The 143,758-nt window shown below is 44.5% G+C and overlaps 3 protein-coding genes and 1 pseudogene across 9 annotated transcripts; 2 read left to right on the top strand and 2 right to left on the bottom strand.

Moving 5' to 3' along the window:
* Positions 1 to 12,025: 12,025 nt before the first annotated feature.
* Positions 12,026 to 30,247, top strand: SDR16C5 (short chain dehydrogenase/reductase family 16C member 5). The gene is made up of 7 exons (XM_058699629.1): positions 12,026 to 12,144; positions 15,898 to 16,244; positions 20,147 to 20,278; positions 22,741 to 22,840; positions 24,873 to 25,017; positions 25,934 to 26,059; positions 27,745 to 30,247. Exons 2-7 carry the CDS (start codon positions 15,912 to 15,914, stop codon positions 27,836 to 27,838), a joined length of 930 nt encoding a protein of 309 aa, XP_058555612.1. The 5' UTR covers positions 12,026 to 12,144; positions 15,898 to 15,911; the 3' UTR covers positions 27,839 to 30,247.
* A 12,452-nt stretch (positions 30,248 to 42,699) lies between these two features.
* Positions 42,700 to 42,972, bottom strand: LOC131494852 (ATP synthase subunit ATP5MJ, mitochondrial-like; annotated as a pseudogene).
* A 37,077-nt stretch (positions 42,973 to 80,049) lies between these two features.
* On the bottom strand, positions 80,050 to 86,452 carry CHCHD7 (coiled-coil-helix-coiled-coil-helix domain containing 7). Of its 2 annotated transcripts, none has more exons than XM_058699626.1 (4): positions 86,298 to 86,452; positions 83,138 to 83,207; positions 81,551 to 81,693; positions 80,050 to 80,230 (listed from the first exon to the last, which is right to left on the bottom strand). In XM_058699626.1, the coding sequence occupies exons 2-3, from the start codon at positions 83,189 to 83,191 to the stop codon at positions 81,577 to 81,579; spliced, it is 171 nt and encodes a 56-aa protein (XP_058555609.1). In that variant the 5' UTR covers positions 83,192 to 83,207; positions 86,298 to 86,452; the 3' UTR covers positions 80,050 to 80,230; positions 81,551 to 81,576. The 2 variants fall into 2 exon arrangements, with proteins under 2 accessions (XP_058555609.1, XP_058555608.1); XM_058699625.1 differs by having other exon boundaries at positions 81,551 to 81,649; positions 86,298 to 86,443.
* Positions 86,453 to 86,808: 356 nt separating this feature from the next.
* On the top strand, positions 86,809 to 137,492 carry PLAG1 (PLAG1 zinc finger). 6 transcript variants are annotated; one of them, XM_058699621.1, is made up of 6 exons: positions 86,809 to 87,019; positions 120,092 to 120,195; positions 120,729 to 120,800; positions 127,818 to 127,916; positions 130,526 to 130,884; positions 131,406 to 137,492. In XM_058699621.1, exons 5-6 carry the CDS (start codon positions 130,643 to 130,645, stop codon positions 132,661 to 132,663), a joined length of 1,500 nt encoding a protein of 499 aa, XP_058555604.1. In that variant the 5' UTR covers positions 86,809 to 87,019; positions 120,092 to 120,195; positions 120,729 to 120,800; positions 127,818 to 127,916; positions 130,526 to 130,642; the 3' UTR covers positions 132,664 to 137,492. The 6 variants fall into 6 exon arrangements, with proteins under 6 accessions (XP_058555604.1, XP_058555603.1, XP_058555602.1 ...); XM_058699620.1 differs by lacking the exon at positions 120,729 to 120,800; XM_058699619.1 differs by lacking the exons at positions 120,092 to 120,195; positions 120,729 to 120,800.
* Positions 137,493 to 143,758: the final 6,266 nt, after the last annotated feature.

Genomic DNA, 143,758 nt, shown 5'->3' with positions numbered 1-143,758 from the left:
TTCTCTGACATTTCCTATAACTTGTGGAGGTTGTACAAGGAACCAAACTGTCCTTCATAATTTGTTCATAATTCAGAATGCCTGCTGGTGTATTCTGTTACTGTATCTTCAATTATAAGGGGCAAAATAATTTTTTTAAGTTTATTTTTTTATTTTGAGAGAGACAGAAACAGCGTGAGCAGGAGAGGGGCAGAGAGAGAGCGAGAGAGAGGGAGAGAGAGAATCCCAAGCAGGCTCCACACTGTCATTGTAGTGCCCGACTTGGGGCTTGAACTGACAAACTGTGAGATCATGCCCTGAGCTGAAACCAAGAGTCAGACGCTTAACCGACTGAGCCACTGAGCCACCCAGGTGCCCCACAAATAATTTTTAAGTTGTTTTCCTCACTAATAATTGGTTCACATGAAACTGCGACTGAAACATGTTTTTTCCAGCCAGTGCAAAAATATTTCATTTTTTTAAATGTTTATTTTATTTTTGAGAGAGAGAGAGAGAGAGAGAGAAAGTACGAGAGAAGGAATGGGAGAGGGGTGGAGAGAGAGGGAGACCGAGGATACCAAGCAGGCTCCCTGCTGACTGCAGAGAGCCCAAGGTAAGGTTTGAACTCACAAACCGCGAGATCATGACCTGAGCTGAAGTCAGACGCTTAACCACCTAAGCCACCCAGGCGCCCCTCCATCCAGTGCAACAATCTTTAAATTTAATTTCTGTTTCCAAGCCTGTGACTGTTGGCTCTGCAACACAAGAACAGCTTTCACAGCCAGCAGTTATAAATCTTTGAGGAATTCTAATAACTCTTTGATGTGCTTGGTTGCAAGGGCGAGTGCACTTTGCCTAATGATTTGCTGACAAAGTTCACCGCCTGAGAACGGGCCATGTCTCTTCCGGTGCTCAGATGGGAGATTTACTATTTGTGCGGATGCCTCATTGCCGGGGACGATGAGCAAGACCGCCTTCCACCCCTGGTCTTGACATTGCCCCCATGTGGGACTCTCTGTCTCCTGCAGCCGCCTCCACACCCAGGGCTGCTGCCAGGAATCTGGGCGTGGGTTCGGGCCTAGCCACCTCCTGGGGGCTTTGTGGTACCCCTAACTGCCCCAGGGCGTGCATACGCACGCAGAGCCACCTGCTGTTTGCACACTGGCCCCTCTGGATGTGGGCAGCCACATGTGCACGCCGCCCCCCAGCTTACTGTCCCTACTCACGCACATGCTGCATTGTGCTATCGAGCTCAACTTCCACAAGCCAAGTTCGAAGGTAAATGGTAACAAATTTTTAGGCAGCAAAGGCAGACGCTACACTGAGTACAAGGGCCTCCTGAGCTGCCTTACATGTCGAAGGTTCTCGAAGCGGCCCCCCGCAGCGCCAGATCTCCTGCAAGAGAGATCGCGTGACGGCTGGTTCAAATTCAATTCCCAACTTACCACCGACCAGACCTTCACCAAGGTTACCGGGCCCTGGTTTTCTAATCTGTAAAAGGAAAGTAGTAACATGCCACAACTCAGACAAATGAGGCCACGGACCAACATAGGATGGGGTTACAGGGGTGAGCGGCCTGCTTTACAATAATCCGTGTAAAGCTCTTAGCACAGTGCCTGCCATAGAGTAAATGCTCAATAAATTCTAGTTACTGATATTTTGCTGCCCATGATGAGAAGCAGGAGAGCACCGTGGTCGAGATGGTCGCCCCGGTGAGAATCCAGCCCTGGTGCCGCTGATGGCCCGCTGTGACTCTGGGCGAGTCAACCTCTGAGCTTCGGGCTTCTCTCTAACAAAACTCAGTGATTACTACAGGCAGAGAGCGTAGAAAAGTGCCAGGCACGTTGCAAGTACTCGGTTTCCGGCCATTCGTAGTTTTCATTACCATCGTCGATTTTTCCTAACAACCAGAACAGGCGTGTGGCCCCGCTCCCGTTGCGGATAAGAAACCGAAGCTCCGAGAGGTCAAGTAGCAGCTTACGCAGCGTCACACGGACCTCCAGGCGTGGAACCAGCTCTCGAACCGAGGCTACACCACCACATCCAGCCCCAGAGCCTGGATTCATACACTTGCTCTCCCCCAGAACACAAGCCATTCACAGAACCGAGGCACCTGCCCGGGCAATGAGGGTCCCCACACGGCCCGGGTTATCCGGCAAGACCACGGTAGAAAACTTCTGGGCGTAACTGATTTCCAAAACCCTTCCTGCCCTAACATCCTATGAACCCCAGTCCGAATTGGATTTACATCGCTTTTTGACTTTTCCACGGTTGCACTTCACTCACCCGCAGCGTCCACAGTATACGCAGACGTGCCTGAAGTGCCCGTGAGGGACAGAGCGGATCAACCGACAGACGCCCGGGGGGGGGGGGGGGGGGGGTGGAGATCAACCCTGACTGCAAGCCAGCCGTTCGCTCACCTCCTCCGGTCCTGCTGAGCCAGGGCCCGGTGCAATTTTTATCACGCTTCCCCACCCGCCCCCTGGAACCGCTCTCTTCGGGCACAGCCCTGTTTCTCCACGGGCCAGGCTGGGCTCCAGCCTCAACCCGGAGGGGCCCCTGGCTGGGAGCGGAGAGGGGACACAGGCAGGCCCCACAGAGTGGGAGAGAGGTCAGGGGCGGTGCCTGCTGACCCCCACAGGGGGCAGGTGTTGGTCCCGCCCCCCACAAGGCACACCTCTTGTCCGGAAGGTTTTACTACCGTCGCACTTCACACTGTGAAGGTCAGATAGTGGCGTAGTATGTGCAAAACCCTTGATTATGAATTTGATGATGTGGAAGCTCTTGGTGAATTAATCCCTTAAAGAGCATGAGCAACTGCTCCACGTTGGAGGAATCAGTGAGGGTCTAAAAGGAAAGAGATTGGAGGCTCCTGCTGCACGTGCGGGGCTTACGGGGAGCACCGTGGGATGGGGGCGCTGGGTGGAAGGACACGTGGGGGTAAGGATGGAGGACTGGGAGTGGGCGTGTGCACACTGGGGTGTGGGCACGGGAAAAGGCACCACGTGCTCAGTCGGGGAGCCCCCTGGACCTTCGCCTGCCGCCTCTGTCCTTTGCACCCACAGGTGCCTCTGGAAGGGTCGCGCTGTTCCCAGCAGGCACGAGCCTTCGCCATTCAAGGCTTCAATTCAAGGCTTCGCGATTCAACCCTCCTGCGGACCCGGCATTTCAAAATCCCACTTTGGGGGCGCCTTGGGGGGCTCAGTCGGTTAAGCATCCGGCTTGGGCTCAGGTCACGATCTCGCAGCCCCTGTATCCAAGCCCCGGGCACCAGGCTCTGTGCTGACAGCTCGGAGCCTGGAGCCTGCTTCGGATTCTGTTTCCCTCTCTCGGCCACCCCCCTGCGTTTGCTCTCTCTCCCTCTCAAAAAATAAATGAACGTTTGAAAAAACAAATCCCACTTTGGCCCTGCCAGAATGAGAGACGCCGCAAGAAACCCAGCCCAAGCGAAAGCTGGTCACATAGGACTGGACTACACCTGCTCTGTGGGGACTGCATCAGCCAAAGGGGCTGCAGAAGGAAGGACAGGAGACCTAACAAGGTCGAACGGGCAAAGCACACCGCGTGGCACAACCAAGCTGCAGCCTGACGAAGGCTGAAAGATACTCTCAGTGACAAAATAACACCCCCCCTCCCCCATTGCATCACCATTCTGGGCGACGATAAAATATTGGTAAAACAAAGACTACTGAAAATAGTTGCCACGATTTTAATCTGCTGAAAACAAGCACAACGTGGTTTGTTTGTTTGTTTATTTTTTTTTCAGTACACTTCTGATCGAAAGACAACATATATTCAGGAAAGTGCCAAGTGTACATCCAGCTTGATAGTTGCCCCGCAGGGAACACACCTGTGCAAACTTTGTCCAGATCATGGTGTTGAACAGGGCACCACCGGAGCCTCGCCTGAGCTCTCTGTGTCATTACTCCACCTACATAACCACTGGCCTGATAAACATCACTGGTTTTGAACTTTGGATAAGTGGTTCCACGCAGGATCTACTTATGTGTGTCATTTCTCTGCTCGACATTATGTTCGTGAGGTTCTTCCCCACACTGTGCATATAGCAATACTTTATTTACTCCTTGTTGTTGTCATAGAATATTCCGCTGTATGACCCTGCCACATGTTACCTGGATTTTTGCGCCATTACAGATAACGCTAAAACGAGCACCTAGGTATGTCATTAAAATGAGGTTAACCTAAGTCACTAAGGGCCCTTCCAACTCGAAACTAATTTCTAACCGTAGAAATTTGTATTTGATAGCTGGATATTCTGTTCACTTCTTTCCATTGTTTCTGGCTAGATGAAACAGGTTTTAAAAGTTTTGCAAATTAGTAACAAATTAATTATAAAATCCATTGCTAAAATCACTAAAAATGCTAAGAGGGCCATTGTAAAGGCAATTAAAAAAGCAATACAAAAACATGAAAGAAAGAAAACTTGGTATACGTCAGTGGTCTTGAAACCAGTTTGAAAAGCCCCTAAGACAACTTTTATCTTTCTTTGTTAAGTTTTTTAATGTTTATTTATTTTTGAAAGAGAGAGAGACAGAGCGTGAGCGGCGGAGGGGCAGAGAGAGAGGGAGACACAGAATCCAGGAGAAGCAGGCTCCAGGCTTCGAGCTGTCAGCACAGAGCCCGACGCGGGGCTCGAACCCACGAACTGTGAGATCATGACCTGAGCCGAAGTCAGACGCTTAACTGAGACACCCAGATGCCCCTTTTTTAATTCCTTTAAAATACTCAGTCTGGAAAAGGAGCTAGGAAACAAGAAAGTAAAATTGCTGTGGGTTAAGCCTATGTTGTGCTGGTGTTTCTCAGGAGGTGGGGGAGAGGATCTATCTGTCTGTCCTGTATGCTCATATACTGGGGAGGATAGACAAAAACACAAAGCCTGTAAAAGGCAAGAGGGTTGGCTGGGAACCATCCACCCGAGCCCAGAATCCCAGAAAGTGTATCCTGCCTGGAGAGGGAGGGGGGCACCCTAGACACCGTGTGTTGGGGCCAGGATTTCATCTGTGTTACCTCCACTGCCCAACAAATCTAAGCCAAATAGTGGGTTTAAAATGCTCCTGACAGAATATATTGGGGTGATGGGAAGCACCCCAGTAATGCAAAACTGTATAAATTTACCAAAATTAAACTGTACACTTAAAATAAGTGAGCTTTCTAGCGTGCAAATTGCACCTCAGTAAAACTTTCAAGGATGGAGGTTGGAGGAGGGGGCGGACCGCCTGCCTAGCTCCTCATCCCGATCACAGATCCACCATCAACAACTTCTTCTAGAACCAATACAGGAAGTTGATGCCCTTCGCCACTAGTATTCACACTGATCAAAAGTAGAATCAAAAGGGAAAAAAAGAGGGGCGCCAGGTGGCTCTGTCAGTTAAGCATCCGACTTCAGCTCAGGTCATGATCTCACAGTTCGTGGGTTTGAGCCCCGCGTCGGGCTCTGTGCTGACAGCCCGGAGCCTGGAGCCTGCTTTGGATTCTGTGTCTCCCTCTCTCTCTGCCCCTCTGTCTCTGTCTCAAAAATACATAAACATTAAAAAAAAAATTTTAATAAAAAAAGGGAAAAAGAAATTCAAGATGCTCACGCTCTGTCTCTGTCTCAAAAATAAACATTAAAAAAAACTTTTTAATAAAAAAAAGGGAAAAAGAAATTCAAGAAGAGAAAGGCAAGATAAAAAGAGGAGAAAATTTATGTGTGCCATGAGACATCGGCTGTGTTTGAGTCGCCTTCCAACATGTTTAAGCAACCGAGGCATAACAAACCAGGTGAAATCTGCATAAACTCATTACCATAAATTCATGATCGCTCAGTGATGGGTTCTTTTGAAAGCTCTTCAGAGGTGATAACGACCTTGGAATAAATAGGGGAACAAAAATAAACATATAGCACTGCTTCTCTTTGTGTTTTTCCAGGAGGGGCAGATTGGGGAGTCTTTGGCTCTGAGCCGGACCCACCAGAGAAATGTCATTCACAGCGATATCCAATCGTGTCTCTCCAGAGCCGGACCTTTCTGAAACTTCTCAGAATGTGGTTACTTCCCCAAGAAGGTGGAAGTACAAATGCCACACCCCCCTCCCCGCCTCTTTCAACGCTTGGATTAATTATTCTTCCTGTTTTTTGTTTTTGTTTTTTTTTGGGGGGGGGTGCCTTATTCCTGGGTGGTGTTCCTCTGCTCTTTCACGTGAGTCGCGTGTACCTGTTTCCTGCTTCTGGTCCAGCTTGCACTGCTCCCGTCTTGTCATGGGACAAACCAAATCTACCTTTAAGCTAGGTCTGTGCTGTTCTGAAAATGCTATAATCTCCTTCCACCAAAATCAAGACAGCATTCCCCAAATAATACATTTTGGTAAAACTACTATATTCTGAACGTGTCATCAGGTGACTAGATTTCTTCCACTATTTTGCAAAGAAATCCCCAAGGACCAAGGGGCGCCTGGGTGGCGCAGTCGGTTAAGCGTCCGACTTCAGCCAGGTCACGAACTCGCGGTCCGTGAGTTCGAGCCCCGCGTCAGGCTCTGGGCTGATGGCTCGGAGCCTGTTTCCGATTCTGTGTCTCCCTCTCTCTCTGCCCCTCCCCCATTCATGCTCTGTCTCTCTCTGTCCCAAAAATAAATAAATAAAAAAAAAAAAAAAAAAAAAAAAAAAAAAAAAGAAATCCCCAAGGACCATGTGTTCTTAAAATGAGTCCTTTTTAAACAGAAAATATGTACTTTTGTTTTTGAGAGAGAGAGAGCACGCAGGTGGGGGAGAGGGGCAGAGGGAGAGAGAGAAAGATCTTAAACAGGCTCCACACTCACTGCACACCCCAATGTGGGGCTCAATCCCATGATCCTGGGATCATGACTTGAGCTGAAATCAAGACTCAGAGGCTCAACCGACTGAGCTACCCAGGCTTCCTGGAAGTATGTACATGTTAATCATTATTTTGGTTTTTGATATTACAAAATAATGCATGGCATTTATAAAAAGTCTAATAATACAGAAACATCTATCATAACATGAGAAGCCTCCCTACATGCCTCTCACTCAATTCTGTTCCCCTCTGTGGTCACCACTGGGAATGGTTCTGTCTGTACTTATACACACACACACACACACACAGAGTCACACGCTCACAATGTACTTCGGTTGTATACAATGTACACCATGTAACTTCAATGGAGTAATTCTGTACTTTTTGTTCACTTAACACACCCTGGAGATCTTTTCCTCATGGTAAAGATAGTTCTAACTTCATTGCTTTTGTCTACTTCCTAGAATTCTGTTAGGTGACTATACCATGAATAAGGGAATAGATGCGCATTGAAGTAGTTTCTAATTTTTTGCCATTGCAAATCAGCTTCGGTGATTCTTAGACTTGAAAGAGAAGCGTTACAAGGCACAACACTCACGGCCCAGTTGCCTTCCATGAAGGGTGTGCCAGCCCATGAGAATGTCCGTGTTCTCACATGCTCACCATTCCTGGAGTTTTAGCTAACTTTTTAATATCACAGGATCGATGAATGAATAAAAACACTATTCCTATTCAATTTGCATTTTCTTTTTTTTTTTTTTTTTAATTTTTTTTTTTTCAACATTTTTTATTTATTTTTGGGACAGAGAGAGACAGAGCATGAACGGGGGAGGGGCAGAGAGAGAGGGAGACACAGAATCGGAAACAGGCTCCAGGCTCCGAGCCATCGGCCCAGAGCCCGACGCGGGGCTCGAACTCACGGACCGCGAGATTGTGACCTGGCTGAAGTCGGACGCTTAACCGACTGCGCCACCCAGGCGCCCCAGCATTTTCCTGAATATCAGGAAAATTTAGCACGTTTTCAGAGGTCTTCAGTCATTTGTATTTATTTGCCTATGAATTGCCTGCGCATTTCTTTTTAAGTTTGTAACTTAACGCTAGTTAGTTGACACACAGTGTTATATTAGTTTCAGGTGTACGACGTAGTGATTCAACAATTCCATACATCACCCACTGCTCATCACGACCCATGCCCTCCTTCATTCCAATCCGTACTTAACCCATGCCCCCACCCACCTCCCCTCTGGTAGCCCTCAGTTTGTTCTATAGTTAAGAGTCTGTTTCGTGGTTTGTCTCTCCCTCTCTCTTGAACCCCTTTGCTCATTTGTTTTGTTTCTTAAATTCCACTTTTGAGTGAAATCATACGGTGTTTGTCTTTCTCTGACTGCCTTATTTCACTTAGCACCATAAGTGGATCTGTAGATCCAACCGTGTCACTGCAAACGGCAAGATTTCATTCTTTTTTCTGGCTGAATAATATTCCATCGTATATACTGCCTCTGCATTCCTCCACCCATTTTTCCGACTGCCTTAACTCCAATTGGCTTCAAGAAATGCTATCAAGTATGGCTAAGTATCAATTCTTTATGTGAAAATATTTTCTCCTACTCTATTGTGTGTCATTTTACTTTGCTCATGATATTTCTTTGCTGTGCAGAAGTTTACATTTTTTATGGAGTCAAAGGAACGATTGATGGGATTTCCTTGCCTAGCCCCAAATTACAAATCGATTGTCCTATATTGGATTCCAAGACTGTCGTCTTTTTTGTTCTTACGTCAAGACTCTAATTCCATCTGGATGCCCCATGTTCTATTTCCATTGTCTGGGTTCGTTTACTGAATGCGAGTTACTCAGGAATTCCATTGAGAAGAAGGGCCCCTTTCTGCAATGCCTTCCCCAGGTGTGTTTTAGGTTAAGGTGTCTTTTGCTGTGGTTTCTGGAAATGGAATCCATCTGCTTACTAAGTTCTAGTTAGTCCTCACTGGTAGTCCCTTTCTTTCTTTAAGCACTATTATGTTTTTATTCACATTTTTATATCTTCCTTTTCATTTCAATGGAATCTTGGAAGAAAATAGGATGTAAGTGCATCTCTCAGTCTGCCATCTTGAATGGAAATGTCTGTGCATGTAGGCTCTAAACAACATTTTCATTGGGAAATACAAATGTGTACATAATGGAAAATTCGGTAAATACAAAAAAGACACAAAGGAAAAAAATTCACTATTTAAAAATGATACCTTGCTTTGAAAGCTAACATTGTGTATTTTCCTATGCCCTTAAAAAAACATGATTTTATTTTTTCAAAAATGGCTGTGAGTACTCCATTTGCGCATATTTGCCAGAAACTAATGGTCAATTTGCTTTTTTAATGACATACTTATTTCCAGAAGAGTAATACAGTACAGTCAGAAGTCTCCTTTCCAACCCATGACTCCCTTCCTGGAGTTAACAAATGATACCTGATTATTTTGTAAAGATAAAGTCCCATTGGTAGAATTGGGTGAGAAGCTATTTACCTTTCCAGCTCTTGAGACATACTGGTTCTCCAGCAATGTATAAATCACATCACCCCTTTATGAAGGCTTGCTCTTTTTTCTAATATTTGTTATTTTGGGGGGTTTGGGGGTTTTTTTTAGTTTATTTATTTATTTATTTTGAGAGAGAGAAAGAGAGGCAAAGAAGGGAAGGGGCAGAGAGAGGGAGAGACAGAATCCCAAGCAGGCTCCATGCCGCCAGCAAGGAGCCCAATGCAGGGCTCGAACCCACGAACTGTGAGATCATGACCTGAGCTGAAATCGAGCGTCAGACGTTTGACCAACTGAGCCCCCGGGTGCCCCTAATATTTGTTATTTTGGAAGGCAAGAAACATTCTAATATTCATTTTGCTAAGGATGAAGTTAGAGCATGTTTTCATATATTCATTAGCCTAGTCTACATCTTTCAGCGTTAAATGGGCTTTTCCTAGCCTTTGCCGCAAAGAACCTTTTAAAAATACTTTCTCACCTCTCAGGCTTATCGTCAACGCACTGAGGTTCCCCCACATCAAGTAAAACTGGATTGGGGTCTTCTCCAAACACGAAGGTCTCCAGTTCCTTTAATGAAGATACCATCAGTGAGACTGCCCAGTGCTTTCCATTCATATTTGTTTTAATGAGATTTCTAATAATGCTCGCGATTTCTTTCCCAAGGTCTACTCTGAACTTCTCACCAGAAAGTAAAGTAACAGCCCATAATTTTGTCCAGAGAAAACACGGAGAGTACGTAGGCTGGTGTTTTCCACTGGCTGCCCATCTGATTTCTTACAGGCAGGAGGTGTGATCTGAAGGCCGTGACCAATTCGTCTGGGCCAGAGTCCACTGCCACTCCCTGGTATCACTCACCTCCACATGTTGGCCCATTCTGTCTCCGAAGCCTGGAACCTCTCCTCATCCAGGCTGGCCCCTATCGTCCACACGCCAGGCATAAGGCGTATATGTCTATCATTAGAATAAAAAAACCATCAGAGACCAGCCTTGAAAATTCCCTGAGCAGACAATACCAGTGTCGTTATGAAAGCAGAACTGAATTTCAGCTTATTTTGTAAGACTCCCTTGACCTGGGTTCTTTCTTGCCTATACCTCTGACAAAACTAGGACTGTTTCCCAAGGTTGGTATGTGGTAACCACTGACCCAGTTTCCTATCATTTAAGAAGATTCTGACATTACAACCAATCGCAGCGAAGAATAAAGTCACTGCGTTCTCAGCATACCAGCTGCTTTAGTATGACACTCATTCCACGTCTTGGTCTGTGTGTGTTTCCAGCGTGCAAACTTTCTGGTGTGTGCGCAATAAGCTTTGACTAATTACTGGTTCGATGATTCGCTGGTTTTATGCCTGTTATTTCTGAACTTTCGACACTATCATCCATACATGTGCGGTTCAGGAATGAGTCTCCCCATCGCTCCAAAAAGTTCTGCCGTTCTCCGGAGCCGTACAGAATCTTGCACGGCACATACCCTCATGCGATGATTACAGAGCTAAAACCAGGGCACCCCCGGCCTGCCCCGTTCACCTTCAGACAGCACAGCTAGGCAAATGCTTTCCCCAGCTCACCGCAGCCTACAGAACACAAGTAAGTAACCTCCTGCGTGCTGAAATGCCATTCAAGGCTCTTCCCTGCACCTGCTTTTCCTCACACAACCTAGTGTTCCTTCGTAGGGAAAACTGTGCGGTTCTTTCCACACCCAACTGGCTAACCTGCTCTCCTTTGAGCCTTCACCACTGACGTGTGTCCACCCCACCCTGGGTGAATTCCAAATGCGGTCTTAACCTCACTCCCCGGTTTTCCTTCAACACCCCCTAACTCACTGATATTTCAGCTTCTCTAGGCCACCCAACAAACTCCACCCTATATAATAAAGCCTTTCAGCAGTGATGTGTGCGGTATTAGAGGGTTATCTAATGTTAACTGAACATCTTTTTTTCTCCATGGTTGCAGCATTGCTCTATCTTCTAGATCTTTGTACACACAGGTGTTCAATAAACAATGGTTGGGCCAGAGTCCATTGTTGACTTTTTCTCAACCTCATCTCCTTACACTTGATCTTAGCCAAAAGGCCGAGAAGCCATCAACCTCTTCTCCTTAGAACCAACTTCGCCCCCGCCTACTTCTTGGCCTCCTGCCAGCGCCGCACCCACTCCTGCCCAGCACCCCACTCCTTCCAAGCGTCTCTCCCACACCCACCTTCCTTACAGCCACAGGTCCAGAGAAGCTGTTGACCTTGACTGCAGGAGTCAGATTCTGCTGGAGAACTCCGCATCTGTGCCCCGTTCTGTGAGGCGCAGAGACCTGACCTGGCTCCCTTCGGGCAAACCGCGTCGCCCACCCACCCGCCCCCCCATCCAAGGACTCCGCACCTTGCCTCCTTTTTGTTCTCTAACACAACGGTTCCCACCCTCGGGACTGCTCTTTGGAAACACTTGGGGAACTTTTTCCGTGCTGATACCTAAGCCCTTCCCAACCCAGAAATTCTGACTTCATAATCCAGGAGGCAGCCTGGATATCGGAATTTTTCGACACCCAGGGATGACTCTTCGAATCCCGGCGCGTGCGCGTCCGGCCACGGCGACCAAATAAATGTCCGGCCTGTACATCTGGCCGCCAGGGGGAAAAGGCAGGAAAGAAGGAGCGCGGGCCTACGTGGCCTGCGGGAGCCCCCGGCGGCTCCACCCACTGCGCGGGCGCGGCTGACCTACCCTTGGCCTCGGGCCAGCTGCGGGAATAAACCCCTGAGCCTCGCCCCGCCGCGAGCCAGTGAGGCGGTGCGCATAGCAGGGACTGCTTCTCCGCGGACAGCGAGGGCAGCGTGTCCCGGGTGAGTTACCCGAGTCCTGATCCGGGGCCAGGGCCCGGGCAAGACCTCCACGGGGACGGGGCTCCGCGCCGCGCCAGCGCCCGCACCCGCCGGCGGGAACGCTGTAACACCATGGCGGGGGGGGGGGGGGGGGGGGGGGGGGTAGGGTGGTCGGGTGGGGGAAGGGCGCGGGCAGGTGAGCCGGAGGGAGCGCCCCTTTGTCCCCGAGATTCAGACTCGCGAGACCCAGAAGGAAGGGCTGCTAGCGTCCCCTCCCCGTCCCGGAGCAGAGGGCGGGATCCGTCCCTGGTATCCTCTTCCGTCCACGCTGCCTTGGTCCCCAGCTCTCTGCTGCGCAGTGCGTCTGCCTCTCCCTCCCCGCCGCGCCCCCCCCCCCCCCCCTCAGCCATTCATCCCATACCTCTTACCGAGCTCTTTGCTGCCTCCTGGGCTGGGAAGAGAAAGGCACCTGCTCACATTGCCCCCAAATAGTTAAGCCTACTGTGTTTGGTTGGTTTTTTTTTTTTCTTTTTGAAAATAAGCTCTGGGGCGCCTGGGTGGCTCCGTCGGTTGGGCATCCGACTTCAGCTCAGGTCACGATCTCACGGGTTCGTGAGTTTGAGCCCCGTGTCAGGCTCTGTGCTGACAGCTCAGAGCCCGAGCCTGCTTTGGATTCTGTGTCTCCCTGTCTCTCTCTGTCCCTCCCTTGCGCGCGCGCGCTCTCTCTCTCTCTCAAAAAGAAATAAACTTTTTAAGAAATTTAAAACAGTATATAAAATAAAATAAGCTGTCTATACCCAACGTGGGGCTTGAACCTACGACTCTGAGATCAAGGGTCGCCGGCTCTAACCGAGCCAGGCTCCCCCAGTTAGTTCCGCTTTTGAACCAAGTAGTGAGAGGCCGTGGGATGGAGACACCAAAGAGGTGTCTATAACCTGATTACATTCAATATGCTCTGTAACTACATAAGGCACAGTCTTGACACTGAAACCGAACCCCGCATTTACTTTTGTTGGTAAGGATGCTTCCTATAACCATCCTTTGTTGTTATGACCAGGGATTATAATTCACATGCCAGCAGGAACGTCAGCCGGAGCTCTAGCTCACGCACAGGCATTTTGCTGCTGTTACGTGCCTGGCTTTGTTCTAACAAGGCCCCCACGTGATGAGCTTTAGGAGTAGGACCGGAGATGATGAGTAACCTGCCGGCAGGTGCTGAAATCCAGCCCGATCCCTCTTGCCCCACCCCCACCCCATGCACCCTGGAGGGAGCTGTGTGCAGAGCAACGAGGACCTTTTTTTCTTTCCAATTTGCTCAGAAATTTCATAAGAGATCATCGTGGCCATATTACACACCCTATTACTTTACCTGTATTAAGTCTTTTGACTTCCACAGCTGCCCCCATTGGTGCCTGCTGTGGAATCCCCTTATTTAGAAGAGGAAACTGAGGCACAAGAGATAAAATCATTTTTACCAAGGTTGCCGAGAAGTCAGTGGCAGATCCAGAATTCCAACGCGCGCTGTCACGTTTTTTTTAATGTTTATTTACTTTTGCGAGAGACAGACAGGGTGCGAGCAGCGGAGGGGCAGAGAGAGAGGAAGACATAGAATTTGAAACAGGCTCCAGACGCTGAGCTGTCAGCACAGAGCCCGATGTGGGGCTCGAACTCACAAACTGGTGAGATCGTGACCTGAGCCGAGGTCGGACGCTCACCACCGACTGAGCCCCCCCGGACGCCCCCCCCCCGGTGCACACTTTAATCTCTACACCTCACTACCTGTGCAGATCCCCAGCAGACACCCTAGACCCCAGATGCCCGGGGCAGACCTCAGGATGCCAGGCTCTTAAGAACCTAGTAAGCATCCGCCGAGACAGCAATCAGTGGTAAGACCTTGCCTGGGGTCTTAGGTCATGCCCATGTGGAGATGACAGAGTGCTGGGGTCGAGAGCCCGTGGCATTAAGAACCTTCCCCCAGGTCAGGGGTGAGACTTCTAAGCACCCAGATGGTGCCGGAGTCCCGCGAGGAGAGACGTGGACCTCTGGCCTTCGGGCGTGGGTTTACACGGTGGTTCTCCCGGAGGGGGCATTGATAAGCTGGTGTGGGGTTTCCCCCGGAAGACGTGTTGGCGGCGACCCGGCTGCAGCCGGGGGAGGGTGCCCGGGGTGCCCTATTACTGGGGGAAGTCTGACCCTCGTTGTTGCAGCTCTCAAGCCACACGTCCCGCGAGTGGGCTTAAAGTAAGAGCATGCCAACCGCTGTCTGCCCTTCAAAGCACCTTCCTTCCGAACCGCGCAGGGCCTGAGACGCCCAGTCAGTCATCCAAAGGCGACTGTGTGAAAATAAATGTGAACAAAGACGGCGGAGCCTTTGAGGGCCATTTCATCCAAAGCCTGGTGAAACCAGCACCCCGCCACATATGGCCATGCCCCCTCCCGCCAGCGCTCTAATTCTTTGGGCCGTGTTGGACACACAGGCCAAACCTTCCTCGAGCCTCAGGCTCCTTCTCCCCTCTGTCGGTCAAGCTGCTCCCAGCTCTCTCTACCGCTGGCCATTCATCAGTTGACTACTTGCTCCAATGCCACCTTCCGGCAAATCCCTCCTGTTGCTCCTTCCCCAGCGCCCGGTCTAAGTCAGATCTCCTGTCTACTCTCCATAGCACCCTGTCATTCTTTATTTATTTTGCTCAAGGTCTGTTTCTTCAGCTAACCCTTTGCTCGTGAGGGCAGAGATCATGGGAGGCTACCCACCCCCTCAGCTCCAGTGCCCAGCATCAGACCTGCCCGGCATCGGTGCTCGGCGGACGTAATAAATGAAGTCAGCAGGCCCTGCGCTAAACGGCAGCCAAGGCCTTGGGTGGACCACATCCCCATTCGTTGTGATCTCCAGCTCCATCCGTAGAATGAGACAAGAAACAGCAATTGAGCCCCCAACAATTTCCTAAGGGTCCCACCATGCCCCAAGCCCTGCTGTCGATGAACCTCTCCACCCATCGTCATGAGCCGTGACTAGTCTGTCCTCCGCCAAACTGCAAAACAAGTGACCACCTGCTGTTCTTTAATGAAGGACACCTCCTCACCTTTTCTGTGCCTCTCAATCGGGCAGCCCGTTCAGAGAAGCTTCCCACCCCCAGCACAGTAGCCCCCCTGCTACACATGTCTTCTCACACCGTAGGAAATAAGACCTACCCTTGTTTCCCAGCGGGTCTTTCGTAAAGCATCTTGTAAACTCACTCTCACTAACGTGTGAGTAACTGATAACAGGATGTAAGCCGTGGCCCTGTACGAGTGACAGGGCAGGCCTCCTATTCATTCAACAAACCTATCGGGTGACTTCTTGGGGAGCAGCACTCTGAACCCAAGTCACATGATGACGTTCCCAAAGCACATATTGTGGGCCAGCATTGCACTCAAGCACATGATGCAACCAACAGGGCTTTTGTGATTACTGTTAAGAAAGGTTAACTAGGAGAAATAATTTTCTTCTTCTTCGGGTCAAATGTTGACACGGTTACAGTGCCTGGGGAGTGAACATTTCTGTCCTGTACAGCACTCAGATGTGTGCCCCACTTGGTGCTGCGAATGAAAGTTGGCCAAGACGCAGTCCCTGTGGGCCCCCTGCCCTTTCTAAGTTCAGAATCTGCTACCAAGAGAGAAGCTTCAATTACACAGCCAGTTTCTTCCACTATCTCAGAAAGCTTGCGCTCCACGTAGATGGCACACTCAGAGGGAATGGTCCCCGAGGTCTTTACGTGGGTCTCTCTTTCTCTGTAGGTCTCAGCCACAGCATGGCTTCCAACCTGAAGTTCACCAAGGAATTGCTCACCTTCTTAGGAAAATCAGTGATTGCTCTTCTGGAGACCCTGATTTTCACCTTCATCCCCAGACCACGGAAGAACGTTGCTGGTGAAATCGTGCTCATCACCGGTGCTGGGAGAGGACTGGGAAGGCTCTTGGCCCTCAGATTTGCCCACCTCGGGTCGGTGCTGGTTCTCTGGGATATCAACAAGGAGGGGAACGAGGAAACATGCAGGATGGCTCGGGAAGCCGGAGCCACAAGAGTCTATGCCTACACTTGCGACTGCAGCCAAAAGGAAGAAATATACAGAGTGGCCGAGCAGGTAGGTGTTGCGTCTCGCCATCTCCCGTGGGCGGTGAGCTCTCTCTACAGATTCGCTCACGTGCATCCTTCTCTTTGTCTCAACCCCTTGCTCAGTGCGGATTTGCCTGTCTCCAGCATCCCTTTAATTTAAAAAGTATCGGGGAGTGGGAACGAGGATTTTTGAGAGGTCACTGTATACAATATACCATGCTAAGCAGCCCATCTATATTGTATCATAATCTTATAAAGTGAGGTCCAATATTATCTTCATTTGACAAATAAGGAAACCGAGGCTGAGGGAGGTAAGCAGCTCACCCAAGAAACAGCTAACAAGTGGCAAAGACCGAGCTTGGCCTTGAGTCTGTTGACTCCAGCCAGAATACACCCACTACACACCAGGCAATACGGGCTGTGCTTTCCCCTGTTACAGTAGAAGAGGCAGGGGGCAGCCCCTTTCTTGGAGGGAAAAGGGGGCACAGAGATCTTGAACAATCTGCTCAGGGTCCCGGAGCTAGCACGTGACTAAGCCAGGACTCGACCCCGTTTCCTGTCTGAGTTTAAACCCAGCTATTTCCACCACACCACAGTGCCTTTCACGTGAATGTATATTTCGCCTAAATAGTCATGAGAAAAACAGAATATTGTATTCATCCCAAAGACTCTTGACCACAGTTGCTCCTTAGGCGGTGATACCGCTGCCCGTGCAAAGAAGGCTGGCAGGACGTCACCACTCCAGCATGCAACGGTAAGGGTTTCCTTAGTGCGTGGAGGCACATAGTCGCACGATGGCTGCCTCTTCTCCCTCATGAGGATTTCTCTCCCCTCGCGTCCTCATGAGTACTCCACACATCACTGTCCTGGGCCGCCCTTGTGGCAACACCCAGAATTCCCCAGTTTAGTGAGAAGGAAGGAACCCGCCACGTTGGAATGTTCTGGCACAATCTCTAGGCCCTGAGTCGAATCCCCTTTGCTGCTTCCCACCTCACTGTCTCCTGGTAAGGTTGGCAGGTAACCGGCTGGTGGGTGTGCTTTGAAGTTTTGTTTCAGTTTTCCGCATCGGTGACTGCAGCCTCCGTCGCAGGCAGCCCGGTACAGTCCAGGGACCCAAACCTGACAAGCGCGCGCCTCCCTCAAAGCACAAGTATGTCTCTGCTATTGCTGTGCTCACAGCTTCACCCCTGTGCACTTAAAGCACCGATCCCCTGGCATGTTCACTTGTGCCGACTGCAAACAACTCCTCTCAGCACTCCTCATGTTTACTTATTTTTGAGAGAGCGAGAGAGACAGGATCCGAAGCAGGCGCCAGGCCCGCGCTGTCGGCACAGAGCCCTACACGGGGTACGAACCCACGATCCCACAAACTGTGAGATCGTGACCTGAGCCAAAGTTCGGTGCTTAACTGACAGGCGGGCACAGCTTGTGTGGGAATGTCACTAGACCTGTCAGCCGGGGTCTGTGGCCACATTCTTACAGTGAGGAGCCTAGTGATTGCAGAAGAAGGAAGCTAGTTAACAACTAGAGTCAGTGGCCTTTACCTTAGATGCTACCCTCTGTCTCTTGTACATGATACTGACAAGCTTACTCTCATCCCATGGGTGAGCATTTTATTAGGCTGTCATTGGTCAGTAATAAATATGTAAGTCACATACAGTTAAACCTGGTCCCTTTGGCTCTAATGTGTCAGGGGCTGAATACTCATGATGTCTTTCCAAGTTTAATTTAAAGGGAAAAAGCAGACTTTGGAACAGGAGAGTCCTTTAAAAGAAAAAAAAAAAAATAGATGAAGATCAACCTATATGCTAAATAGATAAATCAATAGGAAGGAAGGTTATTCACATGAAAAATCTTATCACGGATGCTTAGCCCCATACATTTAAAGTATGATTCATAGAGATATAATTTTCATATACTGCAAAGATACAAGCCTAAATGCCATTTAAAAAAAAATTTTTTTTAATGTAATTAATTAATTAATTAATTTAATTTTTATTTAATTTATTTATTTTTGAGAGACAGAGAGAGACAGAGCATAAGTCACCAGTGGGGGAGGGGGGTGCAGAGAGAGAGGGAGACACAGAATCCGAGGCAGGCTCCAGGCTCTGAGCTGTCAGCACAGAGCCCGATGCGGGGCTCGAACTCATGGGCCTTGAGATCATGACCTGAGCCGAAGTCGGAGGCTCAACAGACGCAGCCACCCAGGCGCCCCTGGAGGCCATTTTGAAATTAAAGTCGGATGTTTATTCGGTCAAGTGTTTGAGAGCACGCTTGATCTATGTGAGAGGCCACAGTGGACATACATGCCCCAGTTTATTTCCCTTGGATGTCACTTCTAGCCTTGCCAGCCCTGACTCTGAGCTAACGCGTCAGCCTCTAATGCTAGTACTGTCTTCCGGTCCACAGCCCGGACCAGCTTTTCTTTTTTTCTTTCTTTTTTTTTTTTTTAGTTGAGTGTAGCTGACACACAATGGCACACTGGCTTCAGGTGTCCAACATGGTGACGTGGTAACACTGTTATGTGTCACGGCCCACTCACCACAGGTGTGGTGTCACCGTGCAACACTACCACAGTACCATTGGCGACATTCCTCGCGCTGTGCCTTCCGTTCCTGTGGTTTACTCATTATTCCGTGACCGGAAGGCCGTACCTGATTCTGCCTCAGGTAGGGCTGGTTGTGGCTAGCCTTGACAGCCGTTCAGCTTGAACTTGGCGACGTATTTTAGCTACTCTCCAAATAAAACTCTAATTTAGATTGTTTTGGATGCTTTTATCTGAAAACTCTACCATGAAGCGTGAGCTTTTCTTAGTCTGTATTTCGTCCTAAGGTTTTTCCCTAGGCCACCCATCTAGTTGGGTAACAAATAAATACCCAACACATCAGCCTCGTTGCTAGGACCCACAACCTCAGATGACAGACAGCCTCAGGTGGTGTCAGTAATATGCCCCCCTCTGTGCCGACTGCACCCATATACGCAGGTGCACACATGCGCGCGCGCACACACACACACACACACACACACACACAGAGCTAGAGATGTGAGAGTAATGCGTGAGCTTCCTGTTGAGCATGGGGCGCCTGCAGCCGGTGGCTGTCGCTGACCTGGGGACAGAGGCCCTGCTGTGTGATACAGATCACAGTGATGAAATTCAGAACACAGAAGGGAGCAGAGGGGCACCACCCTCTCCCGTGGCCAATCCTGGAAAATCCCGTGCTCACTTCTGCCAGTAGAGCCAAGATGACAAGCTAAAGATTCACCGTAAGCGGAAGGCCCCAGGGTCACACCCAGACATTTTATTTCTGAAATAAAAGTTACTGAGTGCCTACTCGGGCCGGCAAATGGAGCCCACTCAGATCCTCTCTTGACACATCTTAGCACCCAGAAGCCTGTGTCAGGGAGAAGAAAAGCAGCCCACTAGCCCAAGCAGGACAGACAGGTTCTGCACTGTGCCTCGAGTGTAAAACGTGTTTAGGAATTTTGTGCTTTCTCCACACCCTCCTGCTCCGCCCCCCTCTCAGTGTGGGCTGGGTCTTAATTTATATGTCACGCCTATAATGCCTTATGTCCTGTCACAGTGATTGAAATCACCTGCTACATACACAGAGCCTGCAACAAAGCGACTGATCGCTTAAGTATGAGGATAGCTCTAACCGCTCTGTTAAGGCCGACGGCCCTGCAGTGTTGGAACCGTCCTAAGAAGGGGGGAGTGGAGGGGGGAAGAAATGAGAAGAAAACCATCAGACTTGGATCTCTGATGCTCTGCAAACTCAGCAAGGGAAATGAAACGTGCTTTGTTTGCAAAAGACGTAAACCCCATCTGTGTTATAACAAGGATAAGAAGCGTCTAAAAACTATGGGAAAATTAAACTTCGATCATGTAAGGAATTACTCTGTGGGTGGTGTGGCTCTTGTTACTCAATTCAGGTTAAAAAAGAAGTCGGCGATGTCTCCATCCTGATCAACAATGCCGGAGTTGTGACAGGCAGAGATTTCCTCAACTGCCCAGATGACCTGATAGAAAAGTCTTTAGATGTGAATTTCAAAGCGCATTTATGGGTAATTATTTTTTCGTCTCATAACAAATATACAGCTACTCGGAATTTAGACGTACTTCCTCTTATTCTCTTACAATTCTATTCATGTGTAAATAAAGCACAGTCTTCTTGGTTTTAGACTCCTGATCCAACTTAGCCTGCACTTGCCTGAGACCCTGCTCAGGAATCTTGCAAAGACACAACTTTGCCCATGTCTTTACTATCATTTATCGATCGCCAGCCTATCCTAGGCACCTCCTGCGTAATCCTTGATACAGCTCAATGAAATAAGGGATCAGAGGAGTTAAAAGATTTGCTCGAGGCTACACAGAAATGACACCACATACATGACCAGGCTGACCTTATCATTTGCCTAAGTTGGAACTCTTTTGAAAGTGGAGGAGGTAAAAAATCTAGAAATAACAAAAAATAAAATAAAATAAAGTGGAAGAGGGCGTTATTAATAAGCAGGCATTAATCAGGTCTATTCTGGGCAAACCAAGAATGGCTCAGTATCCAATCCAACACCTGGCTCAGTATCCAGTCAAGCAAAGGGAAGTTTCTTCCTGTAGCCTTTCTTCCTGTAGCCGGTGACATTAAAGGGCACAGCACAGGTACCATGGACGTTAAGGGGCACAGCTCCTGATCTTCAGAGGTGATGGTCTTCCTTGCAGAAGTTGTGTTTTCCTGGTCTTTGCTGAAGCCTGTCTTGCCATGCCTCCGCACCCACTCACATGCCCCGGCCTGCCTCTCCCTGTTCCTGTTGCCCTGGGCGGCCTCTCTGCTGGGAGGGAGTATTTGCTGGAGACTCCTGAGCTCCCCTCTCCTCACGCTTTCCCACCTGACCCCCCACCCAACTCCCATGTGGTGGCCTTCAAATGTTATTTTTCTGTCCCCTAGTTTCACCAAAAAGCATCCTTGCGTGGTGGTATTTTTGGCATTCTGTATCGTTTCCAGGAGAAAGATGGAAACATCCAGAACTAAGCGGATGCCACGTTCCTTCAGGAGCTACTGCAAGTGATTTATGTTACCCTGTCCCAAATGTCCCTCTCCTTCTTTAGAATGAAATTAGATTATTCAGCCAGAATGAAGATAAAGCCATAATCTCATGTTGGGTTCTTTTTCCTCCTCTCTGTTGTCCTTGGTCTTTTCCTTCTCTCTCCCTCTTCCTTTAGTTGTCCCCACAATGCTGGCGTGTCCCTGCCCCACATTAGCCTCACTCTTGACACTCTGTCTGGGCAAGTCTGCATACATTCTTTGAGCCTCTGCACGGAGCAGGCGCTTACTTGCTAGAGGGTCAGAGAGCTCGTGGTGACCATGCTCCCAAGGGATGCGTCCCCAGGAAGAAGTGACTCACCTCAGCCTGTCGGAACGCAGGGGGCTTTTTATTATGCTGCACTGTTGGCTCATTTTGTTTTTCCACCTCTCCCTACATGTTCGTTTCTTTCTGACACTCATTGCGATGCACGCAAACGTTCTTTGACTTTTATAAGAAATCCCTTTTCTCATATTTATCCGTATTACTCACATTTGAAAGTAAATATGAAACATAAATTCATGTAAGTATGCGGTTATTCCTGTTTAATGAATTACTTTTTTGTTGTAGAATATATCTTCTATCAAAGCTCATTTCTCTCTCCTTTACCTTCTTTCTTTCCAGGTCCCAAATCAAAAGTGAAGGTGTTCTGTAGTACTGAGACACAGCATAGGTCCTCTTTTTCTAGCATATTCTCTTTAATGACATGACATACAAATAAGAAACCATTATTCAAAGAAGTAGAGATGAATTTCAAGACGAAGTGATGTTTTTATTTAGTTTTTTAAGTTTATTTATTTTGAGAGAGAGAGAGCACACACTCACGCACACACACACGTGTGTGAGCAGGGGAGGGGCAGAGAGAGGGAGAGAGAGAATCCCAAGCAGGCTGTATGCTGTCAGTGCAGAGCCCGACTCGAGGCTCGATCCCGTGAACCATGAGATCACGACCTGAGCCAATATCACTTAACCAACTAAACCACCCAGGCACCCCGAAAGTGGAATTTTTAAACCAAAGCCAACAGCAGTGTGTCTGATGAACAATATTCAGAAAAATTTGAAATTCAAACATGACCGAAGTTGGGGGAGAAAGGCAATATTAATCTGAATAATCATGTCTCCGAGTACTCTTACTGGTTTATGGATTGTCCCCACCATAGTTCAGGCTGTCCTGTACAGCTTCAATTACTGTCTGAATAGTGTGTTTTTGAAAGTCAAATGTGAGCAAAATGTAAGTCTGAATAAATTATTTTTAATAATATTAGAACTGCCATCAGAAAAATATTGATTTAAAGGCTAAACAAGTTAAGAAGCTTACTTTCCAGATGTTTAAATTTTTATATCCCCGTGCCTTCAGGTATTTTTATGAACTTAAAAGACTTTCTTCATCATACAGAAACGTCTGAAAAAAAGTATAAAAGGTTAACAGTCTTCTTTGCCTTTCTTAGACGTATAAATGCTTTCTACCTGCTATGATAGCTAATGATCATGGCCATTTGGTTTGCATTTCAAGTTCAGCTGGATTAATTGGAGTAAATAAACTGGCAGGTAAGAGAAATGTAATATTTTGCACTCACAAACTCTTTTATAACTTGTCTTACTCAGCTCTGAATAATCAACATTGACCTCAGGTACTAATGATAAAGGGGAATAAATCAAGAGATATATTCCACAAGGTAAGTGGTGGAGAACATTGTGCCTCAAAACTGCCCATCAGATATGCTTACACAAACTTGAACTCTGCACTTTGGGATCGTTGGGTCCACGCAATCCCCTGGAATGAAAAAAAAAGAGAAAGAGGAGCGCCTGGGTGGCTCCGTCACTTAAGCGTCCGACTCTTGATTTCAACTCAGGTCATGATCTCACAGTTCACAAGATCGAGCCCTGCCTCAGGCTGTGTGCTCTGTGGAACCTGCTTGAGATTCTCTCTCTCCCTCTCTCTCTGCCCCTCCCCTGCTTGTGCCCCCCCCCTCTCTCTCTCTCTCTCAAAATAAATAAACATTTAAAAGAGAGAAAGAAAGAGAGAGAGACACCTGACTGCTAATTTTTTTATATAAGTGGTTAGCATAGTCCCCCCCCCACCAAATCCCCCTGGTACTGTTATCAGGATGGTGAGGAGAAGCACTGGGCCTTCGGAAGTTTCCATCGAGTGGTCCCCTTAGGCTGTGGGTCTGGAGAAAGTTTCTCCAGCCCAAGAAACCAAAAATCAACCTCTCTGCTTTTCCGCTGGTTGAAGACTTGCGGCTCAAGACGGTGCACAGTGGTCTTAACACAGTTCTAATCGGTTCCACGAACCGGGTTTTCAGAACCACTGGCCACCCCAGATGCTACCCGTCTACACACACCTCCCTGAACGCAGGACCTCCTTTCCTCCAGCCTCCTCGGAATCCACCGCATTGTGTTATTACCTCACGGGTCTTTGGACTCACACGGGGCTGTTTGCAGCTTCTCTGAGTCCTTTTCCTGGCACATCTGTCTAAAGATGCAAGACCGTCCGGCGCCCTGTTCACCTTAGGAACGTGTGAGCTTTTTGTAATCCCCACGGTGTTCTCTTGGCTCCCCGGCAGCAGAATCCCCAGGCGTGCCATTTAGGATCCAGGCTGCCCGAGTCCCGGGCCATATGGGCTCATCTGAATCTCAGAGATCAAGGGGCTCAGTGAACCGCATTTACACCAAATGACTCAGAGGACCCTGGAAGCTGCTTGGGACTCCCCCTCTCCCCTCCCCTCCCCCCACCGGCTAACCCGTGGCCAATCTGGGGACCCGAGTCTTGCTGGTTGCGGTAGCTGCTTTCCCTCCAGAACAACGATGAACAACAGGTTTGCCCCTTCTGATGGTGTGAGGAAAAGGAAAGTCAAAGTCTACCGAAATGCCTTTTCTTCTCCAAACGTTTCCACGCCTCGAGTTCAAAATCTATGTTGTTTTAACATAGCTATGGGTCTAGCTTGGCCATCTAGCACGATGAGTAATTCCATTCCTCTGGAGTGAGTGCAACTGTAGACCAAACGCCCGCCAAGGACGTGAAGGCCACTTCCCATTCACCCTGCATTTGCAGGAGGCATGAGAGGTAGAGGTTGACGTTCTCCAGAAGAGTCGGAAGAAAGAGTCATAGTTAGGAAAAAACTTGATCTGAGGGTCGTGACCCACGTTGATCTCTTCAGCCTGGACTCTACCTCCTGTATTATTTTATTTATTCTTACGTGTGTCTCCCCACCCTGATTGTGTTGAAACTCTTTGGGACGGGGACTAGTTGCACATGCTGTGCCCTGCGTAACAGCCAGCGGAGGGTCTGACGACCCGTCAAGGTGAAAGTGGAAGTGAAGTCTAGCATTGTGACCCTCCGGAGGCACCCCCGAGCCCTGCTTCTCCGGGAGGGCCCTTGGTCCTTGTCAACCAACCTTGAAGTGACAGTGTTCCTTCCCACTCGCCCCTCGCTTCCTGCAGTGGGCACAGACCAAGGCCATACAAACTAACTCTGAACTTGTCCCATCCTTTGTCGGTATTAGTGTTAGGAGGAAACCTCGACGTAATGCCGTTTGAAAACTCCAGTATAGACATTAGTGTCGTTTGCCTTTTTCAGATTACTGTGCAAGTAAATTTGCAGCCTATGGATTTGCTGAATCTGTATTTACAGAAACGATAGTCCAGAAACTAAAGGGGGTCAAGACCACTATTGTGTGCCCATTTTTTATAAACACTGGAATGTTTGAAGGTTGTTCTACTGTGTAAGTACGTCCTTTGATTTTAAGAAAAACTACATTTTAGGGGGGCGCCTGGGTGGCTCAGTCAGTTGAGTTTCCGACTCGGGCTCAGGTCATGATCTCACGGTTTGTGGGTTCAAGCCCCACATTGGGCTCTGTGCTCACAGCTCAGAGCCCGGGGCCTGCTTTGGATTCTGTGTCTCCCTCTTTCTCTGCCCCTCCCCCACTCATGCTCGCTCGCTCTCTCTCTCTCTCTCTCTCTCAAAAATAAACACTGAAATTTTTTAAAAAATAAATAAATAAATAAATAAATAAATAAAACTACATTTTTAAAAATGATGGACCACCTATTTTATTTTATTCTATTTGTTAATGTTCTTTAAAAAGGTATTCAGATTCAGCCTGATCTACAATTGGTTTCAGAATTTTTTTCTTTCTTCAGATGTCTTTGTGTTGAAGATATTGAGTTTACTGTGGATGCTTTCTCAAGGCTGGGTCCAGCTCCTACCACCCCTGGAACTGGACCTACCCCCCCCCCCCACACACACACACACCCACCATTCCTGGCCTCACTCTCTGTCTGCCACCAAACTCTGTCCTGCCCCCTTCCCTGTCTCCATGGAAAGACTAAGAATCACTGAAGGGACACAGATGCCCAAATCTGCATCTCATGGAGATGACGGGCAGCTATTTAATATGGTTTCACCTCGCTGCATATTGTGACCTGAGTGTATGAGTTAGAATCCTCTTGTGCCATTTCAAATTAAAGTTGTTATTATCGTGTTGATAATAAAGCAGTAAATCTAGAAATAGGTCAAATTGGCAGGGAAAGAAGCAAGCAATAATGTCTTATAATCTTTCTTATCCCTGATTTGTGAGATTTATTATTATTAATTTATTAACTTGGGCTTTTTTGTTTTTGCTTTTTTTCACTCCCTAGCCGTCCTTTTCTGTTACCGATTCTGGAACCAGAATACATGGTTGAAAAGATAGTCGATGCTATCCTGAAAGAGAAAGTGTACTTATATGTGCCAAGGTTTTTATACTTCGTAATGGTTCTTAAAAGGTAAGAATATCACCTTCCTATGACTTCTCTAATAAGCCAGTCAATAACTTATCCCCTACCAGGAGGGGCCACTGAAAAACTGTCTGTTAAAGGACTGATCTTTGATCCCTTCATTGTGTCTATCTGCTGACATGATCTCAAATTCCCATAGTTGGCAGTGTTTCCCGTGAGAGTCTAGAGAATGCAATTGGATTCTTCCCGCCCTCTTGGTATTGCATTATGGTCAAAAAGAAGTGTATTTCCTGAATGATCTGTGGACAGACTGAAGTGATTTTTTTTTTTTTTAAGGAGAGATGATTTTTCTTGTGGGCATCATAGAATAATCATGTTGGAACAGATAGTGTGTCCATGCTTCCTCGAGGACAGAGCCCCAAAGTTAAGGCCAGATAATAAGCCAAACATTTCAGGAATCTGTGGTATGGGTAAAGCTGGCAGTTGGAGGATAAATTTGGAGTATAAGATGGTTAAAAAAAAAAATGGGGGGGGGGGCGGGAAACCTGAGAACATAACGACCTCTCAGAAGCACAAGAGAGCATCCTTGCTTGTTCTCCCTGCCCCCCATTGGGTTTCGGTGCTGAGACTCCCCATTGGGTTTCAGTGCTGAGACTCCCCATTGGGTTTCAGCGCCGAGACCTTCAGCGGCACTTTGTGGGCACGGGACCCCAGTTACAGGAACTGTGATGCCATATTGCTGCAGCTACTGCCGATCCCCACTCTCTCCATTCATTTTCTGGACTGTAACAGGTCATCCAATTACACTCCCCCCTTCCCCCCCCCAGCCCCGCCCCCAGGGAATGTGCTTCCTGCTTTGCAAGGAAGCACATTCCATTACTGAACCACTCCCCCGCTGTGGCGTTGAAATCTGTGTTGTTTTAACATTCCCTGGGTCTAGCTTGGCCATCTGGCACGATGAGCAATTCCAGTCCTCCGGGCAATGGTTGTTCATTATATGAACGTAGATATCATGGCTGGCAGCCATTGTCCCTCTTGCCTAAGGAAGCGCCTTTTTCTTTGCAGCTTATTGTATCTACTTTGTGCAACACCCCGATATCATTCCTACATCCTTTTGCTGGCCAGGCTTCACTTAGCACAAGAGTGGTACTGTGCCTGTGCTATTTAGTGTACCTCCCCTAGCTCTGCGGTGTGAATGTCAGGGTTGACGGGGTCTGTGCTCTGCTAGGAAAAGTGAGCAGGGGTGGAGAAGGTGAGCAGTCCTCCGCTGGATATTGCCAAAGGTCTGGAGACCTATTACATCTAATCCTCACAGGAGTCCCAAAAAAGAAAGATCGATGATTGGTTTCACACCTGTAGGAACAGGCTCCAGGGCTAAGTCATGTGCCTGAGCTGGCATATAAGTGACCGAGCTAGGACTCAAGGCAGGCTCGTCCAAGTCCACCAGACTTCCCTGCTTCCCAGCAATCATTACATAGCGCAGTGGGGCTTTGGACACTGACATGAGGAGGGAGACAAGTGAATGCAAATAAAGCGAGGAGAGGTAGAGAGACTCCGGGCGAGTGTCCTCCCACGTAGTAGACAAATCCTGGGTGGCCCTGAAGCATGCACACGAATGTGTGCCTATGCCAATGACTTCAGCTACAACAAGTCAGTGACACTGCACTTCAACTGAACTGGCAAAGGTGCTTTCATGGTAATAACCGAGGAACCTTCTCTTGTGTTCTCTTTAGTATCTTGCCTGTCAAGATAGCGTTGCTTCTGTCTGACTTTATGGGCATCTTTAACATAATGGATGGCTTCGTTTGCAAGAACAAGAAACACTAAAGACCAGCTCCACGGCCGATACCATCTGATACCCAGTGGTGCATGATGCTTATTTCGATGGAGAACAGCATTTTTGTCCAACAGGATGTATCTGGAAACTACAAGTACCCTTCTTTTTCTGTAATCTAGACTCGTATTTTCAGCTGATGCCTTTGCAAATAATGTTGCTATCTGCTTTTTGGCTAGGTTATTCTTTTTTTAATTAAAAAAAAATAGCCCATTTTTGTCAAGTCTGCTTGCAACAGATGGGTAAGAAAAATAATCCTCTCTCTCACGAACTGCCCTTCACTTTGGTCACGGGGGGAGGTGGCTCAAGTGAAGCAGGGAACTGGAGTGAGAGGTGAGGAGCATGAATGAGTACAGTAAAACCTTGCACTGCAAGTAACTTGTTCCGCAAGTGTTCCACAAGATGAGCAAACATTCCTAATAAGTTTTGACGTGATAAAGGAACGATGTCTTGCAATACGCGTAGTACGTGACAGCGAATGTCACGTGATCACGACTTAGCCAGTGGTTCTGGAAATTCGCTTTGAGGTACAAGTGCTTTCGATTACAAGCACGCTTCCGGAACAAATTATGGTCGCAAACCAAGGTTTTACTGTAGATTGCTAGAATGCCCTCTTTACAGAGGACACAGGGCTCTGGGTTCTCTATCACCCTGCTCTCAGCCTTGGCCTTTTTGAGCCTATGCCACCAGGTGTAGGACAGGCCAGCCTCCCGTGTCCTTCTTCCCAACACAGTCACACCAACGCTGACTGCTTAATGCCCTGCGTGCTCACAGACTAAGTGCCAGTGCTGCTGAGTGTACATCAGGAGCCACTGTGTCAGGAAGCCTTCCTGCACATTCCCTGAATGAACTTGGGAGACAGTGACTCTAGCCCAAAGTCTACACAGGAGCACATTTTTTTCCCTAGAAGAGCTCAAAGAATGGTTGCTTCTGACTCTGAAAATGACATTGCTACTGAGCTAGTTTAACTGCTGCCTGTTAGTCCAGAAAACATATCCATGTGGTTAATTTCAAATGTTTAATTTAGCACTTCAGGTTGGGGTTCGTGTTGTATTTTTCCACAGAATGGGCAATTCTATGCGTTGGTGTTCGTCGATGCTGCCTTTATCTCAAATCTGTTGTATTCTTGCAGCTCAATGGCCTGGCCAACTGCTCTCATGATTTGGATATTAACTATAAAAGCAAGGTTAAGAAAACTGTGTTCATTACCGTATCCCTGGAACTCCTTTGCAGCCTGGGAGGGGGCGCCTGCCTCGGGAGAAAAACAGCAGCCTTTGTCTCTTACCTTCCTTTGTACGGGGAGCAGGAAAGGATGAGAAGTGCTTTGGAAGACCCTGTGAGAGTCAAAATAAACAAGTCGTGAACGTCATGGGGTAAGATGCTCTTAGAAAGGCAGTGGTCTCAGGCAGTGTGGAATCAGTGGAATCCACTGCGGACTGATTTATCTTGAGCCGCCTGCGTGATTCTGACTCTGCCCCTGTATTTCCGTTTCATTCAGAAAGCCTTAAAAAAAGGGGGGTGGGGGGGAACCTTGTTTTATAATAATAAAAGCAATAGCTAAGGTTTCATTGTGCCTGGCACGAAGCTATGCACTTTGCACACATTGTTTCGCTAAACAAGCCTGTCACACCATTTCTCAAAGAATAATAAAGGTATTTGGGGTATGCCAAAGAATAAAAGGCATTTTATTTCACAAGAGGGACATCCTACTCAACTGCAGATGTGTACTGAGCGACTCAAAAGGCCCTCTTAGCCTAACCAGCTAATGTTCCAAATCCTTGCTTAACAAGGTTAATTAAGAGAGAGGCACAATATCGCTCCTATATTACGATTCCAAAAGCGTATATTCTAGGGGCCTGTCTATTTAGCTGAAGAATAAAGAAGAGACTCGAGGGATTTAGGAGAACAAAGGTCTGGGGTATAGCGGGCAGCCACCACATCGTAACAGCATTAACAGCAGTTATTTCTAATTGGAGTGCATCTTGGCGGGACCTCTACAAAGGCCTGAAATTCAATTGTGGTTTTACAGTACCCATAAAATTGTCTAAACAAATTCAGATTTACTTCAAGAGCTCATATGAGAAGAGAGCGCATGTAAATGAGAGGGTTCCAGAGGGTAATGTGCACCAAGGTGACCTAATACAACGGGGAGCAAGTGTTCTCACTTGAACCGGGTTTCGTACCGGCCGTCGTTTGAAATGGAGTCCTAATGAAGCCATGATCAAGAGCCCAACACGGGAGCAACCCTTGAGAAAGGTTCAAGGACGAGAGCTGTACCTCAGGACCGGGCACTCTGCCCTCCAGGATGACGTCATCTAGCGTCCCGTAGTCCCCACGCTGCTCAAGAACCAAGAAGAACTCTTGGTATTCTGAGCTTGGCTGGATAAAAATAGGTGACCGTGTCCTTTTCCTTGTTCATTTGGTGATGCAGTAGGAGTCAGCTCAGGCTGCCGCGCAAAATACCACAGACTGGGTGGCTTCGACCACAGAAATTTATTCTCTCGTAGTGTTAGAGGCTGGGAAGTCCAAAATCGAGATGCCAGAGAACACTGTTTCTGGTGAGGACTCTCTTCCCGGCTTGCAGACGGCCTCTTCTCACTGTGTCTTCACACGGCCCTTCTTCCATGTGCGGGCACCGAGTGAGACCTGTAGCTGTTCCTCTTCCTATAAGGCTACTTATAGGTCACTACTCCCCTCACGAGGGCCCCCCTGCCTGATCGGATCTGTCCTTGATTGCCTCCCCAAATCTCCATCTCCAAGCACCCCCACACTGCGGGTTTGGGGCCTCCCTGTATGAATTCGGAGAGATGTAAACAGTCCATGCCGATGCCAAGAGAGAAAAGGAACTCCAGGCCATGAGCGATCTCTACGCTCCCACCGCGTCCTACCGCTGAGGGTGTCGCAGTTTGTCAAAGGAAAGCAGTTCGAATCTTGGAGGTGGAGTGAATTGGAGGTACCTGAAACACAAAGCAAAACTAAACCAATCCCAAGCTCTGAGAGTCAGCCCTCGAGAGAAACATGACCAAGAATTGGGGCCAGCCGACCACAGCCGAGGCGACGCAAGATGCCCCAGGCGGAATGGTTCTGTGAAGAGATCTTGGGGCGACCTAGGCACCTTCATTTCCAGGATAGTGACCTGTTTGGGGTTGATCCAGACACCCCCAGCTCACTCTCCACCCCCCGCCCCATCACTCACTCTTCCCCAAGGGTAACCGCTCCTACCTCACCAAGAAAGTTGAATCCGACAAGTACAAACTCCCTCAGCGACCCAAACCAATATCTTCAGGGGCATTTCTTTCTGCCTCCACTTCCCCTCTTGTCCTTAGCCTCCAAGGAGGCAGTGAACCCGCTTGGGCTGACCCTGTGGCCTGTGCCCTCCACCCAGAGCCTTCCAGGGCTTTCTTGGAGGCACCTTCTTGCACACCCTCAACCTCTCCACCAAGAGTTGCCCCCCGCATCCTGTAGGCACACTAAACACCATGCAAAACTTCAAAATAATAAAAATAGGGGTGCCTGGGTGGCTCAGTCGGTTAAGCGTCTGACTTCGGCTCAGGACATGAGCTCACGGTTCGTGAGTTCGAGCCCCGCGTCGGGCTCTGTGCTCACAACTTGGAGCCTCCTTCAGATTCTATGTTTCCATCTCTCTCTGCCCCTCCCCTGCTTGCGCTCTCTCAAAAATAAATAAACATTTTAAAATGTTTGTCTCTCTCAAAAATAAACAAACATTTTAAAAAATTGTAAACAATAAAAATAAACTTTACAAAAATCTCCATCCCACTGGGGCAGCAACTCGCCCTGCTCTCCTTTAGCAGCATCATTTAAAATGGAGCCCAGAGGGATTTGTCCATCTCCTCTCCTCACGTTGGTTCCTAAGCCATCCAGCTTCCAAATCCAACAGGGATCCCTGGGGATTTCATTCCTCATCTTATTTTACTTCTCATGATGATACTATTAACCTCTCTGCCCTTGGCCTTGGTATCATCCGCCTACTGGCCTCTTCCACTGCCCACTCCTTAAATTATCAGTTTCTTCAAGTTTCTGCCCTTGGATTCCTCATGGTGTAGATGCCCTGGGGACTTCTAACCACGCCCATCACTCCTCATCCCTCCCCCCCACCCCCCCCCCCCACCCCCCTGCAGGGCTCCGTCCACTCCATCCAGACTAGAAACCCCGGTGCAGTGCTCTGCTTCTGTTGGATTGCATCTCTCACTTCCCCCATCCTTTAGGAATCAAATCTCCTCTGCCTCTCCAACAACACCGGCAGGTGATTTTTCCCTCTGGGTCCCCGGTGCCACCACCTTAGTTCAGGCTCTTTCCACTTCCACCTGCGTCAAGGTTTGCTCACTCCGTTAGGCTCCCATTCAGCTGGGGTAACCGAAAACCCAATGTCAGGAGGACTGAAAGAAGGTGGCGGTGTGTTTCTCTCTGATATTTAAGGTAGCTGTTCGGGTTAGTACGGCGCTCCGTGTATCGGGGACCCAAACTCCTGGGCGCATCTGCTCCGCACGGCTTGCAGCCCGAACGTCGTTCATGGGCACAGTCTACAGTGACCGCTAAAACCTCGGCTGTTATGCCCAAGTTCCAAGCTGCAGGAATCCAGAGAAAGCAGAGACCACCCGTACCTCTTTTAAAAAACAATCCATGGATGCAGCGCACCTCACAAACACCACATCGTATTACCCAGAATTAGTCACATGACTAGACCGACCTGCAAAGGATGCTGGCTGTGCTCTCTATTTTGCACGGCTGTGAGCCAGCCAAAGGTCAGGCGTTCCGTTATTTTCGAAAAAGACAAGAGCAGAAGTTGGGTATCGACTTACAGTTTCTGCCATAGTCTACTTCCTCAAATATCTACGCGTACCCTTCTTATCAGACAGAACCCACAGGCCAGGCCCACCTCAAGGCCCTGCCCAGTCACTGCATGCCATGCCAAGTCTAGAATTTCTGGTGCCGGGCAGCACTCTCAGTCAAATCCACAGATGCCCCTGCTTGGCCTGATGACCAAGAGAGTAAAGGACAAGCCATTTACCCTCATCACACCCAATACACAGTGATGCATGAGAAGCAGGATGACCACAACTAGGAAGAGAGGAAGAGAAAAGAAACAAAATGAAAGAAAAAAAGGGGGGGAGAATCTCCCCTTCAAGAACAGTGGGGGCCAGAGGAAACACAGTGCTGGTCCACAGCCGTGGGTTCCGGCTAAGCAGAATCCTCAGGACTCCCTTTCTCAGGTGGGGTTGCCTGGTTCTGCTCGCTGAAGTGTTTCCTTGCTCTTGCCTTTGCCCTGCGGGGCCCTGGAGGGCTCTTTGTTGTTTATTTTTCCAAGACCACATCGGAGGGAAGCTTTGAAGACTCTACCCTTCCTCGAGACTGCATAGATTAGACGGCCTCAGAGTAGAGGTGTGAAGAATTACAGAGTGTTTCAAGCCCAGCCCCCGTTTGCTTTGACGATACTGTTCACTCAATCAATGACTCAGCGGGCTTCTGATGGCTTTATCTCATCCAACTCGTTGGGCATTTGAATCATTGCCAAAAATCTTGCTTGGGTAAAGCTTTTTTTTTTTTTTTTCTTTAATGTTTATTTATTTTTGACACAGAGAGAGAGAGACAGACAGACAGACAGAGCACAAGAGGGAGAGGGGCAGAGAGAGAGGGAGACACAGAATCCGAAGCAGGCTCCAAGCTCTGAGCGGTCAGCACAGAGCCCGACGCGGGGCTGGGACTCAAACTCGTGAACCACGAGATCATGACCTGAGCTGAAGTCGGACGCTCTGTTACTGGTATCCGTGCTCTTCCCATGCCTGCCTTTTCCTCTTTCTCCATTTAGGGGAGACTTTCCTGGGCCGTCTGAAGTAAAATTTTAGGAGATAGGCTGCGGCCATCCTTTGATATTTGCTGATGTGCTGGATCCCATGTCTGGCAGACATCCCTTAATGGAAAGGGCTGGAAAAGGATTTGGGACCACAGTCTTACTTCTGCTAAAGCCATGGCCTTGAACCCACACTTCCAAGGGCTTCCTACCACAGAGGGTGTTGGCTGTTCCAAACACCCAAGGCTCTGATTGCCGCCCTCTCAGTTCATCAAGCTTTCAGGTGGAGGGGACCCCCTTACACCTCTGCCTGCACACAGCGCTCTCCAGCTTGAGTTCAAATCCATGAGACTCTGCTTAAAACAGCACAGCAGCACTCTGAATTAGTCTTACCTTTTCCCCTCGTGCTATAATCTTATGCAGTGGGCGATATCGTTTTTAAGGTAAAAATAAGGCCATTTAAACCAAATGTTTCCATGGCCAAACAGATATTGTCAGATTTCTAGTGTGTAAGATTCTGAGCACCTGCCCCTTCCAACCTGAGAACTTCAACTTGGTTATACTGTATATTATTTCTGTGTCTGCCCATGCGCAGCACTCCTCTGCGAGGTACTAAGTTCTGTATTAGTTTAAAAATGAGACTCAGGGAGACAGTCTCTCCTTTGCTGTCCCCCCCCCCCCCACCGCCGCTCCCTTAACTAATGAATAATTTTTTTTAAACGAGAGTCAGCTATGACAATGATCCTCAATAACAGTGATTTAAGAACTATAAATGTGTGCTCTCTGTTGTGTGGAAGTCCGGAGGTAGGCGAACCACGTCTTCTTTGTTGGTTCTGCTCTAGGAAGTGCCAGGGGCCTGCGCCACTGACAGCCCTCACCCTGCCATCCCGGGAGTGTGGCCGCCATTATTATCAGGAAGATGGCCGCCACCATAGCCACTTTCCGGGCAGCAGATGTAGGAACGGATAAAGACAAAAGAAACAAAGGCACCACTTTGCCTTCTCAGAATATTTCTAGAAGCAGCCACCCAACACTCTCTTCCAACATTATGAGTCACATGCAAGTGAGACTGGAAACTGTAGCTTTTCCTACAGCAGCTATGACTGCCTCTAATAACTGCACAAGTTTGTAAGAGTGGGGAAAAATGGGCATTCGGTGTCTTGGCTACAGGTCTCTCCCAAGACACAGCTGAGGATTCCCATCAGTTTAGCGATGCACCTTAGGTGACTTGAACTTTCTGAAGCCCTTTTCCAATTCTGCAAAAGACTGTACTCGCTCATTTGACTGTTGTAGGGACTAAGTGAGTTGGCAGTTATAAAATGCCTAATGTAGGATTTGGCATATACTCGATAAACACCCATCAAAACTAGGTCCCCTAACTAAACTCTGACCTTGAACTTCGAGTTTGTGGCAATGTGTCTGGTACTACTTGAAATCTCTTTAAATTACATTTATTACAGAGGTACATATATTACATCTCTTACATGTAAGGGATTACATGTATATCTGTTTATACACATGTATGGATAATGTGTAATGTACATTATACATATACGTATAATGTACATTATATATACATATATGTAATAATATATATTCATGATATACATTTAATGTACATATTATTTACTATAATTTTTTAAATGTTTTTAAAATGCATTTTTAACCTGTGTGTGAAAGGTATTTTAGTATTTCACTGTGAGAAGTGGAATTATTCAGGACTATGGATTAATATAGGATATATATTCTTTTAATTCTTTGTAATCTAAAAGCCTGTGCCTGCCTTTGAGAGTATAGCAAAAAAGAGAAAATACAATGTTCTACTTTGAGTTTCTACTTATGTTATTAGTCAGTGTACTCTATGTAGACCATTTATGTCAATATAATTTTGGATAAACTTTGGATTTTGACTCTCTTTCTCCTTATGGTTCTTTGTTCTCCCTTTCCTCCTCATTTTCTCCTTTCTAGCTTCTCTGTCTCTGTCTCTCTCTCTTTCTCTCTATTCCTTTCTTCCTTTCAAAAATATGTCCTTTATATTTGGTGTGTCTGGCTGGGTCAGTCGGTAGAGGATGCGACTCTTGATCTCAGGGTCGTGAGTTCGAGTCCCACGTTGGTCATGGAGCCTACTTCAAGAATATATATCCTTTATGTTTGCAAAGTATTATGTACTAGGTATGCAAATATATGTTACAAGCCGTTAAGTGGGCCATTTTCCTGATGTCTTGATGTTTTGAATTTTTGGCTGAAGCCATAAAGCTGAGAACATAGGTGATAAGTACTTTTATGTCCAAAAAAAAGGCAGGTGTTAGCTATACCCATGCAGGACTAGTTAATGGATCGCAGCTTTAGGTTTGGGGTTGCATCTTCTAAACTTCAGACTTCATCTCTGACCTGGAACTCATCATCCCCATGTCTGACCACAAGCATCTAGATAAAGTGTGAATCTATTACTTTTCTTTGACCCATCAGAGACCTGAGAGACATCTGTGACCTGGAAATCTGGAGAAACGAGATCTTTCAGAGAGATGCGGCCAGGACCCGCTCCCTGAAGCAAAGCCACTGGCTCTGTACACTTGCAGGAACACTTAAATGGTAATTCGGACAAAATGCTGGGGGCCAAACATGAGTTAGCCCGGCAGTGCAAAACTCTCGGGGCTCGAAGTCTCTGGAGGGCTCCCACACGTAAGTGGGCTTAACCCCCAAGAATCCCAATCAGTTCTCACAGTGAAGCTCTGAGAAAGATCCCCTCCAGGCTCTGGGGAAGAGGGATCCTTGTGAAAGAAGCCCAGAACCTTCTCTATAATAAGACCTACTCTCGGGGCGCCTGGGTGGCTCAGTCGGTTAAGCGTCCGACTTCAGCTCAGGTCACGATCTCGCGGTCCGTGAGTTCAAGCCCCGCGTGGGTCTCTGGGCTGATGGCTCAGAGCCTGGAGCCTGCTGCCGATTCTGTGTCTCCCTCTCTCTCTGCCCCTCCCCCGTTCATGCTCTGTCTCTCTCTGTCTCAAAAATAAATAAACGTTAAAAATAAATAAATAAATAAATAAGACCTACTCTCCTGGAAAAGGACTTTGCCAGAGTCTCATCCCAGCGTGGAGAAGGACATGCCTCCTCACTCCAGCCCTACCGTCCCACCTAAAGAGAAAAAAACAGTCAACACGGGCCAGGGCTTCAAGGACGCTGATGGGAATGCTGCGGCCCGGGAAGGAAGGGGGTGGGGGGGCAGGGAAAAGGTGCACCCCTGGACAAACATTTGCGAGAGGTACAACTTGGAGAAACAGGTCCACTGGAAGGCTGAGATCTAATCAGAAGCTTATGGAATTCTACCCTTCTCCCCACTCCATAGTAGACACCAACAGAGCCCCAGCAAAACAGCAGACTACAGCTGAAAACACGGCAAGGCACAGGCTCTCCCTCTCTCTCTCTGAAAAGAAATACTTAGGGAAACCCAAAGATTCCAGAGGACGGAGAAACAATGGCCCTAGAGGGATTTGAAGCCTTTGGCACTTATGGCCACAGCAAACATTAAACACAGCCCGTTTACTCCCGTTTCTATGACCGAATAAAACATGCTCAGCTTTTAACAAAAATTTACACAGCATGCAAAAAGCAAGAAAAAACACAGTCTGCAGAGACAAAGTACCATCAGACCCAGACTCAGATATGACAGACATGTTGAAATTATCAGGCAGGGAATTGAAAATAACTGTTTCCTACCTGTATGAAGGGCTCTAATGGAAAAAGTAGATAACATGCTTGTTATCCGCCTAACAAGCCTCTTCCCCTTTCTACCACATCTGGTTTATGTAAATAAGGGGACTTGTGGAAAGCCCCTAAGGAGGGGGGGCTGGTTGCCAGGGGAACCAACCTTGACTAGAGGCTGGGAACTTTCAGACCCACTCCCCAACCTTCAGGGAATGAATTGCCAATGGCCAATGATGTTATCAGTTGTGCCTGTGTAATAAAGCCTCCATTAAAACGCAAGAGGACAGGGACTCCTGGGTGGCTCAGTCAGTTAAGCGTCCGACTTCAGCTCAGGTCATGATCTCACGGTTCGTGAGTTTGAGCTCCGTGTCGGGCTCTGTGCTGACGGCTCAGAGCCTGGAGCCTGCTTCCGATTCTGTCTCCCTCTCTCTCTGCCCCTCTCCCACTCACACTCTCTCTCTCTCTCTCCTTCAAAAATAAAAAATAAACATAAAACACACACACACACACACACACACACACACGAGAGGACAGGCCTCAGAGATTTTCCATGTTGGTGAATATCTCCATATGCCTGGAGGATAGTCCACTCCAGGCCCATGGGGACAGAAGCTTCTGCACTTGGGACCCTCCTAGGCTTTATGTACCTCTTCATCTGGCTATTCATCTATATCCTTTATAATATCCTTTATCATAAACTGGTAAACATGAGTACATGTTTTTCTGAGTTCTTTGAGGCATCCTAGCATATTAATTGAAGTGGAAGAAACGTTCCCGGGAACCTCCAACTTATAGCCAGTGGCTCAGAAGTATAGGTAACAACCTGGACTTGAAATTGCCTTCTAAAGTGGGGGAAGTCTTATGGGACGAAGGCCTGTCAACCTTAAAAGCAAAACAGCCAGTTATTTTACCAGCAGAATAAGTTTATTGAGGAATAGCAGAGAAATTGCAGTTCAGGACACAAAAGCTATGGCAAACCATAACACAGTTGAAAAATCAAAGGAAAAGAAGGTTACTTTGTAGAGAAGAGAAGGAACTTGGGAGGGGCTGCATGAATGAAATCCATTGGAGGAAAATGAGAGTTCAGGGTAGTGATGGTTTCTCATTGGCTGAGTTGTGGTATTTTCTTATTGGCTGAGCTTGTTGCTAGGTCAGGAGAAATTCTCCCTTCCTCCTTCTGAGGTGGTAAAGTAGGCTTCTTCCTGCTGGTATTGCAACGTACATTTTTTCCTGCTGGGGTCTGCGAGGGACAAATGATTCGACATGAGAGCTCCCCTTCTGGTCTTCTGACTCCCTTTTAAATGAGGTTTCCTCTATTCAGTTTCACATTTCCCTCTTTTGATCAAGATCTTTCTTTCAAAGCATCGATTGGGAGTCAGGTTTTCCATATTTAGTGGTCTTGCCCCTCTGTAACAGGAAAGACATTTCCTTGTTGTCATGTCCTTTTTTGGAGAGAAAGTACATGGCAGTTGGAAAACATGTAAGGCCACATTTGAGTAACAGAGAATGTTAGGAAGGAGAACTTTCAGGTACTTACCTAAAGTCTGTATCTCACCAAGACTGTAAATGTTAGAGATCATCTCAAAGCACTGAGCTAGCCTCACCCTGTTGGGTGTGTCAGTTCTACAAAGGTTTGACAAGTAACAGGTACAAGACCTTAATTATGTAAAGCAATATAAAAAATACTATGACAAATGCAGCTTGTATAATGGTTCTAGCCAGGAGCCCAAACCCATAGGTAACTAGGTACATAGGTTAAAAGACCAGGAGTCACCAGATGAAATTTTTCGCAACCAATGGGCTTATTCCCTGATCTTGTGTAATCGAATTTCTACCTCTCCAGAGGCCTTTACCCATGTATTTGCTATTTGACAAATAGCTATAAGGCAGGATTTGCTATTACACAGACACCTTATTATTTAACAAGTAGGTAATCAAGGGCTATACAGTTATCTAAGACTAGCCTAGCCAGTGTGTCAAGTGATCATAGTTGGCTGTTATTCCTTTAGCTGTGGAATCAACTAGCTCTCTTAATGTGAGGGAGAGGTTTCTGATTCTCTTCCTTTGGCACTTACTACCATCTAGGGGGAAAAAAAACTCACTGTCATGTATGCTTCCCGGAAGCTCCTGTTTAAAGCGGCTCTGAAGGTTTAATGAGGGAAACCAATTGGAGGTTTCTTATTTATTATGGATGTTGACAGGGACAAACATCCCAATAAGTATTGACCTTCAATTCACCAGCTATCTAAACATTCACATGCCCATGGGTAATACTGTCTACCACAGACAAAAACTGAAGCCAGTTGGAGTGCAAAGAACTCCAGCTAAGGCCTGGTTCTTGATAGACCCTTCAGTTGGAGTTTCCTAATTGACCTTTGCAAGCCAGGGATCAGAGGAATTTGGATGATATTCCGTGAGGTACCATCCCATCCTAAAGGGATCTTTCTGAAAAGCCTTGCAGTGAGAAGTTAGTCCTTTTGCATTTCCTGTGAGTGCAGGGAAACAGATCATGGGAGAAATTGGTTACAGGTAAGGCCAAGGGATCTTTGGCAACATGTACAGATCAGAACTTCTGCTGACAAATCCAACAGTCAGAAAGGTTCCCCCACACACATACTTAGCAATGGCCTGGGAGATATAGATAATGGTGCTCTCTTCCCAGGCCAATGCCAGAGTAAAGGACATAAAGAAAAGAATAAAGGGCTTTATGTTTAGTTAAAGTAGAAAGTCCTAATCCATCAAATTTGGAGAAAGCAGTCTACCTTGATGTCAGATCACTGTCCTCCTCCTCAATTTGATTTGGAAGCCTCCAGGACTTGCACAGGACTGGATGTCAGGAAAAACCTCCTTCAGATGTCCAATGTGCAGTCAAGGCCCAAGTCCCTGAAGTTTGGCTGCCATCCCGGTAATGGGAAAGACTTCTTATAGTCCCTTCCAAGGAGATTTAGGAGCAGTCTTCGTTCTTTAGTGACTCCAAATCAGATGAGTGGGACAAAATTGGAAGTGTTAGGTTGAAGAGTTGTAGCCAGATATTTGAGGAAACCAGGAGAATTCTGGATTTCTAGTTTACAGGTGTATAGCCAAACCTCAAAGACAATTAACAGGGCTAGAATCTAACGTAGACAAAGGTGCAAACATATTTTTTCTCTCTACATGCCCCATCTCTCTACAAGTATCCCCATTTTTTTTTTTTTTTTTTTTTTTTTTTTACTAAAGATAAAACTAATTCGTTTGCATTAAACTTGGCCTGGTTACTCACACACATGTAGCAGAAATATTGATTGACCTTGCAAGTTCTTTTTAAGACCAATTTGCTGGAACTTTTCACAAGGTGTCTCAGACTGAACTATCATCGCCTCTGAGGCCAGGAAGCCAAGTCAAGGACTGGCCGTCAGATTTATCTGAAATACCGTTTCAGTCAAAGTCTTGGTAATCTAGCCAGTGCCCTCAGTTGTGTCCTGTTACAAGAAGAAGAGATTTTTAATAAACGTATGCAAATAACTATCATGTCATGAAAAGAACACTCGAGAGTTTCCAAACTCTAAAGGGATCAGGTAGGCAGAAAAAAAATAAACGTGTTCATCTTTGTTTACAAAGGTATACTACTCGTTCAACTTGAATCTAGTATGTACAATAGAAATTCTTACCTAGTTTGGTTTTATGCTCTTCAAGGTATCACAAACCTATATTTGTCAAAAGTCCTCTCCATGAATCTCCTTGAAGCTCAGGTACTTTTGTGGGAACATTTTTGTAACAGCTTCAGAGTAAAACAATAGCGACCCATGAAAAGACTGAAAGATGCTTATTCTCAAACCCCTGAGGAGAGTTCATTATAACGGAATTGACAAGGAAATTTGGTTATTTCTGTGACATGCCACATTTGAAGATAATAATTGGAATTATGACTGATAACATTATACTAAGACATATCAGGTTTCCAAGAATTTCACACAATTTCTGGAACACTTACATACCTACGCAAATAAAACATAAAGAAGGCTTAGTATTACTTCTTTTTTTCATTTTAGGTGGGGGGTGGGGAGGGGCAGGTGGGGAGAGAGAGAATCCTAAGCAGGCTCCACACTCAGTGCAGAGCCCAGCACAGGGCTTGCTCTCACGACCCTGGGATCATGACCAGAGCTGAAATCAAGAGTCAGATGTTCAACCGACTGAGCCACCTAGGCTCCCCCTTAGTATGACTTGTTATTTTACAATGCTTCCTATATAATATAACATAGCAAATCAGCCTAATTAGTTTAACATCTCCTTTTTTATAAGAAGAGAGAACAAATCTTTTGAGATGTTCCAGAGACTCTCTGGAAAATCTAAACATTAGGTTGACTACAAAAGACTGTATTTCAAATTTGATTTGGGGGCAAGTTTGTCAAAAATATCAAAAGGTTTTGACACACTTGGTCTAATCAGATCTAGGTCACCACGAAATAATACTCAGTTATCCATTTAACCATAGTGACAGCAAAAGACTTCATAGGCAAACATAGAAGATCACAGGGTTCTGAGCGAGATTTAGCTCTGTGTGTTCTACTAGATTTAAGGAATCAAAGACCTGATACGGACAATAAATACAGGAAACTATTTTGACAAAAAGATCACTTGAAAGTAAGGGAGGGGCGCCTGGGTGGCTCAGTTGGTTAAGCATATGACTTCGGCTCAAGTCATGATCTCACGGTTCGTGAGTTCGAGCCCCGCATCGGGCTCTGTGCTGACAGCTCAGAACCTGGAGCCTGCTTTGCATTCTGTGTTTCCCTCTTGCTCTGCCCCTCCCCCACTTGCGCTCTTTCTCTCTCTCTCTTTCTCAAAAATAAATAAACATTAAAAATTTTTTTTTCTTAAAAAAAGTTAAGGGAAACCCTTTGTTTATAATTTCTTATGAAAAGGAGATCAACAATTCAAGAAAACTTTCAGTAGATAAAAGAAAATTTAGGTTTGGTTTTGCATAAGTACACTATTGATATCAAAGTTTCCTTTTAGCCTTTTAGCCTTTCATTTAGCTTGACCATGCATAAAATTTCTTTCTCAAGCTTCCTTTCCACAAGCCTTCTACAAGTTGTTTGCTTGTTTGTTTGTTTGTTTTTTACATTCAGATTTTGTCCTATGTTCTTCCTCTCTAAACGGTCTTGCTTTCAAACAAAATTACTTTCTTTTCCCTCAATAAAAATGCCTCACTATTCTCCACACTTCCTCTTATAGAAAACACACATCCTGCTTTCCTTGCATGTTTCCCTTATTATTTCCAGTAGTCTTAATTACATTTATTAAAATATATATGTTTTTTGCACCTCACAGGTACATTTATTCACACCAGAAAGGAAACAACACATCTACATATGTATAGCGACGCTCCATGGTCCCATCCAATAGGGCTCGCTGCGATTTGCAGCCAGCCTGATGTCCCATCGGATGTAAAGCTGGTTAATGATGACCACGAGCAGGTGGAGAACTCAAAGCTTTCAGAGCTTTACTTCCTTTATCAGCATTCCTGATTTCATAAACGATGAAGCCCATCAACCCCATTCCTACCCAAATCTACCAGTAAACTTGGCTATGGTAGGGTTTCGTGGGGACCCAAACATTTTCAACAAGGCTTTGAAGCATCACGGTGCAGGACACCCAGCTCAGGCCACCCCAACCAGCAAGGCCAACGAGTGGGAAAGGTGACTGAGGGCACGTCGTTTATTGGCATTCTTAACCATTTGAACCCAACCTTAATTTCCAGTGAAAACTCACAAGTAAGCAATGGTGAATTTCCTGTGACATCAGCTTTCTTTAGATTGGCGCATTTATTAAAATAGGGTAATAGGATATGCATAGGCCTTTTTCAGTATAGCACTAACCCATCCGAATATGTTTTAGTTTCTCTGTCACAAGAAGCCAAAAGTACGTAAAACTGTGTTCATAATCAATGATTCAGTTTTATGTTATTTGGCAATGATCTAGATCTTTAATGACTATCTATCATCTGATTTAACTTAGCAAAACTCTAAGGTTTTAAGTTACCAAAAAGATTGGGGTAAACTATTTAAGTAGACATGAATATTGCTGAAAAGTTCATTTATAAACTATTATCTTATATCTATTAATAAAGGATTTTTAATAATTATGTTTAGATTCGTCATGAAAATTATATGAGATATTAAACAGTTAACCATCATCTTAAATTATCATTTTTGCTGACAAAGTTCTAAGAGACAACACAAATTCATCTGACCTTTAGTAAGCCTGAGTAGAATAAAAATATTATATTTAGTGCTAAAAACTCTAAAAGCATGACTGTCTTAATTAAACCAACAAGATTAAAGTGGCTTTAATACTGAATTTTTTCCCTAAATCACATGAACCTAAAATTCATTCGGATTAAGTTTCTATTATATTTCTGAGAATTTAATTTATTTAAGTGTTTCGTGTTCTTTAAGCCAGTTAAATAGATCTCTTTTAGAAATTAATTTTGAAAATACCATCTGCAGGTAAAAAATACCACACATCTACACCTCCACAGAGACGCACATGAACGTACAGACAGATGCAAACACAGACGTTATACCTCCCATTTTAAAATGTCTGCCATGAATTAGATACGATAATACAACACTCACTAATTACAAAAGGAATTGAATCGACTCAAATAACTTTCCTTCTTTCCTTCTCCTTCTGATAAAAATTGCTGTCTTTTAAAGATTGCAAAGTTTGCATATCAAAGAGATGGTCCAGGTAAGAGTTCTGGAGAACTCCGGAATTTTGGAGAAGACCCTGGGTAGAATCTTGACAGCACAAGGCACATGGGGAAAAAATGCAAGATTTTGGTTCCCTCGGCCCAATACGTACAAGCCTTTGGGATGAATAGGAGAGGCTTGGGGTTTGGTAAATAGGATTGGTGGGCTTGGAATTGTTTCCGGAGCCACACCTGTGGTCCTGCAAAGACTAAATTTGTACAAAGATACCCATTTTTAATTCATGGAAGAATTCAGTTGCCACCTAAATGATATCAAAGGCCTGGAGCCCCCATCCACCATTCACCTGTTAGAATGTTTTTCTTTCCCTCTGAGTACATTTAGCTTAGAGGAGAAGGCCTAACAACAAAATTCTATTGGCCTCCGAATACCAGCTTCCAATTTGGTCAAATTTATGATAGCAAAGTTACTAAATCCTTTCAAATGTCTTGTCAGATTTACCTGGGACAGACAGTACCTATTTCTGGCAGCATTAAATAATTCCATGGGCCCAAGAGACATCTTCCAAGAGGGTATAAAATGCATTCTCTTCACAAGATCTAAAGTCACTCCCAAAGATAGCCAAAAGGACTGACAAACTGTATGTCCCAGGCAGGCAGAAAGTCAAGCCAAGTTTGTAAAATGAGGCCAACAAGAAGGCAATAGCTACTCTGGGAGAGAAAGTATCAATAAGGAATCAATCTGGATTTGGAAAGGAAGGAACAATGTGAAATTTTATTTTCCTCTCTTGACTGGGCTTAGAAGTTAATCTATTTACAAAAGCATGCAAGAATCCTCCCTGGTTTAAGAAATTCTTTTTTTTTTTTAATTTTTAATCTTTATTTATTTTTGAGAGAGAGACAGCATGTGAGTAGGGGAGGAGCAGAGAGAGAGAGAGGGAGACACAGAATCGGAAGCAGGCTCCAGGCTCTGAGCCGTCAGCACAGAGCCTGACGCGGGGCTCGAACTCAAAAACTGTGAGATCATGACCTGAGCCGAAGTCGGTTGCTTAACCGACTGAGCCACCCAGACGCCCCAAGAAATTCTTTAACTATGGCTCCTAGTTTGGCCTTTGACCAAGGAGTAAAAAATACCTGAGGAGGACTATCCATCACATTGGGCGGTCTTATTTTCAAAAGGTAGCTGTTTAATAGTCTCTTCAGAATGGGAAGGCAATTTTAGACAATTTTGGACTGAGTACTCAAATAAAGAAGGTAAAGGGGAATTACAGCCCCTTTAGTCAGTTCTATAATCTTCTGTGTGTTATCCTTTAGGTCTTTAATTTTTCGTTGGTCTTTTGCAATGAATCTTTTAATGAAAGTATTACGAAATTTTGCAATCTTTTGGAGGCTCCTGCATGCCAATTAAAATAGGTATCTTATTCTCCTTGTTTTTCAATGTTGGAGATGCAGCTGTCTAATTTAGTTTTGAGAAAAACAAGTTTAGCAAGGTAGAAAGTTCCTCATAATGGCCATTGAAAATCTAAATTATCTTTAGTTAAGCTGGACCATTTAGTTAAGAATGCCCATGAGGAGGCACTATAGTTTTTAAACATTAAAACCAACTGGGACCCCTGCAGGGTGGAGTCTCCTCAAAGTATTCAGAGGACTGGGATCCCATTACTCATAACCAGAAGCTCACAAAAACAAAAAAGTACTCACCAGAAAGGACAAAGCCTTCATGAAAACAAAAAGGACAAAGCTTTTGAACAGATCCCTAAATAAAGCCTGGAGAGCTTAAAACATGAGAGTAGAGCTTGGCTCAAACTCCAGGGTCAGTGACAAAACAGTGAGCTCAATGGCCTCAGTGGGTATTGACAAGACAAGGGTCTGCTCACCAGCCTTGGAGCTGTTGAGGTCTTTTCTGGATCCCACTTCTATGACACCAAGCAATGCCAACCTTAAAGGTAGAACAACCAGTTATTTTACCAGCCAAATGGGTTTATTTGGCAACAGCAAAGGAACTGCAATCCAGGACATGCAAGCTATGGCAAACCAGTGGCAAGTCTGGAGATCAAAGAAGAGGAGAGAAAGCAAGAGAGTGGGGAGGGGCCACATGCCACATAAAACTGTAGTGTTGTTTAAGAGTGGACTCACACTGGGGCACCTGGGTGCCTCAGTCGGTTGAGTGTCCAACTTTGGCTCAGGTCATGATCTCGCAGTTTGTGGGTTCGAGCCCCGCGTTGGGCTCTGTGCTGACAGCTCGGAGCCTGGAGCCTGCTTCGGATTCTGTGTCTCCCTCTCTCTGCCCGCCACCCCCCGACTCACTCTCTCTCCTTCAAAAACAAATAAGCATTAAAAAAAAATTTTTTTAAAGAGTGGGCTCACATTAATCAAAACTATATAAGCTAAACTCTAGAGCAACCATTAAAATTTTCTAAGAAGTATAATTGACCCCCATGAGGAGATAAAATAGAATTATATAAAATGTTCAATTAAACTAGAGAAGGCAGAAAAAGATGGAAGAAAGAAACAGAGGACAAGTGCAACAAGTAGAAAATGATTGATTAATCTACATAAATAATCACTTTGTTTCTTTTATTTACTTTTTGATGTTTATTTATTTTTTAGAGAGAGCACAAGCAGGGGAGGGGCAGAGAGAGAGGGTAACACAGAATCTGAAGCAGGCTCCAGGCTTTGAACTGTCAGTACAGAGCCCGACGACAGGACTTGGACCCACGAACCGTGAGATCATGACCTGAGCTGAAGTCAGACGTTTAACCAACTGAGCCATCCAGGTGCCCCATAGATAAATAATCACTTTAAATGTGATTGGTAAATGCACCAATTAAAAGACAAAAATTTACAAGGTGGACTAAAAAAAGGATTCAACTATATATTACAAGAAATCCACTTTAAATATAAAGACACAGGATAAAAGTAAAGAACTAGAGAAAGATACTAATCAAAAGAAAGCTGGACTAGCTATGTAAATTTCATAAAAAGCACACTTCAGAACAAGGAGGTTTATCGGGGATAAAGAGAAGCATTACCTAATGACAATGGGGTCAATTCTCTTTGAAGACATAACAATCTTAAATATGTATGCATCTAACAACAGAGAATCAAACTACATAAGTCAGAAACTGATAGAGCTGAAAGGAGAAATAGACAAATCCACTATTATACTTAGGGCTTCAATATCCTTTCAACAGTAAGTGCATAGATAAAGCAAGTAGGAAATCAGTAAGGCTACAGATCATCTGGATAGCACTATCAACTGATCTAATTGACATTTATGAAATACACCATCCAACAACAGCAGAATATATATATTCTCCTCAAGCTCATCTGCAACATCCACCAAGAGAGATGACATACTGGGCCATCAGATACATTGTAACAAATTTACAAGAATGGAAAACATATAAAGTATGTACTCTGACCAAAGTGGAATTAAACTAGAAATCAATAAAAGAATATCTGCAAAGTCCGCAAATATTTGAAAATTAAACAACACCTTTCTAAATAATCCATGAGTCAAAGAAGTCTCCAGGGAAACTTAAAAATATTTTTATTCTAAGTGAAAATGAAAATACAACTTACCAAAACCTAAGTTTGGCTTATGTGCCAAGATACATGGCATGCAGCAAAAGTAGCACTTAAAGGGAAGTTAACAACACAAGTCAATAACCTGAGCTTCCACCTTAGGAAATCAGAAAAGAGAAGAGCAATTTAAACCTCAACCTTAAAGGAGACAAAATGGAATCATACAAAATACTTGCAACCAGAAAAGGAAGAAAAACCAGCAAAATTGATGTCTCTAGTTGTCCTAGTATCTGGTAGAAAACTCCTTGATGCATTCTTCTTAAGGTTGACTTAGATTCTCATGGAACGTAGACCTTAATTCCTCCATGAAATTTTTAGAGCCAGTGTATAAAACCTCATTTAAAAATCTAACCGGATTTTATTTTGGTATTGAGCAATGAACCCGTTTATTGAGTGATGGGAAGCCTGGGAGTTTTAAATGGCCCAGGATAAGAAAGCACTCTCCAGCAGAGTGGTGGAAAGATGGGCTTCTTAATTAATGGAATTAGAACAACAGGAAAACAGGATACCATACACTACAGTAGACTAAACTCCAAATAAATAAAAGATGTAAATGCACTAGAAGAAAAATATGAGAAAATTCAATTCACAAACTCAATTCGCTAAGAAAAACATGAGAAAATTTAATTAAAAATACATAAAAGTACTAAAAGGAAAACATGAGAAAATGCAAATAGAGCCTTGGAGTAAGGAAGGCCATTCTAATTAAGACTAAAAATCTAATGGGGCGCCTGGGTGGCTCAGTCGGTTAAGCGTCCGACTTCGGCTCAGGTCACGATCTCACGGTCCGTGAGTTCGAGCCCCGCATCGGGCTCTGGGCTGACGGCTCGGAGCCTGGAGCCTGCTTCCGATTCTGTGTCTCCCTCTCTCTCTGCCCCTCCCCCGTTCGTGCTCTGTCTCTCTCTGTCTCAAAAATAAACGTTAAAAAAAAATTAAAAAAAAAAAGACTAAAAATCTAATGCCTCAAAGAAAAGGCTAATGAGTCTAAATAGATAAATATAAAAACCTTCCTTATAATAACAAACAAAACCACTTTATATTCCTTTTTAAAAGAATGTGTACAAAGTTTCTTCAATAAGTATAAAGTTTATATACTTAAACACTTAAGGTTCAATAAGTGTTCGATAAGTTCAATAAGGTTCAATAAGTCTTTTGGTATATATAACTTATCAAGTGAAGAAAGTTCCCTTGCATTCCTCGTTTTCCAAAAGTTTAACTGAGATCATAAATGAATTTTTTTCAATTTTCTAATATAACTTGTATGAAACCAGAATTATCTCCTCCTTGAAAATTCTATAAGCTGTACTCATACAACTGCACAGGCTTGCAGGTTTTGAGAGGGAGGGTCTTCGACCAGCATTTTCATATATTTAGTTCTTATAGGTTGATCCAGATTCTCTGTTTCTGCTTGCATTAATTTTGCCATTGTATCTCTTTCTAGGAATGTAGCCACTTCATTTAAGTTTTCCGTTATCCTGAAGCATATATCACATCTAATACTCACTTATTAATTCTAAATCTCTTTGTTTCTGTCATTGTTTTTCCTTATTCTGTGTTATAAATGACACAGAGTCCCTTTCTTTCTTCTACACCCATATTACCTTTGTTTAGAAGCTGAGGCTTTTGTATTGTATTTATTTTAATATCTACTTTTTTTTTTTTCCCTAGAAAAAACAAATCGGGCTTGGGATTTGCCAAAGAGGCTGCCTTTCTAACAGAGATGTTCCTTGTTGAGGCTCCCAAGGCAAGTAGCATGGCCAGGCCATGAGGCTTATTGGAAGCTGGGGTGAGGGTAGAAAGTACACGGAGAAAGATTTGAAATTCAGAAAGGAGGTGTGAGACTTAGAGATCAGGGTGGCAGAGATTGTTGTGGTGCAATTTGATCACTTAATGTGTCAAAAGTAATGTGTCAGCTGAGGCCTCTGAGTTTGGGAACAGCATTGTGTCTCTGACTACTCCCAAATTGCACAAAATTTAGTGCAAACGTTACAAATAGAAAGCCATCACTCATTGCTGATTTTTTTAAGTTTAAATTCAAGTTAGTTAACACACAGTGTAATCTTGGTTTCAAGAGTAGAACCCAGTGACTCTTCTCTTACGTATGATACACGAATGCAGCAAAGTCGCAGGATATAAAAATCAGCGTACGGAAATCAGTCGCGTTTCTATACACCAATAATGAAGCAGCAGAAAGAGATACGAAGGAATTGATCCCATTTACAATTGCACCAAAAACCCTAAGACACCTGGCAATAAACATAGCCAAAGAGGTAAAAGATCTGTACACTGAAAACTCTAGAGAGCTCGTGAAAGAAACTGAAGAAGACACAAAGAAATGGAAAAACATCCCATGCTCATGGATTGGAAGAACCCATTGCTGATGCCTAAATTGGGTCTGAAGAAAATGGGCCAGTCTTCAACACTCAGATTTTACATGCATGTGAAAATTCTGGATTGTAAGCCAAAGTAATCAGAAGGTATTGCATGGCAACGTGCTTTGGCAACAGCCCGCCTTGGGCATGTACCTCTCCTCTTGGCCCCGCCGCCAAGATAACTATCTGTGTTATCTGCCATCGTATGTAAACATTCACATTTTTGGCTCCTGCTAGAACAGTATCTGCGAATGTGGTCCCTTTGCAGTCATTATGGACTCATCACCCACCATGTCCTGCATTTACACAGTCACCAAGGCACCATCCATGTTGTCTGCCCACACCTGATCAGTGACAGTTATCAACCTGGAGGCTTACAACCTGGAGGCAGAGAGGGAAGGAGGCAAACCATAAGAGACTCTTAAAAACTGAGAATAAACTGAGGGTTGATGGGGGGTGGGAGGGAGGGGAGAGTGGGTGACGGGCATCGAGGAGGGCACCTGTGGGGATGAGCACTGGGTGTTGTCTGGAAACCGATTTGACAGTAAATTTCATATTAAAAAAATAATAAAAAAGAAAAAGAAAAAAGGAAGTTTCAGATATAATAAGTATAAAAGAAAAACAAAAAACAAAAACAAAAAGAAAAAAAACAAACAAACCTGGACGCTTATAACGAGCACTATCCAGACCCTCAGTTTTGAAAATATCATATGAAATCAGAGCTTGATACTTGCCCTTAAATTTAATTTTTCATTGTAGTGAGAATTGTTTAAATGTATTGCATTAAAAATTACATTTGTAGTGGGGCCTGGGTGGCTCAGTCCGTTAAGTGTCTGACTCCTGGTTTTGGCTCAGGTCATGATCTCACAGTCATGAGATCGAGCCCCAAGTCGGGCTCTGTGCTGGGTGTGAAGACTGCTTAAGATTCTTCCACTGCCCCTCCCCTGCTTGTATTTGCGTTCTCTCTCTCTCTCTCTCTCTCTCAAAAAAAAAAAAAAAAAAGTTTCTAAGACTCTTACGATGACAAGTAAGTACCTAATAACTGACACAAGGTTTTCAAAAATAGTATAACAAATTGTGTACAATCCAAACTACACAAAATAAAATTTTAAACAGTTTAAAACCATTTGGAGAGGACCTTATGGACATGTCCTGAAATCCCCTCAGGTGTTGCCTCGACGGGTAATGTGACTGAGGGTGATTTTTTGTGTGCTTGCCTTCTCTTTCCTGTGTCTTTCAAATTGTAATGAGAATGTCACAGATGCTCTCGGTGCCCGCTCAGATCTCCCTTACCCCCCTACACCATCCCAGCTGCTAACAGCTGGCTCCTGTCACCTTCTTCCCAGACTCCTCCTCACCTGACTGGTTGGAGCCAATCACCCACCTCAGGGCCTGTGTTTGTTTGATTCCGAATTCGAGCAAGACAAGGCAGTGTTCCAAGACAAGCTCCAGGGTGCCCCCTCCAACCAATGTGGATCCAGGCAAGGTAGCTTTACTTGTCCACGCCCTCACTTAGCTCTTTCCCATAGCTTCCCTCACTGCCTTGCACGGTTTTAGCAACCAACCCATTCACCGAATGCTGTGGAAGGCCGGGAGTTTTACGTGACCCAGAGTAAAGGAAGGGCTCGGGCCACAGACTTAATGAGCGGTGGTGTTGGCAGGCCATTTGGACATACGCGTGAGTTCTTCCCAAGTTCACACACTTAAATCTTAAACCCAATGTAATAGTATTTAGAGGTGGGGCCTCTAGGAGGTAAGTCGGTCTTGAGGGTGGAGCCCCCGTGACAGAGGCTTGTAATAAGAGGACGAGAGCTCTTGCCCTTCTTCCCCATTTCCCTCCCTCAAGCTCCCGCCTCCCTCTCCCTGTCTCCCCTCTCTACCCCTCCCCTTCCAGTTCCCCTCCCCTCTCTCCCTCACTCCTTCCCTCCCTCTCTCTCTCTCTCTCTCTCTCTCTCTCTCTCTCTTCCTGCCCCAGGAGAATAAAACAAGAACCAGGAAGGGCTTCCTCATGAGACAAGACACAGGATCTGCCGGCCCTTTGACCTTGACTCCCCAGCCTCCAGAACTGTGAGAAATAAATTTCAGTTGTTTACGCCACCCCTCTACGGTGCATGTTCCATAGCATGCCAAGCTGACTGACACGTTTACCCAAGTAAGGTTACCAGATGAGGCCAGGTTGCCTCATCCCTGATGTGGTAAATTTCAAGATCGCTTTCTGACTGCAATCCGCTGTCCCTGGCTCACCCTTGCTTCCATCCTTGGCCCCTGCTTCAGCAAGTTCCTCCCATTCTATCATCCTATATTCCTTCATAATACTGCCATCAGAGAACTTGTTTTTTTCTTTTCAGTCTCTTACTGACAACTGGCCTCCTTGGGAAGAACTTCCTTCCGCGTCACTCACCTTTCTTTTTGTTCTTCTTCACGCCCTTCTTCACCACCTCTGAAACGCTCCCCAGGGATTTTTTTTCTTTTCTTTTTTTTTTTTTTAAATTTTTTTTTCAACGTTTTTTATTTATTTTTGGGACAGAGAGAGACAGAGCATGAACGGGGGAGGGGCAGAGAGAGAGGGAGACACAGAATCGGAAACAGGCTCCAGGCTCCGAGCCATCAGCCCAGAGCCCGACGCGGGGCTCGAACCCACGGACCGCGAGATCGTGACCGGGCTGAAGTCGGACGCTTAACCGACTGCGCCACCCAGGCACCCCGAGATTTTTTTTTCTTGTACGACTGCAGTCTTCACTCTTGGTACCTTCCTTGGTTAGACAAGTCTAATTCATGAAACAAAAATCACCATCGCCTCTTACTTGTCTAGCAACCGCAAACAGGCCCACGGCTTCCAAACGGGCATCTGAGGTCCAACTCTTGCCCCTAAACTTGCAAATACAAAAGCCTGACGATGTCTACACCAATCTCTCCCTGCAAATACACGGGACCTTCCTCCCCTGCAATGGCAGAATACTGTGGGTCTGTAGGTGGAACCACCCTGGAATTAACCTCCATTCTCCCTCAGTAATACTGAGTTTCCCAGTACTCAGATCTGTTAAGCATTCAAGATATCAACAACTGAAGGAAACCAGAAAAAAATTTTTTTGGAAAGAAGTCAATATTTGGGGTTTTTTTAAGTTCATCTATTTATTTTGAGGGAGAGAGAGTGCGCAAGCAGGGAAGGGGCAGAGAGAGAAGGAGAGAGAGATTCCCAAGTAGGCTCTGCGCTCACAGCGCAGAGCCCAATGCAGGGCTCGAACTCACGGACGATGAGATCGTGATCTGACCTGAAATCAAGAGTCAGAAGTTTAACAGACTGAGCCACGCAGGCGGCCCAAGAATTCAATATTTGAAATTGCACAAAACGAAAAGCCTCACTGTAGGAAAAATCTGAAAAGCTGTACTTTGCTGAATTTTCTCGTGCTCGTTATATGTTTATTAAGGATTTTTTAAAATTCTGTACAGTGAGACAGCATAATTGTTTTTAATACTTAACAGTCCTGAAGATCTTAATCCAGGCCTGTCCTTCTCGTTTACCCCCAGCTAATCTCTACTCCCTGACAGTTGAGTGTTCTAAGTGCCTCTGGAAACCCCACTGTTCCCCACAATGCCTACACCCTCGTCCTTAGCTGCCACCACCCTAAGTCAGGCTCCCCTCCGTTCACCTGGAGTCGTATGAGAATGTTCTCAATGATCCCTTCTTCCCACAGGACCACTCGGCTAGCTCTTCTCCAAAGCAATTTCAAACCCATCTCAGTCCCTAGCAACCAACCAACAAACTAACAAACAAATAAGCGAAGCAGAACAAAGCAAAACAAAATAACCCTTGATTGGCGGCATCTCATGGACAAAGGACAAACACCGTCGCATGACTCTCAAAGTTGTCCTGGTGTTTCTCAAATGTGACTTCCTGACCACGGTTATCACATGCGTTTTGGACACTTGAATTTTCTGGAAGGGGGCCCAGGATCCACCTACTTGTCAGGCTTCCCAAGTGCAAACTATGAACACTTCTGTCTCCCACCCAAGCTCGTTTCTCATTACTCATGGACTCACCAAGCAAAAACAGTGTTTCCCAATCTCAGATGCTTATTAGAATCATCTAGGACATTTCTTTTTTTCAACAGCGTACCCAGGTGTCTCCAGACGAATGGAAGAAAGCTATCTGGGAGTGAAGTCCAGAAACCAGTATTTGGAATGCCCCAGGTGAATCCCATGGGCAGCCAGGATGGTGAGCTGCAGGCAGGATTTAAGACTGAGCAGCTCTGAAAAGCAAAGACACATCTGTGGTGGACCTCACCTCCTTTCTCATAACTCCCTCTGCCTGGAATGTAGCTCTGCCTGGATATTTGCCGAGCCAGTGCCCCTTAAGACTTGGCTAAGATAATGGTACTAATCCCAGGGAGCTCTCCCACACTCCCTCCCACAGACTGGGTTTGGGCCACTTTCTCTGGAGTCCTGTAACACCAAGGGCATTTCTGTCAGACTGTAATAAGCATGATTGCGGGGGCGCCTGGGTGGCTGATCTCACGGTTCGTAAGTTCAAGCCCCGCCTCGGGCTCTGTGCTGACAGCTCAGAGCCTGGAGCCTGCTTCACATTCTGTGTCTGTCTCTCTCTGCTCCTTCCCCGCCTGCACTCTGTCTCTGTCTCTCAAATATAAAAATAAACGATAAAACAATATGTTTAAAAAAGTATAATTGTACACACAATATAATCATTTCTCTCTGTCTCCTTCAAATAAGTTTTTTTTTTTTAATTTTTTTAATGTTTACTTATTTTTGAGAGAGAAAGAGAGACAACGCATGAGTGGGAGAGGGGCAGAGAGAGAGGGAGACACAGAATCCGAAGCAGGCTCCAGGCTCCTAGCTGTCAGCACAGAGCCCGACATGGGCTCGAACCCACGGACCGCGAGATCATGACCTGAGCCGAAGTCAGACGCTCAACTGACTGAGCCACCCAGGTGCCCCAAGTTTGAGTTCTTTAAAGGCGAAGAGCATAATTCATGCATCGTTGTTGGCATCCCGTGAGCTTAGCAGCGTGTGGCACGTAGTCGGTTGTGGACAAAGAATTGTTCAGTGAGTAAATGAGTGAACGACAAAAGGAACGGCTTGCTATTCTTGATAAAGTAGTGGATGGGCCACCTTCCTGGAAAAAGAGTCCTAAGGCGATGTTAAAATACTGGAAAGAAGACAATATTTGAGACTGTAGCTGTGAATTGCCAAGTGATGAGCAAAAGAATTGAATTTTGCAAATGTATTAAAGTATGGGAATAAATGTCTTTACTGTATTTAAAATATTGGCTTAACCATGCAATCCTATGTGCAAGGTACTGGGGTGCCTCGGGACTGTATGTATGTAATTAGGAAAGACCCAAAGAGGATTTAGTTACTATTGTAGTGGACTGTCAGCCCTTTACACCTTAGTGTAAATAAAAGTTTGAAGGTAGAAGGGTGCCATCTACTGAGAAAATGGAGCATAACAGAGAAGTGAAAGCTTCAGAGAGTTCTCGTTTCTAAATTCTTCCTAGAAATTGTCCCACCTAATTTCTTGGTCTATCCATCACATGTTTTATCAAGTTTTTTTCTAGATCATTTTAAATGTTTCTTTAATGCTTATTTATTATTGAAAGACAGAGAGAGTCAGAGCGTGAGCAGGGGAGGGGCAGAGGGAGAGGGAAACACAGAATCTGAAGCAGGCTCTGAGCTGTCAGCACAGAGCCCGAAGCGGGGCTCGAACTCACAAACCACGAGATCATGACCTGAGCCGAAGTCGGACGCTGAACAGACTGCGCCACCCAGGCGCCCTTTTCTAGATCATTTTAAACAGATTCATATTTAGGGAAACTTTAGATCTCCTCAATAAATATTCCATGCCCATTTTTTTTAATGTCTTTTATTTATTTTTGAGAGAGAGAAAGAGACAGAGTGTGAGCAGGGGAAAGGCAGAGAGAGAGGGAGACACAGAATCCGAAACAGGCTCCAGGCTCTGAGCTGTCAGCACAGAGCCCGACGTGGGGCTCGAACTCACTAACTGCGAGATCATGACCTGAGCCCAAGTCAGATGCTTAACCGACTGAGCCACCCAGATGCCCTCCATGCCCGTTTTTAAACACATCACCCTTTGTTCATGTTTTCCTTAAAATCTGTCATGTTTCTTCTTAATTATCCTTAATCAAGATTTAAACACACACACGCGCACACACACACACACACACACACACACACAAATTAGTGGATAGCACAGCCCCAAAGTCCAGGCAGTTATTCATTAACAAGCGAAAACACTACCACTTGCGTTGTTAATGAATTGAGGGGACAGGAAGGATTTTTTGTCGGCAGGCAAGGACCAGGTGTGTTCACATGATTTAATGCAAAAGGCAAAACGCGCTCCGCCAAGTGTGTCGCTGGAGCCTTTGCAAGAGGGTGTCTCTGGCATCGCTGAGCACACGGTACAGCAGAGGAAATCATCTGACGGCCGTTGAAGAAAGGGCCACCAGAAACCTGCTTTTCGGCTCCTCAGGGCACGGTGCAGACGATGCTCTGTTAGTTGCACAGCACATTTTCTCAAGACCCTTCCTTGTACACGGGGGACTCAGTTATTCAGATTGGAGGCTGAACCAAACACAGCTGATTCGGTGGCATTTCTGCCGTGATCCCCCCCAGCAGTTCAAACACAAGTAGCCAGAGCATTTATCGATCAGTTTCCAAATTCTCGCCCCTGACCTCTGTACCTTACAAATGGTGTATCATTTAATGAGAATGTTCATATGAGGTGGGTTTTATTGCAAGCTGAAGGAGAAGGAAAAAGGGACTCAGAGAAACTGAGGACACATACCCAAACTCCAACATCCAGCGAGGAGTTGAAATTCCAAGGGCGATCTCTTTGACTCTCAGACCCAACTTTTCCCCAGATGCTGAGCCTCCATCGCAAGGGGATAAGAGACAATCTACCCAAGAAAAAATCATTGTGGGCAGCATCAGAGAGAAACTCATTCTTACACTGGGGATGTAGAGTCGAGAAAATCCCCACTGATTTGAATTCTTTGCAATATCTATGGGGAAGTGTTTCTCAAAAGGCTCGATAGGAAAACTAATCATTCCCAGGGTCCCTGTGAATAAACAATGCTGACCATTCAGTTGCATTTGGGAATCTCTGCGCCCCAAATCCCTTCTGAAAGTCAAAAGTGTTCATTTTATGTTAAGAGCTCTGAGGGGTAAAGAACTCTGTTTAAATTGATTCATGTAAGGCTTCGTGCAAAAGTTTTCTTGTAGCGCATCTAACACCATAGTGAACACGAGCTGGGAAGCATTGCCCTGGCCAGTCTTTACGAGGGGTCTTTAATGGGTTTCTAAGCAGGACAGTGACACGGTTGGATTTGCATTCTGACACAGGATTCTGGCAGGTGGGCTTTGGGACTGGGACGGATGAATACAAAAGAGCTGCCAGTACCTGAAATGAAATATCGGGGGGAAAAGGATAGAGAGAGAGACAAAATGGAAAAATATTTAGGAAGCAATATCAGTAGGGCTTGGGGGTAGATTTGATACAGGAAAGTAATAAATAACGAAATAATCTGCAGATTTCCAGCTTGGGTGACTGGGTAGATGTAGCATATGAGAGCGAGAAATTGGTTTGACTTTTTAAATTCGGAGTTTCCAAATGTATTTAAATCTAACCTTATTTAGTAGTAGTAGTAGTATTTTGGGTATCCAATAGAACTAATGTCCTGGAAAGCACACTTTCGGAAACACTGCTTGCTATGAAAGTCTTATGCACCAGAAAGACAACTGGTCCAGAACACCTACTCAACGTCACCCAACTTTTATGGGGGAAATCCTGAGAAACATCTTATCAAAACAAATGAAATTTGTCGTACAAATTAACAGTGTGAAAATAATTTAAAGTGACATATAAACCTAACTTAAGAGAAAACCCTTATCTTTTCTGCCACTCTAGGATCTGGAGCAAAGGTTTGGCCAACTATAGCTCTCGGGTCAAATCCAGCCTACTGCCTGTTTTTGTAAATAAAGTTTTATTGGAACAGAGCTGTACACCTCCGTTTATATATGGTCGATGACCACCGTCAAGCAGCGATGGAACATTGAGTAGTTGCGACAGAGACCAAACAGCCTGCAGAGTGTAAAATATTTACTCTCTGCCCCTTAACAGAAAAATTTGTGAAACCTTGAGCCAGTGAGCTGTTAAGCACCTTAGGGATGCTTGTAAAAGATCAGCAAAGTGATACACTGAAATCCAAAACCATGAACACGGATACATTGGCCACCCAAGTTTCCTCCGACGACACCAGCTAACGAACACAAAAAGATCACAACGAAGAAACCCAAAGTGTAGGTCTCTGGCCCAGCCCCCCACCCTGCTTGCAGAAATTCTGGAACTTCGCTCCAGCACTTACCCACCAGGGTTTATGTACCCTCGGCATCCGCCAGCTCCTCCCTCACCCCACCTTTTCTGCCACTGCCCGCCCCCCTGAACCCTGGCTCCCTCTCTCCCTAGCAGGCTGGCCCAAATAGCTACTAACAAACACCACGTTGGTGCTTCCTGGAGCTTTTATCAAGTTAGGAATGCATCCAGCGGCAAATAGGAGATTCCTTCCATACAGAGGTTTCAAAAACAAAAGCAAAAACAAAAACATCTAGCTGTAAGCGGTCCAGGCTGGTTCCATCCAGGAAGGATAAAGGAGGAAGAATGGCAGAGGCCTGAGGAAGCATTCCAGCCCAAATTGTCTTTTTCAAAAGCTTTCCTGGTAGCTCAACCTTCAAGGACAAGTTCGCAGGTATAGATAACGCCCCCCAAATGGTATAATGGTTAGCTTCCGCTAACATCTCATTACTCAGAACTAGCTCACTTGGGAAGCTCTTTCTGCAAGGGACGAGCACTTAGCTTTCCAACCCACGTAGTAGAGGAAGGGAGAGAACGCTGGGCATGGCTTTTAGAGGACCCAAACTATGGTACCTGGTTCAGCGCCTTTGCTTGGTTCCTTCCATTTTCCAACGTGCTCTCACCAGTTTGTCCAAGCGAAGACCGTGTCCTCCACTCTCGTCAGTGCCCGGCACTGACGTGGGTCCCACACAGTCCCACTGGCCACACTCACAGACAGAAGTAGAGGCTGTGGCTTGTATGTGTTTGTCACAGTCTCCGTTCGTCATAACCCCAGGCATGGGGGATAGCACACTAGGGAACATCCCAAGCAATACCTTACTGAGCAATTTCTCACTTTATATATATATATTATATATGTAGAATTTCTTATTCTAAAGCTTGAAAGTATCTTGTATGTGTACCAGGCCTCTTCCAGAAAACTCATTCTGACGTCCTCCCTAGCATCTCATGTTACTTAATCTCTGGTCGGTCTTCCAGATATCTCCAAACAAGGCTGAGTCTACAGGTTGTATACAGCTCAGGTTCCCACTCTGTGATCCTCACAAATCCAAAGTGGATGGAAATAGGAGTTCGGGAACACCAGTGCTCAGAGCTTAGGTGGGAAGGAAATATTTATGAGATACCTACATTATTTGCACAAACTTAAGGTCTACATTTTCATTATAAAATGTGAAATATTTCATGTACTTAATATAATGTGAAATATTAAAGTCTATATTTTAATTATCGATATTTTGTCTGTTTAAAAATCAACCCAGATGGAAATTCTTGGGAAAATGGTGACTAGGACAATGTCATATTCTTAAATGTATGAAGAATCTGAACTTAAAGGGCTGGATGAAGGCTGGTTGATTGACCATTATTTTTGGTTAAAGTCTATACTAAAACAAACAAACAAACAAACATACAAAACTACAAAATATGTGATATTTATTGCATATCCTAAAAAAATAATCTTGCCTTTAAATCAGAGTTTTTATCCTCTAAATTAAAGAAGTTGTACTCAACTCAAATGCACCATAAAATAAATATTTGCCCCTTCACTAAATATGTTGTTTTGGTCATGTGTAATAGTAATTAGGAATCTATCCAACATTATAACATAAGAATAAGTGTTGGTGTAGAATATTCAAATTCAATTCATATGCATTATCTCATTTGACGTCCACAATCATTAAGTCACTCCATTTTCTCCAGGTGGATCAGTCACCTCAGAAACATGGTTGACAAATTTAAGGGACACAAGTTAAGTCCTCCTTACCTCCCCCAAACATTTTTGCAACCTGCTCACTAATGCTTGACCCATTTCCGTAAGAGATGAATCTTTCATTCTGCAATTAGAAATAAGACCAAACAAAATGTCCACGGGATAGGTAACATTTTATTCGATTTCACGCACAAGTGTGAAGGCAACGCGGTGATTAAGGTTCAAGCTCTAGACACACAGGCCAATGATCCAACACGAGCTCAGCCATTATTACGTTTCTTCATCTGTAAAATGGAATAATAATTCTCTCTACCTCATGTGGTTTTTTCCACAATTAAATAAAATAGTATTTACAAAGCACTTAGTGAGGCCGGTAGCTAGGAAGGACTCATAAAAGTTGTTGTTGTTGTTGTTCTTGGACTGATGGGAAAAGGAGAGACAGTATAAAGGGCACCAAGGTATCTAAAGGGAGAAGAGAAAAGAACGCCAGAAGAATAGAGAAGTTCCTGAGGCACATAATGGACAAACCGGCCAAATTTCTTGACTTTTACTCATTGGTGGGTGGGCCAGCCAAGGGCCCACGAGCAGTGGAGGCTAGGACTCACTGAGGGAGGCAGTGCAGCAATAGACCACCAGATGGCAGCATAGAGCCGTTGCCATTTTCACCCTGCAGCATTGCAGTTTTCATCCTGCTGAGCTGTACATGACGTTCCAAAGAGTTGGGTTCACAGCGGTGGAAATCCGAGGTGTCCCAGCCAGACTGTCCGTAATGCACCATCTAAGTCCTGAGGGCCAGTGTTCCTAAAGTCCTATTTCCATCCACTTTCCCTCCCTCTACCTTTTCTTCGTGCTCTTCTTGGGAATATAGAATGACTAGTAAATCGGATTTACTCAAAAGAGAATCAGTCTACACCCAAAGCAAAAAAATGCAGAGTTTGCTCTGCAGCAGGCCTGTTAGCTGTTCTTTCCAAAACCATAGTACTTCAGCTATGGATAAACTTTTATTAAAACAAACCAACGTTTGCCGTGCTTAACAGCACCACTGGTGAAGGTAAATCACATTCTGCCAAGAGCGGTTCGAAAGAAAAGTCAAACATTATTCCATCAACATCTTTTCAAACCAATTTTCAGATACTGGGGAGCTTCTAAGTGGATTCCTGCGAATAAAGCACATTTCATCCCCAAGCCCAAAATCCTTATGAATTTTCATTGTTGATCTAGAGAAATGGGTCCTTTTCCTTCATAGCCACAATTAGGAATAACAGTGCAGCGATCCGTCTCCGTCACAGACCAAAATACTGTAGGACCATTATTCTAAATCTGTTCATGTTTAATTGGGACCAAGGAAGTTATTCAAGGACAAGTTCACGGGTATAGATAATGTCCCCCAAATGGTATAATTTACATTTGGTGCTTGGCTTTAGCCCATAGATGTGAAAAATACAAGCATCCCAAACAGTTCCCTGGAAACTATACATATGCAGAAGCTAAAACCATTGCTCCCGCTCAGGCCAACATTCCCTTACACCTGAAATTTTCCCCTAATATGAATTTTTATTGTGATAGAGCTCAGTCTGGTGCTACAGCATGTTCATATCCCCTGTTTCTGTAGGCATGTCTAACTTTCGTATGATTTAATGTGAGTTTACGTCAATGTAAGAAATATTTCCCAAGTCATTTTTAATAATGACACTACACGGAGCTGAAGACAAAAAAAAAAAAATCCACGATTTGAAATATGTGTTCTTACCCCAAAGTTAATATCACCAGTAATTAACTTTTTCAGCAATAGTAACAAACCACTCAATGTGTCTCCTAATACAATGCACTGAGAAGGCTGTAATTATTCTCAGATGGGACTCCTTGCAAAAAGCATAACCTGAATCCAGTCATGAGGAAACTATGGATTGGGCTGGACTCTTCAAAAATGCTACTCATGGAAGGCAAAAAAAAAAAAAAAAAAAAAGGAGGAAAAATCAGAGAGACATGAAAACTAAATGCAACATGAGATCCCAGATTGGATCTCGAACCACGAAGGAAAAAAAAATTGCTATACAGGACAGTCCTGGGACAAAAAATGTAAAATTCACACAAGGCCTATAGATTGGATATTAATGATGTGCTGATGTAAAGTTTCCTGATTTGGGGAACTGTACGTGGTTGTATAAGTGGATGTCCTGTTCTTAGGAAATATACACTTAAAACATTTAGTAAAGGGCAATGAACTCTCAAGTGACTCAGAAAGAATATATAATTGTTATGCGTGTAAAATAAACATAAGAAAGCCAAAGTGCAAACATAGCAAATGTGAACAATTGGCAGATCTGAGTGAAGAGGATATCAAAGTCCCTTGCACTGTATCTGCAACTTTTCTATAAATTTGAAATTGTTTCAAAGGAAAGGTAATCCATTAAAAAACAAAAAAAGTAGGGACACCTGGGTGGCTCAGTCGGTTAGGCATCTGACTTCGGCTCAGGTCATAATCTCACGGTTCGTGGGTTCAAACCCCACATCGGGCTCAGAGCCTGGAGCCTGCTTTGGATTCTGTGTCTCCCTCTCTCTCTGCCCCTCCCCTGCTCTCTCTCTCTCTCTCTCTCTCTCTCTCAGAAATAAACATTAAAAAAATATTAAAACAAAAAACAAAAACGAAAAAAGTAGCCAGAAAGTCATTCCAGACTCAGTTCCAGCAAAAGCATTTTGGCTTCATTCTTTTCTTAATAAAACAACATGTACCAAGAAAATAAAAGGAAGATTTAAAAAGAAAAGAAGATCACCCACAACCCACGTCCCTATCCTGCGGGTGTTCCCATGTCTACAAGGTTCCTCCCACGCTCTTGCTGTCATGCGCTTTTTGTACCCTCTCTGTGGTTGTGCCAAGCCCCCACCCAAGCCTCTATCACCTCTTGACTGGAGATTGGGCTCCCCGCCTCCACCTGCCCCTCCCCATCCATTCTCCCACCAGAGCAGCCAACGTGTGCCTTTTGTGTGCCGCACCTTCAGCGAGGTTGTGCGTGTTCACCAAAACCAAGCCAACAAACAAAACTCACCAAAATAGAGATTTGGGCAAAATCCATAATGAAGCGCCCGGCCAAATATTTAGCATTCGAAGACATCAAACTTGGTTTACCATCAGTAAACTCCCTTCTCTCGCTCATCCCTGGAGCTCACCTTCTGCTAAATGCCCTCAACTTTAATTTTACCCCCCCCCCACCCCGTCTCTAGTGGGTTGCCCAAATTCTGCCTTATCCTGTGGCTCTCCACCTGGGCATCGCTGAAGCCATGCAGCTGTGCCTTAATTTCCCCAATCAGATCAGATTGGGATCTGCCCTCCGCGTGAGCCAGAGCCTGGAGGGTCTCGCATAACTCTGCCACTAAGCAGCTGCAGGCCTTTGGCAAATCGTGTAATTTTTCCCGTTCTCAAATTTCAATGAAGTAAAACAGAGGATTAAGTAATTTCTAAAATCACTTTTAGTTCTGAAAGACTGTAGTTCTATGATTCTATAGCCAGGAAAAACAGAAATAATCAGAAAATCTGGAGCAGAAACATTGTGAAGGGCAACAGAATGAAAGATGATCGCGAACGTCGGAGGTTTATTTCAGGGCTTGGAGGCAGAGGATAGCAGAGTAAGACTCCCTCTCACACAAGCTGGTCGAGGAGAATTAGGTGATGAGACTGGGAATTACAGAAGGAGATAGTAAACGACTCAGCAAAACCGTTGACCGTGGCTCTGACCAGCCACGGATGAATGACAGATGCTGTAATGAAATACCTCTGAAACGGAATTCTAGCAGCAACTTTTCTTCCTTTATTATTTTCAACAGCTTGGGAAGTACGGTCACTTTTTCAGGGTACTCGATCAATGGCTCTGAACGCATGGTCTACAAATCTAGACTAGACATCAGAGCACGTCAGTGTCAAGGGAAGGGGTGATGAACAGCCAGTCCAACTTTTTATTGAGTATGTGAGGACACTAAAGACCAGACTGGCTGAATGATTTGCCAAAGGCGACACAGAATGGTGTCTCACTGCCATACACCCCCGTCCGTGAAACGCTTCTAGTCAGTCCGGACCAGGCTGGCCTCTGGAGCTTTTGCTGAAGCCAAGGCCACACTTGACTTGTGGCATTGATTCACACGTTTCAGCCCTGCCCGTGCCTCTGGGACTGCATGGCAGCCTAGGTAAGTCACGTCCGAGGACATCTTGTGAAGCGTTGGAGTCATTCCAGCCCCCGGGGCTGGGGTCCAGTATGCACACGCCCTGCCTCCTTGAGGTGGGTCCCTCTCTAAAGTGGACCCGGCGAATACAATCGCAAGCAACTCTTCAGATGCAACCACTGCGGTGTTTTCTTTCTGGCAATGGCAGAAGAGGAGAGGGCTACTTCTGTCCCCATCAGCGTGCCTCCGGAAATGTGGAAGGTTGGCAAGCCATTGAACTACAGCACCTGATGCCTGATCTGAATTCACGCTAACGTGTCAAAGGAAAAAAGCCAATTCACTTAGGGAGATGCTCAACATCGTCTTCTTGTCGGGATTTGTCTGCGAACAGAAGATAAAGTTAAGGGGAACTCCGTGAGGGAAGGCGATTCCCTTCGTTACTGCTCTTGGCAATAATGAGGATAGCCCCTTTCACCCGACATGGTGATGATCCCTCCCATCTTAGCATGTGAGAGAACAAAACACACAGGCATCGTGCCTCCCACTAGCGCTGCAGTGAGCCTTCTCCAGCTCCTCTTGGTTTAATCCCCAGTCCCTGCCAAGGCTAGATGAGAGCTTCTGTGCTTCTGGAGATCCCCCTGCTCTGTGCAGGGACCACTCCCTCCCGAAGCCTTGGGTCCAGCAGAACCTGCTATCACACGTCCCCTTGCGGGATTTTCTCATGAAAACATCTTCAAGACAAACAAGCATGTAATTCCTTGAATCTCCAGGTCTTAGGTCTGGACACTTAATAAAAACCTCCCCGGGGCCCCTGGGTGGCTCAGTCGGTTAAGGTGAAGCATCTGACTCCTGATCTCACCTCAGGTCATGATCTCACGGTTCGTGGTTTCAAGCCCGCCATCGGGCTCTGCGCTGATGGCCCAGAGCCTGGAGCCTCCTTCGGATTCTGTGTCTCTCTCTCTTTCTCTGCCCCTCCCCTGCTTGTGCCCTCTCTCTCTCTCTCTTTCTCAAAAAAATAAAATAAACATTAAAAAAAATAAATAAAATACAAATAAAAAGACAAAGTCTGAGGCCCTCGTTCTAGAGAATAATCTAGACATACAGTTTAATTTGTGAGATCCTTCACAGGAAGGGGGAGTCGTAGACTCGGGATTCAATTTCTCTTTTTTGGAAATCAGATTGAATCTGAAAATCTATTCTTCAACATACAAGCCAGGGGAACTTGGGCAAATCACTTCACCTCTTCAACTCTCGCTAGATCATTGGAAAAAACACGTTTGATAGTAAACACATTTCAGTTATTATTAGTAGGTATTAGCAGCAGCTACTGAGGAGGCAATGTCACGAGACATTTAGCTTGTGGGTTCTGCAATTACATTGCCTAAGTTGAAATCGTGGCTCCCTCCCGTACCAATTAGATGACTATGGGCAAATCATTTCACTCCAACTCCCAAGTCATAGGTATTTCTTCTGCAGTGTAAGGTTGAGGGTTGTCCCGAAGAAAAAGAGAAAGAAAAGCCAAGTAGCCACAGAAAGGGCGTGACACAGTGCTTGGTGAATAATAAGCGTTTACGAATATTAGTTATCGTTATTATTCACGGCAATGATGCAACAGCATCATTGGTAATAATATTGCTTTATTATGGAGACAACTTATAATAATTATTAACAGAGGACTATCTCCCCCAAAAATGTGCTTGGCAGGATTAATGTTTCCATCTTCGACTAGTGCTTGTCCCAAATACCCATCCTCTCTGAATGGTGCAAGGACCTTTCGAAAGAATGTTCTAGATGAACTAGAAGTACACATCATCCAGTAATATTCTAGAGAAGGAAGCATTTTTTTCTCCCCCTCCTGAGCTGTTCTGTTTATTCTGACTCTATTAAAAATCTTTCTTGTGCTACTTAAATAGATGGGACACTGATAAAAAACAGTAACAATTCCTGCCAATAGTTCTAATATAAAAATTTTCACTGGTGTAATATGTGAGTGTGTTAAGTATTTACCTGAAGGCAATTTATTCTCAGGGAGCACGATTATATAAGAGATCTGCAGTGGATTTGAAGTTGAAACAAAACCAAATATATTGTGTACTCACCACTCCTCCATCTACCGTCTTGGACAGAATTTTGTGGCCCTGGACTGTTGCTGGATATATATATATATATATATTTTTTTTTTTTTTATCTATGTCCTCATCTATGAACATAGGAACTTTAGTAGCTGCCCTGCCTGTCTCCCAGGGTTGTTATTGGAGATCAGAGGAGGAAAAACTTGGATTGAATTGTAATTGAAGTCCTTGTACAAATTTAATTTGTTCTTCTTTCAAAATGTGAGCTCACTCACCCACACAAACACTAATTCTCGGATTTTGTTTGCACTGAACTGAAAAACAACTTACTTGGTTGGGACATTTACCCCATCATCGGGGCCTGGATTTGGCTCTGGAAAAGGAGGGACAGGCAGTTTCAGAATAGACTTTAAGGTATTCAGATGCGGATCTATCTTCTCTGGGAGCCGGGAGGCCTGCTTCTGCTGCAGCAGCTTTTCAAAGACTCCTTTAAGGAATTTTACCAGGCCTTCTCCGAGCTGTGCACGCGCCAAAACATATATTGACATGATAAACCACAATGGATTTAAGTGTTTAAAGTCAAAAATACACTTTTAAAAATAAGTACTTAAGTTGGCTGATTGAGCAATATACCTGCCTGCTGAATTGAATTTGTTTAGAATAAACCACAGGGTACACTTTTTCTCAACATTTTCCATGGAAGCCAGGAAAACCAAAGGCGAAAAACACAATTCCGTGAAACATTTCCTCATTTCTACATTACGGAACAATCGCAACGTGTAGCAGACTGACATGGCCAAGCCAACAAACTCTGACATCTCTGCGAAAATGTTTAGGTTCAAATTCAAATTAAATATGCTTCCTACGCCCTGGCTCTGTGGGCTTCTTTCTGTCTTACACTTGTCTCCGATACCTCCTTTGTCCCCTTCCTGATGTCCAAAAAATCTACTACAAGAGAATCCCCCCAACTTGAAAAAAAAATTTGCTGAAAATGTCAAGTACCTGTTTTTCACCAATGGGTTCTGTGTTTTCCTGTCCGTGTTAAGAATGGAGACATCTAGACTCTTTTCTCTTCCTTTGGGGTGTGCAGTTCCTATCACACGTTTCAGTTGTCTCCATCGTTTCCATTTGGGTGGAATACTGTGAAATATTTTGACTTGAGCAACTCCTTGTGTGGGTGGGATTTCTAGGGCATTCTGAAGTGTAGAGGTGATGCTGTCTCACTCATTCAGGGAGAGAGAGAATCCCAAGCAGGCTCCACCCTGTGAGCACGGAGGCTGATCCGGGGTTCGAACCCACAAACTGTGAGATCATGACGTGAGCCAAAAATCAAGATTCGGGCCCTTCACTGACTGAGCCGCCCAGGCTCCCTGCATCCAGCATAGTCTAAGAAGGGGTATATTATCGATTGTTTTGTAAGATTTCAAGCACCAGCTTGAAGCATCAGAGGGGAGAAAATTTGTTTCAGGAGACAGGTAGTTCGGAGAACTCTTGCTCCCAACATGTCCCCTAGTTCGAAGACGTTCAGTGCGATCACACCGCAGGTGACCCCAAGAAGGTCTCAGAATTTGCCACAAGGGCCCTTGCTCTCCCACGGCTCCAAAACTGGTCCTCTGGTCTGAGGGTGGGACCCAAAGAGAAGTACCCCACTATGGCCCGGTTGTGGAGCAGATCAGAAGTTGTCGAATTCTTCCTATGGCCAACAGGGACCCTCCACATACTGAGATGTGGATTCATTAGGCTGGCTGGCCTCTGTCCAAGACGAAGGTCTGATACACAATGTGTTTGGCACAGCAGGGCCTCCGGCAGCCAGGACAACGACCAGCATGCTTCCCAAAGGAGGAGAAGAAGCACTTCTTCCTCCTACCTGAGGTTCCATTATTCCAATCTCAAACAGTGTCTTCATTATTTTATACTAGCCTTCTGATCATGGCTCTGAGCTTGACTATGAGTACACAGTGCAATGTCCCGGAGAAAAGTGAGAAACTGAGGCAATCATGTTCTAAACACGAAACCAGATGCTCATGGACAACTAGCTGGATTTTTCACCTAGCACCTTTGGATCCCGTGTGGGAAGAGATTTTCTTCAGAGGTGTCTGGCATTCTATAGATTCAAAAGCGAAAGTGTCTTTGAATTCAAAAGCTTCATGCGCAGCCGTTGCTCATTTTATTTTTTTAACTTCACGTTTTTCGATGTTGTGAAACAAACACCCTCTTTCCAGAATTTGAATCTAAACAAGAACAAAAGTATAAGCTGATCAATAGGAGTATCCACAGAGCTTGTAATAGGACATTGATTTGATATGGACTCTGCTCATTTTATGTATGAAAACGACACCTACTTACTCCTTGTGGTTTATGGTTTTAAAGTTCATTGCACTTATTCATGGTCCTGCCCTCACTGTTGTCCTTTGCTGCCTGGATCCTACAATGCTTTGACACTGCTTTTCGTTGGTGCATTTTCATTGCCTCAATAAACATCATTTCCAAGCTCTCTCTCTCTCTCTTTTTTTTTTTTTTGAAAGAGATGGGGAGCATGGAGAGCATGAGCAGGGGAGGAGCTGAGAGAGAGGGAGAGAAAGAATCCCAAGCAGGCTCCATACTCTCAGCATGGAACCCAACACAGGGCTTGCAATGAACTGTGAGATAATGACCTGAGGCAAATTCAAGAGTTGGTCACTTAACCAACGGAGCTACCCAGGCACCCCGATTTCCAAGTTCTTTAAATGCTTCTTCCTGCTGTCATAGGGACATTCATATGACCTCTTTTTACTTCCACATCCTAAAACCTAGGAGATGTTCATTAGAAAAGCAAAGTCACCCATTTGGTTGGTGGCCCCAACAACCTCCAGGGATGATTGAGCTCTGTTGCCCGTGGCTATTGGCCGTTGCCAATGCATCCCCTACCCCTTGCCCCCTGCATCACATTACCCCTCACCGTTCTCTTGCCTTCGGGGTCCTTTTTTTTTACAGCACTTATAACTTTCTAATATGCTATCTAGTTCATTTGTTGTGTTTATTGCTGATTGTCTCTCCCTCACACTACAATCAAATAACTCCCAGGAGAGCAGGAGTCTTGGCCTATTTTGTGTAGTAATACATCTCATTTGCTTTAAATCTCTTTAAGGAGAGTGCAGCACATATGGTAGGAATTCAATAAGTATTTGCTGTACAAATGAATAAATGCCATAAGACAGGTACTTCTCTAACGCTTAGGTCATAAAGCCTTCCTTACTGACTGCTAAATCGTTTCCTTGGTTACTTTCTTCATCTCCGGGTGTTGAACATTGGCAAAATTTTAAACTCTGTTCATGCCTTTCTTGTACAATCCCCTGTGGTTCAGGACTTTTACCTAAACACCCCCATTTCTCGGATCCATTCTGACCCATATTCTTCAAAGTGCCCCATGTTTCAATATACAATGCATATTCACTCTTGATTACTCACCCCTCTTAAGAAATCCACCCCATTGCTTGTCTTACGGTTTAGAGAAGAATTAAGAACTTCAGAGCCGTAAACATTTCAGGACAAAGGTTTCTATTCAAATTAACATAATGCTCTATCTTTGTAAATATGTTGTCTTCTTGAAATTATTGAGTTGCCAAACCATACAATCTCATGCATCTGGCCCTCTCCCTTGGAGATGCTTAGATAATAAAATTACTATAATTAGTTTGGTAATCACTCAGCACTAAAAAAAAAAACAACTCTTACTCAAGAGTTCTATTTTGAGAGTACAAGGAGTTCAACAACATGGAAGTGGATAATTGGGGTTTTTTCTTTTTAATGTTTTATTTTAGTTTTTGAGAGAGAGAGAGATAGATAAAGAGAGAGACAGAGCTCAAGCAGGGGAGGGGCAGAGAGAGAGGAAGACAGAGAATCTGAAGCAGGCTCCGGGCTCTGAGCTGTCAGCCTAGAGCCCGACGCGGGGCTCGAACCCACAGACCGTGAGATCACGACCTGAGCTGAAGTTGGATGCTCAACCGACTGAGCCACTCAGGCGCCCCGAAAGTAGATAGTATTGATCTACTGTTCCAGCAAATAAAAGCAAAGTATAAGGTCCTTGATTCTCAAATTTTAAAGCCCGCTATTTGAATGGAGATTTCATAATTCCCTTCTTACTTTTCCTTCCCTTCAAAAGGTAGGAATAGAGAATACAAATAAGTAATATTTATTGGTGCTTCCTGACTTGGTCGCTATCCTAAGCTTTTTACAGGTATCGTCTTTTTCAAATCAACCACCCTCTGAGGTTGGTATTTTAGAGTGGCAGAACTAAATACTTTTACATTGAGCAATTTGTCCAAAGCCTACGGCTTCGGAGAGCTTAGGATATTTAGAAAGAAGTAGGGTCATAAATCTAGGCAGGACAAAGCAAAGCCCACACCCTCACCCACCAGCTGCACACATCCCATACTGTACCTTCTGTCTGCAGCCTTTTACGTCTTCCCTCCCCCATACCAAAATGATAAATAAAGGATTTTTAAAAAGAGGTAGAGGTAAGTGACCCTAATAACTATCTCTAAACACCCTTGTGCTAGATACCAGGGGTCCTAAGATCTGTGAAGGCCTGGAGGTGTAGACCCCATGGTTAACAGGACTGCGGAAGAATTAACCAGCCCGGGCTTTGTCGTGTTGTCAGTGTTTCGTTTTGTTCTCCTGAGAGGTAAAGAAATGTAGTTCATTGAGGTTGTGTAAGACATTCTTCAAAAGTGGGAATTACATACAGAAGGTGTCAAGGGTTTGGAATGCTGTTCTACAAGACGACATACACATCTGAAATGAAAGACACAGAGAGACAAGACGACATTCTAGTTGGCCAAGTCTATGAACTATAAATTCAAAACACCCCCCCCCCCCGCCCCAATCCACGGTTCTCCAAGTCTTTAAGGAGCCTATGTAGGGGCCAGGAAGGTCTTTGGTACAACAAAATGACAAACCCAGCCTTTTCATCCCGGAGAAAAGTCCACTCTGCGGATCACCCAGACCTTCGTGCCCCTCTCCTTTGCTACTTCACGACAAAGAACACTGTCATCTCTCACTAATGTCACATCTTACTTCAAGAGCAGAAAATGGAGACAGGGCTGACAGGGCGCACGGACTCAAGCGTTTTGAATGACTCCTTAGAGTCAATGAATGGCTCCGCGGAGAATCCGCTATACAGCCCGTGATGCTGATTAATTTGTAAATTTCCTCCTCGAGTATAAATTTTCTCATTCACTTTTCCATCCCCTACAGAAGCCTTTTATTTGTGTGCACATTCACCAAGTGCTAAATGGCGAAATGAATAGTAATCTGAATAATGGCCACAGTCAGGAGCCGCAAAGAAAACGAAAGACGCTGAGGAGGCAAAGTCCACCGCAGGGAAAATGGGAGTGGGGGGGTGGGGGGGCGGTGGATGGAGGCAAGTTTTCTTAAGCGGCAAGGGTCTGTCTCGTGTCTGCAAGCCAAGGAGAGCACCGATTTCACGGGGGTGGGGGGCAGTTTAGATCCGCCCGTGTTTCTGACAACACCTTGTAGATTGCAGGATGCTGCGCTCGCGAGGAGCATAACGGTCTCTGTTTCTGCAGTTCGGTGCAGGACGTGATTGACACAACCCACGTGTACGATGCAGGGACGAAACGACAGGCACCAACACATAATCGTGGACAGTCAGCTGGAGCTGCTCGCAGCAAGAAGGCACAGGGAAGGTAGAAGAGGGGGAAGCTGTGTGTGAGGCTGGAGTGATCCGGGGACTCAGAGTGCGGGATAGAGCTGACAGGCAAACTCTTGGGGCTGTGGGAAGAGCTAGAGGCGATCCCTAAAGGGAAGGGGGGACAGTTTTTGAAGGGAGGGAAAGGAGAGGGCTCCTGTTCGTGGGTAGAGGGACAATCTAGCCAAGAGTCAGCTTTATTTGTGCATGTCACGCCCTGAACACTGATGGATGATATTTTCTTCTGGGTGACTGAGTAAACATTTCCAGTCCATCCGAAATGAATTTTCTTGTTCTTGCTTATTGCAGCCTTCAGGAGTATATGAAGCATCTAGGGTAGTGTTAGGGCATGAATGAGAGAAAAAATATGGGGAGAGAACATTCTGGGCCACATTTTATTGTGGAACTGTAAACGTGAAGGAGAGAAATAAAACAACAATTTGGCTTTTTGTAATCACTTCTAGCACAGATGGAGTTTGGGGAGCATCTTAGGGGGGACCTGCCGGGGGTGGGGGGGATTGAGTGAAAAGGTTATAGTAATTGAAATTATAGCTTTCCCAGAGTAGACCAAGAATAATCTAGGCTTTCACTTATTACAAATAAGTGGATCTATTTTTTATAAATGTGTTTCAGATATTAATATCTATGTTCACAACACATGTGGAACTTTCTGTGGGTTTCACAACAACCTATGAGATAGGGCACTTTGGGGCGTCTGGGTGGCTCAGTCAACTGAGTTGGGCGTCCGACTTCAGCTCAGGTCATGGTCTCACGCTTCGTGAGTTCAAGCCCCGCATCAGGCTCTGTGCTGACAGCTCAGAGCCTGGAGCCTGCTTCGGATTCTGTCTCCCTCTCTCTCTGCCCCTCCCCTGCTTGTACTGTCTCTGTCTCTCTCTCAAAAATAAACATTAAAAAAAATTTTTTTTAGGGGCACCTGGGTGGCTCAGTTGGTTAAGGGCCCAACTTCGGCTCAGGTCATGATCTCACAGTTCGCGAATTCGAGCCCCATATCGGGCTGTGTGCTGAGAGCTCCAGGCCTGGAGCCCGCTTCGGATTCTGTGTCTCCCTCTCTCTCTGCCCCTCCCCTGCTCGTGCTCTGTCTCTCTCTGTCTCAAAAATAAATAAAACATTAAAAAAGAATTTTTAAAAAATTTTTTTAAAGGTAAGGCATTTTTAAAAATCTAATATTCACGGTAGGAAAGGCTCTAAAGGCTGACGCTTTTTACTGCACAGGCAGTAAATGCCAGAGCCAGAATGCAAATCCAGATATTTTGATTCCAGATGCATACCATTTCCAATCATGTCATGTATTACCTCTGTGTATTAAGAAGGATTTGGGGGGTTAAGCTCCGGCATCGGAAACTTTATTTTCATCATTACTGATCTTTTTATTCTCCAGGGCTCACTGGCAATCCGTAGCCAGCACCCTGTACCCATTGAATCACCCCATCTTTTCTCTCAGCCCCTCATCAACCTCGTCAGGCCCTCCCCCCACCGCTGCCTACACTTCCCTGAAATCGGCCCACTTTCCCGAATCCTGCCAATGGGATGCTGTGAAATGACCCTTGCTTTCTTTTTCTTTTGGTGGAGGAATCTGAGTTGATCCCAAGCCCATTTATTTAAGGGCTCTAAACGTCATGATAAAAGAAACAAAAATCGAGCCCCTGGAGTTTTGGTAGTCGAACAGATCTTTAGATGTAATTTACAAGTCTTCCTGGAGGAAAACAGGTGCTTATTCAATTCAACTTCCTCATTCACTTTTACATCCTTCCAGAAGCATACGAGACTTTGCATTTCGGGGTGCAAGAGCTTCCACCCAGGTGACCGACGAAAGGCCCAGCACCCTGAAAGACGTGCAGCAGCCTTGCGGGGTCTGAAGGCGAGAGGCCACTTGTGATATTAGACCTGCTAATGAAAACGGTCCAGTGCTTGTAGCTGAAAGGCAGATCAAGCCCACCTCTTTTTCAATCTTTTTTAATGTTTATTTTTGAGAGAGAGACAGAGGGTGAGTGGGGAAGGGGCAGAGAGAGAGGGAGACGCAGAATCGGAAGCCGGCTCCGGGCTCTTGAGCCGTCAGCACAGAGCCCGACGCGGGGCTCGGACCCACAAACCGCGAGATCATGACCTGAGCCAGCCAGAGGTGCCCCAAGCCCACCTCTTTTTAGCTCCTTTGCAGAATAAAGCATTTGACGCCGAGTGCCGGTTCTCATTTTCTTATTCTGCAAAATAAAAACAGAAGGTGAGACATTAATAGAACGTGTGGGCAACTTTAATTGCCTAATTTTACATCGGATTGTGTACGCAGCTCCCCGGGGAATACGCGGTGAGTGTCACTGCAGAGATGGGAGGAGGATGAAGAGATGACATTAATTCTGACTGGCGGTACTGGAGACGACACGTGCGAGCTGAACCTGAAGGCGGCATTCAACTGCAGCCCTTGAGGGACGGCTGTTCAGGTTGAGAAAATGGGGCGTGGTCGGCCAATGTAGAATGTGACAGCAAGCTGCCCTGCGCGAAAGGATACGGCCAGACCTTTTCCTGCCTGTCTCCCTCACTGAAGTCTAAGGTCTTTGAGGACACAGTCTTGGCGTTGTATGTCCAAAAGCAGACTTGCTCCCACCTTCCTCAAGCCTGCAAGCACCCTTCACAAACGTCCCCAGATCTCAGAGGACCTTGTAAACCAAAGGAAGGAATCTGGACATTTATCATGAGGCAATGGACAGGACTTGGAAATTGAAGTGGGACTTACTGTCTTTGCATTCTGGAAAGGCTCTCCTGGCTGCAGTGTGGAAAAGGAACTGGGAGTCAGGCAGGAATTTACGGAGGAAAACAGTTGAGAGGGGGGTTGCAGTGATCCAGCATCATTGTAAGACCCCATCTCCGCACCTCCAGAATTCTTCTTCTAAACACAAACTGGAGTTGACCCTCTCCAACTCAACACAGTTCGTAGCTTCCCTTTATGTACAGAATAAGGTTTAAAGTCTCAAGTAGGGCCTTCGAGGCCCCTCGTGGGTACCTACTCTACCCGTCTACGTTTTTCCCTTCCCATGCTCAGGCCTCAGTCAGTAAGGACTAATCCCCGAATACCCCACATGCATGTGCCCCTGTGTGTTTATTAAGGAACTTACCCTCTCATTCCTACTGTGGTTCTCCTTTCCTTCTCCCGCACAGCACAGTTGAAGTTCTTTGAGGGCCAGATGGTTGACTTATTCATGCATGTTCCTCCACCCCCTTTAGCCCTAGCACTTTGTACATTATAGGCAAATATTTGTTGAGCAGAATTGAACTGTAATAGCAGTACCTGTACTTGGATTCATTTAATATTTATGGAGCACCAGAAACCATAAACAAAAAGATGGATCCATTTAATTACATTAAAATGTAAAACACGGTATAGAAATTCTAAGTTAAAAGACAAAACATACAAGTTACAAATGACAGAGAGGCAGGTTCCTTACTATCCCAAGAGGCCCCCAAATCATTCACACCAAATACCTAAAAAAAAAAAAAAAAAAAAAAAAAAAAAAGTGGGCAAAGGAAATAAATACACTCATTCCATTCCATTTTTCACTCATCAATTATAAGGATGAAAGGGCTGTAAAGCACTCAGTGGGACCGAGGGTGTGAGGACGGAAACACTCACAGGCTTTGTTCATGGGAGTAGAAATTGGTCTGCTCCCCCAGGGAGGGTGATTTGTCAATACCTACAATATTTAAAATGCAGAAGCCTTTATCCTAGAAATACTTCTTCTTAGAAATGCATTATAGAGTTAGAACAGAACAAGCCAAGAGCCATATGTAAAGATGTTTGTTGCAACCCTGTCTCTAAGAGAAAACCATCAATGGGAGACTGGTTCAATGACACTGTAACTACACAAGGGAAAACTGCAGCCATTGGAAGAAATTATTCCAAACTATATAACTAAGTAGAAAAAGCAAGGTACCTCCAGCTTACGCCCAATGATGCTTCTTTTATACAAAACAAGCACAAACACAGATATGCCTGTATCTACAATAAAAAACTTGAAAACTTTTTGACGCCGGCTGCTTCTGGGCAGATTTACACTGTAATGCCTTTTGCATTGTGTGGACCTTTGAATATCGTGTACCCATTTGCATTGTCCGAGCACGTTTTGTCAATGTGTTCGACTTCAAAAGCCACCCCTCCCCCCAACAGGTACACAACTGTTGATCATTCACACACACTAGAAGTTTACCAGGTACTATGGATATATAACCATGAATGACCTTGCTTGTATCCTCCAAGAGCTTTCAAGTAGGAAGTGCTTCTTAAGAGGATTTCTTTTACATACTACACACACAGTGTGCCACGCTCACCCATTACACGGATAATCTACAATGAGATGCGCCCCCCCCCAAGGGTGAGAGGCACGTGAACACAGTAAAATGTGAACACAGTAAAACGCCTTCTACGTATTTTGTTAGTTGATAGTTGACATCAAAGCTTTGTCTGACTTGCAAATTTTCTCCAGACACCAACAAACAGCCCCATACAATTGATTTCTCAGGTTAATTAGCTTCACCTCTCCTGGAGTAGTGTCTTCGAGAAAGAGAAATACAATAGTGGCAAATGTAACAGCTGGGTGATGAACCCCTGGGACTCTGCCCCTCCAAAGTGGTGCAACAGGTTCTTGCACAATCTGGTTCCAAGAAGAGTATACTGAAGTTATCAGGGTATGTGTAAAGACGCAAACAAGGGATTAGGGAGTCACTAAAGGCAAACTTAGAACCGAACAACCTTGCCTAAGTGGAGCCATATTATGATTCCGTACATTAAGGATTTGTTGGTCAAAAGTCCCCAATGAGTTTGTCACCAATGGTACCTCATAGAACACGCTCAGATACACATTCAAAGAACTATGCCATTCCTGCACAGCTGTAGTCATCAAGACAGTGTGGCTAAAGACAGACATACAGGTCAATGGCACAGGATTCCAAGTCCAGAAATAGACTGACATACACAATCGATTTGCAGTAAGAGTGCCAAGACAATTCAACAGGAGAAAGCACAGCCTTTACAATAAAAGGTCCTGGGACCTGGACAGCGACGTGCAAAACAATGAAGTTGTGGACTCCTACCTCACACCACATACAAAAATGAACTCAAAAGGGATCAGCGACCTAAACATAAGAGGCAAAATTAAAACACTCCTAGAGGAAACACAGATGCAAATTCCTTTGACCTTGAGTTAGGCAACACCTTCTTAGATATGTCATCAAAAGCAACAAAAGAAAAACTAAATTGGACTTCATCAAAATTAAAAGTTTTGGGTTTCAGGAGCGCCTGGGTGACTCAGTTCGTGAAGCAGCCGACTTCAGCTCAGGTCGTGATCTGGCGGTTTGTGAGTCTGAGCCCCGCGTCGGGCTCTGTGCTAACAGCTTGGAGCCTGGAGCCTGCTTCGCATTCTGTGTCTCCCTCTCTCTCTGTCCCTCCCCTCCTTGCTCTCTCTCTCAAAAATAAACAAACATTAGGAAAAAAAAATTTTTTTTAATTTTGTTTCAAAGGACATCATGAAGTAAAAATACAACCCACAGAATCGGAGAAAACGTGTAAACCACGTATCTGATAAGGGACTTGGATTTAGCACCTATAAAGAACTCTCACAATTCAGTAATAAAGATACACCACCCAACTTAAAAATAGGCAAAGGATCTAAATGAACATTTCTCCGAAGAAGATACGTGACCGGCCAATAAGCACATAAAAAGATGCTCCACATCACTAGCCTTCGGGGAGATGCAAACCCAAACCACACTCTGATACCAGCTCGCACGCGCTAGGATGACTGTAACCAAGGGCGGATAATAAGTGTTAACAAGGATGTGGAGAAACTGGAACTCTCATACATTGTAAAATGGTGCTACCACTTTGGAAGATAGTTGGTCAGTTCTTCAGAGGGTTAAACACAGTTACCGTACGACATAGCCATTCACCTCCAAGGTAGGTGTACATTCAAAAAGAAATGAATGCCCACACCAAGACTTGTACCCCACTGTTCAACAAACAGCAGGACTCATCATAGCCCCCAAACGGAGACAACCCAAATACCCATCAACTGATGAATGGATCACAAAAAACGTGGTACATCCATACCATGGAATGTTATCCAGCAATAAAAAGGAATGAGGTGCTGATACGTGCTGCATGAAGGAGCCTTGAAGACATTGGGCTAAGGGAAAGAGGCCAGTCGCAAAAGACCACACATGGCAGGGCTCCATTTATATAAATGATCAGAACAGGCAATTCTAGAGGCAGAAGGCAGTTGCCTAAGTGTCAGAAAGGTGGGGAGAAAGGGAAGTGTGAGGAGGAAATGAAGAATGTGTTCTTTCCGGGGTGAAGTGATTTACTACCAATTGTGATGACTGAAAACCATCAGAGTTCCACTTTAAACAGATGACTTCTGCGGTGTATGAACTGTATCTCAACAAAGTTGCTATTTAAAGAAGAAACGAAAAGAAAAAGAGTGAGGCCGGGACAAACAGCTCCCGGATGAATGTTGATGTTGGTATGTACATTTAAAGAGGGGACATTAACATTCCAAGCCCTTAAAACAGCATGCCTAAAATACTGAAATGCTGATCACACAAGTATGTATGAATGTCTTGTCAGGTCCTTTTTCAACCCATCATTTTTAGAGCAATCAATACAAATCAAGGGATTTCTCAAACAGTCCATCTTTTATTCAAACAGAATCACATTTAACAATCAGGGTCAGATGGCTTAAAAACATCTGACCTGGGTTTTGGACAAAGACCAACGAGACGGATAGTTTATGGTCAGCAGCCTTTAAAATAATACTCTTGACCCAGCACCAGATAAAGAGAAGGGACACAAGCTGTTTTCATTGATTTTTTTTGTATACATTAAATATTATTAAATAATATGTTATAAAACTGTTCTGTAAATGAAACAAACTGGATTTAAGTAGCTGGTGGGTATGAGAGTTGCCACACGACTTGCCCCCATCACCATACTGAATGCTGTTGTGTTTACGGCAGAAAACGGAGTGGGGCTGTAGTCTCATCCCAGCGCGTTCACCTATGAACCCTTGTATCCTTCCTACCCATCTCTTCCTGCAAAGAGAAATCCTACTTCGAAGAGAATCACCTTTTTCCCATGACTGCGCTTCAAGAATACTATCCCTTCAGGGGCGCCTGGGTGGCGCAGTCGGTTAAGCGTCCGACTTCAGCCAGGTCACGATCTCGCGGTCCGTGAGTTCGAGCCCCGCGTCAGGCTCTGGGCTGATGGCTCGGAGCCTGGAGCCTGTTTCCGATTCTGTGTCTCCCTCTCTCTCTGCCCCTGCCCCGTTCATGCTTTGTCTCTCTCTGTCCCAAAAATAAATAAAAAAAAAAGAAAAAAAGAATACTATCCCTTCAGAAGGTTATCCAATATGTATGGATTTCAGTCACGGAATCCTTGAAGCCTCCCCTTACGGAAAGAAAAGAAAACCAGTTCTTGGGCCTGCCGTTTGTCTAAGACAACCCCCCCGCACCCCTGCTTCCCCGCCCAGTCAACATACCAACCTTATTTAAACAGAGGTAAGGGAGTGAAGCGAGGGTCGGGGTCTTGCTTTGCACCGAGCCCGAGATTTGAGGCCCGCCACCCAGACACCCTGAACTCACCTTCCCCGGCTTCTGTCCGCCTCTCCACCGCCACCTCGTACTCTTGGTGGTACAGTCTACAGACCACTCTCCAGACCCAGCTCGAGCTTTCCTCCCATCGCGTTGCCGCGCACGTCATTTCCCATCCTTGGAAACACCACCTTCCTTGCGCTGCCGCGAAGTCTTTCCTTGTCCTCTGCGCCCGTTACCCACAGAAAAGTGGGACTCCTCATGTCACCTTTCCTAATGCTCCCTTACCTTCAGGAAGTAACACGAACTCCACGGCATGGCACAGCCAGCTGCGGCGGACCACCATCATGGCACTGAGCGCAAACACAGAGGACACGGGGCTAACTTAACTTTGTCTCCCCTTGTAGAGTTGGAGATCTGTCTGCGTAAGGCCCGAAAGGTGTTCAAAGGTCACAGTCACCGTTTATTAAAAATATTCATCTGCTTCTAAGTTAAATAAACAATTTTAATGGAAACAGTCAGTAGGGCATCTTTCCCATGGCCCCCAAGATCTCGTCTCTTTCTGCTGCTGTAGGCATAGACGGCTGCACTCCGTTCTGTCTTCTCTGGATCATGACAGAATTCTGCACGTAGGTTAAAAAAAAAAAAAAAAAGGAAGGAGAAGAAGAAGAAACCAAAATCAGACACATATTAAATGCTAATCATTTGCCAGTAATTGGTTATTATGTCCTCATAAGGGAAATTCTAAAAACCAAGTGTAAAGAAAAACCAAAAAACTAATTCTCATACTTCAGACAATATTTTCAAGCTATTAACAATTAAATAGAAGTGATTATTCTCATAGGAATCCATTGACAGTAACTGGGCTGGAATATACTGTTTAAGTACGAGAGCACAGGAATCCAGTCCATCAAGAGGACCTACTAAGGGATTGCTAAATGAAACCAACAGTTAATTCAAAAGAGGGAAAGGAAGTAGCTGGATCCAGGGCTCAGAGAAAAAGAAATCATATACCGATGTCTCAAGAACAAGGGGGGCATCTTAACTACCATGGGTGGTGGTGGGAAAGGAGAAGGCAGAAATGGAAGCCTTACCCCCCCCCCACCCCCCCGCCAGTGAAACAAGAAAATCCTGGAAGCTCCAATGTGATTCTGAAAAAAGATGTCAGAGGGGCGGTAGCCCCCGGGGTCTGGGTGCAGAATACAGTCCCTGGCTCCTTTGGCCCTGGAAGCCACAGGTGTGGTAAGAAGGCTCAGCTAGAGCCCAGGGTTAGTGGAAGTCAGTTCCCCCTGAGGCCCAGGCCCCAGCCTGGGCCAGAGAGGTCAAGGAAGAAGAGGGCTGGAGAGTCTGTTCAGTTCCTTAGCGATTGCACCGCAGGAGGGTGTGAGCCTAGGGTTACCTCCTCACCCTTCTCGGGGGGTACTAGGTTCCCGGGGCCACTTGACAGTCCCTAGGGGTTCAGCCTCGGCAATCCCAGGGGTCCCCCGCCTTCCAGCTCCAGCTCCTCAAAGGAGGAGCCAGTGGTGCCCGACTCACTATGGCTGTGCTCGCTGCGGGTGTCACCATCGTCCCAGCCACGGCTGCTCACCCCGGGGGACAGTGTGGCAGCCGAAGTCTGTGTTACGACAGAACAAGTTATCCAGTCTGCTCCTCTCCAGGAAAAGTGAAATTGTAACAAGCTTATTGTTTTAGGGCTGCAGATCTTACATGCATAGGAAGACCCACCTAAGTCAGAACTGCGTTGTTATCGCCTGGATGGAGTAGTAGGAGGAGGTGGCCAGTTAAGAGCTCTCAAGGATCCTTCAGGGTGCACACAGGATAGAGCCAAAGTTAAGTTTCCCCAGTCATCACTAAGAAAAGACTGTGGGTACTGACTAAGTTTGGGCTTCAATTTCACGCCTCAGAGAGGAGTTTTAACACAAAGCTAACCGAGCTCGGCTTACCCAGAATTTCCGGCAGTTTTTGTACTTCAGGAAGTAAGTGGAACACTTTTCCCTGTCATAGTTATTTTCATCCATACATCTGGTAGAAGCATCAGATTCCTTAAATATGCGAGATAGGCATCATTTAGGGGGTGGAGTGGGAGCTAAAAAAAAAAAAAAAAAAAAAAAAAAATTCCCAAACTTCTGAGGCTCCTTCCCCCCAAAGCAGGTAATATGAACTCGTTCCTTTCTGTTCATTTTAACGAACGCGTCATGAACAAACACTGACTGATCTTTCCGACTATCCCAGTGCTCATTCTGCTCAGAGCAGACATCTTCCTTTTCATAGTCTGGGTCAGTTTTCTGAATATCTGATCACAGGAACTTCAGCCGGAGCACTGACTGAGATCATTTACCCCAGTGAGTGTTTAACAAAGAAGCTAAGGCAAGGTGCAGTGTGCTCGAAATCACTACTGCGCAGTATAGAGTCAAAACCCAGTCTCCCAGTTCCAAGCGCAGCTGTCCTGTTTTCCAACTTTGACTTGGCTGTTTGATGTTAAGCTGGTTTCGAGATCCCAAGTAAGTCGCTAATAACTGGTCTACATCAAGGCAACTTAAATTACCACCACTCATCTCGATGTATTTTTGGCTATCACTCACTGCATTACGCAAGTACGTATACTATTATGTATGCAGTTTTAATAGATATCATTGATATCACTTCAAAACCTAAGGGAGCAACACAGGGCTGTGAGTTCAAAGGAGAGTAGCAGCCATTTGGGAATTAAAATTAAGCTGTCTAAACTGGAAGTGGATTGGATAACAAACTTCAAAGTGAAAAGTAGGATTCTGAGAGGTCATCGAAAGGAAAGCGTTAACTAAAGGCGTAGGTAATTTGCTGCACAGCTCTAAGAAACACAGTCTATCTAGACAGACTGAATAAAGCTGTTGAAAACAGATCTGATACACGAAGCAAAGTTAAATTTCTACGCCAAATATTTAACGAGTGTGTATATTTGAAAAACGTATATAGGATCAGGGAATAGCACCAGTCGTAGGAGACTGCATTATCCCAGGGTAACAAAGCCACAAGTCAGTATTGCTGGTCACACCACATACGTGCCAATAAAACCTTACTATTACAACAAAACGTTCTGCTTATATGGTAACCTTTGTGGAAATCTTTAGGCTTTAAGTGGGCAAATTCTATTATAGGCCCTTATTCTCAGCCAGGCTGTCTCCAGGACATGATGAAATTATTGCTATTAAAACATACATTTCAGTGGCAGTTTAAAAACATAGTTTGCAACTTTCCATTTCCGGACCAAAGATCTTCCTTGGTGTTAACCTATGCCTGTCTGGAGTTTCAGTGCCAACTGAATGCTTGCACGTTATACAAGCAACGGTAAACTCGGAAGAGGTGAATCTTTGTCAGCTAAATTATGAACACCTAAAAATGCCCTAGTGAAATAAGGATACGCTGGCCAGGAATCTTTTTTGTATTGAAATAACTTTATTCAAGAACCGCAGAAAACAGATACCCACGAGAGCAGAACAAGCCTGTTTTTCCAACTTAACCTCATGAAAATTAAAAGCAAACCGCCTTACCGACAAGCAAGGGTTTATGTCTGGATCTCTCAGCCGCCGTGCTCCCATAGGCATCCTAACAGGTTTCTTCCTGCAGGCAGACAGACGTTGGAGAAAAGAGTCACATGGCAAAGGAGAGAAAAATAAATCCTACATCTCATTAGACCCACGGGTACTTGAAAAATTAATTTTGGCATAATGATTATCGAGTAAGGAACTTCATATGGCCTCTGTATTCTGAGAATAAACATTTGGATGTGTTTCTCCTTTGCACTGCCATGGTGCCTCAGCACAAGGGCCATATTTAAATTCGCCCGCTGCAAGTTGATCATAATGCCCAAGAGGACAGTCCAGCTATAATTCAGTGTTAGTTTATCTTTATTTCCGAAGGTTAAGCTGTGAAATGTCCTAACAAAACCTGAGAGTACAGCGTGCATTCTAACAATTACTTCCTTATTGTACATCGATCAGCATATAAAATGAGTGTGGAGTCATTAAGACAACCCAACTTTAGCAAAAACATTTGTTAACTAAACTTAGAGTGTGTACTCTGTAACCGGCACCAAGGATGGCCAACATACCAAAAGAACAAAGTGACGGCTCAGCTGACATTTCGAAAAGTTAAAAAAGAAAAACTAAAGCTTTACTTCCAGGGGCGTCTTCTATTTCACTGATACTTCCCTTGGTCTAAAGGAAGTCACAGAACGTTACCGTGGTTCATTAATCTTCCGACTCAAGCCTTACACATACAGCTCTGCACAAGTCTTTATCGATTAAAGATTGATCACAGTTCCCTAAGAGCCAACCGATGATGACTCCATCAAGTCACAGAGTACTTCCATAATAGGCATGTCAACTATACTCTGGGACAACTGCTCTCTCTAATGGAGTTCAAGTGAAATTGGTATGTCTATCATCTTCGAAGACATGTCATAGAAAGGAACTAAAAGAGAAAATGTTGAAAAAAAACCAACAACAGTCAACACACTGTTAATTATTTCAAAGTGGCTCTTTTTGTTTTAATACATCGATATTCTATGGATGAGCCACCCACAAAGATTTTTAAATGTTCTGCACTAAGTTTAAGAAGCTGAGTTAACCTGCTCTTGAATCCTGCTCTAGCTTAATCACCTTCCACCTAAAGATTTAAGGAGAAACAAGCAACAATGCAAGATGACATACAAAACACCACCCAGCAAAGAACCGCCATCAGTCAGTTTGACCAAAGGTCAGAAATTTTGTATGAAAGGGTTTCTACTTTTCTGGCTCTGGACGACATCATCAAAAAAATATCTGTCATGTTGAAAGAAATAAGGGACACTCAGGAAAATCAATCAAACCCCGTAAGTTCCTAAAAAATGGAGGCATTTGCAGTCAAGAGTCACCTAGTTCAGAGACCAGGATGTCCAGGCTAAAGGAGATTTACAAAGAAGGGTGGAAAAGAGTTTAGTTATTCCAGGATCCTTTAGATTTTAGGAATCCTCTAAGGAATTATTTCATTTTATGATTTTCATTGATCAATACATGAATATACTTAGGGGTGCCTGGGTGGCTCAGTCGGTTAAGCATCTGACTCTTGATTTCGGCTCAGGTCTTGATCTCACAGGTTCGTGAGACCGAGCCCCGCACCGGCCTCCATGCTGATGGTGCAAAGCCTGCTTGGGACGTTCTCTCTCCCTCTCTCTCTGCCCCTCCCCTGTTCACACGCGTTCTCTCTCTCTCAAAATAAACTTAAAAACAGTACATGAATATACCTTAACTAACAGAAACATTGAGGTAAAAAGGAATTTCAAGATGCTGTTCAATTGTATCTAGAAGCTTCTTCCTCTCCTGAATATGATTCTTTTGCAGGCTTGACTTCTTACGAAGAGATAACGATACTAAATAAACTCACATCCTTCTTTTTTTTTTAACATCCATCCTATGACGTGAGAATACAGAACTCTGCTTAGCTGTTCATACTCCTTATATGTCATCTCAACAACGATCAGCTTGGGGCAAAATTCAGGTTGCATGCCTTACATGAAACTGCACTTGCACTGCATTTTAAAATCATCACCAATCAAGAATTCTTTGATAAAAATAACACCTGGGTAACATCACATATTCACGAAATCAGGTTTGCAGCATGAAGTTATTCACATTTCATTTCCTTTCTCTTCCGGATTCTAAATACAAGTCAAAGTAAGTTTGGATTTCTAAATGTCACTTTCTTTGCATGAATCCTCAAGTATCACTGGAAATGAAGAGGAAATGTCAATTTACAGTGAGGAAAAGGGCTAAAGGGAAGATCGAGTGTTCCGCTAGAGAGGGCTTATCTGCTTACTTTCTGAAGGCACGAAGCAAATATTACAAAGCAAGTTCTTGCAGAGGACAGACAGAAAGAAAACCAAAGATTTGAGGGAGGGGTCACAAAAGCACAGCACATTTGAGGAATAACTCTAAAAATCTCTCCAAAAGGCAAACTGTAAAATATATATATATATATCTTGATTTCCCATCCAGTTCACATCCCCACTCTCCAACTAGCTTTGAAAGGCAAGGGAAAGGGAACGATAGTGAACACGTCCATGCCCACATGCTGGTCAGAGCCCAGGCAAGGTCTGTGGGTCTGATACAACGCAGATGCAACTAGCAGGAAGCTGAAACACGTTATGCCAGAGCCCAAAGCCCTTAACCCACTGCTGGGTGCAGAAAGGCAGGGTCAGGAAGTCAGCATGGCATAGCGGGGCGGAGCGGGGAAGTCAAATGGAGAAACTGGATGCGAGTCCGCGGCCTCGCTGCCTTCCGCGATGCTGCCTGTCGGTTTAACGGTGGACGACGGGCACAGGTGAACACACCTTGCTTTGACCTTGGATGGAGCCGAGTGGGGCAGGCGGAAAGGAAAAGGCAGGAAATTGGAGGTGGGGGTAGGCAATGACGCCCCAAAGGCCGAGAAACAGGGTGAAGAAAGAGCTAGGGGTGCCCAGGCAGGCCGAGGGTCACCTTCCTCGTCCCCAGCCCGGATAAACCCGAATCGTGGGGAGAAAGAGGGACAGGAAGGGGCCCGCGCTGAGGCAAGGCCTGGTGGTAGGGGCTTCACACCGAAGGAGTGGATTCGGGCCCCGCGGCGGCCCAGGTGCACCCCTCTCTTCTTGCATCCCTGCAGCCGCCGCGGAAGGAGGGGCGGGGGACCACTCACCTCGGGCCGCCGCTTCGCCAGCGCCCAGGCCGTCTCCAGCTCCAAACACGTCAATGGCTCACGCAGCTGGACCTTAAGTAGCGCGCATCCCAACGTGCTGCCCCCGCTCCCCGGCGGCCGCCGGCCCAATCGACGCGCGCCGCCGCCAGACTGACAGCCGAGCCGGGCCTTGCCGGGCGGGGGCGGGCGGGTCTCGCCCCGCCCCCAGCCGGCGGGAGGAGGGCCCAGGCGGGAGGAGTGGGCGGGGCGGAGCCCGCGGTGCCGCCCCTTTCCCCCGCCCCGCCGCGCCCCCGGGGCCGAGGCCCGCCTCTTAACACTTCGGCTTGACAGGCGGCACCGCCGCCCAATCGGCGGGCCCGTCCCTGGCGGCGGCGGCGCCTAGTGGCCGGCCCCGGGGCGGAGCGCGCGCAGGGGGCGGGCACAGCGGCGGGCGGGGACCGGGGGCGGGCCGGCGGGAGGCGGGGGTGGCGGCCGAGCTAGCCGGGGGAGGCGGCGGTGGGCGCGACGTCGGCGGCGGCGGCGGCGGCGGCGGCGGCGGCGGCAGCTGCAAGTTGGGCTGCAGGGGCAGCGCATACACTACAATGGCTGCTGGAAAGAGGCGTAAGGAAACAATTTCCAGGCCCGCCGCGTCCAGCCCGAAATATGAGAAAAAAATTATTAGAAATTCCGCGGGCGGTGTAAAGGCGGCGGACGGGCCGGAGGGAGGATGTTAAAGCCCCGCGGTGAGTTCTCCCGGGGTCCGGGGCGGCGGAGAGGCGTTTAGCGGGAGAAATATCAGGGTTATTTAAATTATGGGACTAGCCGAGGGGGCAGAGGAGCAGCGGCGGCGGCAGGAGGAGGAAAAGTTTGTGCTACTCTCAGCCCCTGCTCAGGACCCCAGAGAGAAAAATAATAATAAAAAATAAAATAAAATAATTAAGCGGGGGTGTGAGGACTCCCGAAGTCGCTTCTGACAGGGCAGGGGGCGATGCGGCTGGAGACCCAAAGGTGAGGTCGGTGGGAAAAAAAAAAAACCCTTTATTCAGGGTCTGGAAAGTTTGAAAAGTTTTCCTCCTCCTCCTCCTCCTCCTCTCTGGTGCTGTGAATATTGTGACAGCGGCAGCGGCAGCAGCGAGAGCGGAAGACATTAGAGACCCGAAAAATAAGGGAAAAATTAATATAAATTCAGTTTTGAGAGTAAACTCTCCGCATTTTCCACCAAAACATCCCGGGGGAAGGTCGCTTCCCAAAGGGCCTGGCGGAAACCCGCAGTCGGCAATATTTGGGGGGCACTTTGGGTGACTTGGGGTAACTTTGCCCCTTTTTCAAAAGAGGTTTTTCTTTTTTGGAGAAATGAATTTGTTTTTGCCCTTTCCTCAGGTGGGCGAGTCGGGGTCGGGGTGCGGGGTCTGCGGGGAGGTGTGAGCCCTGGATGTGTGGCTGCGAGGGGGGGGTAGGGGGAGGGGGTGCTAAATGAAAGCAGGAGATCTGCACAGAGCAGGGACAGCTTGTTGTCAGTATCATAAACAACCAAAATGGAGGGAGAACTCAGGCATATAACCAAATAAAAATTTTTTAAAAATCGCAAAAAATCCCTAAAAATCCGGGATGCTCCCCCTTTTCTCGCTAAAGGTAAAAGTATGAACCGCCTTTCCCCTGAAGTCCATTTTGACTTTGCAGGGACCAAGGAGTTAATATTTATTTATTTTTTAAAACTTTCGAAGGGCAAAAGCCTTTTATAACTCAACCGACAATGAGAAAACGTGAAAATCCGATGCAAGAGAAGGAGGGGGAGGGAGGGGGGAGGTGGTAGTGCAGAAACTGCTAAACTTATTGGTAATGTGGACTGATCTGAGATAAGATAAACACTATATTTGCTATTTTATAACTCTCTTTTAATGATCTTTGCGGGGTGGGTGGTTTTTTTTGGTGGAAAAAAAAAGTGATGCCATTTTCTTAATAGAGTTAATACGTGTGATTGGAAGAATAAACCTTCCCGGCTTTAGATTGCATTTTCGTCGCATTTATGTTTCAGGTTTTGTTAGTGGCTCCCTCCTTTCTTTAATCTGGGCTCTACAGAGGAGGGGTAGAGAGGTGATGTTGCACAGAGAGACTGGAGTGCAAGACTGGAGCACCTTTTGGGGAGGGGTGGGGAGTTGCTTGGTTTCTCCCTTCCTGACCCGTTTGCTTCACCTGTTCATCCTTAGTAAAGAATATTAAGCTGAAGTTTTCTGGTTTTACGTATATAAAAGGATGGTGCCTCTTGCATCACATTGAAGTTAATGGGAAAGTGCTGCTGATGTTGGTTCCACGTGGGATATGGGACAGAGCAGGGCATTTTAAAGGGACAGCTTCTCTTTTCTTGTGATTTTCATCACCTACACAGAATCACTGTCTGAGGACCAAAAGCAGAGGTGCTGGGAGGGTGTGGTGAGGGAAGAGCCTTCTCTTTCCACTACTTGAGTGCAGCCACCTTTAGGAGTGATGGAGGGAAAGGAGGGATAAACAGGCTCACCAGAAGATGGACATTGTGTAGATTAGTTTGTATCCAAGCTGTTCTTTTGTGTAACAAGCCTCCCAGGAACTTTTCATGTTACATTTCTTTGCTTTGGAAGCTGGTTTTGGAAGGATTTGTGGAAAAATGGAAATAGTTTAAGGTGTGTGGTGTAATGGTATAGCATTATTGAACAGTTATGAATTCTGTGCAGCAAGATCAAAGAGCTGTGTATGCCCATAATGTGATTTTACAGCCATTTTGTAAAAGCTGTAAAATACCTAATATTCAATTTGGCTTAAGGTACATTGAGGACTTCTGGTTGAAAACTGCAGACAGAGTGGTGGAGATTCTTTTACACTGTAAGCAGTAGGCATTTCTTTAAGGGAAAAAAAAAGCACATCCACCAACACCATGGAAAAGTTTACGTAGACCCATTTTTAAAGCCCATCCTATACATGTGCTGGAACTCTGCTACTTTGAAATTAAAAGGTTTTAAAATCCTGAGACCTGTCAGTCTGCATCTTTTCAGTTGAACTTATTTGTGTTCTTTGCCAGGAAATGTTTACTGATCATAAACTACTATTGACTCTAATGGTTTACATGTTCACAGTATTTTCAAAAATTAAAATGTGTCCATTGTCAGCTGTGCTCTATTTGAGATTCAGGTTACTCTCGGAGAGAATTTACTTGGGCTCTGTTTTCCACAGGTATATGGAGTTCTGAAATAAATGCCTATTTTCTTTTGTTTTTTATGAGTTCTAGCAGTGGATTAAAATTAGAGCTGGATTTTTAGACTTCTTATACAGGATATTTTTTCCTTCCATACTGTACAAACAGATTATTGTTTTGAAGCCCATTGTATGTTAACGTGTGTTCACAGCTGAGCCCCTATCTGCACCTTTCTGTAAATACCTCCCTAACAGCATTACATCGGTGTAGTGTTTGAGTACATCATCTTGTGGTTTCTGATTTTGGAAGCGATTATAACTTTCTAAGAACTCATTAAAAATTATTCCCAAGAACCACTGTAAAATCAAAACTGATTGGAAAGTGATTAAACTATCAATGGGAAAGAGTAATTTCCCCTTCCCCAAAATAATCATCTGTCCAGGGGTTTCAGAACGCCATTAATATTTATAGAACCTTTGAAATACATTTTACATTTTCATTGTATTTTGGCTGCAGACAGTTCCATTAACTGTAAGTAGTCAGGGTTAGGCGATGTGTTTAAAATAAATGAGACCTTTACATCTTGAATGCTTGCCACTTTGATAAACTAGATAGTAATATCATTAAATTCAGTTTCTGTAAAAGTGAAGGAACAGTATTTCTGCCACTTGCATTAGACTATTGAGTTATTCAGTTTGTTTGGACACTTCAAGTTATGATTAGTGAATTGTCAACCTAAATAAAAGTGCTGGTATTGTGATTTTTTTTTTTCCCCTTTCCCACAAAGGGTGGTATAAAACTTTCTTCGTGTTTGGGTTTTACACCGCTAGCTACTTAACTGAATTAGAAAATGCACTGAGAGTGTACAAAGTATAAAAATCTGTAATTCCTTAGAGAGTCTTATTTGGATAGGGCACAGCATAATATCTAATTTGAATTGGTTGTATTGAGCTTTTTAAATGTCTTAGATACACTACCTGTTGAACATACTTTTTCTGAAGCTACTACTAAATTATACAAATTTACAGAAATAATCTAAGGATATTGTATACTCAAACTCTTTATTTCAGTTAGCATTAGAGAAACCTCCTAGTTTGAGATTCTTATTTGAAATTTATATGCCTAATTCTGCTATTTGAAATTCTATAAGGAATTTAGTACTGTGGAAGATAATTTATAAATATGGGCTAATACTGACAAAATTCTGTGTCTGTATATTTATTATAACCAAAATATTTTAGTAAACAGATGTCTTACAGCTAAATAGTGAATTTGCTTTTATCAAAATAGTTTAAAAAGTTTTAAGGATACTCTTTGTGTTTTATTATCCTATGAAAGTGGGAGTTTTTTCCTCATTTTTAACACAATTGTATGCATTTTGATTGGTATTCTGGAAATTTTCCTTTCTGAGGATTAAATTGTTGTTTGCTCAATGAAATGTAATGCTCCTGTCTTTGACATTTGAAAAGCCAAATATCTGAAACATATATCTATAGCTAGCTGTCTTTTAAGTTTTGTTTCAATAATCATTTGCCTCTTGAACTGTGTAATCAAAATATTGGTTCCTTCTAGGAATGTTTTAATATTCTTTATTTAGAATCCTGTTTTTTGGAAAATTAAAATATATAAAAAATTACCTGTTACACACACATTCATCCACACACACACAAACCCAAGAAAAAAGTTTCACTGAATGAGTTTACTTACTCTGCCTGGATTACTTTTTCTTTTTTGTGTGTTTCCAAATGTATAGGAAATAAATATAAATTTTTTCTCTTTGTATTGATACTATCGTAGATTCTTTAGTTATTTGAGTAAGGGAAGAGTTTCAGAAGAAGGAAAAAACAACTGAATGTGTACAACAAAATCCAAGATAGTGAATATGTTAAAGGTAAAAGGGTTATAAATTGTCCCTTGAGCCATGTTTTAAATGTTTTAAGAACCTGATAAGCACCTTTTCTGAAACATCAAATACTTGGAATATGTATCAGCCACTGCAAAAAAACAAAAGTGGACCTTTAATTTCTTTAATTTTAACAGGAATTAATGCAGGCAGCATATTTAACCAATTAGTTAGTGTTTAGGTAGCCTTGGAAAAGTATTTACAAATAAGTTAAATGTGAGGGCAGGGTACATTGGATTGATAAACTGCAAAGTGAACTATGATTTTAGAATTCGTGTGTGGGAATTCTTTTCCATTTTACGATAAGACCACTTTGGAGGTAACTAATTTTTACTTCTTGCGTTTATTTCAGTGCCCAAATTTTTTGAAATGCCTGAACCTGACATCTACTGTATTACCACTTTTCGTTTCTAACAGGACAGCTTTTCTATTTCATTAGCAGCTTTCATTTTCAAGCATAATTTGAGAAATTAAATGAAAATGTTTAGATCATAATATTTTATGAAAGTATTGGTGTGTAGTTGTTCACGTTTGATGTTACAAGAACTATGTGAAGTACAAAAGCCTCCTAGAAGTTATGGCACAGACATAATTTGATTTTTGCTTTTAACTCGCTTGGCCTGCTGTCCAGGGTGTGCATTCTCCTCAGTAGGTACACCTGCCCCTGCCTCCCCTCTCCACAGTGGTATGGGCAAGGACAGGGCTGTGGGGCACCACCGAGGGTGCTTTGGCATTTTTGTTTTCTGTATGTTTGGTATTTTTGTTTTGTGTGTGTATTGTTGTTTGTGGTCATTAGGGTGTCAAGGCTTTTGCTTTTTTTTTTTAGATTTGTAATGCTTATCAGAAACCAGAAATCCATTTTTATGAAACAAATAATTTCTCATCTTCAAAAAGGGAGGTGGTGTGCATTAAAATTGTTAGTGTTTAAAAGTCCCTGGATGTCTTGTAAACAGAGTTACTGCAGGATCATGGCGTTAAAACTAACCACAGTGTGCGTTGGGAATTGGAGATGGCTACCTAAGAAATGTGTGTGCAAATGTAAAATCAGTGAATTTAGGCAATTATGTCCTAGGTTAATAGGATAAGCAATTTGCTTGAAATGTTTCCTTGCAGTTTTTTTTTTTTTAAGTGAAATTTTTTTCCTAATCTAAAAACCCAGAAAACCTAGAATTGTAAAGGTGCTAGAAAGTCTTTTAGGTGCCTTTTAAAAATAAGAGTTTAAGTAGTGAAAGTGTATAACAGGAACATAAGAATGGACTAAAATGCCCAAAATTGTTGGGAAAGAAGTAAGTAGATGAGAATTTCAGAATAAAATAAAAATCATGGTCAATTTAAAAATTGACTTATGTGAATAAAGAATAACTAATTACAGAGCAAAAATAATAAATTTACCCCCCCAAAAGAGAGAGGTAATTGGGGGAATCTATAAGAGAGTGTTTTTAAAACAAATTGATGACTTTATGATAACCTTTTAAAAATAGGTTCCTCCAAAGCCTTTCCTCTGTGTCTTCTTAGATTTGAATCAAACTAAATTAAATTCTAAGAATAGTTTGTAGTGTTTTTTTTCAATTCTTTAAATTCAAGTAAGGAAAAATGATTTTCTTGCTATTTTTAAAAAATGTTAAAAGATCGTTTTAAATGTGTACCTAAGTGAAGTGTTCTGAAAAACCTTAGAAAATATTGAAAATTATTTTCTCCATTCTTCATCAGAAACTTTAAAGCTTTCTGTTAGGCTAATGAAATAGATTTTTAAAACGTAGGCTAAGAACCAGGTACTTTGTAGACTTTTTTTTAGGGCAATTTAAATCATTTTCTACAGACTTAACATTTAAAAAGCTTTTCACAAGGTAAAGATAAGGACATTCAACAAAGTTCTTAATTTCTGGAATGTTTTTGAGTGTCTGCTGACAGTTAAAGGAAACTTTGCTTTCCTATTTATGAACTAGCAATTGGTTTTCTGAAGGAGAATCTAGACTTACTATAGTGTTATGTTCCCATGTCCAAGTTCCCTTTAGCATGAGAAGGTATTTTGAGGGTAGAGGAGGCATCTTCTCCTAAAGGGCGACCGAATCCCCTGCAGATTGTGAACGATGGTCTGTCCTTGCACAGTCTTGAACTCTACCTTTTTTGAGAATGAGAGACTCGTGTTAGACTTTCAGTTAACAAATACTTGAATTATTGTCTCAAGCCAATATCGAAACTGTACATGTGCCTGTTGATTCCTTATGATATCCTAGCTTCTAAAAAGTTTCTGAATATGGGACTATGAATTCTCAGATGAAATGCTACAGTTAAAGGACTGCCATCAGTTTTTTTGTTGTTTTTTAATTTCTGTCTTTTTGATCAATAGTTAGGCAGTAGAGCCTTTCATTTTGAGATATATTTTTGGAGACTGTTAAACTAGAAATCAGTCGGAGAATGAGGGACTTAGCTCCTTTGGCTAAAAGGCAAGCCGAGAAAATGTTTTCATCAGTTTTGTTCACTAAAATATATTAGTGAAAAGTTGATTGAATCATTCTTGACCAGAAGAATTTTAAGAAACGGAACCTGGAAACTTAAGGTAGTTCAGACACTCAGGTTAAAAATAACACCAGTTGAATTTTAGTCTGCTACATTTTCTCAGTAATTTGATTTTATTTTCTTGAATTGTCTCAAAGCTGGAATTACATAGTGCCCATATCCCTATCCACCATACCCTAAAAGGATGAGAATAGTAGGGGCTTTTTTTTTTAAACCAACTTTAGCCAATGAAATGAAAATACAGTTTTATTTAAGGGTAATGTTATCTTTCTTAAGCTTTTTGTATTTCCTAAGTATAATTTCTGTAACTGTTCCATTCCAAAGAAGAGAAATTAGCTCCTTTACTTTGAAATTGAATTTGTTCTAAATTTGCAGCTTATGAGAGTTGGTTCTTTATATAGCTGAATAAGATCTATTATAACCTTAAAAAGAAATATTCATGTGACCAGTATATGTTATTATAAACTACACCTCAAATATGAATTCACTTTCTTTGTATTTCTAACCTTATTTTCTGAGTAAATCTGAGAAAATATGTTTTATGCGTTTTTCTAATTTGTTATTGTCTGAGGTCATTTCATTGGGTAAAATTTCAACCTTGGTTATGTTACGCTTCTAATAGTGGTATTTTATTTGCAGATCACTATTCAGATGCTTAGGGTTTCAGCTCTAAACAGAATTAGCCATCTAAGAAAATAGGTAGGTTTATTATACCAAGCGGCGTAGAAGATCCCTGCTAGGTCTTATTTGGAAGAGTTTAAAACGTTTCTGAGAAGGAAAATGCCTCAAAGATAGGGTGCTCTTCCAACAACAGTGGGTGATAGTTTATGCCTTTCTTGTTCTGCTTCATAAACCTTGAGCATCCTTGGAGCTACTGTCATCCAAACAAATAACTGAGTTAACTGTGCCCTGGGCAAAAGCACATGTACCAGGCTCAGCTTTTAAGGTAATTTGCTTTACTTTACTTTTAAGAGAAATGTGTAAGGCAGATGAATATTCCTTAGCAATAATTTTGCATACATTACCTTTTAAGAGGTTATACATGCACAGTATATTATCCTAAATCCAAATGAATCTGATTATCAAGGAATCGATGTAATTCGACGCAAAACGAAGGTTTTAAATATTGGGATAACTTGATGCACTGCTGAAATTTGGGAATTTTCATTGAAAGTTGTTTCTGTACCTGAATTTATTTTTATATGCCTAGAATTTTGTAAACAAAGTGAAGACCTATAAATCTGACGCTTTGTAGAAGTTCATAAACGTCTGTTTTTTTACACGATGCGTATATATTTTTCAAATACAGGCACGCAATTACTTAGAAAATTATAATATTTGATTATTGCAGTTATTTTTGAAGGAAAAGTGGTGACAAATGGGTTAGAAGTAACTTTATGCCTGTTGAATGTCCACTGCATTTGAAATTTTTAATCATTAAGCATTTAAGACTCTTGGGGATATTTCAGTTCTTTTTAAGTAGTGTTACAGATGTTTTCCTGAAAAGTCTCCCTTTTTGGACATTATAACATAATTAAGGCAAGTGTTTTAAAACTTTAACTGCCTTTACCTAATCACAGCATTTTTGCTCCCAAGATCATATCATTCTTAAAAGAAGTTTCTATCTTGAAGCACTTTTAATCATAGCTCGGGTCATCTTTTTTAAATATGCACTAGGCTTCTCTTGTTTCTTCAGGTAGGCTTTTATCGCTATGAACTTCCCTCTTAGAACTGCTTTTGCTGCATCCCATACATTTGGTAGGTTACGTTTCCATTTTCGTTTGTCTCTTTTATTTCTCTTTTGATTTCACCTTTGACCAGCAAGTTGCTGGTCGTTCAGTAGCATGTTGCTTATTAATCTTGTGTGAATTTTCCAGTTTTCCTCATGTAATTAATTTCTAATTTCATACCATTGTGGTTAGAAAAGATGATGCCTGATACGATTTTAATCTTCTTAAGACTTTTGGGGGGTCTGATATATGATCTCTCTTGGAAAAATGTTCCGTGTGCACTTAAGAATGTTGCTTTTGATGGAATGTTCTGTGAGTGTGTGTTAAGTCTATCTAGTCTAATGTGTCATTTAAGGCCAATGTTTCCTTATTGATTTTCTGTCTGGATGAACTATCCATTGATGTAAGTTAGGTAGTAAAGCCCCTTACTATTGTATTGTAGTTTATTTCTTCCTTTATGTCTGTTACTATTTGCTTTATTTATTTAGGTACTTCTATTTGGGGTACATAAATGTTTACAAATGGTACATCTTCTTGTTCAAATGAACAATCTAACTTTACACCTCAGGGAACTAGAAAAGGGAACAAATGAAACCCAGTAGGAGAAAGGAAATAACATCTATTAGAGGAGAAGTAAATGAAAGAGACTAAAAGGACAATAGGAAAGATCAGTGAAACTAAGCTGATTCTTTGAAAAGATAAAATTGACAAACCATTAGCTAGACTCACCAAGAAAAAAAGAGAAGACTCAAATCAGAAGTGGAAAAAGAAGATACAGAAATACACAGAAATACAAAAGATTATGAGTACCATGAACAATTATATGGCAACAAATTGGATGACTGAGAAAAACAGATAAATTCCTAGAGGCATACAACCTACCCAAACTGATTCATGATGAAATAGAAAATCTGAACAGACCAATCAGTAGTAAGGGGATTGAGTCACTTAACAAAAATTTTTCAAGAAACAAAAGTCCAGAACCAGATGGTTTCACTAGTGAATTCTACCAAACATTCAAAGAAGAATTAATACTAATCTTTCTCAAACTGTGCCCAAAAATAGAAGAGGAGGGTACTCTTCCAAACTCATTTTATGAAGCCAGCATTACCTTGATACCCAAAGTAAACAGGATGCCACAAGAAAAAATTACAGATTAATATCCTTGTTGAACATAATATAAAAATCCCCAACAAAATGGTAGCAAACTGAATTTAACAATACGTTAAAAGAATCCTATACCATGATCAAGTGGGATTTATTCCAGGGATACAAGGATGGCTCAACATTCACACATCAGTCAGAATGATAACCACATTAATAAGAATGAAGGATAAAAGTCATGTGACCATCTCAGCAGATGCAAAAAAAAAAAAAGCATTTGAAAAAATGCAGCATCTATTTATGATAAAAACTGTCAACAAAGTGGGTGTAGAGTAATGTGTCTCAACATAATAAAAGCCATATAGGACGAGCCCACAGCTAGCATCATATTCAGTGGTGAAAAGCTGAAAACTTTTCCTCTAAGATCAGGAACAAGGCAAGGATGCCTAGTCTTGCCTCTTGTATGCAACATGGTATTAGAAGTTTTAGCCAGAGAAATTGGGCAAGAAAAAGAAATAAAAGACAGGCATTTAAGTTGGAAAGAAAGAAATAAAACTGCCCACTATTTGCAGATGGTGTGATATTATATATATGGAAACTCCATCAAAAAGCTATTAAATTTAATAATCAAATTCAGTGAAGTTTCAGGATACAAGCTCAATATATAAAAATCTATAATGTATCTATACGCTAATAATGAACTATCAAAAAGAAATTGAGAAAACATCACCTTTTGCAATTGCATCAAAAAGAAAACCTAGGCATAAATTTAACCAAGGAACTGAAAGACCTATATATTGAAAACTAGAAAACACGAGAGAAATTGAGGAAGATACAAATAAATGGAAAGATATTCCATGCTCATGGATGAGAAAAATTAATATTGGTCAGACGTCCATACTGCCCAAAGCAACTACATATTCAATGCAATCCCTGTTAAAATTCCAAGGGCATTTCTCACAGAAACAGAACAAATAATCCCAAAATTTGTATGGAACCACAAGATAAGATACCAGATAGCTATGAAATAGTCTTGAGAAGAACAAAGCTGGAGGCATCAAATTTCCTGATTACAAATCTATAGTAAAGCAGTATGAAAAAAAAAAACAACAGTATGGTATTGGCATAAAACACACGCATGTATCAATGGAACAGAATCGAGAGCCCAGAAATAAACCCACACACATATAGCCAATTAATTTATGACAGAGGAGCCAAAAATACAATGAGGAAAGATCACTCTCTTCAATAAACGGTACTGGGAAAACTGGGCAGCCACATACAATAGAATGAAACTGGACCACTACCTTATACCATACACGAAGATTAACTAAAAATAGATTAAAGACTTGAATGTGAGACCTGAAACCAGTACATCTGGGTGGCTCAGTTGGTTAAGTGTCCAGCTCTTGATTTTAGCTCAGGTCACGATCTCATGGTTCCTGAGTTCGAGCCCCGCATTGGGCTCTGCGCTAGCAGCAGGGGGAGCCTGCTTGGGATTCTCTCTCTCTCCCTCTTTTATTGTTCTTCCCCCACTGGTGCTCTCTTTCTCTCAAAATAAATAAATAAACTTTAAAATATTTTTTTAAAAAAAGACCTGAAACCTTAAAACTTCTAGGAAAAAAAAAAGGCAATAAGCTCCTTGGCATAGGTCTTTGGTGATGATTTTTAAAAATCTGACACCAAAAGCAAGAACAACAAGAGAAAAAAATAAACAAGTGGAACTACATCAAACTTAAAAGCTTGTACGCACCAAGAAAACCAACAAAATGAAAAAACAACCTACTAAATGGGAGAAAATATTTGCAAATCATTTAGCTGATAAAATCATTTATCTGCTAATGCCCAAAATATATATGAACTTACACAGCCCAGTTGCAAAATAAACCAAACAATTTAGTTAAAAAATGGACAGAGGATCTGAATGGACATTTTTCCAGTGAAGACGTGCACATCACCAACAGGTACATGAAAAGATACTCAACACCACTAATTATCACAGAAATGCAGATCGAAACTACGATGAAATATCACTTCACACCTGTTAGGGTGACTGTTTCAGAAAGACTAGAAATTACAAGTGTTGGCAAGGATGTGGAGAAAAGGGAACGCTGTTCACTGTTGGTGCGAATGTAAATTGGTACAACCTCTATGGAAAATAGTATGGAGGCTCCTCAAAAAAGTAAAAATAGAACCACCAGATGATCCTGCAATTCCACTTCTGGGTATTTATCCAAAGAAAATGAAAACACTAACTTGAAAGGATATGTACATCCCCATTTACAATGGTCAGGGTACAGGAACCACACACACACACACACACACACACACACACACACACACTGGAATATTATTCAACCATTAAAAAAAATGAAACCTCACCATTTGTGACAGTATGGATGAACCTTGAGGGTATTAAGCTAAGTGAAGACAGAAGAAGACACGTTCTTCATAATCTTTCTTATATGTGAGAAATTAAAATAAATAAAACCAACCTCATACATACGGGGAACAGATTCGTAGTTGCCAGAGGCAGAGGGTGGGGCAAGGGTGGGAGAAATAGATGAACTAACTTTTTGTTTTTAATTTAAATAAATTGGAAAGAAACACACACAACAACAGAAGAGTGTGTGTGTGTGTGTGTGTGTGTGTGTGTACACACGCTTGAGATACAGCTGCTCTACTTAAGCACTGGGTATAATGGGTACAATGTCTTAAATGTAATGGTACTCAGTTTACCTTTTATCAGTGCAGGAAGAGGAAGAGAAGGTTTGTTGTGAGAAAAGTGCAATTGATCCCATTCAGAGCCTGACTCATAAGAGCTTTTCTAAAATGCATGGTACCTCTGCCAGAATTAAAAGGAATTTCTTAATTAAAACCGAAATCGCCGTGAGTCTCAGAAGTGTTTTCATAATCAGGTTGCGGGCACACTTGTGTGTGGCCGCCTGGGCCATTCGGGTGTTCTGCCGTTTGCCTGTGTTTTGTTCTCAGTGCTGCCACCCTGTGTATGGCAGTGCCTGTGTACCGCATGCACTAATTTTCTGTGCTTTTTATCAGGCGATAACGTCCAAAACCACTTCTGAAAAAGAAGCAGACATATTATAGTAAATTTTAAAGGCATTTTAGGACACTGTGCTTCTGTATCTAAGGCTGTACTAAATCTAGAGTTTTGAAGTTACACAGTTCAGAAGTATGGTATTCAGCTGCCAAAAAAGGAACTTTGGGAATTTTTAAAGGTAAACGCCTTTATCTGTTTCATCGATCACTTCACTAACATAAGGTGGAGTTGTACAGGTGTTTTTAAGATAGCTTGAAATTGATCAAATAAGAAAGCAGAGGGTTTGATCCTTTAAAGATGAGATCTATTATCAGATGTTTTATTTTAGCCAAGTTTTAGTTAAAAGTTCTTCCTAGTAAAAAGCAAAACCAAAATGAGCACAAAAAAGAGACTGTTTCTGTTTAAAAGAAAGAGAAACTTAACTTGATTGGTTAAATTATTCCCCGAATCATTAGCCAACATGACTTTTAAATTATATCGCCCAAAATATTTTGAGTATTAACGCCATGCGTCCGTTATAAAGGACTTTGGCTGGAGAGCAATATTTTCCTTTACCTATATTCTCTCATTGTATTTCCACCTCGGTCTTGTGGGATAGGAAGTGCAGGCATTATGTAAATGCAAGGGGCAGTTGTGATTTCCGAAACTGGCATTCTGTTACTTTGTGTAAGTAAGTCCTTAGAATGCACTGGCCATGTAAGCTAGTTATGGTACATTAATTTGCTCATGTAAACCTAAATTATATCCAGATTGGAATTTATATATTTATTTTTTAAAAGCTGTAAAAATGAAATTTTCAGTCATAAGGTTGATGCTAACGCAAGTTAGAAAATGCTACATGTCTACTTATTTTTAAGCCATCTACTGGGAATTGGGAGGAAATTCTAAGTTTGCTGAGTTAAAGGAGATTTTTAAAAATATAAACGTAAACTTTGTTTTATAGGATTTCATGATCTCCCAAGGTGTAGTCTTGATCAGTTTTTGCTTTAAAACACATTTATAACAATGCCATCCAGCTTCAGGATAATGAGGGTCTGTTTTTGAATTTTTGAATTTAGCTCCATAAGCAATGTAATCCTTTATTATGACCATTGAAAATAGTGTTCAGTTAATTTCAGGTATTAGGCTTCTGAGATAGAAGGTGTCACTGATGATCTTACCACTCAGGAGAATTGAAAGAATTTCATGCCGTGTACAGCAGCATCCCAAGTCCTCCAAGATTCCAAGTTAAGTTCCAGATCCCTATTTTGTTATTCGTGTACTTACCTCTGCAGATTTAGGGAATTCAGAGACACACCCCACATTCCAGGGTGCCCAAGTTTTTTTTTGGTTTTTTTTTTTTTTTACTTTGGCCAGTCCCTGCAATGTTTTCCTCACACACCTGTCCATATCTTCCCTGTCCCATAAGTCCCATCTCAAACCATCTTCTTTTTGAAGTTTCTTTATTCTCCAAATGGGAGCCAGAAGTAGGAAGAGTACTTCCTGCCCCTCTCAGGGAACTTGTATTTGCCTTCTGCCTTTCCTTTGTTTTTCTGTTATGCCTTGTGGATGATAGGTTGATGGATGAAAGGGAAACAGGCAGTATATCTTAAAGTGCCAAATGAGGGGTGCCTGGGTGACTCAGTCGGTTAAGCATCCAACTCTTGATTTCAGCTCAGGTCATGATTTCATGGTTTGTGAGTTCGAGCCCCACAGCAGGCTCTTCATTGGCAGCACAGAGCCTACTTGGGATTCTTCCTCCCTCTCTGCCTCTCTCTTTCTCTCTCTCAAAAATAAATAAATAAACTTTTTTTAAAAATGCACCATGAATGGTATAGGCGGTAAAAACTATAGGTCTTCCGAGGAGGGAGAGGTGTACTTGAGGTGGGCTTTCAACAGGCGTGAGTTAAGAATGGGCAGCAAGAAGGGAGGGCCTTCAGGTGAAAGGAATGATTTCAGCAGAAGTGAGGAGGCAGAGATGTGCTTATTGTCCGTGGCCTCCACGAATACCAGTCTGACTGGAAGGGATGGTTTGTTGGGGGGCAGCACCAGGTGAGACTGGAAAGGTGTGCTGATGCCTGAATGTGAACAACCTTGATTCCCAGCCCAGCGAGTCTGCACTCTGTGCTGTGGAAGGCACTGTAGCTTTTTGAGGAGGGGAGGATATGAGTTAGGAAAGTAAAGTCGGCTCAGAATCCAAAAGCAATGGAGCCCATGGGTGTGAGAAGGGAGTTACAGAAATGTCACTATAATCCAGATTGGAAGCAGTCGTCCGCTGCTGTGCACATGACTCAGATCCTTATCACTAGTCCCTTCCTCACTGGCAAGTTCTAGATACACATTTTCAAAGGCCTTTTTGACATAGTTGCCTGGATGGAAGGCTGGCTTCTCAACTCTCAACATCCTAAAGCCAGCAGTTCAGACTTGAGTAGTTTTATTTGCGGCCCGACCATTCCTTCCGGCCCCTGGTCACAAAGCCATCCGTTCTACGTTCAGCTGGAACTTGTGATGTAGGTCTGGTGCTTCCTTTGTAGAAACATAAAACACACACGGGCATCTAGAGGAAGAAGTGGTTCAACAGCAGTAGATGATTTGATCCACAGAGGAGGTGGTCCTAGAGCAGCCAATGGGAGGGGAAAACTAACAACAAGGGAGGGGTGACCATTCTGGGCCCGTGGCACACGCCGGGCGCTCCCCCGTAACTGGAGTACGGGATGGCAGAGGTGACCAGAATGACGGTTGGTGAGGCTGGAAAGAAAGACGGGGGCCAGGATGTACCAGACCTTGAATGCCACACTGAGGGATCTTGATGCTTTGAGAAGCAGACCCCCTGAGATTCACGGTTGCGTCTTTAGTGATACAGAGCCAGTCTTCCAGCTGTGTCTCTGTTCTCGGCTCCTTGGCTGCATCTTCTCACGGATTCTCAGCCCTCACACCCTCGTTCCCCCGCCCTTGTGCCTGATACCCTGCCCAGCCCACAGGGAAGACTGGGCCGGCCGCGCGGCTCCCCGCCTACCTCCTCCTTGCCTCCCGCTCTTCCAGAATTCTCCTGTGGGTGGGACACGCTTTAGCAGAGCCTCGGGGAGTCTGTCTAGGGGGGGCTGGGCCTCGGGACCCGGGGAGGCATGTATCAGTTGGCTGGAGCCAACTGGGTTACCACACACCCCTCCCGTCCTGGTAGTTCCCGTCTGCCCCCCGTTCACCTGCGAAGTCTGCTTCCATCTTCCCCCGTCACAAACGAAATGTCGAAGAAGAAGACCTTTGCCGCTGCCCCCCGCCCCGCCCCCAACTGTGTGTCTCTTCTCCCTTCCCGTGAGCGCCACACTCCCTGGCAGCACGGTCTCAGCCCGGTCTCCGTTTCCTTCATCTTCTCTACCTGATCCTGCCCCCCCTGCTTTGAGTCTGTGTTCCAGGAGAACATCCATCAATAGCCCAACCAATAGTAGCATCTTTCCATTTTATGGCCGCTTGGCTTTTCTGCAGGACTTGACGTGCTCCCGAAAACCCCCTCCTCTCCTGCTCTCCTGGCCCCGCTCTTCCTGCTCACACACCTCCTGTGCGCTCCCCTCTGGCGGTGCCCATTCTCCCAACATCTGGGCGTCTCCTCGGGCTCCTGGGACCCCGGCTCTCTGCTCGCACCCTTCCTGAGCACAGGCTCCCACTCCTGCCGCACCTGTGCCTGGCAGCTTCGTGCTGAGAAAGCCTCAGTCGCTACCCCCTCGCGGGCCTCCACGGCTGTTAATCTGTGTACGCAAACATCTCCACGTCTGCGTACAGGACGCTGTCCTCACATCTCAGCGGACTCTACAGAGGGCCTGCCACGGGCTAGGTACCCTGCCAGACACGAAGCCAGACTGCACGGAGACAGACGGTAGAGAGTTCGCTCAGCTCGTGGCAGGTGGTCTGGAAGGCAGTAAGGAACACAAGGATGAAGAGTTGGGGGCCTGGGAGAGAGGGACCCTTACAGACCGTGTGTAGTGGCCTAAAGGAGAAGGAGCAAACCAGGGACACCCTGCGAGGGGCGCTTCCCGAGAAGACCCTGACGGAGGAGGAGCCCAGCCAGGCACAGGGAGCCGGGTAGGGGGTGAGGCCAGAGAGCCACCCCGCGGGACTGTCTCGTGCCCCTTTGGGGACAGCCGGTCCAGACTGTGGTTCGAACTCCTTAGCGCCACATCGGTTGCCCTCTGCCAGCTGGCCCCCACCTCGGGCCTCGTCCTCATTCACGACTGCCCCTTCCGTGTGGCCAGAGGGCCCGGGGTGCAGTGGAATCATCCCCTCCCTGGTGTCCTTGAGAGTGCAGCTGCCTGGGACTCGTGACCTCGCAGCTTGTACCTTCCTCACAGCTCCCTCCCCTGCTCCTCTGAGCTTGGTCACCTGCCCGAGTGTCCCAGAGCACTCCCCAGCCTGCCCATGTCTCGGTCCGGGTGACACCTGTGCTCGCCCAGCCAGCTCCCTTCCCTGCTCTCATCCTGTGCATGCCCAGCCTCCTCACTAGACGGAGCCCCTACCTCCTCCCTCTTTCTGTCTCTGGAACCGGGCTCACCCACACCGGCAATATCTGGGGAGGGGTGCTCTGCCCTCGGGGCCATACCAGAGGGTCAGCTGCTGTGGAGGGGAGCTGGAGGAGGCTTGGAGCGGCGGCTAGGGTGTGTTGTCAGAGTCCTGCAAGAGGGTGTCCCGGGACAGCGTCCCTGAGAGGAATGGCAGCGGCACTGGGCCCGTAGAAAGGCCGGCGAGAAGACGCCTGGGTTTGCCCGCAGGCGTGGCAGCCGGCTGCTTGTTGACCGTGAAGTGCAGGGTGGCAAGGATGGGAGACAGGGAGGTGGCTTGTTCCATCTCTTCTGTCCCCCACCCTACCCGATGGGCTCCTCCCTTCGCAGCCTGAGCCATCCCTGAGACACACAGAAGCCCCCTCCTCGCCCTTGCCTTGCGGTGAGGCTGTGGAGACAAGTACACCCCAAAAAAGACAGCCAGCTACGCACACGGGGGGAGAGGACATACACACGCCCAGAGTCCCGGAGGGAGAAACACACACACACACACACACACACACACACACACACACACACACAGACTAAACACACAGTGGGGACGGGAGACCTGTGCACCTGGGGATACTAGGTCTTTCCATAGATGTATGCGTGAATTAATGTCTGCGCTTCAGGGGAGGGAGAGAGAAAGCAGCATGCCCAGCTCATACCCAGAGAGGGGAGAGATACAGAAACTCCGTCTCACCCCTGCCATCCAGACACCGACGTCTGGATGAGGGGGGAGAGAGTGGCACACATCCGGAAGGTGGAAGGAGGTGGAAGGACGGGAGATCCATTCCAGGATGGGGAGGAGGAGACATACATACTGCAGAAAGGTGGGGGGGCAGTAGACATACTTACACCAGGCTGGTGGAGAGACACTCACCTTGGGGGCACCCCAAGAAGGGAGGAGAGAGAGAGTCCCATTTATGCCAGGACATGAGAGGAGACCCCGCGCACACACACACACACACACACACACACACACACAAACCCAGAAGGTCATTAGAGGCACGATCGCACTCAGCATACTAGATGGGAGGGAGAGTCACCCTCGTGCCCAGAAGGAGCTAGACACAAACACAGGTATCCAGAGGGTGGGAGAGACACCCCCCCCCCCCCCGCCCCACCAGAGCTAGAGGTAAGACACCAGGTACACACGCCTTCGGTAGGAGAGACAGACTCCCAGAGGGAAGGGAAGGACACACGCACCCCTAGGGGTGCACAAACACACAAACCAGGAGAGGGGAGAGAGAAGTATACCTCCATCTGGGAAAGCAGGACCACAGAGAAACGCACAGAGCTTTGGCACGCTTGTGCACCCTCATGCGGGTGTGCTCACACACAGAGGAAGCCACACACACATCACACACCCCAGGAGGGCCAGGAGGCAGACGGTGCGGGAGGGAGGGGGGTCCACACAGAGGAGATGGCACCCAGGGCAGTGAGAGGAGACATGACGGGGGAGCGTGCCCCCCGCGCCTGAGGAATCCAGAGACACATGGTTCCCCCCACCGTTGGTGTTTGCACTACCGCAGCCGAGACCCAAGGCCGGGAAGCGCTCGCTTCGCCTCTCGGTCCAGGGGAGTGATGCATTCTGACGCCCGCACTGGCTTTTCCCAGAGGGACAATCGGCACATGGACATTATCACTTGACCGCCGAGGGTACCCTGAGCTCCAGTGTATCCCCTTGAGGTCACACGTCTCCGGAAAGGTCACACCTTGTGCCTTTTACCCCCAAATAAAATACTAGAATTGCTGGACATTTGCACAGTTCTGACTAACGTACATGTTCATCACAGCCATTCTAAGAGCGTTTCGGTCAAGTTCGGCCATCTTCAGTAGACTTCGGAAGCCTTTGGCTCGGCCCGCCCCGTCGGCTGTTACCTGAAGCACTCACCCCGACCCGCCCTGCCCTTGGCGCCCTCGAGTCCTTCAGCTTGGGATTCTCTTCTCCTGCTTCTGGCCTGACTCCGTGGTTCTTCTGTGCCCCCAGAGTCCTGTGCCCCTGGCCTACAGCTTGCTCTGACTTGCACTCGGGGATGTCCCCCTGCCCTGCTCAGGGACCTAAGTCTTCCCTATCCTCATAGCTTCGCACATCAAGCACGCGGCACGCATCGTGAGGCTTGAGCTCTAAGAGTTGGAAGTGGAGTCTCGGGTGGGTCCCGTGGCCTCACTTACCCAGAGTTCCTTGGGGGTTTTCTCCCCACTCTCCACTCCCAGCTTGCGCCGCCCCCTGTCTCCCCCACCCCCCACCCACAGGAAGCCAGGCCCTCCAGGCTTCAGGACTCCTTGCCTCCTTGGAGCTGCAGAGCTGCAGGCAGGGGGCCCGTACAGGCTCTGCCCGGCTTCCTCGTGGCTGTCACCCCCTTCAGCCATCCCTAGACGCCGAAGCCGGACTTCCTCGTGGCTCTGCCACCACCCCACTGCCAGCCCCATCTCTCCCCCCGCCGCCCCCCGCACCTCTCTCCCTGCCCATGCTCACTCCTGTGCTGCCCTGGCCTTGTGGCAGGCGGCCTGGGGCGGGGGGGGGGGGGGGGTGCTGGTTAGCTGCGGCGGGGAGTGACGTGGTAGCTACAGAAGTGGTGGATGGGGAAGTTGGCTCACTTCTTGAGCAACGGCACCCCCGACGCTACGAAGTGCTTACCGTGGGCTCACTGTCCAGCACACTTACACATAGGGACCCTTTTAATGCTCGCGACGACTCCGTAAAGAGAGGTACTGTGCTTATCCCCCACTCACAGAGGAAGACACTGAGGCTCAGAGAAGTTAAGTAAGTGTTAAATGAGGTGATGCATGAATACAGTCCTCAGCAAAATACCTGGTTCATGTAAGTGCTTACATGGCTTTTGTTTTCTAAGCAGCCCTGTCCACTCTGTTCTATGAAATTCTAGCTACTATAATGACACCGATAATAGTTGTCGTAGAACTAGGATCTCTAATAATCGAATAGTAGATATATATTATAATATATAAGATAATTATATATAATATAGTAGACTAATATTAATCTATTACGTAACTAATATTTCCCTTTTATTGGTATTCTAGTATTTAATAAAATAGAAATACCTAATATGATATGGTGATTAACACTAGTCTATTAATTGTTAATAGGGATTCTAATTAGAATTTGTAATAGACATTACATAACTGCCCCAAGTTCACTGAGGAAATTGAGTCTATCAGATATGCCCTATCTGCAGTCCGTCCTCTGACGGACTTAAAACCTTATTTGCACCCTAACCCCTTCTCTTGCCTGCTGGGAAGCTCTGCTCTCCTGCCCAGGGCTCACCATCTCTTTTCCTGTCCATCGAATATGGAGATGCGTACCCCACACTGGCTACGTTTCTTCAGCCGGTGGACAGACCAGACCAGAACAGCTTGAAGCCCTCACTGGACTCTGCCACGTCCGTCCGGCTTTCCTCTTTTTTTCCGCAGACCTTGCACGCGCACATACCCCTACCCCCGTTGCCACGTCCAGCAGGTGCTTTCCCCCAGGGTCTGGTCTGTCTGCTCCGTGACACAGGGCCCTTCTGCCGCCGTTGCCTCCACAAGCCACCGTATTCATCCCAGCCTGACGCAGTTCTCTGATCCCGCTGGACCAATTTATTCTCCACCCTTAGTAGAGTTAAAAAAATTACCCCGTCACAGTCCGCTAAGTGATTATTTGAAAGCCTAAATGTTAAAAACCCTCTCCCACACGATTTGTTTCTAAAAAACAATCTATAGAATCGAAAGGCCACGAGTCCTAAAGCTGTCTGTCATGGTGTCACTTTTACGCACAAGTACAAAGGCCTACTGGGCTTCAGTTGGGTAGTATACATCGGTTGATTGGCCTGTGACCTTTGTGGCAGGGCCAGGCTTTCAGAAATGATCATGCGCATTCCTTGGCTCACAGAAGTTGTAAGTGTCATAAACTACACGCAATTTCTTTGTCACTGTCCACCGGTTCGTGTTAAGCACTCATACGGTTTGTGATACATCACATATGGTTTTTACCACGTAGGTTATGTGTGGTGCTGCCTTTAGAGAATTTCCTAAACTTTTGATTATAGAGTATTTCAGATACACAAAAGCATAGAGGACAGTAGAATGATCCTCATATTCCCAAAACCTGATTCAACAGTTCTGTTTCAACCTCAGTAGGCAGTCATGTGTTGTCTGTCCCCTACCCATGCGTATCTCTTCTGGGGAGTCTTCTGATGCAAAATTCTTTCATATCATTGCATTTTTCTGGTGTATTTCCAAAACGTACAAACTCTTTCTAGAGATATCACAATACGATGATCACAACTCAAAAGAACAATGTCTTAACATCGTCAATTATTTAGAAATGTTCAAATATTTACCATCGTCTCAATATTTTTTAAGTTTGCATAACCCATAGGGTCTGTATCTACAGGTAGTTGATAAATCTCTAAGTCTTTTCTGACCTACTGGTTACCCCTTCCCTATGTTCACCCTTAAAATTTGCTTGTTGAAGAAGTGGGGTCTTTTTGGTTTGCTTTGGTTTAGTCCTGTAGAGTTTCCTGCACATCTGTTCCTTGGTAACTGCATCCCTGTAGGACTGTCCAACATGCTTCTGTGGCCCCTCATTTTCTGTAAGATTCAGGTTCTCCTCCTACCTCCAAACATGTTAGAGTCACCTAGAAAGAAAAGTAGGAAGGATTGAATTTGTGGAAGAAGTAACTATTAAGCTAAGTGCCAGAAACAAGAATAACATCGATATACATCAAATAAATACAGGCACATGATACTGTGTTTCCAACGTAATATCAAAGTTCACATCATCGAAACGTTAAATACAAACAGGTAATCTTTTTTCGTTAAACCACAGGGGTAATACCTTTGTAAACCAAAGTGAGATCTTCTTTGCTTTATATCCTACTTTGTGAAAACCTGACATCGCGTAAAGGTTATCTCCTGTGCGCTTGGATGTTACTTCTGCGTGTTCCTCACAAGCTAGCTACGTGTGAGTCAGCGCCACAATTTATCTCACCTTCTCCTGGTGTTGGCTGTGCACCTTATTTCCAGCCTTTAAAGAAGCATTGATGAATGGCCTTGCACATAAACCTTTGTGTGCACCTCAGGTTATTTTCTTCAGCTAAGTTCTTAGGTGGGAAATGGGTGGGGGAAATGATAAATGCTTTCCTTGGCTTGGCAACTACACGGCCATTTTGACCTCCGGGAGGACATCTTCAGTCACCGTTAGCACATGGGAGTGCCCGCTTCCTTAACTCGCCCCCACGTGGGCCTTGACCACTTAAGGAAGTCTTGCTGCCATCTATGCTTTTTGATTTTTCTTGTGCATATTTGTCTTTCGTATGTTTTCCCCTCCGAGCTGCCACCGCTTGCTGCCATCATTACAGTTGCTTTTGACGGCTGAGGCCCCTCATATTCCCCGGGCCAGAAATCCCAGGAACCCGACTTGTTATCATTCTGCCTGAGAGATTGGCACCGGTGAGGGAGGGCGCACGGCACCACCTCCATCGTCAAGTGCATGGAGCGAGTGGCTTCGTAACGTCTACTTTGGCCGTTCACAGCCTGTTCCTCCTCTCTGTTTTTTTCTCCCTGTTCTAGATCATTGACATTGCAATATAAGTGAGAAGGAGATTCCTACTACAAGTGCAGTTACAGTGAGGGGGAAAAACTCACCTGCCAAATTCTGACTTAATCCGAATTCTCAAGGCAAATTAAGGAAGTGATTATTCACATTACCTAATTCCTTTCTTAAAAAAAAAAAAAGGATTCAAATTGGCACCTGTTTTGGTACCTTTAAGTACTGGGGGGATATCAGCTAAGAAATCTAGATACTAAGAAGGTGCAAACCTCGTAATCAAGATTCTCTGACGCTATCATACGTACTAAAACTACGTCACATTTGCATTCCGCCTTCCAGAGTGTCGTCGTCGCTTCACGCTGCTCACCTCTGTGAATGAGCCCTAGCTTGAGCCTTGCTGACCACAGCTTGTGTCCCCTCCATTCCACTTACTGCCTTCCCTGCGGGACCTGGGCTTCTCGCTCTGTGGACGCTCTCCGCCTCTCCTTTCCTCTTGGTCCGTGTTCACTTGCTCTCTGCCGCCCCGGCTTGCTCTCGCTAGTGCTCCAGAACATTGCACTGCATCGCCTGCCCGCTTTCCCACCTTGGTACTCCCAGCCCTGGAAGGATCCTCCCCCCTTGGCTGCTGCTTTTCTTGGGCTTCCAGATGGACGGTCATATCACCAGGTGATTTAGAACTAGCATGTGTAAAGTGGTCCTGAAATGACGACTCGAGTCCAAGGCCCGTCAGGATTGGGTCCCAGGTTCCTCTCTGGCTCCCGTTCCCTCTCCTCCCCCCCACAGCACCAAACCACAGGTCCTCCCTCGGGCTCGTCAGTGCGGTTTCATATGCCCGCCCTCGTGCCATTTGCACTGCTGGAATGTTCTCACCTCCCTGCGTCCACTTGGCCAGTGCCTGTTCATCGCTGAAAATCGTGCCCAGCCGTCCCCTCCTCTGTGAGGCAGTGCTCGCTTGTCTTCTCTGCCCTCCGCCCGTGTGTTGTGGGGTCTCAGGTCAGCGTCTGCACACAGCCTCTCCTCCTGGACCTGCTCCTCTGCTCTGGGTCCCATCCCGCTAACCCTTCATCCTTTCTCTCCCTGGTCCTATCAACACGTAAACGTGCCAAGCCTCTGCCAGCTTCGGAGCAAACGCGGTGACACAAAGCTCACTCCTTTCTGTACCTTCCCCTTCAGCCGACACCATTTCTCTGAAGAGCTTCGAGCCTCAGATTTCTCGCATTGCACCCCTTCCTCGGCCTCAGCGTTCCATGCGGCTTCCTCCGTCCCCCTGAATCTTCCCAAGATGACTAAAAACCTACCCGTCTCCACAGCAAAAGGGAGTAGGATTTAGTTCTTATCTTGACTACTGTCTCTTATCTTGACTACTTCCTTCCTTTTGCTGTTCGGACCGTCCGGCTCCCCGGTTTGTCCTCCCGTTCGGGGGCATTCCCCCACCCCTGCGCTGGCCAGCCTCTTCTGTCCATTGCATAAGCAGAAGGTTCCTCCCTCGGCCCCTCTCCACGCTCCTTCCCCTGAACACCTGCGTGTCGTGAGCGGACTCGCCCCTGTGTCTCTGTCACAAGCCGTCTTCAGCCCTCATCCTTCCCCTGCTCTTCGAAGCCTGTGTTGGTTCTCCCTTGTCTGTTAAACACACCGCCAGGGTGCTTTGCGTGTGATGCCCGCTCCCATCTATCCCTCGTAGCAACCTACCGGGTTTAAGTATCTCACCTTTTCAGCTGCGAAAGGTAGGTCCCTTTTTACCCATGGCATCACAGCTGGTGCACTTGATGCCTGTCACCACCAGTCAGGATTGCTTCCCCAGACGCCACGGAGGCTGACCTCGCCCACAGAAGTGCCCTTTGCCCTCCGTGCTTGGCTTCCTCCAGCCCTTTCACAGCCTCCTGGTCCCTCTCAGCCCGCCTTTCTACGGCCTCATTCCCCACTCCCTCGCTTAGGCCACCATCAGCTCCAGTCAAGGAAGAAGTAACTGCCCCTGCCATAGTCCACGCGCTCTGCAGGCCCCGCCATTGTCTCTGCCCTGTCCCTGCGCCTCCCGTGGGAGCCGCACCCCACCTCCAAGCCCCCCTTGACAAGTCGACGTCTTCTCTCTCTCCGCTCACTTGGCTCTTCCTCCCCACATTTTCCCCTCCAAAGCTCGAATGAGTCTTTTATCTCTGTGAATTCCCATTATTCTTAATCTATACTTATTTCGGGGCATTTTCTACCTTCTGTTTTGTGTTATCGGTAACTATAAATACTCTTTTTGAGACATCTCCCCTTCTAGATTACACGCTTCTTGATCATAGAACTGGTGACTAATTACATTTTTTGTTTTCCGTGACAGTTGAATTAAATGATGGCGATTTATTTATCCAAAACTTTACTCTTACAGCCCATTCCCAGAGACTGTGCAGGTGGGGAGACTCTAATGGTATATTGAGGAAGACGAACTTGCGAGACATGACCACAAGATGGCACAGTGACTGCAGTGTCCTGGTATCTGTTGAGGGTGGGCCAAGAGAGGAGAGAGAACAAGGTTTTCTCGATTGCCGAATACTCCAGGGAAATCCGAGAGAATTTCCAAGTTTAAAGTATCCAGTCAATTCTTAATCCTTCACAAAGGTCATCAAGTAGGTTGGGCAGCTGTTTTCTTCCACACTGGCCAGTAGAAGGGAAGCCTTCCCTCCCTCCCTCTTTTCTCTTCCTCCTGCTACTCATTCAGTAAATGTTTCAGTACCTCCTCGGGCATCCACTGTTCTAGATATTAGGGACCCGGAAAGGGTCGGTAAAAAGCAAGATCTCTGCTGTGGTGGAACTTATTCCATGGCCCTCGCCGGTACTCAGCGGAAGCTGTTGGAGACAGACCCGAGAGTTTCTTTGCTGTTTTTTTGTTACTCCTGAAGTCGCTTCTTCCCCCTCTGGCCCAGCACGGATTGATCTGTAGCTTTAAATTACCCAGATGAAATTTGGTTTAAAAAGCAAAAGGACAACAAGTCAACGTATTGTTGTGATCAATTTTGTCTTAGCCATGATTTTCTGTGACCTTCTATCTTACTTTCCGGCTATTCCGCTTAATCAAGCATCGACCATGTTCACTTTGCAGTTAAAGATATTGAGGTTCAGAAAGGCCAAAACGTGCATATTGCATAGGCAAATACATGGAAAAATACATACACAGGTCTCTATATCATTCATTACCTTATGGTCAAGATCAGTGCCAGTAAAACTCTTAAAAACGGGGGCACCTGGGTGGCTCAGTGGGTTAAGTGTTTGACTCTTGATTTCGGCTCAGGTCATGATCTCATGGTCGTGAGATGGAGCCCTTTTCAGGCTCTGCTCAGAGTGTGGAGCCTGCTTGGGATTCTGTGTCTCTCCCTCTCTCTCTGCCCCTCCCCCGCTCACGTGCGCTCTCTCTCAAAATAAACATTTTTTTAAAATTCTAAAAAAACAAGCAAGTCCAGTATTGTGGCAGGTACCTGCAGATCTATTTGACATAAACTGCGTTGTTGCCAAAGGTACTGTTTGCCAAGGTGGACCTAATATAAATTTATTTCGTTCAAATTGCATCTAGTGTTTAGAAACATTTCTTCTGCCAAGGGATGAGCAAGAGTGTAAAAGTAATATGAGTACGACCGTTCGGAAATCTCAAAAAACACACACGGCTTGTTTTAAAACTGGGAGAAGTTACCTTCCGCTGGAGCAACCTCCTTTGTGGTGTGTCACAGTTGAGCACTCATTTTTTGCCCCAGGATTGGATCCCTGTCTCCTCCCTGTGCCTCCCCTCCATACCTGATCCCTCCACAGGCCTGGCTCTGCAAGATGGGATTCATTTTCACACTCCTCTTGCCAACCCTTGCTTCAGTTTCGGGAGGATGAGGGCAGGGGATTAATGTGAGATGCTATGCGAAAGAGACATTCCCACATTCGAGAAGTCACGGTGTGGAATTTCGGTTTACTGCGGGCGTACTTCGATGCAGTACCTTTTTCCCCCTAACATGTAGCTATTTTCTCTGATTTGGGGTAATCTTTATATTTTCGGGGGCGCGATGCAATCTTTCACCACAGTTAAGCCCCAGGCAAGGGTCAGTCCATCCCTGGACGGTCACGACCACGTATCAACAAATCGACGTTCAGTTCAACGTGCAGAATGACCCTTGGCTCCCCGTGGATTGGTTTTGTCGTAGCTGTGATTTGGGGTTATCTGTGACTGTGACCGCCATAAAAGTTAAGGTACACACCACCTGTGTCGCAGAGATGAGACGATTAAGAGTATACCACTTACCAAACGTCACTTTAGTACTCATCTCGGTCACATCTGTGTGCATGGTCGTCTTTTCACGGAGCACCACCGCTGTTTGTCCGTCAGAGATCGTGCGGGCTGTGATTCTGTGGGAGCCGGGGCCAGAACAAGAACAAACCAGAACAAAACCCCCTATTTTTAAGTGCACTTCAGGCCATTTGGGGGCAGCACTTACTTCTGAACAACACACTGAGTATAATGGCTTTGCGTTTTGAACCCTCAGAACTAAGCCAGAACTTTCCATCCGTGACCCCGCTGACCTTGCGCCGCAAGGTAAGTATTTATTCCCACCTTGCAGAGGACAATGCCGAAGAGCCATCCAGTCGTCCGAAGTTACAGTAGGGCCGAGGCGGGATTCGGGCACCGCTGTGGTTCCCGGAGGGCAAGTCCTTCGCGTCCAGGCACTGTCCCCTGTGCTGCCCTGGGCTCTGTGACCGGGTGGAGGTGCTCAGGTTGCAAGGCCCTCTCCGCAGCAGACGAGCCGAGGAGCAGTGAGACGGAGATTGCCAGAAGCGTGCCACTCGGGTCACGGGAGGGCGGCTTTCTGTAACCCAGGGGCCCTTCGGAGCAGGGCGCGGGGAGCAAGGCGGCCGTGTCCCGCAGGGGAGAAGGGGCGGCCTGGTCCCGGGTGGGGGCCTCCCTTTGAAGGCTTTCCACCCCTTTTTGTTAATTACGTGTTGACAAACGCTGCAGAGGCCTAAGAAATGAGTTTATAACTCGGGAAGGTCAGATTTCTCTGGAAAAAGGTTAAGCTAAATAAAACCCGAAAGGAGAGCCCACACTCCATTCCGTTTCGGAAAGCCACAGAAGACACGAAGGCTGGTCGTCTTCTGAATTACCTAGAAACGTGGCCGGGGATGGGAGTGGGGGCAGCAAATCGTACAGTGCCCACATTTAGGGTAATTTGTAAATCATCAGAATAATTTAAAAATGCTCAGCCTTCGGTAACATGACTCGCAAGGCCCCTCTACCCGCTGCCGGTCTCTTCGCTCCAGCGCCTGCCTCTGGCTGTGGCTCCAAAAATAACAAATTGCCTCAAGTTACCCAGACGCGCCATGCAGTTTCTGACTCCCTCTACCTGCTGTACCTGCCCAAGCATGGCTGATACCTGTTCTTTTGTTATCTTGGCCCCAGGGTTACTTACTTTTAATTAATCAAAGGGAAGCCCGCCAATTAGCCTGGCACTTCTTTCTTTCAAGGCTTCCACGAATTAACATATTTAAAAGGTAGGTACAGAGGCTGCATGGAATCGCTTCCGTGGGTAGTTCCTTTGGTATTTGATAAAGGGAACTTATCCCAGAACTATTTATTATTTGTAGGTCTCAGTTCCAACCAGAGTGTATTCCTGGAGCCTCTAAATCACGTAGCACGATGTGCCAGTCTCTAAAGCAACAGGTGACATGCACTGGCTTCCTCCACGGGCAACAGCTGAGAATGTGGCTCTCAAGCCGCCTAGACATATCCTTTCTAGTAAGGACTGAATGTGGCTCTTCCATTTAAGCCAATATTCCTCTTTTTCTTTTTTCCCCCTCTGAATGGGAAGGGACGATTCTAGTCATTTTGAGTCATTGCCCTTACAAAGGATTTTAGTTTATCAGTTCACAGAAAGTGAACTGTGCTTTGGTGTGCTTTGGGTTTTTTGGTTTTTGGTTTTGGTTTTTGTTGTTGGGTTTTCTTTTTTTTTTTTTTTTTTTTTTGCAAACTTCAGTGAATTCACATGAAGATTTGTTGGTCATCCTCAGTAATTTGTTTTTTCTCAACATGAAAACTTGGGCTTCTTTTCTGGCTCATTGAGGTATGACTGATATCCTCATAAACTGCACACATTTAAAGTGTATAATTTGCCAAGTTGCGACCTACGTCCACATCCCTGATACCCTCACCACAACCAACATAGTGAACATAACCATCATTCCGAGAAGTTTACTCGTGTCCTTCGGTGAGCTGTCCCTCCCAAGCCCCCCTCCTGTCCCCGGATAACCACCGAACTGCTTCCTGTCACTACAGATTAGCTTGCATCTCCTAGACTTTTATATAAATGGAATCATTTCATATATTCTCTTTTTTCTGTCTGACTTCTTTCATTCAGCATAATTATTTCCAGGTTCCTCCATGTTACTGTGTGTGTTAATGGTTCCTTCCCGTCTATTGCTGATTAGTAGTCCATTGCATGAATCTGCTACAGCTTGCTTATCCACTCACCATATTGATGGGCATTTGGGTCGTATCTGGGTTGTTTTGTTTTTTTTTTACTATTACAAATAAAGCTGGTATGAATATCCATGTACGAGTCTTTGTATAGATACAGGTTTTCGTATCTCCTGGGTAAATACATAGGTGGTGACATGGCTGTGTCATATGGTAGATACATGCGTAACATTTTAAGAAACTGCCAGACTTCGAGAAAGATTGCATTATTTTTTCCTTCTTGCTAGTGGCACGAGTTCCGTTTGCTTTACATCCTCGCCAGTACCCGATGCAGTCAGACGGTCAGTGTTTTTCATCGTAGTCATCCTAGTGGGGTAGATGGCGCTGTCTCACTGTGATATTAACTTGCGTTTCTGTAAGGACCAGTGATGTGGAGCATCTTTTCATGTGCTTATTTTCCATCTTCATTGGTGAAATGTCTTTCCCATCTTTCAATTTGTTTGTTTTCTTATTGTTGAGTTTTGGAAGTCCTTAGTATATTCTAGGTACAAGGTCTTTATCAGATCCAGGCTTTGCAAGGAGTTTCTTCTAGTGGCTCGTCCTCTCATTTTTTGAACATTATCTTTTGAATAGCAGTTTTAAATTTTGATGAAATCCAGTTTATCAATGTTATTTTATAGGTTGAGGTTTCAATGTTGTAGCCAGGGAATTTCTGAGTAACTGAATGTCACAAGATTTTTGTCTGTTTTGCTCCAAAATTTTTATAGTTTTAGGTTTTACGTTGGTGTCTATGATCCACATGGAGTTAAGATTACATATAGTGTGAGGTATGGATTCAAGTTGTTGTTGTTGTTGTTGTTGTTGTTGTTGTTGTTAATGGACAACAAACTTTTCCAGCACCGTTATTTGGAAAACCATTCTTTTTGGTAAAATATTTTTTTAATATAAAAGTAGGACATTTGTAAAATACAGAAGAATATAAAGTGTATATCTTGATAATTTTTAAAAATAACCTAGATACATTTAAGGGTATTATGGGGGAATAGTTCTAAGTGTTTAAGTGTAGACTTCACAAAATTGGAATCATAGTATATTCTCTGTCTTACTTTTTAAATGCATCATATCAGTGTTTTCCCCATGTGATTTAATACTCTTTAGATGCACGGTTTTTAATGGCTACATTGTTATTCTGTCACACAGACATACACCTTACCCCTTTTATTACACATTATCAATTTTTATTCTTAAAATATACTTTGAACATGCTTACACTTAAATCTTTGTCACCTTTCTTGTTGTTGTTTTTTGCTTACATTTTTAGAAATGATTCATGAGGTCAGCATATATGAACATTTAAAAGGCTTTGATGACATATTTCCACAACGTAGTCCAGAAAATTTTAACAGTCTACACTCCCACCAGCAGCTACTAAGAAACTTAGTTCTTACGTCGAACTTTAAAAAAAAAAAAAAAACAAACAAAAAAACTTTTTTTTTTACGTTTTTTTTTTTAAAGCATCAGGGATGCGGGGCGCCTGGGTGGCTCAGTCAGTTAAGCGTCCGACTTGGGCTCAGGTCATGATCTCGTGGTTCATGAGTTCGAGCCCTGCGTGGGGCTCTGTGCTGACAGCTCGGAGCCTGGAGCCTGCTTCGGATTCTGTGTCTCCTTCCCTCTCTGCCCCTCCCCTGCTCACACTCTGTCTGTCTCTCAAAAATAAACATTAAAAAAGAAGAAGAAGAAGAAGAAGAAGCAGCCCCTCTTCTCATCTAAGACGAAAACCTCTCCGTTTTCTCAGGCTCCCATCTGCTCCATGTTCTTCCCTGCCTCTTCATGCTCACTCAGCACAGAAGCTGTCCCAGGTCTGTCCCACCTGGCATCCTGAGTCCCCCCTTAGGTACCAGCCCTTTGCTTCTCCTCCAGTGCAAAGATCTCTGGAAGAGAGCCTTCCTTTGCTGGAAGTCATTTCATTGCCCAACTGGCAATCCACCTGGGGGTGCTTCTGCCTCCTCCTCCTGCCCCACTTGTCCCCTCCCTCCCACTCCACCCCCACAGTCTTTCTTGCTGTGGGGTGGTGTCTTAATGCGGGAGCGGCAATCTACATTCTGAGTAGCTTTGTCTTTTCGTGGGGGTTGCCACCTTGTCCTTCCTTCTATCTGAAGCTCTGTCTCTGCCCATCACGTCTTTAAATTACCTAGTTTTGTCTTAAAAGCGGTGGCCTCTGGGCACCGACACGAGTTAATCAGTAACTCGGTTTGAATCTGTCTCTACAAGAGTCAGCTACACAACTAGGTCTGCCTTCTTCTTATCTCCTTTGTTAGTGTGGTCAGGCACTCAAGGGCTTGTCTGCGTTCTTCTAGGAGATGCCTGTGTTTGCTGGTTTTCAGCTCTCTGCTTTAGACTATTCCAGCACCCAGCTGCTGTGTCTCATTTGCACAAGCACACCCTATACTTTCTTCTCTCCCTTCTTTTTCCTCTCTTCTCCCCCCACCCCACCTCCCCAAGTACTTGTTCTCAGTGTCTCATAACCGCCCCACTTGCCGTCCTTGGTACGTGAGCGTACAATGTCCCAGCCATTTGGGTTTAGTGCACTTCTGTCATTAGAATCTGTAAACCAGTGTCTGTAAACCATACTACACTCCGGCTGGAGCACCGCCTCAGAATATGTAATAAGCCAGGCTTCCAATCTCGGAATTCTTCTGGCTAACCGGCATGCCCCCCCGCACACCCTTCCCTCCCCCCTCCCTCTCCTGATTGTGCCTCCTGGAAGGTCACAATCACCAAAACTCGGTTGTATTCTTTCCCTTTTCTGACCCTCTGGTACTTGTTTATACCATATACACTGCTGATTCGTCCCTGTAATACTGCCTTATGGCAGCTTTTGTTTTCATTAACAGTCCTATCGCTTCACTTGACATCAGGTACCTCTCCCGTGGCCGCAGCTCTCTTGCGAACAGGGGACGGGGACGCGCCTGTTTGCATCCCCAGGAATTTCAGATCGATGCCGCATGTAATAGTTGTTGGTAATATTTATTGCACCAGTGTCAGCTGTTTGTCTTAATCAGCGGCAGCCACATATGACTGAGCGTTGACTCTCTGGTCTGGAGAAACGAAGCCGAGGATTTCTGCAGGGACTCCTGGCATCCCTTTCCTGCCTCGGTTAGCGCCTTTGGTGGTAGGCCTTCGTCACCTGTACCCACAGAACGAAGCTGTGGCTCATCCAGATCCCCGGGTACTTCGGAATGCGTCTTGCTGCCTCTTCGCGTGTTCTTGAAGACAGACGTGCCAGCTGCGAACTCACTTTCAGACAAATAATAGTCTCATTATAAAGACACAGGCAGGAGCTGAGCAGTTCTCTGTCTCCTTACTCTTCCTACTTGGGGGCATTTCCAGTTTGCACCCCGGCCTGTGAACACATGGCCTGAGGGAAACACTCCTGGGCAGCGTTTCTCCATTAGCTGGTGTTTAGAAAAACCTCAAACAGTTTTTCTGAAAATTTTATAGAGAAAATAGTGGATGTGTTTGAAATACAAACGAGGGAAATAAGTGGCAGTTTTGAGAAATGGCAGTAACTGGGAATATTTGAGTAAAAATATGAACAATCTAGAGAACTTGTGATTTGGGGGGAAATCTGTAAATCCAGGCATATTGAGTTACTTACTTTTCGCTTTTCAATGTACTATAAATTGTTTCGTATTTGTTTCTAACAGGAATTGAGCTAGCTTTTCCGATAAAGTATAAAAATATGATAATGCATAAAAACCAGTTTGGTTCATATGCCATTAACCAGATTGGTTCTGACTTTTGGAATTTCAAACTAACTCTTCTTTTCTTTTTAGGTTGCCTCTTGGTGCTGCATTGGCCGTATTTGGCACCCAGAATGCTCCATTCTGTGATGATCTATTAATAAGGTTACCTTGTAGAGTTTGGAGCAGGGCCTCAGGTAGGTGGCTTTTATCATTATATGGCATGGCTTTCAAAGTGATCCATTATTTCAGTTTTTAAATAATTTAAGACGTCACATTAAAAGCTTTGAAAAGCATGCCACATAATAAGCATGCCACTTACTATTTTAAGGTCTATCAATACATATTGTGTTCAGCAGGACTTTATTAATAGTTATAGTCTGATGGAAGGATTGGAATACTGGCAGTGAGCAGTCTCCCTTTGTGCACAAATTGCATCGCTGCTGTAAAAGCTTACTTGTTCATCTTCCCCAAATAGCCTGCAGATGAACTCTTAAGCTCCTCTTCTCTGAATCTTGCTTGGAGTGATAGACTGTCCCACGTTACCAGTCTATCTCCTTTCTGTCTACTGGGAAGGGTCTGATTAACTACGGGCAGGTGGGGAGGGCTGCTGTCTCTGCTTGCTGGGATGGGGCAGATGCTAGGATAAGGGACCCAGGGGGACAAGAGCAGTTTGCTAGCCTTGCTGGAAAGGGGACACACCCAGGCATCTAGATCTCCCGGCCCCTAGGTGCAGCTCAGTGGCACAGCATCGAGGTGTAGAGATACTTGGACATCCAGGCACCCGTGGATGTGGTACCAGGTAAGTCTGTCAGCAGGACTTCTGATGCAGGATTGAGGTTTAGAGGCCAGGACCCTTGGCCCTAGGAGAGATAGAATGATAAGAACAAAGATGGCCGTGCCAAGTGCCAGACGATGGGCCCAAGGTCACGAGCTCCACTGAGGGCAGGCAGGGACCCAGCTCTGGGGGGAAGAAGGATGCAGGCTGGGAGCCGGCGAGGTCCCACAGTATACGTGAACAGAGCTTTGTCATCAAGTAAAAGGTACATAAATTAATCTGGCTGAAATTCCTAATCACAGTATCTGTGAAGAGTAAGCATTAAAAATCTAGTTAGCATACTGTTTTGAGTCATTTGTATATTTGTACAGTCCATTTTTAAGATATATGGGAAGATGTTCCTAGTTTTTTAGTGTTACAGGCTGTGGGTTTTTTTGTCCACTAGGTTTTGTTGAAACTGTTTTAGCGGCTAGAAAAAAAGAAAACTGTTTTTCATTACTTTTCCTTAGCCAACGACATTTATGTAGATTTTCCCGTTTTGATTTCTCTTGTGTCGGTAATCCCTCAGACGTTTTCTCTGACATTTTCAACGTCATTTCAACGTCACATTTTAATTTCACGTGAAGAATATCCTCTTTAAAGAATTTGAGTTTCACTCTGTTCCTTTTTCTTTCCTATAAAACTTCATGGGCTGTTTCCAAACGGTAAATCGTAATCGACACGGTTGCATGTGCTCAAGGAGGTATGGAATAGAACATTTGAAAGCAGAGATGTTCTGAAAATGCAGGCCGACTGAGCACCACCCAGGCATGTCTCTGCAGTGCCTGACGGGTCACCTGCAGGCCTCTGAGTAGCACATGCCCACGTGTCCCTGACTTTCAGCGCCCCCTGACTGAAACAGGAGGGACCCCCAGGTGGTTGTGATGGTCCCCTTGGTTCCCTTCCACTCCTCTGCCAGAACAAACTAACAGCTTCGTTCTACAAGCCGCCTTCTGAGCTTGCTTTACGCTGATCTGAAATTTCAGAAACATCAAAACACGTTTGTTTACCTGCTCGTTTTGATTCCTGAAATTCCTTATCAGGACTATGGTTATGGTCAACAGATATTTATCGAACATCTACTACATGCCAGGACACTGACCAGGTGCTGGGGGTATAAGGATAAGTAACAGTCTCCCTGCAGATGAATTTAGGATCCCCGGGGGAAAGGCAAGTAATTCCAAGAAGAGCTTTACCGGGCACAGGCTTAAACTCCGAGAGGTAAAGTTGTGAAGTTCGTTCTCGCTCAAGTAAAATCGGCCAAGGAATGTAATTATCAAGCCTCTTCTCATTGCCATGGCCGGGGCGGTGCACCTGCCCTCTGGAGGTGGAGGAGGGAGTGGCCACCCTGACCTGACCATTCTGCCTAGACCTGATACTATTTACTCAACTATATAGGAATATATAGAAGCGGCTGTTGCCAGAATGGTTGTGTCCTGTCTGGACGGCCACATGGGCATAACTTAGGGAGTCATGACACGCATAGAGCCTTACCTGGATGTGGGCTGTCTTCCTGATACAGTTTAGTGTGGCTCAAGATTTTGCACACACACTTAACACTTATACCTCTTTGTATCCCATAGCACAAGCCTGTCTTTAAAGTGCACTTTACTTTGAGATGGCCTCAAACTAATTCTCTGCATGAGCTTTTGTAACTACAAAAAACTTTTCCTTTCTCGTCACATGTGTTTTCATGTGTACTGTCTCTGCCTTCCCGTTGGCATTTTAGGCATATGCAGTACAAGTGCTTGGAGAGTTCAGACCCAAAACCTGGAGGATGCTGTTTGTAATTGAGTAGTGTCAGGCAGGCAGCCATAAATGAATGGAGGCATGTTCTCCAAAGGTCGGGGGCCCATCAGTGTCAACATTTTGAGTTGATATCAAGCATTTTTGTTGTAGCCCCGGGAACGTAAGAATGAAAACAACCCCTCACAGTTTGGGAGATAGGCAGTTTTCCGAGGGAACGGACCTGTGAGTTACCTACCTACTTTGTACCTAGCCAGAGCACCGATATTCTGGAAATGTTTCATGCCAAAAAAACAAAGCCAGGAAAACCTCTAAGAACAGTTAAAGTTTTGATTAAGCAATCTTTGTATTCAGATGCAATTGCGATTCTTCACTCTTTCTCAGGCACCATTGATTCCCTTGTGCACAATTGCCCTCTCATTTCCTGTTTGCAAATACTGACTAAAATTGCCCTTTGTGAAGAAAATGGAAATACCTGGTATACCACCCATGTGTATTTTTTTATTTGCTTTTTTTTAAGCAGGTTCTTTTTTTTTTTTTTTAATGTGTATTTATATTTGAGAGAGAAAGGGACAATGAGAGAAAGAGGGGAGAGGCAGAGACAGGGAGATACCAACTCCAAAGCGGGCTCCAGGCTCCGAGCCATGAGCACAGAGCCCGACGCGGGGCTCGAACCCACGAGCCGTGAGATCATGACCTGAGCCGAAGTCGGACGCTCAACTGACTGAGCCACCCAGGCGCCCCATTAGTTTTTTATGTGGATGAGAATATACAGTCTCGGGGGAAGAATCCTCCACGTACTAGTTGAAATGAAATGCTAACTTCTAAGTTATGGATCATTAAAAGAGAGCTTTTAAAAGAGAAGAAAAAAATTTTAACATGACATTTATGTTCTATAAAATGAATAACCAATGAAAACATTTCAGAATTGGAAGATAAAATTTACTTGGATATTCCATCTTCATCAGATTGTCTGTTCCTCCTCGCTGGATACTCTAGAAAATGTAATAAACAGCCATACCCGGGTTCAAGGTGGACCAAAAAGGAACATCCTAATTGTACAGAGAGAGAACCGATGTTGGAGTGTGTTGGTTCCACTTTGGAATTGGTTGACTTTTTCCCGTTGGTCCTTAAAAACAAATAGGTCTGCTTTTTCCCTTCACTTCTCTGTTGGCTTCTGGTATTTGATTTTTAAAAATAAGGCCCTCTACCTATCAGTAAAGCTAAATTTTATGGTAAGTTTCAAAAGGGTTGTGTTAGAACTACATTTTAATGGATTGCTCCAAAGTTGAAAACATCAAGTACCATTATTCAAAACAGGCAGTCTTATTTTTACTATTTTAGTTAACTATGATTTCTCCGGGAAAATAAGTACAGTAATTTTAAGTATTTTGAGTATGAGGCTTGTTATTTGAGTGCTCACAACTCGGGCGGGTCAGGTGCCATCCCAGCTCTTGGCCGTGTCTCCCTTTCTAGTGGCTTATTTAGTTTATTGGACCAAATTGTAACTGTACTATATAATTTTTTACTTGAACATAGATAACGTATATTCTGTCCTATGTCTGTTCCGGTGATCGAGCAAGCCTGTAAGTCCGTTCTGACGCTGGAAGGCACATGCCCTGCTTTAATTATTTTCATTCATTCAAAAAAATGTTTACTTTTATGAGAAACAGCAGTGAATAACGCTGACACAACTCCTGCCCCACCATCTATTTTTTTTTTTTAATTTTTTTTAACGTTTATTTATTTTTGAGACAGAGAGAGACAGAGCATGAACGGGGGAGGGGCAGAGAGAGAGGGAGACACAGAATCTGAAACAGGCTCCAGGCTCTGAGCTGTCCGCACAGAGCCTGACGCGGGGCTCGAACTCACGGACCGCGAGATCATGACCTGAGCCGAAGTCGGCCGCTTAACCGACTGAGCCACCCAGGCGCCCCCCCACCATCTATTTTTAATAGGCTTAGGTCTTTGTAGTTGCAAGATAATATTTTTCCTTTTATTATTCATTAATAAGAGATTTTACAGACTTACAGAAATTGAATGCCGTAAAAATTTCCACATTACATTCACAATCAAAAAAGCGTTCTGAGTATGCCATCGCCCTTACTTCAAAATTGGTCCTCGGTTATGTTATCTTGTTCATTTCTTCCACATTCTTCAAAGTTCTGTTGTGTTTTGTACTTGTCAGTTAAAGTATTAACTATTGGTAAGTTTCCTTTTGCAAGCTACCTATCTATCTGAAAAACATGTTTGAAGCAAATGCTGACGTTTTCTGCATTGTTTACTAATGGTGTTTTATGATTAACACATGGGAGAATAAACACAGCTTTGACTATCGATGGCATTTGCCCTTAATTATCAAAGTACATGTTTGACCTTTAACTTAAATACGAAAGAAGTATTGATGCAGGTAAGTGTTGTAAAAATTCACAGCTGTTAGACAAATGACAATCAGAACTGTGGAATTTAAAAGCACAGGAACAGTTTCAGTACGGGGCTGTTCTTAGGCCGGCGTCCCCAGAGGAATTTGTTTTAGTAGACCCTCTGATGTATGATTCATTTTTGCTTGTTATGTTTCCGTGTGAGTCACTGTTTTAGAATGTAAAACATAGGAAGATGAACACGTGTGTGTACGCTGTTTTTATGTGTGCAAGTTGCCCTAGAAAAAAACGTGCGTTCTTAACACCAGCAAAAACTGGAAGGGCATTCTGAGGTGTTAGTTTCTATTTGAAACGGGTAGATGTACCTTTTCTACCTGGCTTCCCAATTCTTAGATCAAGGCAAAGGAGAATTGTAATCCTCTGAAGAACATGGTAACCGCTCTTTGACGCACAAAAAAGAAAGATAGGAGTACACATTTTGTTGCAGACTTTTCAGAACGGTAGTTACAATACTTTTTAAAAGTTGTTCCTGTTCCCGTAAAAAAGAACCCAGCAGTAACTTGAGTTGACTTTTAGTTAGGGTTACATAAATGCGAACTGTATATTTTTTAATGCTTAGTTTATCAAGCTCAATAATAATGAAGTCTAACCAGCTGCTGGTTTCCTTTGTTTGAGGAAATAATTAGCAGCCCTTTGAAATTATTTGGTCATTCATAAGAGCCCAAAATAGACTGAATTTAAGGAAATTAACTGTGACTTTAGAATTATGTTTTGTGATAGAATGAATGAAAATGATGGCTTTATGATTTTATTTCAGACTGTAAAATATATAATATTTTGAAATAGTAATATTTCACATCAAGATTCAGATTTTAAACTATTGAAATACTTCAACTCTAAAGGATTTTTATTATAAATGACATTGAAGAGTAAGCGTCCATGAAATTTTTATGCATCTACTTGAAATGCAACGAAATTTCTCCTGGTCAGGAAAACTACATGAATGTATTGTTTACTGGTCCACTTTGGTTTTTACACTTTTTTCCTACCCAAACCACCATCCACCCAGATAGGTATGCTGTTGTTTTTTTAACCGTTGCTGCAATTACTTAAAATTTACTTCGAAAACTGCCTTTATTAAAAGAAGCAAAGTCTTGTATTTGTTTCCATGGCGGGATCGTACTGGCAGCTCCGATCGGGGGAACAGCACTGTTCCCTGGTCTTGTCTTTTAAGTGTCACCACAGGATTTATCCACTTGCAAACTCGTTTGCCGACCCGTCCTCCTCCTAGAACGCAGGCCTATAAGAGCGAAAAAGGAATTTTAGGGCTTCTGCCACCTCTTGACCACATACGTGCTGTCAGGATATTCAGCTTCTTTGGGCCTCTCCCCTTAGAATGGCAGTGATGATAAATCCACCTCTCAGGTCCACTGAGTCCCAGGGAGATCATAGAGATGAAAACACTCTGCACTTGTAAGGTATTTATATTATTGAAATAACATAATATACAAAACAGGCTTTCATGTGCTTAACTACCCTACCAAAACCTCAGTATGTGCCCTGGGCAAGTAAGTATTTACAAAGTTAATTTTATTATTTTGCAATTTTGATGTGCAGAATTCAGTTCTTCCATTTATGCATGTCCTGCGCTTTCCAAAAGAATGGAGCTTTCGCTTTAACTTTTTAAATATCTTTTATTAGTCACAATTTTTATTTTTCTTATTTTTTAAACTATGAGAATAATGCTGCTTTCAAATGTACTTTTAGTAGTCTTGTAATGATGCTTGAATGTCCTCTAGTAAATATTTTATTTACACAACAAACTTTTAAAAGTATGACAATTTGATTTCAGGGGAAATTAATTAGATTTGTGTTTGGAACGTTAAGTAAAATTATTTTCACTTAACTTGTCATTAGGGAATCCTTTCACTACTATATTTTAACTGCTTGATTTCTGTTACCCCTCTCGTGTTCTTACAGTCACGATTGCTGAACATTCGCCTTTAAAATATTCAGAGTTTATTAATCTCTCTGTGCCCTGTAGTCGCTACAGTAGAGAATCCTAGTTTTTTCTCTGCCTCTTGACCATTCTTTTCGCATTTACTTGTACAATCGAGAATTATTAACAGATTTGTTTCCTGCGCATGTCCTCAGTTTACTGAAGATCATGCTAATAGGCATTTTGTAAAGATACTTTGAAGATCTTTCGACAGTGACCTTTTAAAACCCAGCGACGCTCCGTTCCTGATGCCTCTGCAGCCCACCTGTGTATAACTTCCCTTGCATGCTTTTGAAATCCAAAGAGCACAGAGTTATCGCTACATTTCAGCCCATCCTGCGCAGCATTCCGAGAAATAAACTGGCAGGTGTTGCAGGTGACCGAAGTGTAGCTCCGAGAAGCCCACAAGTGTGTGCACTGTGGGCACACAAGGTGCTGGCTTCAGGAGTCTGCTGTCCTGTGGTGAGGTTCCAGATGCACTGAGTTCGTCTCTTCCGTACTAGTATTAAGCTCAACGAAATGCTGATCGGTTCGGTTTACAAAGAGCGACTCTAACATCCATTTCTCTCAGTAGGCAAGTTAGATTTAAAAAATTAAATTGAATTTGGGAAAGAAGTGGGGAGTCATTCAGCATCACACAATGCCATTTATGTAGGTAATACTACTTTACTTTTTGTTTCTGCATTTATTTGGTCATGTAAACGTGCTTAGAACTAATACAAATTTGCAACTGGTGAAAATTAATGCATGACTTATCAGCAGAGTATGGAATGTAAGCATGTGCCATGAAATTGCAATTCTCTCATTCTTTATCTTCTATCACTTACGTGCCGGTCCCATTTAGAGTGTAGTCCACTCTTATTTTTTGTTTCATAGATTGGCCAAAATGGGAAGGACTGGATTCCGCTCTCTTCCACGAAGAGTCAATGGGACTGGCTGAGATCAAGGTCTGAGGCTCTTTCCACCTGTCACCAGGTAGGCACTGAACAAGAATCACTGCCATTCTGTGCATGTGTCTTTAAAGCATTAGATTGATATGCATATTGTGAAGGTGGGCTTTTATTCCATGTTGAACACAACCTTGTATTATCCTATCGTTTTAAATGCACCTGTAAGTAATTTGACTTTTGTAATATGTTGAGATGAAAAGATATTATTAGCCATGAAAAAACTTCAGCTGGTCTTAGAAACGTGTAATATTTGAAATCTCCAGTTCTTCATTGCTCAGTATGTACATCCAAAGATGGTGAAATTCACTTGTTATTCCATATTGAGTATCACCAACTTGAATATAATCCATGTCTGTGTATTGTTTCATGGTGTACTTCTAATACTCTTTTTTTTTTTTTTTTTTTTATTAGTAGCTGCCATTTTTTTCTCAACTGAAATTCTCTGCCCATTATGCTTGGCTCTCTAAACACAACAGTGACAAATATGACCAGTCTTTGAAATATTTTCAGATATTAGTTATAAACAGGGCCTCAGATAACGTAGCATTCCGTGTTGATTTTACAGTCGAAACATTTATCAGCTTGTTTCCCACAGTGCTCTAAATAAGTGCATGGAAGCATGATGTTAGGAAATGAGGTGGTCAGAATTGCTGTCTTGTCCTGCATTGGCACAGTGCTTTCTCCCAATTTACAGTGTCATTGCTGGTCACAGCAAAACAGCTGTGTAGATATTTCTGAGAGACAGAAAGAGAGAGAGAGGGGGAGAGGGAGAGAGGGAGAGAGGGAGAGAGGGAGAGAGAGAGAGAGAGAGAGAGAGAGAGAGAGAGAGAGAGAAGCTGTCTCTTGAATGAGGATATAACCAGAAAAGAACAAGTCCCTGAGATGAGGAAACTCTAAAACGGGGAGAGCATATTGTGGTAGCATCAGTAATGTCACCTGTGTTGACTGTGTTAATGTCACTTTTAAACAGCAGAAGGCATGCACAGTTTGCACAGCTTGAAGGAAGGCCTTGCTTGTGTCTTCCTGCTGACGAAGAAAGTATACGTGAAGCACACACTGGTTAACTTACCCACAGGCTTTACTTTTGAGCAAATGAGTGAATAATTGCCCTGTTTTGCCTGTTTAGGGACAGCCTCCCCCTTCACATACAGTGGGATCTAGTCCAATATGCACTTCGTTTCACAGAAATTAGATTCAATCTAGAGCCCCTGCCCAAATATAACTGGACTCTGCAGGAGTCCGTATGCTGCATCCGGCCCGTAAGGGCAAATGAGTCTGATGGCAAAACCCAAGGGGTATAAAGAAACGGGCTCTCGTTGTTTTTTGAAATACATCATAGCATGAGAAGTCCAAGTGAGCCGTACTTGATAACAGTCACTTAGCGACGTTCAGTTTTCACTTTAAAAAGCAGGTATTTTTTAAAAGAGGTTGTAGGTCTCATCATTTCTGTGCCCCTTCGAAGCGAGTTGTTAGACTGGCACTCAGGAACCTGGAGGAATCCTTTAACTCTTTTTATATCAGGTGGATCTTTGGGGACTTGGTTCCTTACTCTGAGAAATACAGTTGGTAATACTCACTGTCTCCTGTCTGTGAATTTTCAAAGCTTTCAATCAGTTTAAAAAAGTTTTTTAAGTAGACCTACTCTTTGCCATGCAATACGTACACTTCATCCTTCCTCACAGCACCCATAACGAGTCGAAGCTCTGACACACCTTTTACCCGAAACACCTCCACAATGATGCGTCCTCGCACAGGTATTGTGCTCCAAGCCAAAAGTCTCACTGGTGTGCCACCCACGGGTCACAGGTGTGCCAAAGACTGATCCCCTCAACTCTTGGAGAGGCCTGATGACTCGGGCTCATGCACTAACCTCAGGGTGCCCGATGAACAGAATCCTTTCTGTGATGTGCAAGAAGGCAAGGAAGAAGTACCTCAACCCAATCTTTCTTCCCCCCGAATGATCAGGAGCCGTGATCCTCACTTGCCTCAGTGTAACTTCATCAGATACTCTGATTTCAAGAAGAGAAGTCATTTCTCCTCTTGACTCGGAAATCCTTCTGTGTGTGATAATAGAGAGCAAATCTCCACCCTGGGTGGTGCCTCCAACTCTCTCAGGCCTCCTGTGTCTGCATTAAGCACTTCCTCCGTGAACTAAATGGCTCACAGGGTGCCTATAAGAGTTTCCAGTTGCTTATCTGTGTTTTTCTGTAACACGGAGTCTGCCCAGAGTTGGCTTGCCCAGGCTAAAGGGGTTTTTTCCACGGTAAAAATATTTGCAGAAACCTTTTTATGCTCTTAGATTTCTGTTGTCTGATCCCTTGTCAAAATTGAGGCTTAATAATGCCACTTTTAGTGTCATGTTTTGACGCTTCCTGAAAGTTCCTGGAATCACTGCTGCTTTCCCTACGTACGATCATTTGTCAGGTAGAATTTCAGGGGGGTGCGTGAACTGTTCATTCTGAGCAATGCGTTAAGATGTGTTTTGCGAATATAAAGAAACCTACAGATATTACATTAGACCAGCTGAATCCATTTTATGGTTCCTTTTTGAATTCAAAAGCATCACTTAGCAAGTAAAATTTTTAAAAATTAAATTTAGTTACAAACTAGTTGTTTCTTATTTTTTTTTTCCAGTCCCTTTTTGCTTTCTTTTACGACCACATGAAACTTGAGAAGCCACCTAAAGCTAAATCATTTAGTGGAGTTGGGCAGTTCCCAAGTGTCCAACAAGAAGGCCTGCTTTAGGCTGCGATGGCCACTGTCATTCCTGGTGATTTGTCAGAAGTAAGAGATACCCAGAAAGTCCCTTCAGGGAAACGTAAGCGTGGTGAAACCAAACCAAGAAAAAACTTCCCTTGCCAACTGTGTGACAAGGCCTTTAACAGTGTTGAGAAATTAAAGGTTCACTCCTACTCTCACACAGGAGAGAGGCCCTACAAGTGCATACAACAAGACTGCACCAAGGCCTTTGTTTCTAAGTACAAATTACAAAGGTATTAAACTCTATTTGTCTTTCAGATTATATTTTCTATTATGTTGGCCATTTGAAGCCGTTGTAAACGTATATATCTGTATACACATTCTTTAGCCGCTTTGCAGAGAGGAAATGTTACGTAGATTAGACGTGGGCTAGTTTTAGCGTTCTGAGCCACATACTTTTACGTGTTAGTGTCTTTGGATTTTTTGGTAAATGCAATGCTTAATGAGAGTAGAATTTTCCGTGCGTACAAAGAAATTGCCAGAAAAGGGTACGGACGTTTTACGTGAGTATGTTCGGGCTCGCTCATTTGCTTTCGTAGTCGTAGCTAGAGACCGGCAGAAACTAACGTGGCAACTTAAACGGCTCGAGTCCTGCAGAGCCGAGGGGTAGTGACTGTCCTTGTGGCGCATGCTAAGTTAAGACGCGTCCGTAATCAGGGAGTTTCTGGCGTAGCGTAGTAGCGTAGCTTCCGTTTGAAAAGTGAATCCGTAGCACTTGTGTCGTGGTACTTACAGAATATGTCTGTGTTCAAAGGCACATGGCCACTCACTCTCCTGAGAAAACCCACAAGTGTAATTATTGTGAGAAAATGTTTCACCGGAAGGACCACCTGAAGAACCACCTGCACACGCACGACCCTAACAAAGAGACGTTTAAGTGTGAAGAGTGTGGCAAGAACTACAACACCAAGCTCGGCTTCAAACGTCACCTGGCCCTGCACGCCGCCACCAGCGGTGACCTCACCTGCAAGGTCTGCCTGCAGACGTTCGAAAGCACAGGAGTGCTGCTTGAGCACCTCAAGTCTCACGCGGGCAAGTCGTCCGGCGGGGTCAAGGAGAAGAAGCACCAGTGTGAGCACTGCGACCGCCGCTTCTACACCCGGAAGGACGTCCGGAGACACATGGTGGTGCACACTGGAAGAAAGGACTTCCTCTGTCAGTACTGTGCACAGAGATTTGGGCGGAAGGATCACCTGACTCGCCACATGAAGAAGAGTCACAACCAAGAACTTCTGAAGGTCAAGACGGAACCGGTGGACTTTCTCGATCCATTCACCTGCAACGTTTCCGTGCCTATCAAAGACGAGCTCCTTCCGGTGATGTCCTTACCTTCCAGTGAACTGTTGTCAAAGCCATTCACAAACACTTTGCAGTTAAACCTCTACAACACTCCGTTTCAGTCCATGCAGAGCTCGGGACCCGCCCACCAGATGATCACAACTTTACCTTTGGGAATGACGTGCCCGATAGATATGGACGCTGTCCACCCTTCTCACCACCTTTCTTTCAAATACCCCTTCGGTTCTACCTCATACGCGATTTCGATTCCTGAAAAAGAACAGCCACTAAAGGGGGAAATTGAGAGTTATGTGATGGAGCTGCAAGGCGGCGTGCCCGCCTCATCCCAGGAGTCCCAGGCATCATCATCTAAACTGGGGCTGGATCCTCAGATCGGCTCCCTAGATGATGGCGCGGGGGACCTGTCCCTGTCAAAAAGCTCGATTTCCATCAGCGACCCCCTAAACACACCAGCCTTGGATTTTTCCCAGCTGTTTAATTTCATACCCTTAAACGGCCCTCCCTATAATCCTCTGTCGGTGGGGAGCCTCGGAATGAGCTATTCCCAAGAGGAAGCGCATTCTTCTGTGTCTCAGCTGCCCCCCCAGACCCAGGATCTTCAGGATCCCGCAAACACTATAGGTCTCGGCTCCCTGCACTCACTGTCCGCAGCGTTCACGAGCAGCTTTAGCACAAGCACCACGCTCCCGCGTTTCCATCAGGCTTTCCAGTAGGAGTCCACGACGTGGCCCGAACGCAGAAATCTGTGTGTAGCCCTGCCTTAGGTGACCGTTTGTATTTTAGTGCCTACGTTAAAACAGCATAAACATTTCTGCTTTTGTACAGTACCGATTTTCATTAAGCCAGTATGACACAGAAACAAGCTTTTTATAAGTGAGCTTCGGAACCGTTTGCGTTCAGTTCTGTTTACCTGGGTGTTTTGTCCACGCTCACTGCCAATTGTCCTGTTTTAAGACGGTTTTTCCTCTAGGGGAGCCATTGTTATCAGTAGCGGTAAAGTCTTAACGAGTCCCACGTTCAGATTACTTTTAGATCTTAAAATGTCCAGTTTTGTCCAATAATCATGGCTCTGCCTTTTGACATTTGGCTCGTTAAAGAGTTTTGCAATAGGATGTAAATTTTCTAAAATGTATGTGAATAACCTGAGAGTTTTTAAATTTTTACTAGTCTCTAAATGGATTCATAAGCAAATGTTTCAAATGAATTAAGAATCCAGTTTGGGGAGATGATAGATGTTTCTTTAGCTATACCATAATTTCAGGTCAGTATATTTTGAAGACTTTGCTATTGTCTGGCTCAGATATTTTGCTGTCTTTATTATGCGCACGTAAGGAAAACGAAACCTAAACACAAAGCACCAGTATTTATAGCAAAAAAAGACTCCTGGGAAGGTGACACAGCATTCCATGTTACTCAGTAGTTGGCCTTAAATCAGTACACAGGATATTTTTTGCCACGTTTCAAAGTTGCCCTCTTTCCGATTGAATAGTGCTAGTCACGTTACGGCATGGGACCCTTCAGAGTCAGTGTATGGATCGATCTCTGGGCTCCTTAATCCTTTCCGCCTTTCGTGGCCAAAGGGTGGGTCAAGTGCAGTCAGCAGTTCTATTTTAAAATGTCGGTCCACAGCCCAGAATCGAGAGCCATTGTGGAACACAGGTGTTAGGTGTGTTTATCCCAGAGCGGACCGTCTCTTCTTGGATGGCGTGATAGATAGACTGCTGAGAAGGCAGATGTGTGATGTAAAGCACTTGGTTCGGCTCGGGAACCTGTCTGGGGATCATGTCCCTTGTTGCCAGGGTTGGAAACTAGCCTCTTGAGGCGTAAAGTCAAAGCATATCGCTCACGTCACTCTTACTTAATGGGAAAGCGACGATCGAGAAGAGTGTGTTCCCTGGACGCAGCAGTTCTTATGGGCTTTCCTCCTAGTAGACAACCACCACCATCTTTCTGAAGGTCACATTATATTCTTCTAAGTGTTAGCTGGGACATCCGCCTAAGAAACATATCTATTAAGCACTTGTTAACGCCTTATTTGGGGACCCTGTCTGTTGGGGTGGGTAGGAGGGGGAAGGTTTATAGAAGAGTGTATATCTCTTGAAAAAAAAAAAAAAAGGAAGAAAGAAAAAGAGAAGAAAAATATTTCTGAGTACTCATGAGCCCTGTACGGAAGCTTCTTTTTTTCCACTCACAGGGCCGATTATCACTGCAGATTGCGATGTTTACCCAGAATTTCTAAACACGAGTGCAGATTACGGAATATAATACATTATTTAAAATATTTGGGAGTAGTATAATTTGTGGAAAAATGTAAATTGTAATAATGTAAAGGGGGGGGTTCACTATATATATTATACACACACACATATATCGCACTTCATAGAACCAGAGTTGCTCTCTTAAGGGAGCTTTGGCTCCTGATATTTTATCATGCTCCTATTTTTTTTTTAAATTCTAGGAGCAGTAGTTTTTATACTTATGTATTTAAATTTTATTATTAAAAATTACATTTTATAAAAAGTGTGTTCCAAAGGCATTAAAATTATATATGTTAATAAGGAAATACATTTAAAATTTTTTTCAAACTGCTCCTAAGCTTTTGCTTAGGAGGCTATTTGCTCTGAAAGTAGGCTTTTAGCTCTGCTTTATTACTGCTTCCTTTAGTTTCTATGAAACAGATTGCTTACTTAAATCATTAGTTGAATGATTAGTGTTCAATATTGCTTTAATCACCATTAAAAAAAAAAGGAAAAAGAAATTGGTGACAGAGCACAAATAGATAGAAAACCTATTTTTAAGTAAACGTCACAAATACAAGTGTGGAAGCACTACTTTGTCTAAAATTTGCTTCAGGAGAAGTCAAATTAATGACCTGGGACGCTGGCCTTGGTAGGCTGGATGTCACTGCTCATAAACGATTAAAGAGGGAGTACCAGGATTTCTGCAGCAAAGCATTTTGGAAATGGGGAATGGCACCATATGCGTGTATATCTTTTTAGCCTAATTCTCGCCCTGCACGGAATTCAGACACACGGAGGCATTTCTTTCAGGGCACCTGGGTTAGAATTGTAGAGTCTTAATATTCACGTGAACACCCCTCTCTGGCTGTTGCTGCCTCACAGACTTGAAATAACGCTTCCGAGGAAGAGGGACTTTCAGCTCTCTTGTTTTTCACATTGACTCTACTGGTCACCAGACCCTTTTGGAGAGAATTTCTGTTAAACACGAGGCAGCCTCATTTACTTTAATTGCACAACGGTCTAACAAGGATGCAACACAGAACTGGCTCTTTTTTCCTAGAAAAAGAAAAGTGGACATGTGTTTTTACATCACCTGGATGTGTTAAAAATAATGATTGCCAATGCTGTTTTTCACTCTCCCCGTGGCCAGAAGCCTCATCCTTGACATTTCTAGTAGTGCCTTTGCTTGGTTTAAAAAAAGAAAAAGCAAAAAAAGGGATTAAGGAAAAACGTAAAAATAATTCAGTTTCTTAGAATTTGGACCTCAGACAAGATATTGAACCTCATTCAGTTTGAACTTCCACACGCGTGCACAGATTCGATCCGCAGACACAGAAGCACGAGTGCGGAAGGGTCTTGGCACCGTAAGCAATATCCACTGATGTATGCAAATATCATCTTCATAGTAAAGTGGTCACTGTTAAAATTCACATTTTAAACTCCTGTTACCGAGTGCAGTTTGCAAAACTCCGGTCGTCCTGGCTGATCACACATCACTCTTTGTGCAACTTTTTCGTTTCATTTCGTGTTTCTTCCAAGCTGTGTATTTCTGCCTATTTGTTGCTTGTGCTTTATTAGTCATTTGTGGAATATAGTGATATATTGTGTTAATTGGGACAGTAGCGGTTTTTAAAAACCATATACTGACTGAAACATGAGCCAGAGCTGACTGCTTTATTAAGCTAATAATGAATGTTAAAAGAGTACATAATTCAGGATCGTTCATCTAGTAAGCAATACACGTATATAGGCCAATATTTTTTTTTTTTAAAAAAATAGAGCTTGGTCAACCTCTATACTACACATATTACAAGATATAGCACTTTCAAAACGAATCTAAACCTTTACAGAAACTTTCTTATAGGTTATGCCTTTTATTTTAAGACTTATTATAATTTGTTTCAAGTGCCATTAGATGATATATATGTAGGCCTTTGATATATAATGCTTTGTGTTCAAAAATGGTAGATGGTATTTTAAACAGGTACATTTTTACAGTGTTTTCTTATCAATTTGCTATATTGCACAGAATCAGTGTGTGTCTTTTCATAAGGTTTTACAATGGTTTATTTTTTTACGAGGTTTACGTGTCTCAAAACACACTGTCTTCCCAGTATGTAAATTAAAGAATACCAGTTCACCCAAGTTGCTTCTAGCCTACTGAGATCCACGTGACATCGGAGGAGATCTTCTAAATGGCGAGCATTCGTCATTAGCAATGGCAGACTGTTGTCTCTGACGAGTAGTGCCTCAGTTGACTCTGTCTTCTTTTTCTCACAGGGTGTCAGCAGCCATGCCTACACCACAGATAGTCTTGCTGTGATCACCTAGATCCACGCGAGTCGTGTTGTGTAGTTTTTGTGCTCAGAACCCTCCGGGGCGCCCTTTCGATCACGTAGAGCAGACCCATGCCACCAGCATTGGTAAAGGCACACGTAGGCCCTCATCCCCCTTAGGCCCTTCTACATTATCAGCCCTCTGAGGATGGAAAGGCAGTGTCTTTTGATAAGTGCTCTAGCTCTAGAAATGACAAGAACCATTGCTAATGTATGAAACACTTCCTTGTATAAGCTTCAGTGGTACAGACGAACCAGAATGAATGTTTATCTTCTCAGAAACACTCCTTCGGTATTATGTTGGGTCATGCTGCTAATGGAACTTGGGATACAACTCTTCATGGTGCTACAGACTTCTCTGTCTCGTTCAGTCATATTTTTGTATCCATAGGAAAACAAGAGGACTCCATTAGGCGTAAAGGTGTACAATATATTTTTATACTGTGACTCAATTTGTCATGAACAGACTTTTACGGCACCCACCACAATGTATTCGCGTGCACTTGCAAAAGGAAATCCGGGACGTGCAAATGTTACCGGAACAAACCCAGCTTTTGTCTGCGAGGTGACTATTACTCAAAGTGAAAAGTGGGCTTCGTAATACGGTGTGGAGTGAAGAACATGCTGTAGGTTACTAACAGCCCTTTGAATTTAACAAAAACTGGGAATCCACTAGGAAATGGATTGCATCATGCCTGAGCATAAGCTGGACTGCTGAAATTGTACTTTTAGCTGACGAGAAAGTGTTTGGACTAGTACTCTCAAGATGTTCTAATGATAAAGGTGTGAGTCAGAATAGACCAGAAAAATCTGCATTCCAGGCTGAATTTTTGTATATTTTTCTTGCATTTAAAAATCGCTATTCTGTGATATGGGGAAATCAAGTGGCTTATCATGTATATCGTGTACTTAAAATGTATTCACAAACTACTGTTGTATTTGTATAAAATATAGACAAAGATCGTATTTTTTGTGTGTGTATAAGCTCTGTAAAATAGCAATCACATTATGAAGCTGCACTGATACATTTTAAACATCCACATCCAAAGAAGCAGGCTATTTATTGTCCAGTTACCCAGATATAAAATATTACTTTGCTGCTAATTAAACAATAGTACTGCAGCTTTTTGTGGCCTACAGTGTGATGTTTGCTGTAAGAAAAAGATATGTGAACTCCACAGAATATATGAATAAAATTCTAGAATGGCTTTAGATAATGTAGCCCTTCCTGAAGTTTTAATAGAGGATCAATTTCTATTGGGTAAAACTCCTTTCCTTCACTTCGAATTTTAAAGATTTTCTCCTGGGGTTAACCTGAGGTTCTAGTAGCTGGCTGGAGGACAATGCTTGGTTGTTGAAAGGAAATGTGAAGTTCCAGGGGTTCTTTTGTTTTGTTGGAAAACTTTTGTACCTTTCAAGGAAGGATAGAAACTGTGAATAAAAAACAGTCGAAATATCATGCATCAAAACTTTAATCCAGGTGAGAGTCCAGAAAAAAGAATTCCCACAAGGCCATTAGAATGTATAAACCCATAATGGTTCTTGTTCCCGTGACATAAGATTGGCCTTAAGCATTCCTTTCACACGAAGTGTCGGCCGGTTCCGGTAAATTATCCTTTTGGAGGTTCCCTGGGGGCTCTTCGTCTAAAATTTTGCTGAAAACCCTCCCGTGACGGTTAACTGGACCAAAACGCACACACCGCTTCATCTAAAACTCATCGGTTAAACAGTAATGCAGCTTCAGAAAGAGGGAAATGGTCGGAAGATTCAGTGAGTAATCTGAGCAGAACCAATTGTAGAAATAATTTGTCACGGATCCCCCAGCACCTCTTTCGGTGTGAGAGGAAAAGTCCCTCTTTATACCTTTGGCTCTCCCGATTTAAGGCTCACCTCCTCCTTTCCCGTACTTCATTCCAGGAAGATCTAAAAGCGTTTCTTTGTTAACTCTTAACGTTAACGCTGAAGACATTCTTACTTAAATTCGTGCATATGAAATATTTCAAGGACTGTCGATCAAAACACGATGCTTTCCTTAGTTACAAAGGCTTAGAAAAAGTACGTTTGGGATTAATTCACTCAAGGTATAATCTCCCTAATGGAAAAGTCATTAGAAACGCAGTTTGTTCATTGCTTCCTAGACCCAGTGGGGTTAAAAGACTTTTTCATTTGTGTTATCGTTAAATGCAAAAGTTCATACCAAGGATTTACCATCCAGGGGAGGCAGAGGTTCAGTCTGGCTGTACACAGCTTGCGGTCTGCTGTCACGTTTCCTTAATCAAACATCTCTTCAGCAAAAGGCACCACTTTGTGCTAAGTCCTAGGGGTATTCCAAAGAAATCAGCTTTATAAAAAGAAGGTGATTTCCTGATCAAGCCTCCGACTGATGATGGCAGCATCATTGCAGTTGGGGAAAGCCTAAAAACTGTATTGAGCCATACCCAGTTACCCTTTTTTGCAGATCAAAAGTGGTCAAAAGTTGGCAATTTCAGCCTAAAACGAAAACCAAACAAACAAAAAGTCCAGGATGTCTTGACTTCACTGCGTTCTGTTGAACACAGAGGTCAATAATACATTCTTCTACTCAGAAGGTGTTTGACTCTTGGCCAGTGTGATGGTTAATTCTATGCACCAACATGGCCGGGCCGTGGTACTCGGACAAGATGTTGTTGTGGGGGTATTTTTTAGATGTCATTAGCATCTATACTCAGCTCACTTTAAAACAGACTACCCTCCATAAGGTGGGTGGGCCTCATCCAATCAGTTGAAGGCCTTCAGGAGAAAAGACTTGAGGTTCCCCAGCAAGAGGGAATTCTGCCACCCACCCCCCCTCCCCCCCACCGACTGCCTTCAGACTCGGGCTGCAACAGCAACACTTCTCTGGGTCTCCAGCCTGCTGCCCTGCCCTGCACATTTCGGGCTTGTCAATTCCGTGATCACGTGAGCCAATTTCTTTTCTATTTATATGTTTATGTTTATATTTATATTATTTATATTTATATACATGTCCGATTGGTTTCTCTGGAGAACCCTGGCTAATACAACTAGTGTCAACTGTCATTCTTTAGAGGTGCTGGTTTTACCTGGAAAGAAATAGAAATCTTTCGATCTCTGATGACAGTGTTCTGCCAGAGAACGTAAATTCCCAGGTTCTGAATGCTTTAGAGAAGAATCACACACACAGAAGAACACAGTGCGTAGTGGAGATCGTACACATAAAGGAGTTGTCAGAATCTCCTTTTCTGTGCTGTTGTTTTGGCTCCCGTTATTGCCAATGAAAAGGGTTTTCTCCTAATGAGCAAGTTTTTACAAAACATCAACGGGCTAACTCTGCTTTCCTCCGTAGAAGCATGCTTGAAATGTAGACCAATATTTATTATACGTGCATGAGTGGAAATATTTGTGAGTTGAATCTTTTCTGAAAGCAGGCAAGAGTCCATTTATAATACCACCTCAGTCAAGGGGTTCAGAGGGGACGAGAGTCACAACTCCCATAAGCTATGGAGTTTTCTATTTCCCGTTAGAATTTTTGCAAAGGTTTAACTTGGTTTACTCTATTTGTAACTGGAGAACTTTAATCTTGGGGGTGGCGGGGGGCTTTCAAAGTATTGCCAGTGCATTCAGTAGTCTTACTGGAATGATGTTTCTAAAAATACATAATTGATCTGATATTAACGCTGACACACCCCTGATGACATTTCTAGGAAGGCTCCTAGAACCAGACTTTCATGCCCTAGGAATGTTCATTGTGTAAGTGGGTTAATGGCCTAAGCCTTGCCCTACTTAAGATTTCAAGGTATGTCAACTTTTCCCACCCCAGAATTAGTGGCCTCAGTGGCTTTAACAGATACACACCCTTTTAAACATCTCAAAGACCTTATTGTTTCAAGCCTCCAGGCAGATTAGTTCAACTCATCCCCGGTTTTCTAAATTAAATCACCTACTGCAGGAGTAAAGGGCTACATATTGTATTTTCTGTTGTAAATTCTTTCATACGATATTTCCGTATTTGCTTTTAAATTGTACCTTTACTAACAGAGCATCAGGCTAGTAGTACCAGTGGACCCTGGAAATTCTCATCCATTCTTTTTTTTTTTTTTTTTTTTTTAATATTTATTTATTTTTAAGAGAGAGACAGAGTGTGAGCAGGGGAGGGGCAGAGAGAGCCAGAGACACAGAATTGGATGCAGGCTCCAGGCTCTGAGCTGTCAGCACAAAGCCCGATGCGGGGCTTGAACTCACAAACCATGAGATCATGACTTGAGCCGAAGTCAGACGCTCAACCAACTGAGCCACCCAGGCGCCCCAATTCTCATCCATTCTTAGCAGTGTCTGCCCATTGCCTCCCCTCCGCCTTCTCTCCTTGTCATGTGAAGTGACTCACTGTTCCCTGTGCTTCTCCAACCCTTTGGCTTCACCTGTCCTCTTCTCCGTCCCCGGAATGCCTCCTTCTTCTGCTGCTGCTCAGGAATCCCACATGCCAAAATCTCAGCCATGCTGCACCCCCATTCCGCACCTTCCCTGGTCTCACCCACTGAAAGGTAACTTATTTTCCCTATGAACACTTACTACAGCAATGAGGTCTTCTCAGGGATGTGTACATGTTTTAACTCTCCTGAGCACTTGAGGGCGAAACTGTTCACACATTTCCCTGCATGTAGCAAATAATTAACACACGTTTGTTGGTGTTGGCTGCGGGGCCATCAACCATCTTAATAATTAGGACATGTGTTTTAAAAGAAATACTCTTTCGGGGTTCCTGGGTGGCTCAGTCAGTTGAGCGCCTGACTCTTGATTTCGGCTCGGGTCGTGATCCCAAGGTCTCAGACTCTGCGCTGAATACGGAGCCTGCTTGGGATTCTCTCTCTCCCTCTCCCCCTCCCCCACATGCTGGTGTGTGTGTCCTCTCTCTCTTAGAGAAATAAATATTTTAAAAATAAAAAAGATGGCGTGATCATATTTAAAACGTCCATTTTGTTCTGCCCTTTTGCATCAAAACGGCAAAGTCCACAACAATGTACTATTTCCCAGAAGTGAACCACCTGACATGACTTCACTACAATGGCCCACAACTGGAGAGCCTCTGAGAAATCTAATTCTTGTAAATTTGTACTGCAGAAGCTCGTAGCAAGGAGCCGTTAGCTCTGTTTAAAATTTCTGGAAGGTGGGTGACAAGATAATAGGCATCAGTAGGTAAGGTTCTCTCTCTCTCTTTTTTTTTTTTTTTTTTTAGTTTATTTATTGTGAGAGAGAGAGAGAGAGAGAGAGAGAACAAGTGGGGGAGGGGCAGAGAGAAGGAGAGACAATCCCAAGCAGGCTCCACACCATCAGCACGTGTAGCCCGACGCAGGGCTCAAACCCACAAACTTTGAAATCATGACCTGAGCCGAGATCAAGAGTTGGATGCTCAACCGACTGACCCACCCATGTGCCCCAATAGGCAAGTTTCTTGAGATTTTTATTTCATCAAGTAAAGTTCTTGTAACAGAAACTATCTCTTCGAAATCCCCTTAGATCTTACTTAAATTTTAACTTGCCCCATCTTTACAGTTAGACCACTGAATAAAAAGCCACTGAAGGGGAACCTTTTTGTTCGCTTATCCTACACGGACAGTGCAAATGCATTCGTTCTTAAAAAAAAAAAAAAAATCAAAACCAAACTTTAAAACAAGCAGACGTTGGAAGTTCTCCCCTCACCTTGGCAGACTAGCCCAGGGCGTGAAGGCTGCTTCCCCAGGGCCTCCAGCTACCCCAGGCTGGGCACCGGTCTCCGGACACCGCTCGAGCTCCTTCTGTCTCAGGCAGCCGAATTTCCCCACCGGAACCCGCCCCACACGCCTCTTACGGGGAGAGGCATCGCTTACCACATGCAAGGCTACAAGCAGAAATCTCTTAAAAAGTCTCATGCTTTACCTTCAGTTTTCAAATTCTGGGAAGATAACAAAAACCGTGTGTCTCTGCCTCCCTTGTCAGCACTTACTACTATCTTCATTTTACAGGAAGGAACTAAGGCTCGGAGAGATTGTGAGTTGGAAGTGGCAGGTTTTAAACCAGGTCATTTGACTCTGGGGTCCCACGCCAATTGACCACTATGGTTTCAGGGAAGGCAATATCCAGGCATCCAAAAGGAGAGAAGAAAGTGGGGGTTGAGCATTGGGGAGACAGTGCCCCCAAAATACGATGAGAATTTTTCGCTGGGCTGAAGGAAGACCCAAGACCTGAGATCAACAACGAGCGGAAGAGGATTACCAAAAAAGGTCTGTTCCACCAAGACAAAGTATAAGGAACATTTCCACACAATACAACCTAGCAGCAAAATACATAGACCAATATCTTAGGAGAAATTCTAGGAGGATTTGGTGAAGCCACAATCCCAGTTAAGAAAATACGGGAATTTTTTTTTTTTTTTTTTTTAATTTGAGAAAGAGAGATAGAGAGAGAGCATATGTGGGGGGTAGGGGAGCAGAGGGAAAGAGAGAATCTTAAGCAGCCTCCACACTCAGCACAGAGCCCACTGCGGGGCTCAATCCCACAACTCAGGGAGAGGACATCTACATTACGGCAGGATTTATCTTTCTTTATACTTTTTTTTTAAGTTTGTTTATCTTGAGAGAGACAAAGACAGCCTGATCAGGGGAGGGGCAGAGAGAGGGAGAGAGAGGGCATCCCTAGCAGGCTCCGCACTGCTAACGTAGAGCCAGACGTGGGGCTCGAACTCATGAAACTGTGAGATCACGACCTGAGCTGAAACCAAGAGTTGGTCACTCAACCATGACCTGAGCCAAAATCAAGAGTTGGACGCTCAACCAACTGAGCTACCCAGGCGCCCCCCCCCCAAAAAAAATGTGGGGAATTATGAAAATAAATGAAAAGCAAAAATAAAAAAATTTAGGTCCCAGATGCTTACAATCTGGAAGAAAATCAGAACTGACATCAGACTTACCTGAAACACTGAACGATAGAAGCCAGTAGAGTCAACTAAGTCGTCAAACAGATGTGCGAGCAAAATATGAGTTCTGACACGTAGATATTTAGAAAGTAAATTATTGTCTTTTTATTAAAAAAGATAAAAAAGCTACAAATAATCCAGAGAAGAAACAATGGAATCAATATGGACATCTCAAGAAAGCAGAAGGTAAGTGGTGAATAATAATGCTAATAATTTGATTAAATCTAAAGTATGATCATTTGTTAGTGGAAAGTATTTTTGAAAGATAAATCCTACTGGGGCACCT

The sequence above is a fragment of the Neofelis nebulosa genome, chromosome 14 (assembly GCF_028018385.1).
Source record: "Neofelis nebulosa isolate mNeoNeb1 chromosome 14, mNeoNeb1.pri, whole genome shotgun sequence".
In the NCBI taxonomy this organism is placed as follows: Eukaryota; Metazoa; Chordata; class Mammalia; order Carnivora; family Felidae; genus Neofelis; species Neofelis nebulosa.
Note: the sequence above shows the minus strand (reverse complement) of the source record. Positions and strands in the feature narration are given on the sequence as shown.

Bases quoted from the DNA above. Each gene is read 5' to 3' on its own strand.
- PLAG1 (XM_058699619.1), top strand. From the start codon at position 130,643: ATGGCCACTGTCATTCCTGGTGATTTGTCAGAAGTAAGAGATACCCAG. The intron at 130,885-131,405 runs GTATTAAACTCT...CTGTGTTCAAAG, and splicing joins TCTAAGTACAAATTACAAAG to GCACATGGCCACTCACTCTC.
- CHCHD7 (XM_058699625.1), bottom strand. From the start codon at position 83,191: ATGCCTATGGGAGCACGGCGGCTGAGAGATCCAGACATAAACCCTTGC. The intron at 81,650-83,137 runs GTAAGGCGGTTT...CGCATATTTAAG, and splicing joins ACATAAACCCTTGCTTGTCG to GAATCTGATGCTTCTACCAG. The intron at 80,231-81,550 runs GTAAGCCGAGCT...ACCTACGTGCAG, and splicing joins AAAACTGCCGGAAATTCTGG to AATTCTGTCATGATCCAGAG.
- SDR16C5 (XM_058699629.1), top strand. From the start codon at position 15,912: ATGGCTTCCAACCTGAAGTTCACCAAGGAATTGCTCACCTTCTTAGGA. The intron at 22,841-24,872 runs GTAAGAGAAATG...TGCCTTTTTCAG, and splicing joins TGGAGTAAATAAACTGGCAG to ATTACTGTGCAAGTAAATTT. The intron at 26,060-27,744 runs GTAAGAATATCA...TGTTCTCTTTAG, and splicing joins TTCGTAATGGTTCTTAAAAG to TATCTTGCCTGTCAAGATAG.